Below are 144,179 nucleotides of genomic sequence, written 5' to 3' on the forward strand. Positions count from 1 at the left end.
GCTGCTACTTAAAATAGTGCTTGGCACTATGCAGATATGCGAGCCATATGGGAAAGACAGGCAGGTGGTTGAACAAACAAACCAATAAAGAAATTTTGCCCAAAATCACATCAAGTTAAGAGACCCACGCCCACTGCATTCACTGTAACTTACCGTACCACACTGCACTTCTTGTTCTTTATGGTCCTTCTCAGTCTCCTGTGCTGCTTCCTCATCTCACCAAGCTGAGACTGCCCTGGACTCTGGCTTAGGACTCCCAACCTTGTCTACCAACACCTGTTTCACTGCTGATCTCCTCTGATCCTGTGGTTTTAAATACATTTAATTCACTAATTATTCTCAGATATTTATCTCCATCGCAGATTTTTCCCATGAACTCCAGACCCTTTTATCCAACCACCTACTCAACATCCCCACTTGGATGTCTAGTAGCCATCTCAAACTTACTAAGTCCAAAACCCTGCTCCTCTCATAACCATCTTCATCTCAGTTAATGGTAACTCTAATTTTCCAGGAACTCAAGCCAAAGAGGCCAAAACCTTGGTATCATTGTTGTCTCTCTCACAACCTTTATCTAATCCACCTGCAAATCATATTAACTCTATCATTAAAATATATCCTAAATCCGGGGTGCCTGGGTGGCTCAGTCAGTTAAGCATCTGCCTTCGGCTCAGGTCATGATCCTAGGTCCTGGGATCAAGCCCCACATCAGGCTCCCCACTCAGTGGGAGCCTGCTTCTCCCTCTCCTCCCGGCTTGTGCTCTCTCTCGCTAGCTCTGTCATTATCTGTCTCTCTCAAATAAATAAAATCTTTAAAAAAAAATTATATATATATATCCAGAATCCAACTGTCACAACCCCTACTGCTGCCACCCTAATCTGGCTGCCTTCATTTTGCCCAAATTATTACAAAAGCTTCTTACTGGTACCCCTGCTTCCCCCCTTGCCTGTCCCCCTTTTCAACTGATTTTCAATTTCCCACTGCGAGAGGAACCAATTAAAGCTTAAGTCAGATCACTCCACTGCCCAAACTCCTCCAGTATCTCCTATCTCAGAGTTAAAGTCCTCACAGTAGCCTAGGAGGCCCTGCATGATGATGCACCTCTTGTTAACATTCCCCCCCACCCCCACCCCCCTCCAGCCAGCTCTGTAACAGAGCAACCCACCCACTGTCCCGTCTTGGCACGCACTGCGCTCTCCCTTGGGAATCTCTCCAGATACCTGGATGACTCACTCCCTCACCTTTCAGGTATGTACTCAAGTGTCACCTTCTCAGTGAGCAACTCCATCTAAAACTGTAAACGCTTCTCCCTTCCCCTCCCCACTTAAACATACCAACTAATATGCTATAGATTCTACTTATTTACTTTTTTTCTGCCTCTCCTTGGCCCTAAACTGAAGTAGGAAAAAGACTGTTTGGCTCACTTTTCTGTCCCCAATTCCTACAAAAATGCCAGGCACATGGTAGATCTCAATAAATATTTACTGAATGAAAGAATAAATAAATGAATTCTCTTCTTTACAGGTTCTTCACCATTCCAGTCACACAACATAGCAATCATCAGAGAGAAACTGAGGAGAAAAAATTTTGATAAAATTGAATTAGACATAGTTGATAAAGCATTAATAGAAAGGATGACGGCTTTTAGTTTGAAGAATCTTTCACATTTGTTTTCTAATTAACAAAGGACAAGCAAGGAGTCTGAAATAATCGAAAATGTTTTTCAAAACTATTTTAGAAATTTTATTTTTTATATATTTTTTACTTCATGTGTTAAAATGTATACCAAAGCAAAAAGAAAAAAACAAAAACATGTGACCTGTATCATAAATACAAAACAGTTTTCAAAACATACAAGACAAACACAATGTAAAAAAAACCTTTACATATATAAAATGCAATGTAATTTCCATTACAAAAAATAAAGCAAGGGAAAATGCTTGAAAAATGCTCATCTGCAAGTATAAAACAAAACCCTCCCCTCGACTGACCACTTGAGCTGCCTTGAAACATGCAGCTCCATTACACTAGTTTCTCTTCTTCCTTCAAGTTACCTTGTTTTTTACTTTGCCTTTTTGTCATGTTACCTTTTCTTCCCATTTTTCTTTTTATTTTAAAGACAAGGGCCAATCAAGGTTTTTTAAAAGTCGATGTTTGCTCTATACTTTAATAGTCAAGTGGCTTTTAATTCCAAAAGTTAATACTTTATACTCTGAGTTACAAATGAGTTCCTAAACACTGTATGCAAATCAAAATTATGATTTGGATACTCTAAGCACAATATATCATTTACAGAAATTTTTTCATAAAATTAAGATTTTCACATCACATTTGCTTAAATCACAGTAAGCCTATAAACTAGTTCCTCAACCCATCATAAAAAAAAACAAAAGCCAAACCTCCTTAATAATTTATGGCTCCCTTAAATGCTAAATAGTATATTTAATCTAAAATACATCTGGAGTGGTCTAGGCCCCCCTACCTACACCACATCTAATACACACCAACAACAAAAACTGGCTCACTACTTACCTATTAACACTAATACTCATTTGATTTAGTTCCTATTGCAGCAGCAAAACTTTTGAATTTTGGTTATTTTCTTATATGAACTACATCTATTATTAATTTATTGCCATTTCCTTTAACAATATATTGTCAGGGGAAATGGAGATTTAAACTGCAATTAAAGTTCCTAATCAGGAGGTTAAAAAAAAAAGCTAGTTACTGATGCTGATGTACTTTTTCCCTGTCAAGAGCTATCTTTCCTGATTAACCTTGGAGGGAAGAAGGGAGGGAGGGAAAGTAAGGAGAGGAGGGAAAAGGAGAAGGAAAATAGAACGGTTGGTAGGTTAAAAGTGACATCTTCCAGAGTCACGATAACTCTTCTGTTACTGCATAGAAAACCATAGAGAATTCTCTTGAAATTCCCTGAGAACAGCACTGACAATGCCATTCATCTGCGTAAATAGACTTAGAAGAAAATGTTTTTTTTTTTTTTACTATATTTCTTAGAAAAATCCTGTTCAAACTTTAATGAAAACTGGCTCCTCCCCAATTACTCTAATTTATAAAAATTCAACTGCAGGACAACTGCTTAAGGAAAAAAAAAAGAAGAAGAAGAAAATGAGGATTTAAAAAGGTCAAGTTCAGTCAAGTAACAAGTCTGGTACATAAAAAACCAGAGCGAGCAGGACAGCACCCAACTCAGAGACTGACTACTAGGGTCCCACTGCAGCACAGAGCTGCCATCAGCTAATGAGGAAAAGGTAAACCAATAAAATCTACTCTCTTCAACACATATAATTTTTGCTTCACAAGAACTTTTGCTTCAAACAACTTTTGAAATCCAACACTCACTTATCGAATGAATTAAAAGAAACGCTGCAGGCAGACATAATATTTTTAAAGCAAATTTAAGGGGTACAAATAAGCGCCAAAATTGTAATTGGGAGAACTAGGCCCTTTGGGGTTAATGTGGTTCAGAAAGCAGGTCTGCTATCCTGAGGCAGAGCCTGCATAATAATAGCATTAAAATACATATTTCCTCCAAATTATTCTCATTAATTATGTCAACCAATTTGAATGCATCAAGAGAGAATTTTACCAACGGTATAACAAGGTACGTATTTACATTTTCATTTGCACCTTAAGGACAAACTGTTAACAATAATGATGATGATTATGAAAAACAAGATTAAAGGTGTGTTCATTTAGGAAAAAGCTACATTAACATTATTCATCTGACCACAAACACTTTTGTAATGAATCTAGTAACCGCAAAACAATTCACAGCTTTACAAAAAGTCGAAATATGGAGAGTTTCACTAGAATTTTTTCCAATTCAAAATTAAAAAGAATTCAACTTACATTAATCCTTAACTACTTTATTCTAACATCTGTAAAATATATAAAATACCAAGATTATCAACAGTCACATATGTTTTGAAGTCAGGGGACACGTGTATTTTCTTAAGATAGGTTCCATTTGTGTAGAAGGTCTGTGAGGATTCCCCAGTGACAACATTCCACCACTGTTCAGAGAAAAATAAAATTCTCATTAGACTAGTAATTACTCTGTGTGGCAACTGTATGTGCCAGCCGAATCCTTCACCTTATCACCTCCCCACTCCCAAACTTCAGCAAAAGCAGGGAAAAAAGTCTAAGGTTTAATGCTGAATACAGTATAATCAACCTGGTTAGCCCTTCCTGATTAATCCTGGTGACTGCCTCATAGCTACCGAACACCTAGCCCCACCTCAAGGCACGCTGAGAAAATGTGCAGCCTACTGAAAGCTACAGACACAAGGCTGCACAAGTCCACTCTGGCCATGACTGCACTGAACTCTGCTGCCTACATGTCTTTCTCATTGGGATGGACAGAATAATGCCCCTCTTTTCTTTAAAAACGTCCCTTTGCAGATACAAACTGGTATTTTTGTTGTTAAGATTTTATTTATTTATTTGACAGAGAGAGAGCACAAGCAGGGGGAGCAGCAGAGTGAGAGGGAGAAGCAGGCTCCCCACTGAGCAAGGAGCCCAACGTGGGGCTCAATCCCAGGACCCTGGGATCATGACATGAGCCAAAGGCAGTCACTTTACCGACTGAGCCACCGAGGCACCCACAGACTGGTAATCTGATAAACACTGAGACTATTTTCTATTATAGACTACCAGATAGAATGTTCTCTCTACTGAATCTTCCTTTTCACCAGGAATGATTCAAGAGCCGATGACCAAGTTTCTCTACAAAACAGTCTATACATTTATTTGCTAAATAAATATTGAACATCTCAAATTAGGTAGGTGCTCTGGCCAAATCCTTTCCTTTCTCCTCCCAATAACTGAATTAGCTAATATTACAACAGTGTTCATAGTCATTTATAAAATGGAGATCATAAAGCTTACCCATGGATCTCACAGCTAAAATAAGGGCAAAAGAAACAATGTACACATGACCACCTTTTGAAAACGCACATCGAGATTCAGAGTATTATGAAAAAATAATGGTGTCACTCGCTTTTGTATCTGGGGCAGTGCCTAGCATGCTAGCAGTTGACTGGGTCAGCTATTCGTGTTCACTCAGTAATAGTAACTGATAAAAGTATACCCCATGGACTTCAGTAAACCTTACTGAAGCAACTTGTACTAACTTGAAATCTTTCAGAACTGACAATTTTGCTTTATAAAATAGCAATGTAAACAAGACTGCAGAGGACACATTCCACCTACATAAAAGAAGACTCATTAGTTTTTAATCACTAAGAGCATATCATAGAGATAGTAAGGCCTTTAGAGATCATCTAGTTCAAATGCCTTATTTTACAAATAAGGAAACCAGGGTTCTGAGAGAAGAAAGGCCTTGTCACCCAAGATGATACTGCTAGCAGGTGACAGAGATGGAACAGTTTCTGGTACCTAATCTAGCAGGTGACAGAGGTAGAACAGTTTCTGGTACCTAATCTAGTGCTCCCACTACCTTTCCCTCTATTCAAACAAACCACTCAGAAACACTATACCAGCCACTAACTTGAATATGGACTAAAAAACAATGACATTAAAAATAGCAGCTAATACAGGGAATTTTTAGGGCAATGAAACTATTCTGTATGATACTACAATGGTGGACACATATCATTATACATTTGTCAAAATTCACAGAATGGGAGTGCCTGGGCGGCTCAGTCCATTACATGTCCAACTGTTGATTTCGGCTCAGGTCATGATCTCAGAGTCATGGGATTGAGCCCCATGTCAGGCTCCACAGTCATCAGGGAGTCTGCTTGAGATTCTCTCACTCTCCCTCTGCCCCTCTTACCCCACTCATGCATGCGTGCTCTCTCTTTCAAATAAATAAATCTTAAAAAGAAAAATTCACAGAAGGAACAATACCAAGAGTGAACCCTAATGTAAACTATGAATTTAAGGTGCTAATGATGCGCCAATTGAAGTTCATCGATTCTAACAAAGGTACCACTCTACTGATACTCTGGTGACAATGGGGGAGGCTGTGCGTGTGTCAGGGCAGGAGATATATGGGAACTCTATACTTTCTGCTCAATTTTGCTGTGAACCTAAAACTGCTCTAAGAAATAAAGTGAATTAAAATAGCTAACATTTACTCCTATGTGACACTATGTATGGGTGCTGTATAAACTCCTTTAACACTATGTATATTAACATGTATTAACTCCTTTAACCCTCCCAACTCTGAGATAGATGTTATTATTATACCCATTTTACAGATGAGAAAATCAAGGCATAGAGAGATTAAATAATCTTGTGTAAAATCACAAAGCTAATGAGGGGCAGAGCCAGGCTTTGACCTTAGGCAATCTGCCCAAGACTCACTCTCCTGACCATTACATTTTGTTGCCTCGAAGTAATGGCACACCTGCATTTATCACCATGTATTCCATATTTCAAATCAGACTTTCTGCTCATAAGTATGGTTTAATGTGTTTGTCATTCTAACAGTATGTACTCCATGGCATAACACAAGTAAACAGCTAAATTATATTACTTTTTAACTTTATAGATAGAAATAACTTTGAAAGTTAAGAGCTTTTTAGCTACTGGATATCTACTTTATCTTACTGACATTCAATTTATACAGCTTAGATTCCTTAGTAAACAGACTCAAAAGGCCCATTTCTTTGGACACTACAACAGCTGTTCCTTTTTATTTTTAATTTGTTCTGTGCTTTTGATAGTCTCATTAACATGCTGGGTAGATAGATGCAGGCTGGGCTATATCATAATCAATTTAACCACACTAGTAATCAAACCAGAGGGAAGAAAGCCTGACTGTCACTTAAACATACAGACTGAAGTATAGGCTATAGGTTCTTACACCCTTAAGACATAAACCCCTACAATACAGACACTTATTCTGCTGCGTATTTCAAGGTTCTCCAAGAACTCTGGAAATCTGGTCACTGATTGTTATCACATCTTGTAAGCCAGATTCATAATTATGTGATAGACTTCTATGGGGCCCAGGGCATCAAATAACATGGTCTCTAGAAGCCCAGTGTCAAAGCTGAGCAGTTAAGCTTTTCAGCAGTTAATGGAGCTCAAGACTCCCTGCTTTCAACCGAAAGACCACAATCCTGCTCCTCTAAGCATCATCCTCAGCAGTCTAAGAGTCACAGTTTATCTTTACACTAAAGGAAAACAAATGGTGATAGTTTCATGATCTCTCCACCCATAACTAAATAAAAGTGTGCCCAAAAAGGTATAGCTCAATGCAACATTTTATAAAAAGCATTGTATTCTCAATGCGAACTCTTTGAAAAGGGTTCATAACAAACATCCCCTCACAGAGCTAAAAATTGTCCTTTTTATAAGCTAGATTTTTATGATGAGTAAAACTGCAATTATGTGGGTCTCATATAACCAGAAACTTCATTCATTCAAATATTTTTGAATATCTATCCTGTGTTAGATAATTAATCAGAATCATTTCCTACACTTGAATGTTTTTAGGAAGAAATAAAAGTACTATAAGATCTAATTTATTAGGGATCTATTTTAAGTGGTCAGTACAATATATAGTATCTTTGGGGGGTAGGGGGATGGGTTAGCCTGGTGATGAGTATTAAAGAGGGCATGTATTGAATGGAGCACTGGGTGTTATATGCAAACAATGAATCATAGAACACCACACCAAATAAATAAATAAATATTTATTTATTTATTTATTTAGCTAGATGCACAGTCTTTCATAGACTAATCTTGTCCCTATACCTAACGCCACTTATCTGTACTCACTTTTAGGTATATTGACTTAATTTCTCTTTTTTTCCCTGGCTTTCTTATTTATTCTTCATATCCATAGCTTTTAGTATTTTGCCTTGTAGTCTTTATTACTGGTAGAGTCTTAAGCATGCAGGACTAATTTCCTGACCACCAATAGCACTCCTTCTTTCGGCTGGAGTTTTTGTCACTTAACACTTTATTAATAAATTTGGTGTATTGCTCCATTATATATATATAGTATCTTCAACCCTTTTTACCACCATTCAAAACACTCCACCTCAAGCATTCCCCTCCCTAAGAAGCCTCTGCTAACTCCATTATCTTTATGCAGACATGTCCCAAAACCCTCCTATACTTTAAAGACTATTTACTGTCTGCTTCCCCCAGACTATAAGCCACTGGAAGGCAAAAACCAAGTCTTAAAACACTGCCATACAGCAGTGTCTTAGCACACAGTGGGCACTTAACACATTCTGATTGAGTGGATGGATAAATAGATGCAAGCACCAAAAAATGACCCTGAGGCACCACAACACATTCCATCCTTAGCCTCTGTATTCTCTAACAATAAATTTACACAAGCCACCTTACTACCTAACTAAGTAACTTTAGGAAACTCACAACCTCCATGAACATCAGTTTCCTCATCTATAAACCAAGGATAATGAAATTTAAGCTTCACAAAGCTGGCTAATGAGATGACGTAAGGAAAGCATTTTGTAGGCTATAAAATAAAGCAAATGTTGCTGCTGCTATTATTAACACTACCGCTATTACCACCACCACTACTACTACTACTACTTAAGAAAGGAAATTTCACGAATAAATTTTTTTCCACAAATACATTTTTTAAAGACTTTCAACCAAGAGTTAACAATTAGTGATGTGTAATATAAAATTAAGTTAAATACCCAACTTCCTAGTCATTCTGATCATGTAAGTATGGGACAGTATGAGAACTCTGGACAGAGAACATTCCTATCACTGTCATCAGAACTTCCAAGAGAGCTGAGGAAAGCAGACTTCAAGATCTCAGTCTCATCGCTGCCAAATGAGGAGAACAGTAACTGCCCTTCCATTCTGCTGGGTTGTAGGAGGCCCAACTGAGAAACAGGAAGCGAAAATAGCTTGGAAAGTAGGATAGAGGCTGCTCTTTTCTTTCACAGTCTTTGAGGAACTCTTACCTTAAGATATCCTCCAGCAGAGACAAGCATTTTGCTATCTGGAGAAAAGCAAAGGTCAGTCACCCAGCCTCCGTGGGTAGCAGCTCCTTCTTCTACTGAAATCGGAGCACACAAATGAAGCAGCTCACCATTTGAGACATTCCATATCTATATAAACAGGATATACAATGCATTAACAGGATCACCCAGAAGTTTTATATATCTATCCATCTCTTCTGGAACATATTTGGAAATCTTTCTTAAAAATACAATTACAATTCAGTGATACCTTAGGAATTTAGACTGTATTCTCTCCTGTCCAAATTTTTAAAAAACACTAATTAAAATAAAAATGCATTACTAAAAAATATTTACCATTAACCATACTCCAAAAAATAAAACAAGAGAACTTAGAACAACTGGTCAGAATATTGTGACTTTTTTCATTTAATAAAAAGAAAATAATGAGAGAAGCAAGGAATAAACAAACAAAAAAAGGCCTAACAAACTACCTAAAAAACAAAACAAAACAAAAAAAACCATAGAATTCTAGCCCAGTATCTACCACTAATAATTCTGACAGAGATCATTCAAATACCTAAAGTCACTCAAACATATTTTAAACAATAAGTTCCTACAGGGTTTTTTATATATATAATACATACCCAATTACTTACAGATGCTAATGCTTCCATTTATTTCCAGTGATAATTAATATATGAATAGTACTCTAATTTCTCAAATAAATGCCCATCAGAATAGAAAAAAGAAATACAGAGGCAGAAACAGCAAGGGAAAATAACCAAAATCATCATTTATAAATGTTTCCCTGGAAATCCAAGAGAATCAAATGGAAAAACTCATTAGAAAGAATTCAGTAAGATAGCTAGATATAAGCTAGATACATATATACACACACATATATACAGCTTTCCTACATTTTGAATAATCAGGTAGAAAAAATTTTTAATGTGTTAAAAAAATTTTAAATAACATGTATTTAAAGAAAGAGAATTTATTCTCCCAGGGGTTTCTGAAAAATGAAATACTCCTTCATAACCAGTAAAGGAGCACTCTCATCCAAGATGAGAACTCAGAGCAAAACCAATGTTCCCAAAGCAGTCCTGCCACTTCAGTTAACATGCATTTTTTAGTACAGAGAAGGTTGGTAACTTAGTGCTCAAGCATGAGAATCTTAACTGTCCTGGAAAGCCTATCTGATAATGCCTCCATTCCTGCAAACTGCATACTCTCTCATGAATTTTAAATCTTCCTTTGTAAAAAAAGAAAAAACAAAAAAACAAGATGCTCCTCAAATATGCTGGTTACTAACGCAGCCATCCCAACGCCCAAATTTTTCCCATAACTGCCGAATCCTTCTAACGCAACCAGAGGCAGGCAGTCCCATGAGGACAGCAAGAGGCCACACTGTAAATGTGAACTATCTAATGAATATGGTTTCATTAAGAGATCTTTTCTTTCAGTGCTGAAAACAGCAGAATTTGCTGTTAATTCATTTCTAACCCAGTTGACAATCTGTAAAATTATTTTCCTCAAATTCTGCCCCTATAAACAACCTTTGGTTCAGGTCCAAGAATTCCAATGAATCATTCTCAAGCTAAGAGCAGACAACCAACTGCAAATAGCTTGGGCATTTGCCTCCTCGCATGCACAGACTCTAACTCATACACTTCACTCTAACTAAAATGAATTCTTTTCTGCAGAGGAGTGCAGCTGTGAACAAAATGTGCACAGGAAACAAAGCAAATGATGCCTCATCCAACCAGAACCGCAGGGCCTGTGCTTCTCAGTCATATTAACAAAGGTCCCCAACGTGAAACAAAGCATTAGCCAAAGCTACAGAAAGAGCGGTGCTTTAATGTCAGCAAACCTCCTACCCGGATTTCTCCATTGTCATCTCCAGTCGCCAACAGGGTACTGTCCACAGAGAAGACAGAGCAGCGCACACAACCTTTGTGGCCCCTCAATTCACAAAGAGGGGAAAGAAGGTCAAAACTCCAAATCTGGAAGGCAATTAAGATTGTTTAGGAATAGTAAATACATTGAAAATAAGCACCTGCAAATCCCGCCCTGAGGGCTAGTTAGCCATAAATTCAATCACATGGAAATTCTAACATTCAACAGTTCATAAATTTTCATTAGAGGCCCAAGTTCCAACTTGCAACATTGTTTTTTTCTGACTTTCCCTTTAATTACTCAAGTAAACTTCAGCTCAAGGACCAAAATCACAGCTTCTTTAACTTTAGACTTACAAGGAAGAATAGCAAATCAGGTAAGAGCAGTCTACAGAGTGAAGCCAACTTGAGTGTGAGTCCCGGGTCCCCTACACTGACTAGTTCCTTGTGGCCTAGCACAACCCACATAAGCTTCTCTAGCTTCAGTCTCTGCACCTGTACAATGGGACAACAGTACCTGAGGTGTGAAGATTAAATGAGATAATAGTGAAATTCCTAGCACAGGGCCTATTACACGGCCAGTGTTTTTAAAGGTTAATCACTATACTATCCTACTATCTCAGCAGCCGTTTTTTTGTTTCCAATGTGTTTGGAATGCTGTTTTTTTCTTTCCAATATTCTCCCTTGTGGTTCTGTCATCACCACCTAACAAGAATTTACTGAAATTACCATGTTCCAGACATCGTGAACTAGGAACTGGTAGTACAAAGATGAACTGGATACAGTCCCTGTCCTTGAAAACTTTATAGTTTAATCAGGAATACAGACTTATGAATTGTTAAGTGAACAGTTATATGAAGTAAATGTCTAAGAGACATGAGTGATATGTAATGGAACACTAAAGGTAGAGCAGCTCACCCTGCCTGAGGGCTAGGAAAGGGTTCACTGAAGAGCTGACATCAAATCTAGGTCTGGAAGAATGAGTCATAATGCTTCGAGGTAAAAAAGGAGAAGCTTGTGTTAAGCCAAACCACACGCACAGAAGATAGAGGTAAGAGTAGCCTGGCACAGAGGGAACAATGCAGCAGAAAGAGATGGTCATGGGCGAAGGAGTCTGGCTTATAAACCGCCAGGTCACAGAGGTGTTTCAACTGGAGACTCAGACGGCGGTAGGAAAGATAAAACTGAGGAGGCAGAGACCAGAGGTAGGTCCACCAATGAAGGAGGAGAGCCTAATCTTCTGGGTGGGGACAAGGAGGAGAAGAATGAGCCAAAAAACACTGAGGAGTAATCAAGAGAGCATGAAAGACAGGATAGAGTCCCACACAATTCCAAGGTTTATAGTTTGGAAAGATGGGTAAATAATGAGGTCATTAACAAAGAGAAAAAAGAAGAGAATGGTGTAGTCAATGTCCCTAACCAGGCAGCATCATTTCACTGGAATGTGATTTTCAGAAGTATCCACTTACACCAATTATATAAACATTTACTGTGGATGTGCAATTAAATGTAAATCCCTTTCAGTGCTTTTTATCACCTATAATATGTAATAGAAACTACATCTTAGTAGTAATAGACAAAAAGTCATCAGTAAGGCAGAAATCAAAAGCCCTCATGTTATTCATTTATCTATTCAACACAAACTAAATGCCAATGCCATCCCCCAAAAACTCACAAAATTTGAGACAGATATGTAGACAGAAACTTACTATTTTATACATCATTTGGACTCACAATACATAATCAATACCAAACTTTTATATGCATTCCCATTTCAACTAACTGACCTACCTTTGCAGTCTTATCAGCAGATGTAGATGAAAACTTGGTAGCATCAGGAGAAATATCACAAGAAAGTACCGTATCCTGGTGACAGACAAAGTCTTTTTCTATTCTTCCAGTAATAATACTCCATACCTTCAAAAAAAATTCAGAAGTTGACACTTTTAAGAACATTTTGTATTACTGAGCATAATCATCTAGAATACATATCTATAAAACAAGAGCTTTAGCACACTGGTTGTTCCTACCTCTTTAAGTGCCCTTTAGTAAGGATGCTCATAAATACACAGGAGATGTAGGTGACAGTAGTAAACAGAAAACAGGCATAAGAAAACAAATCTAAAAATTTGAGTAGTCACTTACTATCCATCTTCTTTCAGCTTTCAAAACATAATCATTACAATATTAGAATACTTATTAAAAAAGGCAACCTGTGCTTCAGATTACCTTCACTGTTCCATCAAATGACCAGGAAAGCAGTTTTGAATTTTTCAAGAGCTTAAAGTCTTTCACTGTTTCCTGGTGGGCTTGTAGAAAGACATATTCTTCTGATTGCCAATTCCATACCTGAATATCAAAGAAATAAGTCTGTTATAACCCTCTCCTCATGATATCCCATTGGAGGAGTGTGGTAGTATGTGCTCAACTGCCTAACATCTTTTGCCCTCATGGCATTTCGGTAAAACAAAGAAGAGTACCAAGAAAGAATACGGTATTCCCATTTTATAGAAAGAAGAAAAGCTGGGATTAATTACCTTGACCAGGAGTAAAATAAAATACTTTTCCTCCTAAATAAAATTCATTTTCTTCACTTGCTTGGAGAGCAGTTAATGATAACAGAAGATAGAGAAAAGCCACAATATGCTAGTGAGCTCACCATCTGATTAAATTTTCCAGAGAAAATTATCCCTATTACATATTCAATTTCCTAAGCCCCACCACATGCTAGGCCAAGACTGAAGATTCTAGCTCCACTGAAACTACTGAATCCTACTGGCCCTCCTGCCAGGGAAGGTCAGGGTGACCAGAGCAGCTTCAAACCAAGTCATGGAATTTCTAAGTTTCAGAGATCTTAGCTATTAGCTATTCCCTAATGTAATCCTCAAACTGACCAAAGAAGTGATATAGTACATTATTTTTCACATGAAGCTCCAGGAAGAATTCCTCAGGCACAGGGGAGGAGAAGAAATTGAAATGATGGAGACAGTACATTCAAAGTAGGCTTGAGGTATGGGCTGGAAGTATGATTCACAACCTGAGAAGGGCATTTCAAATAAAGGAAATGAATGCTTGAGTTAAAGCAGAGCAACAGGAAAACATGTCAAGATTATGGGGACTAGTTCATAGTTCAATCTGGCTGAAATACAGAATATGTAAAAGAAATCCAGGGAAAAAAAGTGGGAAGATATTGAAAAAAAAAAAAAAAAAAACCCCAGTGGGCCTAATGAAGGTGGGTTTCTGAGCTATGGGAAATCAGGCAGACTGGAACAGAATTTTCTTCTATTTTTTAACATCAGGAATAAAAAAAGAAAAACCAGCAACCACCACAGGTATGCACATTAGTGATATTCTGGGTCAAGTTTTTGACTGGTGAAGGTTCAACATTAGAAATGTTTTTAAGCAAACTGTAAAAGAAATGACACTTCTCTTACCCTCTTTCTTTACTCCTTTAGGCTACACACTTAGCAGTCACCCTCCCCACGGAGCCCTGGCCCTCAGATCTCTCTGTCTCCAAGTGTGCATTCACAGAAGTGGGATATTAGAAGCAGGGTATCTGTATGAGGACAAGGGGATCCTAGAAAAGGAGCTGGAAGTGAGAGGAGCTTTAAAGAGAATGAATTAGGAATTTCAGCATCTCAAGAACTCAAAGAGACATGCTGGGGGAAGGGGAAGAAACAGAAGCTTTCTGCCTCCCCATATCATATCAGAAAGGAAAGGCACTCAGTGTGACTAAACATAAAATACCCTACACCCTTTCCTCTAGGAACTTTCTGGCTCTCTTCTACTTTCTGGCTTTACTGGGACTAAAGAATCAGTGGCTACTATTAACAGCTCTTCCTGAGTGACCAGCACTGTCATTCCCAGCTGTGTCTGATTCAGTGTTCAATCCTGACTTAGGTTCTTACTGCTGCCCTCCACATCAAGAAGTCAGGGAGCGTTCCTGAGTAGATGGAATACAAAATTTGACAATCACTAAGGGAAGATTAAGAATAGCCTTAGCAGTTTTTGTTGCAGAAGCTTTCTGATAAGGCAGTGATGACAGGGACACCTTTTTTGTTGGACTCAAACACACTGTACTAATGGAATCACCTTACATTAACAGCTGAACTTTCACCAGCATTAGCCAAATGTATTAAGGTTGAGTTTGGGGATGTCTCTACCATTAGCTATAATTTTTGCAATGTATATACACTATGGAATTTTTTCAATGGTATAAACAGTAAAATTTAAATTTTAAAAATCCTGAATAATCTTCTTATACCTGCAAGAGTCAACATATTCTCATACATTGGCTCAGGTGAACACGGCTACTACTTGGGCTTTATTTATCTCAAGAGAAAGGATCAAAAGCTACCAAAGGTAGACCTCAATTTTCACAACTCCAGATGCTATAAACAGGTGAGTTGATTTTACAAATCTTGGCATTAACTTTAGTTCAGCTCAACAAAGATTTACTGAACTCCTACTAAATTCCAGGCAGGCATGCTGGAGATACAAAGACGAATAAAATAAACCTCCAAAACGGTAACTATGTGACATATGTGTAGATTTGTTAATTAACTTAATCACTGTAATTACTTCACAATGTGTACATATTATATCAAAACATCATGTACATCCAAAACATATATACATTTTTGTCACACCTCAACAAAGCTGTGGGGGGGCAGGGGGGAGACAAACTTCCAATTAATTATTTACTAGAAAATTAAAATAAAAACCCAACCAGTCAATTCTTGGAAATACCCACCAAGAGTTTTATTACATGAATGTATACTCATTAAAACACTTTAAATGTAAGTAAGTACATTAAAAAGTATTCTGGGTAGAGCAGAAAAAGAGGATGAAACACCACTTAACTCATATTTCTAAAAATAATCTAACTCTGATCCTAAAAATATTCCTAGAAATTATTTCTCCCCCTGGCTGAGAATATCTGATGTTCAAGCAGGTCATTAAACCTACGAATTTAGCTTCTGACAGAAAAACTATACAGTATACAATGTCTCAGCAGAATTCCATCAGATGTAGTTCAGTTTTACCCATTTCAAAGCCATCTGGAGAGGAAGAAAGGTGAAAATCAAGCTGAGTTTCACAGCTAATACACCAGTATCATGGGAGCCTGCACTGAAACCAAATTTCATTCCAATCATACAGAACTCACAAAGATATAACATAAAAAGATTTTTTCAAAATAGTTTTTTTAACATTTATTTAAGTCATCTCTCCCCTCAATGTGGGGCCTGAATTCACAACCCCGAGATCAAGAGTTGCATGCTCTTCTAAGTCAGCCAGGTGCCCTGTCTAAACAGTTTTTAATACTATAAATATTGCTACGATAGGAAATACACACATACACACACACACACACACACACACAGATATATTAAATAAAAGAACACTCAGTAACTTCTGTTGAACATATGCATTTATATCTCCTTCACTTCTAAAACCCTACTACAATGACAAAATCAAGAGAATGGGAATGAAGACAACAAAATGTTGAAGCCTGGGACACCTGGCTGGCTCAGTCGTTAAGCATCTGCCTTCAGCTCAGGTCATGATCCCAGGGTCCTGGGATCGAGTCCCGCATCGGGCTCCCTGCTCAGCGGGGAGCCTGCTTCTCCCCCTCTGCCAGCATGCCCCCTGCTTGTGTTTGTGTGCACGTGAGTGTTCTCCGACAAGTAAATAAATAAAATCTTTAAAAACAAAAAAATGCTGGAGTCCGAAAAGCAGAATCGTAAATGACTTAACAGAACCAAGAAAATAGAATCCTAAAAGCATTAGAGAAAGACAAAAGCAACAAAACTGACACTAGAGAACTCACCAAATTCTCAGAAACTGAGGTCACTGAGGACATCAGAGGTAGGAGTGAGGGTGGGGCGAGGACCAGAACTATTAGGAATTATGGGAAGATGGCAACCATGCAGGCATAGTTTTTTTTAATCTCCCTGAAGCCTCTATTAAAAGCAGACAAAGAAATTAAAAGAGCAAAACCAAAAATGCACAGACAAAAAGACCATGTTGTTGATACTGACAAAGTATCCCCACAAACCCCAAGATACAACTAAGTAGGGACAAACTGAGAGCTGCAAGACTTGCATCCCAGCAACTATATGGGAAGGATCAGAGAACAGCACGGAGAGTCTGACAGAACTAAAAACAAGAGAATTCCAAAACAGCCAAGTGACATTCACTGGGAAGTACGGTGGACCAACGGGAGAGCAGCAACAGACACTGAGTCAAAGCAACTACAGTACAGTCTGGAAGGCCTAGACCAGTCTGGGACCTATGAACTCTCCAAATTAACCAGAACAATCCTGTGATAATGAGGAGAAACTGCTGGCAATAGAATCCAAATTGAGTAGAACAGGATAATGGCAGCAAAAGAAAGGGAAGGTCTAAATAAAAATAAAAGAAGGAAACAGTGCAAAGCAATATCATAAGAACAAGGCCATATTTTAATGCTTTCTGAAAACAGGAAGAGGAGCCGGAGACCTACAAAGCTAGAAATGTTGGCCTTCCCCACTCCTTCAAGGAGTTCAGGAAAACTAATTTTGTGTGAAAAAGGAAAGAACAGTCATTGAATACAAACAAAGTGACTATGAGAAAAGAGTAAAGTGCAGAAAATGTTCCTCCAAACAATGAGAGCAAACCAGAAGGAAGACTGAATTAAAGGGCACCAGCACAACGGAGGACAGAATTACAGTTTTGAGAACAGGCGGATCAAATGAAGGTTTACACACTAAAAAAGGAGACACTGGGGCTGAGACACTGGGGGGCTCAGCCATTTAGCATCTGCCTTCAGCTCAGGTCATGACCACAGGGTCCTGAGATCAAGCCCCGCATCAGGCTCCCTGCTCAGTGGAGAGCTTGCTTCTCCCTCTCCCACTGCTCCTGCTTATGTTCCCTCTCTCCGCTGTGTCTCTGTCAAATAAATAAATAAAATCCTTTTAAAAATAAAAAATAAAATAAATAAACAAGGAGACACTACACCTACCCCTAGTTCTCTTCCCCACTTAGCTCTAAGAACCTGTCAACCAGATTTATAACCTCCAGGCAGAAACACCATAAGATTCCTCTCTAGGAATCTGACAAGACCAGGACAAAAGACCTAAAGATACTGACAGCAAAGATTCCCCATCCAGATCGTTTTTCAGAAAAGGTCTCAGTCAACACACAGAGCTTTCAATCAGCCTTTTAGTGTCCACTTTAAGAGTGATCACCACACAGCTGAGGAAGACCTTTAAAACAAGAGGCCAAAACAACCACACAGAAAAAAACACCTTGGAAGAAATAGCAACTATGCATGAAAATTAAATTTTGAGGAAAAAATTATTTATATATAATTTATATTATTATTTATATATCCATCCATTCTCAGAGAAGATATTACATCCATGAAACAAGAACACATTGTTCTTCAAAAGGAATAAGAATGGAGGGGCGCCTAGGTGGCTCAGTCGTTCGGCGTCTGCCTTCGGCTCAGGTCATGATCCCAGGGTCCTGGGACCGAGTCCCTTGTTGGGCTCCCTGCTCCGTGGGAAGCCTGCTTCTCTCTCTCCCACTCCCCCACTTGTGTTCCTGCTCTCACTATCTCTCTGTCAAATGAATAAATAAAATCTAAAAAAAAAAAAAAAGGAATAAGAATGGACTCTTCAGCATTAAAAATAGTAGAAATGAGGGCCGCCCGATGTCTCAGTTGGTTAAGTATCTAACTCTTGATTTTGACTCAGGTCATGATCTCAGGATTGTGGGATCGAGCCCCGTGTTGGGCTCTGCACTGAGTGTGGAGCCTGCTTAAAATTCTCTCTCTCCCTCTCCTTCTGCCCCAGCTCGTGCACCCTCTCAATAAATACATACAGGGGCGCCTGGGTGGCTCGGTCGTTAAGCGTCCGCCTTCGGCTCGGGTCATGAACCCAGGTACCTGGGATTGAGCCCTGCATCGGGCTCCCTGCTCCATGGGAAGCCTGCTTCTCCCTCTCCTACTCCCCCTGCTTGTGTTCCCACTCTCGCTGTGTCTCTGTCAAATAAATAAAATCTTAAATAAATAAATACATATATACATACATATATACATAAATAAATGGTAGAATGAAAAGCTCCATGAAAGGGCTGGAAGAGAAAGCTGAAGAAAATAAAGCACAGCTTAAAATGATAAAATGTTGGAGCACCTAGGTGGCTCAGTCGTTAAAAGTGTCTGCCTTTGGCTCAGGTCATGGTCCCAGGGTCCTGGGATCGAGCTCCACATGGGGCTCCCTGCTCGGCAGGAAGCCTGCTTCTCCCTCTCCCACCCCCCGTGTTCCCTCTCTCGTTGTCTCTCTCTCTGTCAAATAAATAAATAAAATCTTTAAAAAAATAAAAATAAATAAATAAATAAAAATAAAATGATGAAATGTAGAAAAAGGAAATTACACGAAAAGTCCAGGAGATCCAATATCTGAATAATGGTTTTTACAGAAAAAGAAAGCATACTGGGATGGAGAAGGAGCAAAGAAAAAAAATTCAAGTTTATTTGAATTGAAAAATGTTAGGTTTCCACACTGAGAAGGGATCATGAATGTCTAAAACAATGAATAAAACAAATACACACCAAGGCACAACATCATGAAATTTCAAAATTCTAGGAATAAAGAGAAGATCCTAAAATCTTCCAGAGAAAAAGATTAGGAATCAGAATGGCTTCAGACTTATCAATATGAGTGAGCTTTGGAACCTTGGGAGAAAATGGAACAAAGTCTTCAAAGTTTTAGGGTAAAATAATTGCAAACCACATCCAGTCAAGGGTAGAACTGTCCTAAACTGCATTAAGGCAGAAAACACATTCATAGTATACTTAGTCTACTTAGTTATAATGACACTAATGACCTAAACAAAATTTTATTATAATTGTATTAGGATAATGGGATTGATAAAAGGGTGTGTGCACATGTCAAAGGTAACACAGGTGGGAAATGAAAAAAAGCTAAATTTTCATCTTAGTATGTTCATCTTAATTTTTAGTAAATTCTCAAACATAGAAATTGGTAACATTATAAGCATGGGATATGGGGGCATGAAGGTAAATATCAAAAGAAATATCTAGAAGCTAAAAGCGGTGCTTCTGGAGAATGAGTAATGGGGGTGGTCTATTTTCCATAATGAGCTTTGTAATACTACCTAAGTTTTAAAAGTATGTGCATTGGAACTTTGATAAAAACAAAGTTAATTTTTAAAGAACATATAGTAGGCTTAATGCCTCTATATCCATAATCATTCATTATGACAAACTATTCTTTTTTCACAGACTTCATCCCTATAATTAACATCTTATCCTTAAAAGAATAAAATTATTTCAATCAGCGGGGCCCCTAGGTGTCTCAGTTGGTTAAGCATCCGACTCTTGATTTTGGCTCAGGTCATGATCTCAGGATCATGAGATCAAGCACCGAGATGGGCTCTGTGCTCAGTGTGGAGCCTGCTTGGGATTCTCTCTCTCCCACCCCTTTTGCCCCTCCCCCGCTAGCATGCGTACACTCTCGCTCTCTTAAAAAAAAAATTATTTCAATCAGATTTTACTACTATCAAGAAAAGTAAAAAGAAATCATATAAGTTTGGCAAAAAAGTATATTTAACTGATACAAATCCAATACCAAGGCAGGCAGGGGAACTCAAATGATTCCTTGATCTTCAAAATAAACAACCTTCCAGTAGAGGGTTCGTTCACAAGTCAAATTGTCTGCCTCACCCACAGAAAAATATGAAACATGAATGGGTTTCATCTAAATCTATGTGCATAACCTGAATGTATGGCCAAAGTAATAGGATCTTAAAGAAATGTTTAAAATACACACCAGATTTGAGCCACAACCAAAGTGTTCCTTGCTACAGTCAGCATTACATATGTTGGAAGTTAATCCTTCCCCTCACCTGAATTGAAGAATCATCAGAGCTTGAAATAAGAGTCTTCCCATCATCTGTGAACTGGATGTGCCGCACAGTTTTCTTGTGTCCAATCCTGGATTGGAAGATTCTGTTGTTTAGGAGCTCTAAAATCTTCAAAATAGAAAAGCACAGAAAATTAGTACCAAGAAATTCAGCAACACCCAGCCATTACACCCCAAAGACATTAAGTTAAAATTAGACTACAGAGGGTATAAAATTTTCATCTCATAGGACTTCCATTTTAATTAAAGACACACAAATGAATGGTACATACATACACACAAGTATATGCGCACGTGCGTGCGCATGCGCACGTGCACACACACAATCTCTCTCTCTCTCTCTCTCTAAAATAAAACACTCACTAGAATGACCAGATAGCAGCAGGAACCAGTGGTTCTTCTGAGAACTCAACTACCCAATTCATCAAACAAGTGGCAGCCTGGACTAAGCCTCCAAAAAGGAAATGACATTTAAGATGGATGAGAGAGAAGAAAGAAAAAAATTCTGGATGAGAGACAAGGCAAGCTCTTTATAAAACACAGACGAGGAAAGATAGGGGATAATGAGGGAAACAGGTAACAGAAAAGAGGATATGAACAGGCTGGGGAAGTACACTGAGAAGACTTATAAGGGCTAAAGACTAATATGCCAGGGGGACGGGGCACCTGGGTGGCTCAGTCATTAAGCGTCTGCCTTCAGCTCAGGTCATGATCCCAGGGTCCTGGGGATCGAGCCCCGCATCGGGCTCCCTGCTCTGCGGGAAGCCTGCTTCTCCCTCTCCCACTCCCCCTGCTTGTGTTCCCTCTCTCGTTGTGTCTCCCTCTGTCAAATACATACATACATAAATTAAATAAATTAAATAAATAAATAAAGACTAATATGCCAAATGCAGAGATTTAAGAAAGTGGTAACAGAACTCAAAAACTTATGACTATGTCAAAAAGGCTTTCAAGTGAACTCACCAAAACAAAACAAGTTCTTTTGCCCAAATTAAATGTACTCAAGGAAGTCTAAGGAAAATACAAATGATGCTAAAATAGGACATTGTAGCAATTCAAACCTAACCTGCATGTCTAATAAAAGGCCCCTTTAGAAAGCAAAGGGAAACTGTGAGTGAGAGCCTTCCCCATTGAGCAGGACAATCTTACAATTGCTACAGGGCAAAGGCAGGCTAGCATTCCTATTGAGCACAGCGGCTCAGAGACCCAGGGTTTGAATTATAGCTCTGCCACTTACTGATTTAATGAAAGTTGTGGAAACTAGGAGTTTAGGCATCTGTAAAACAGGAGTAACAACACCCAACATCCAGGGTGTTAAAATAATTCCATGAGAGAAACTGATAAACACCCAAAAATGTTAGCTGTTATTATTTGATACTAGGGCCCAACCACATGAAAATGCCATTTCACAGGTTAAACAGTCAAACATTGGTAATCTCATATGATTCATTTATATAGTATTTATATTATTTGATGACTTTGAGGAGGACAGGGATATGGATGAGGCACATGTGTGTTTTGTGAATTATTTCCTTAAACTATCTGTATGGCCCATTTCAAGACACTTAGTAAAAACAAAAAGAATGTAGACCTGTTTTGGCAACAAGGTAAAAAGAAAAGGGGCAAGCAAAGGTGCTTTAAGAATCAATAATAATATACACCAGTTTGAGAGATGAGACTGAGAGGGAAGACTAAGGTTCACTCGTAAATGTATAACCATCCCTTGCTTAAAGTTAAACACAATATACTTTTTTTCAGAACAGCACCCATCTTCACAATGAAAAAAACAAAACACAAAAAACCTTAACGCTGAATCCATGCCACAAAGGCCAAATGTATAACAACATTGACATCACTTTCTAAATGCTTCCTTCTTTACTTTGCATATAAACACATAGTCTCCTCTTTGTGGAGCAATATAGACTAGAGAATATTTGTGTATTTCCTTATGAAAATAAATCCAAAGTAAAATAAATATGGCTAGTGCCACAATTAATAAATTAAGAAATAGTTCCAAAAAGTTTGGGTGAGAAAAAGTGAGAGAAGGAACCAATGTTCTTTGAAAAACTATTATACAGCTAAAGACAATGTGCTTTTGTGATAAAATCATTTTTATTATATTTTTGCATTTGTTAAAATTTATTTGGTCTTCTTTAAAAAGTAAAGGATTTCAAGTGGTAAAGAGGTATACTTGTAATACCATACTAATACCATACTAATACCATACCTATTAGAAGTATAATATTATACTTCTTATACCAAAAGTAGAACACAAAGTGTTGTTGAAACAGGTAAGCACAAGGCAATCCTGCACAAACATTCCCAATGAACCTTAATCAGTACCAAAATGGAAACTTAAACCAAAGGCTAAGAAGAGAAAAAAGTGCTCTTTGCACAGAGAGCTAAATCTCCGAGAGTGTTTGATATACTTGGAGAACAGCAAAACAACTAGGTAGAGAGTAAGAACACAAAAAGACAAAAAGTCTGAGAAACAGTAGTAAAGGCAATTTGAAAAATATACCATCAACAGGATTGTAAGATTAATTTTAGTCTAACAGAAGAATGACTCATATACCACAGAATGATTTCTTTAGTATAAGCTACAATGCCAGACAACATAATTAATTTTAAATAAATAACTCTCCTGCACAGAAGGACTCTGAAGACTAGAATGGAATACCTCAATGGCTCCATCTTCACCTCCAAATGCAATGTACTGAAGATGTGGACTTAGGCAACAGCAACTAACTTGAGCTTCAGTCAGATAATCAATCTGACCTGTTTTTCCATTAACGAGCTAATGAAAAATAACGCACAGTTATTAGGCTACAAGAGCAATTTCTGTTCTTTAGAACAGACTTCAGTTGAAAAAATAAAATGAAACAGAAAATAACCAACAAGAGCTCCCAGGGGAACAACAAAGCCCTATCTTAGTCTCAGCAGCTGCATTTAGCACTTCACGCCTTCATTTCATTTCACTTTTGTGGTTCAAATACATTTTCATAAAATAAAATGAGCTTTAAAAGGTTTAAAAAGCAGCTACTGTGCCCACCACCTGAGACACAGCTGCCTGATTTATAATCCCACACTAGCTCCACACCCGGTTTTCCATTTCTTCACAAAGCCCATTTTAATAGGGCTATCGTTTGTTAAAGTACAGTTTTCAGACATTTTTCAAGGGGGCTAGTGAAACAGGACTGAGGATACATAAAAAGCCATATTCAAATAAAAATGGGTTTTATATCCTCTAAATCACTCACAAAACAGTATAAATTAAAATTCTTTATCTTTCTGAGTGGGGGAGAAGGGAGCTTTGGAGAAGAACCTATAAGCATAATTTGGGTGACTGGACTTAAAATGCTTAAACTAAGACTACCTAATTTCATAATATGTACCAATGTTAATTATTTTTTTACATTTCATTAGTAAAGTTGTCTCATCACTCGATAAAACATGTGACCCAGGAAACTACATCTCAAGCTTCAATCAATTGTCAGCTACCTCTCTGTTACAATCTAAAAGTCTTAAATCATTTTTCAACATGAAATAAGCAGTCATATCTGTTTCAGGTACAAAGATTATAGGGTATCAATCAAGGTACGCTTTATTTTACAATATCTTACCCAGCAGATTCTGATCTATTAGACATTCAAAATGAAGACTGAACTGCTAAAAGCTGAATTTATCTTCTTTCTCTCAAAAATCAATTTCCATATTTTCCTAAGTAGTGACTAAAAAATGTTTTGTTCACTTAAATGGAACTACTGTCAAGTTTATAACTATCCCCTAAACTCTCCCACAATCACTGATATAGAATGATATTTTTATAGTCAGAAGACTTCTTTTTGAAGTCTCACAGTTACAACTTTTAAAGAAAGGTTGCACAAATTTAGTAAAGGTAAATACAAGCATGAGGACACTGAATTTGACAAGAAAGCTGCAATGAAAAATATCCCAAGTCTGCTAAAAATCAGTAACAAGGCATTAACATTCAATTCCAGATCCCAATTCATCCCAGAAACACAGGGCATTAGGAGCCCGACATCAACATACTAAGGATGATAGTACAATGTGTAAAATATAGAACAAGGGGTGTCTCACACCTTGACTCTGACCCCTGACAGTAGACAAGGAGAAATAACCACATGCCATAGACCGTTTACTTCCACATATCTGTCTCCAGAATTTGGATTCCACCTTCACCCTATAACCAGCTCAGACTTCTGGAACATAAAAAGGACCTTACAGGTGAAGAAAGTGAGGCTCAGAGAAGTGTACAATTTACTCAAACATCATATAAAACTAGCTGACAGTAAAGCTTAAGCTGTACCTGTACCTCCTGAGTGAACAGTCACTGTTCTTTCCATGACATCAAGCTGAGCTTTACAGCTTTAGAGCTTGTTAAGCTTTGTCCTACCCTCAGTCTGTCTCAAGTTCTCCTCCTGGACTCCATGCAAATCAAGGAATGTGATCATAGATACCAACAGGACAGGAATGAAGTGAGATGAGGTATCACTTTTTTTTTTACTTCTAAATACAAGCATATTTGTACCTCAGCTCAAAACCCACATATTTATTCAACTGATGCCTACTGAGCACCTGTTAGATACTACACAATTATGCCTGATCCCAAGTTCAAAACCAAACAAGAAAAATGTGAATTGTGAGTTCAATCAAAACAATTTTTCCAATTGTTTTCTAAAAAATACTCACCTGCAGACGTTTTATATTGTCAACTGCAAGAACCGTCACTTCATTTTCTTGAAACACAACATCTATTTCTTGCTTTAACACAATAGCAGAATTCTTACATACTTTTTTTGTCTCCCAGAGCTAATTAAGAGATTAAAAAACTAAAATAAGATAACCGTATCATGAAATATGTAAAGAGAAGGCTTAGAGTCTTAAAGCAAGATACAAAACATGCTTCATACTCAAAATACCTATGATGCTAGAAAATTTTCAATTATTAGATTATAATTCAACAACAAATATTTGTTAGTTACATGCTATAATAAGTAGTAGTTAGTATTAAGAGTAATGGGTGCTAGAGCCAAAATACCCCAAGTATGAACTCTAGTTCCACCTAAAATTGTGACTTTGGGCAGGTTACTTAACCCAGTGTTACTCAAAGTAAGAACTCCTACAAGTCCTCAAACTGTCTGATGCCAAGATAAGGAGCCTGTACCAGAATGTAAATCAACTATATCACTAACAAACTGTTAGCCGTATGCTTAGTGATATGATTCATCTTTTTTTAACAAGACTTTCTTGATGAAGGAAGCAGTGAGATGAATTACATTCTGGTTCATTTATTGAGACTGGCACTTTAAGCAGAACTGACATAACCTTCCTGTGACTGTTTCCTCAGCTGCAAAAAGGACTGCTGTGAGAATTAGAAAACATAAGTACAGTACTTCGCACAATGTCTAGCATACAGTAAATACTAAAAAAACTGTAGTTACATTGTGTATAAAATACTATATTAGATGCCACACGGATAAACCCGGGTCCCTGGCCTCATGGACCTTACAATTGAAGACGTGTGAACAAGTTGGAGGAGTAGTGGAGTACTGAAGGTGAGAAGTAAAGCAAATCTGTACTTAAACTCAAAGTAGAATTTGGTTAAGTACCATAAGAAAAGGACACAGAGTTATATGACATTAAAGGAGAGAGGCATTCCCCCAAATGGAATACTAGGAAGGGCTCTGCAGAAGACTTGGGGGAACTTGTAGGATTGTTAACATTTCAACAAGAAGAGAGACAGGGAAACAGGGTATTCCAAACATAAGAGACCACATAAGCAAAAGAAGCAGGGAACTACGGGTATTGGGAAAATGTGAGCAGTCCACTGTAGGCTATCTGTAGGAATAAACCAAAAGAAAGACTGAAGCAGAATGAGGCCATACTGTGGAGAAGTTCAGTGTAAACTTAGGAGTACCTACTTATTTTTAGTAGATAAGGGAACCACTATCTGTTTTTGAGCAAAAATGACATGACTATATTGTACACGAAGACAATATCTTAGAAGCAACATGTAGAAAACCAAAAAAGAAAAGACTGTGGCAAAGACTAATACATTAAGAGAGGGAACATGCTGAGGTGCCTAGCTGGCTCAGTCAGTACAGTTTGTGGCTCTGGATCTCTGGACTGTGAGTTCGAGCCCCCTGTTGGGTGCAGAGATTACTTAATAAAATCTTAAAAAAAGAGAGAGAGAGAGGCAACATGTAATGAGCACCTAAACTTGAAATGAAAAAGTAGAAATAGGGGCACCTGGTGGCTCAGTTGGTTAAGTGTCTGACTCTTGATTTCAGCTCAGGTCATGATCTCAGGGTTGTGAGATGGGCTTGCAATGGGCTTGCACTGGGCATGGAGGCTGCTTAAGAGTCTCTCTCTTCCTCTCCCTCTTTTCCTCCCCGCCCCCCACCTCTGTCTCTCTCCCCCCTCTAAAATAAATAAATAAATAAATAGTAGAAATAAATGACAGAAAATGGAAAGGCAGAATCCATTAGAATTGGCAAGTAATTAGATATGGAAATTTAAAGTGGAGAAAAGAGTCAAAAATTAAGTCAATATATTACCTAGTAATATATTTAAATTAACCAAAATATAGTTTAATCATTGGACTTCTCTAAGCACCTGGCTCGTGGTAATACTAAATGAACATGTATGGGATGAATAAGACTGTTATAGTCCATATAACAGCAATTTTCAAGGATAAATATTAATCTAGTATTTTTTTGTTTTAATTCCAATACTACTCATTAATTTCTTAGTTTGTTAGACATAGACATCAACAAATGTCTAAAATGAAAATCTTAATATTTCTCACCCTGATTGTCTGGTCATCAGAAGATGTCAAAAATGATGATCCATCAGGAGAAAACATCACAGAATGAACCCAACTTAGATGTCCTCTGCAATCAGCCACTTTTAAACACGAGTCCATATTCCACAACTATAGAATAAACATAGCATATAGGAAATCACATTCATAAGCACTTTGAACATATCAAGAATATTAAATATAGCAAAAGTAAACCACTAATTTCACTTCTATGAATACAGGCCAGAAACAAGCTAGCAAAAATACAGAATGACTTGTGCAAAAGATTATTCATTGCATCTTATCTTTAATAGTAAAAGAACTAGAAACAACCCAAATGACCATCAATAGGGAACTGACTGAATAAACTACATAATGGAATATTATGTAACTGTAAAAACACCCAGATAATGACTAGTCACTGGGATATATTGTTTACAGAAAATAAGCAAAGAGCATACATATTTCTACAAAAGAGTATATATAGGGGCACCTGGGTGGCTCAGCCGGTTAAGCATCTACCTTGGCTCAGGTCATGATCCCAGGGTCCTGGGATCAAGTCCTGCATCAGGCTTCCTGCTCAGCAGAGAGCCTGCCCCTCCTTCTACCTACCGCTCCCCCTGCTTGTGCTGTCTCTGTTTCTCTCTCTGACAAATAAAAAAAAATCTTAAAAAAATAAAAATAATTTTTTAAAAAAATCTTTGATTTGGAATCATGCATTTAATTTTTTTAAATAAAAAAATAGACTATGTTCCACTGTCATCTAATCCTCATTTCAACTAATGGCAAAACCCTACAATAAATGAATATGCTAATTGTACAGGTACACATTTCTGTTATTCATGCTTATTACGAACTGTCAATGTCTGCCACCCTGGCTGTATTTTGTCCCTGCTGTAAATTACTCAAATATATTCCAGTCTAATGAAGTACCATATGTGCCTGAGTTCCTCTCATTATACTCTGAATGACAGACCTACTTTATGATTTCAGAACAAGCATAGACAAAACAAGTACTTCATCACATGCCCAGTGGTTTTCAATCAGTAAGTTCTATGGTTATAAATTAATTGTATGACATTTTCTTTGCCTTATCACTAGAGTCCAAGTTCCTGTGGACATACAGAGCTAAAAGCCAGAAATGAAAGTGGCTCCATAACTAAAAAATCTCCCTTGAAAATCCTTCACTTTTTCCTTCTTGTTCTTCCCCATCATTTCTCAGAGCCCCCAAAACCAGGTCCCTATTTTAAGAAAAAAGACGATGTTTCCTGCATCTTTCTAATAGCGGAGGGTCCAGGATTTTAGAAGTGACAGGAAAGGCTGAAAGAAGAGTTGTTCCTCCACTAGGAGGAGCACTAGTGGAGAAGCAACACTCCTTAAAATCCTGACAAAAACCCAGAAAGAGGAAATTTCTAACCACATCTGCCTTGAGGATCTACAGGTAAGATCTCCTACCACATCTGAAACTTTCAAATCAAAGACTCCCCTGAAGAGAACACTGCCCACAGCACCCTACTGCTTCCCACCATTTCAAACAGGACTGGAGCTTGTTCACACTTAATGCCTATGCTTCCAATGGGTAGATTCTTGGCAGGGAAGTTCTTCAGTGTTAGTTGCACTGTACTTGGAATTAAGTACAGATTACAGAGCACACCCACTCTCATCTTATCTCTATCTCCATGCTGACAGACTACAGCTCAGAAACTCTCCCCCAACAGCTTTGCAATAAGGAAAAAAATCGTCAAACTCGCTAAAAATTGCTGAAATAAGGACGGAACACTAAAGAAGTGCTTGCGGTAGTCAAGCTTCCTTTGAGGAGAGCCTGTGAACCAAGTCGATTTCTCTGTTTTCCAGATAAAGGCCCATACCCACCTTCTTGGACTGTCATCACAAGGAACTTCAAATTACCTGATAGTAAGACCCACTCAAGGAATAAGTAGTAATAAAACTTGGAAAAACGAATCCAACTTTGGGGGAAAAAAAAAACAGCAATTCACTGCTTTTTGAAAAAACTTAATACAGCCATTCACTGGGTGAAATTCTTCCAGGACCAGTCAGGTATAGATTCTGAATATAAAATCTATCAGGTAAGTACAAAATTACAAATATTAACAGGCAATTTTTAAGAGTCATTTTACTCATTAGTGCTCACCAATGAACATCCTAGGTTAACCAATTCTAAATTAACTTTCGTCTTCTTCTTCTCAGTGATCTAAGAAATCTGAACTGGACTCATCTCTCATCCTTTCTTTTATAGAAGATCCTTTCTTTCATATTGTTTAGGAGATGCCATGTTTCTGCCTAGGAAACAAGTGTTCATTCCACTGTTTCCCCAGACCTTGGCACATGCTAGGCATTCAACAAATGCTTGCTGAATGATACTGTCATTCCCTGTCATACTATCAAATCAAATCTTCAATCACTGCTAAAGTAATAAAGCTGGCTATATAGTTCAATATCCTAAAGCTATAGGTCATTATGCTGTGAAGAAAATGCTCTACTATTTCTCAAACATTCTCAGTAGTTAATGGTTTCAGTAGGCCATTCTTGGCAGAGGTACAACCTCACAGAGTAAATGAACTACTCACCTCCACACAGCACTGGGACAAAGCCACCACTGCCAAATGATTTTGCGGGGAGAAGTCACAATACTGGATGGTGCTATGATGGCCTGTAGGGATTTCTGCCAATAAGCCACTGGTATGAATGTCAAAAAGCTGTCAACATAAAATAGGTATCTATGAAAGTAAAATACTTTTAAAAATAAGCTATACTCAAAACGAATCTAAATTTTTTAAGTCCTGAAAAAATACAATTACTGATAACTGGCATAACTATTGACAGTCATAAATAAGATATAAATCAATATACACATACTTTTAAAATATTGCTCATCTTGAAACATGTTTCCTATAAAGAAAAATTTATCACGGATGATCTCTCAAGCTGGCCTAGGAAGAAATAAAACCTTCGTGAATAAATGAATGGACTAGCCAAATTAACATACACAGCAGTTCTCCTGAATGCTTGTTTATTCAAAAGAGAAAAATGGATATTCATAAATGAAGATAATCAAAATAATACAGAGCAGAGGCTTGTTAAAATGAAATTAGCTCAACTATTTCTATTTCTCTTCAGAGCTATCAAATTACTCCATTATGATCATTTTCCCATTTTTGAACCAAAAAAACTATTTTTGAATAATGCAAGCTGCATTTCAACTTTTGAAAGATTTTTAAATGTTGAATATATTCTTCTGAAGTTTTTGCCAAATGATAATAACATGTATGTAGCATTGTGATTTAAGACCAAGGCATCGTACAGGAAAAAAAAAAAAGCTTCCAGTGGGAGCCATAAATATGTATTGTGAAGGCAGAGTCCTTCAAGCACACAGATGGTAAGCAGCACAGCATCAGGGGCCAAGAACAAAAGAAGGAAACCATAGTTACAATGCTTCCCAGGACAGGTCATTCTTAAAAATTAATGGTGGAGAGTGACAGAGGAAACTTAGCAAGTATGGAATAGGCAGCTGTCTTAAGTACTGGGTGGTAAAAAGTAAAGACCTAACAATCAGAGTATGCTAACAGAAAAGAGTTCAAAAGAAATAAAGAGGAGGGGAATGCAGAGACCAAAGAGTAAAAAATTGGGAACTATGTGTAGTGAAGGGTGATTTTAGGGTAGCTTTATTTTAGCAGGGAAAATAAAGACCTAGTCTAGATTTTTCAAACAAAGAGGCATTTCATGTATTAAGCTGTCTTCCTCTCTCACTAGAAAAGATCTTTTAAAATGTTCAAATTCCAAATGTAAATCAAATCACAAAGAGATGCCACTTCACACCTAATAAGATGATTGTAATTTTTTGAAAAATGGAAAATAACAAGTGTTAGCAAGGAGAAAGTGGAACTCCTGTACACTACTAGCGGGAAAATAAAATTGTACAGACAGAAAAGCGACCACTTTCTGGAACGTAGGACGTGCGTGCAGAGAAGTGAATCCAAGGCGATATTCGGATGGACGGCGGGGGAAGGGGCCTCTGTCGGCTGCTTCTGGCAAGTGACAGAGCCACGGAGCACAAAATCGTAACTTTTAAGAAGTCCGCTCCGCTGAGGGACGTCGCTCCAGTGGCTAAGTGGGGGGGGTGGAACCCTCATGGGAGACTGTGGTCTCAGAACCCTCGGGATCACAGGAAGCCCGGGGGTGCCTGAGTGCGGCAGAGCTCCCAGGAATCAGAGCAGGGAAGCCGGCTGCAGAGACGGAGCCGAGGCGCGGGCCCTCAGCTCCGGGGTGCCATAAACCGTGATCCGCGGCACAGTTGGGCCACTGCTCCTCCAGCAGGGACCCAACAAGCGGCAGGTCCGGGGAGACTCCCCTTCCTCCCCCCGGGGAGGAGCGGCACAGAAGCGCACCACAGGTATCTGCTGGGTTTGGAGACTCCACACGGGGTCGGCTGCCAGAGATAGAAACGCTCGGTCACAGGCCAGGTGAGCACGGAGTGCAGCCGGAGACCTGGGAGACGGGAGTGATTGACTGGTTTTCTCTGGGGGCGCACTGAGGAGCGGGGCCGAGTTCTCGGTTCCTCCGGGGGAGACTGGGAGACCGCCATTTTCACTCTCGTCCTCCAAAGCTGTACGGAAAGCTTGCAGGGAACTAAAGCCCCCGAGAGCAAACCCGAGCAGATTACTTAGCCCGGACTTGGCAAGGGTGGGGCAATTCCGCCTCCGGCAAAGACATCTGGGAACCATGGCAACAGGCCCCTCCCCTAGAAGATAAGCAAGAACCACCAGCCAAGACCAAGTTTACGGATCAATGAGAACAACAGAACTCCAGCACTACGGGAATACTGCACATAGAATTCATGGCTTTTTTCCGATGATTCCTTAATTTTTCAAAGTTAATTTTTTAAATTTTTTTTGAATTTTTCTTTTTCCCTTTTCCAATCACCTTAATCCCTATTTTTAAAAAATCTTTTTTATTTTACATTTTTAGAGTCATATTCTATACCTTCATAGTACTTACACTTATTTTTGGTGTGTGTGTGTATATATATATATATATATATATATATATATATATATATAAGTTGTTCTCTCTTTAAAATTTCGGGATACAGTTTCTTCTAACAGATCAAAATATACCCTCAATCGCTAGTGTATGGCTTTGTTCCAGTCTCCTGCCTGATCACATTCTCTCCCTTTTTTTTAATTCTCTTTCTTTTCTCAACCTTTTTTTTTAAGATTTTACTTATTTATTTGACAGAGAGTGACACAGCGAGAGAGGGAACACAAGCAGGGGGAGCGGGAGAGGGAGAAGCAGGCTTCCCACCAAGCAGGGAGTCCAATGTGGGGCTTGATCCCAGGACGCTGGGACCATGACCTGAGCTGAAGGCAGACGCTCAACAACTGAACCACCCAGGCGCCCCAACCAACTTATCTTATCAATTCCTTTTATAAAATATAATTTTCATTCTTACAGTCATATTCCATCCCTTCATCGTATTAGCCTTTATTTTTGTACATATATAAGTTTTTCTTTTTTTTAAATTTTGGGAGGCACTTTCTTCTAACAGACCAAAATACACCCAAAATCTAATGTGTGGCACTGATTTATGCACCAGCCTGATCATAGTTGATCATATTGTTTTGTTTTGTTTTTGTTTGTTTCTATCTTTTTCTTTTTCTTTTCTTCTTTTTTTCTTCCTTACCCTTTCTTTTCCCCAGATTTCAGGTCTTTTCTGATTTGTTTAGTGTGTATTTTCTGGGGAGTTGTTACCCTGTTAGCATTTTGTTCTCTCATTCATCTGTTCTCCTCTGGACAAAATGACAAGACAGAAAAAATCACCTCAACAAAAAGAACAAGAGGTAGTACCGACTGCCAGGGACCTAATCAATACGGACGTTAGTAAGATGTCAGAACTAGAGTTCAGAATGATGATTTTAAAGATATTAGCTGGGCTTGAAAAAAGCATGAAAGTTATCAGAGAAACCCTTTCTGGAGAAATAAAAGAATTAAAATCTAACCAAGTCGAAATCAAAAAGGCCATTAATGAGGTGCAATCAAAAATGGAGGCTCTAACTGCTAAGATAAATGAGGCAGAAGAGAGAACTAGTGATACAGAAGACCAAATGATGGAAAATAAAGAAGCTGAGGAAAAGAGAGATAAACAACTACTGGACCACGAGGGCAGAATTCGAGAGATAAGTGATACCATAAGACGAAATATTAGAATAATTGGGGTCCCAGAAGAAGAAAGAGAGAGGGGCATAAGGTATACTGGAGAAAATTACAGCAGAGAACTTCCCTAATTTGGGGAAGGAAACAGGCATCAAAATCCAGGAGGCACAGAGAACCCCTCTAAAAATCAATAAAAATAGGTCAACACCCTGACATCTAACAGTAAAACTTATGAGTTTCAGAGACAAAGAGAAAATCCTGAAAGCAGCTCGGGAGAAAAAATCTGTAACCTACAATGGTAGAAACATTAGATTGGCAACAGACCTATCCACAGAGACCTGGCAGGCCAGAAAGGACTGGCATGATATATTCAGAGCACTAAATGAGGAAAATATGCAGCCAAGAATACTCTATCCAGCTAGGCTGTCATTGAAAATAGAAGGAGAGATAAAAAGCTTCCAGGACAAACAAAAACTAAAGGAATTTGCAAACACGAAACGAGCCCTACAAGAAATATTGAAAGGGGTCCTCTAAGCAAAGAGAGAGCCTAAAAGCAGCATAGACCAGAAAGGAACACAGACAATATACAGTAACAGTCACCTTACAGGCAATACAATGGCACTAAATTCATATTTTTCAATAGTTACCCTGAATGTAAATGGACCAAATGCCCCATTCAAAAGACACAGGGTATCAGATTGGATAAAAAAACAAGACCCATCGATACGCTGTCTGCAAGAGATTCATTTTAGACCCAAAGACACCCCCAGATTGAAAGTGAGGGGGTGGAAAACCATTTACCATGCTAAATGGACACCAAAATAAAGCTGGGGTGGCAATCCTTATATCAGACAAATTAGATTTTAAACCAAAGACTGTAATAAGAGATGAGGAAGGACACGATATCCTACTTAAAGGGTCTATCCAACAAGAAGATCTAACGACTGTAAATATCTATGCCCCTAACATGGGAGCAGCCACTTATATAAGCCAATTAATAACAAAAGCAAAGAAACACAATGACAACAATACAGTAATAGTGGGGGTCTTTAACACCCCCCCCCCACTGAAATGGACAGATCAACTAAGCAAAAGATCAACAAGGAAATAAAGACCTTAAATGACACACTGGACCAAATGGACTTCACAGATATATTCAGAACATTCCATCCCAAAGCAGCAGAATACACATTCTTCTCTAGTGCCCATGGATCATTCTCCATAACAGATCACATCCTAGGTCACAAATCAGGTCTCAACCAGTACCAAAAGACTGGAATCATTCCCTGCAAATTTTCAGACCACAATCCTTTGAAACTAGAACTCAATCACAAGAGGAAAGTCAGAAAGAACTCAAGTACATGGAGGCTAAAGAGCATCCTACTAAAGAATGAATGGGTCAACCAGGAAATTAAAGAATTAAAAAAATTCATGGAAACCAATGAAAATGAAAACACAACTGTTCAAAATCTTTGGGATGCAGCAAAGGCAGTCCTAAGAGGAAAGCATATAGCAATACAAGCCTTTCTCAAGAAACAAGAAAGGTCTCAAATACACAACCTAACCCTACACCTAAAGGAGCTGGAGAAAGGACAGCAAATAAAGCCTAAACCCATCAGGAGAAGAGAAATAATAAAGACCAGAGCAGAAATCAATGAAATAGAAACCAAAAGAACAGTAGAACAGATCAACAAAACTAGGAGCTGGTTCTTTGAAAGAATTAACAAGATTGATAAACCCCTGGCCAGACTTATCAAAAAGGAAAGAGAAAGGACCCAAATAAATAAAATCATGAATGAAAGAGGAGAGATCAAAACCAACACCAAAGAAATACAATTATAAGAACATATTATGAGCAACTATATGCCAGCAAATTAAATAATCTGGAAGAAATGGATGCATTCCTAGAGATGTAACAACTACCAAAACTGAACTAGGAAGAAATAGAAAACCTGAACAGACCTATAACCACTAAGAAAATTGAAGCAGTCATCAAAAATCTCCCAAGAAACAAAAGCCCAGGGCCAGATGGCTTCCCAGGGAAATTCTAGCAAACATTTAAAGAAGAATTAATACCTATTCTTCTGAAACTGTTCCAAAAAATAGAAATGGGAGGAAAACTTCCAAAATCGTTTTATGAGGCCACCATTACCTTGATCCCCAAACCAGACAAAGACCCCATCAAAAAGGAGAATTACAGACCAATATCCTTGATGAACATGGATGTAAAAATTCTCACCAAAGTATTAGCCAATAGGATCCAACAGTACATTAAAAGGATTATTCACCACGACCAAGTGGGATTTATCCCTGGGCTGCAAGGATGGTTCAACATCCTTGTTGAAGGATGTTGAATAACATCCTTTTATTAATGTTATTCAACATTAATAAAAGAAAGAACAAGAACCATATGATCCTCTCAATAGATGCAGAAAAAGCATTTGACAAAGTACAGCATCCTTTCTTGATCAAAACTCTTCAAAGTAGAGGGATAGAGGGTACATACCTCAATATCATAAAAGCCGTCTATGAAAAACCCACAGCAAATATCATACTCAAGGGGGAAAAACTGAGAGCTTTCCCCCTAAGGTCAGGAACATGGCAGGGATGTCCACTATCACCACTGCTATTCAACATAGTATTAGAAGTCCTAGTCACAACAATCAGACAACAAAAAGAAATCAAAGACATCCAAATCGGCAAAGAAGTCAAACTCTCACTCTTTGCAGATGATATGATACTTTATGTGGAAAACCCAAAAGAATCCACCCCAAAACTGCGAGAACTCATACAGGAATTCAGTAAAGTGGCAGGATATAAAATCAATGCACAGAAATTGGTGGCATTCCTATACACCAACAACAAGACAGAAGAGAGAGAAATTAAGGAGTCGATCCCATTTACAATGGCACCCAAAACCATAAGATACCTAGGAATAAATCTAACCAAAGAGGCAAAGGATCTGTACTCAGAAAACTATAAAATACTCATGAAAGAAATTGAAGAAGACACAAAGAAATGGAAAAACGTTCCATGCTCATGGATTGGGAGAATCAACATTGTGAAGATGTCAATGCTACCTAGAGCAATCTACACATTCAATGCAATCCCCATCAAAATACCATCCACTTTTTTCAAAGAAATGGAACAAAGAATCCTAAAATTTGTATGGAACCAGAAAAGACCCCAAATAGCCAGAGGAATGTTGAAAAAGAAAAGCAAAGCTGGCGGCATCACAATTCCGGACTTCCAGCTCTATTACAAAGCTGTCATCATCAAGACAGTATGGTACTGGCACAAAAACAGACACATAGATCAATGGAACAGAATAGAGAGCCCAGAAATGGACCCTCAACTCTATGGTCAGCTAATCTTCGACAAAGCAGGAAAGAATGTCCAATGGAAAAAAGACAGTCTCTTCAACAAATGGTGCTAAGAAAATTGGACAGCCACGTACACAAGAATGGAACTGGACCATTTCCTTACACCACACACAAAATAGATTCAAAATGGTTGAAAGACCTAAAGGTGAGACAGGAGTCCATCAAAATCCTAAAGGAGAACACAGGCAGCAACCTCTTCAACCTCAGCCGCAGCAACTTCTTCCTAGAAACATCGCCAAAGGCAAGGAAAGCAAGGGCAAAAATGAACTATTGGGACCTCATCAAGATAAAAAGCTTTTGGACAGCAAAAGGAACAGTAAACAAAACCAAAAGACAATCAACAGAATGGGAGAAGATATTTGCAAATGACATATCAGATAAAGGGCTAGTATCCAAAATCTATAAAGAACTTCTTAAACTCAACACCCAACGAACAAATGATCCAATCAAGAAATGGGCAGAAGACATGAACAGACATTTTTCCAAAGAAGACATCCAAATGGCCAACAGACACGTGAAGAAGTGCTCAACATCGCTCGACATCAGGGAAATCCAAATCAAAACCTCAATGAGATATCACCTCACACCAGTCAGAATGGCTAAAATTAACAAGTCAGGAAACGACAGATGTTGGCGGGGATGCGGAGAAAGGGGAACCCTCCTACACTGTTGGTGGGAATGCAAGCTGGTGCAGCCACTCTGGAAAACAGTATGGAGGTTCCTCAAAAAGTTGAAAGTACGGCTACCATACGATCCAGCAATTGCACTACTGGGTATTTACCCCAAAGATACAAATGTAGGGATCTGAAGGGGTATGTGCACCCCGATGTTTAGAGCAGCAATGTCCACAATAGCCAAACTGTGGAAAGAGCCAAGATGTCCACTGACAGATGAATGGATAAAGAAGATGTGGTATATATATATATACAATGGAATATTATGCAGCCATCAAACGAATGAAATCTTGCCATTTGCAATGACGTGGATGGAACTGGAAGGTGTTATGCTGAGTGAAATAAGCCAATCAGAGAAAGATATGTATCATATGACCTCACTGGTATGAGGAATTCTTAATCTCAGGAAACAAACTGAGGGTTGCTGGAGTGGTGGGGGGTGGGAGGGATGGGGTGGCTGGGTGACAGACATTGGGGAGGGCATGTGCTATGGTGAGTGCTGTGAATTGTGCAAGACTGTTGAACCACAGATCTGTACCTCTGAAACAAATAATACATTATATGTTAAAAAAAAAAAAAAGATAGCAGGTGGGCAAGAGTGAAGTGGGGGAAATCGGAGGGGGAGATGAACCATGAGAGACGATGGACTCTGAAAAACAAACTGAGGGTTCTAGAGGGGAGGGGGGTGGGAGGATGGGTTAGCCTGGTGATGGGTATTAAAGAGGGCACATTCTGCATGGAGCACTGGGTGTTATACGCAAACAATGAATCATGGAACACTACATCAAAAACTAATGATGTAATGTATGGTGATTAACATAATTAAAAAATAAAAAATAAAATAAAATAAAATGGTACAGATGGTTTGGTGGTTCCTCGAAAAAGGTAAATTTAGAATTACCATACGACCCAACAATTCTATCACTTGGTATGTACACAGAAGATTTGAAAGCAGCAACTCAAACAGATTCCTATACACCATGATTACTATATCATTATTCACAACAGCCAAAAGGTGAAAACACCCAAGTGTCCATTAACAGATGAATGCATAAAAAAATGTGGTATATCCATATAATGGAATATTATTCAGCCATAAAAAGGAATGAAGTTTTGTACATGCTACAACATGGATGAACCTTGAAAATATTATGCTAAATGAAATGAGCGAGATACAAAAGGATCAATATTATATGATTCCACTTATATGAAACATCTAGAATAGACAAATTCATAGATTAAAGGTTATGGGTTGAGGGGAGCAGTGCCTGGGTGGCTCAGGTCATGATCTCAGGTCTTGAGATCGAGTCCCACCTCGGGCTCCCTGCTCAGCAGAGAGTCTGCTTCTCCCTCTCCCTCTGCCCCTTCCCAACCCTGCTCATGCTCTCTCTCTCAAATAAATAATCTTTTTTTGTTTAATAAATAAAGAAATAATTAAAAAATAAAGATTACCAGCAGCTAGAGGCAGACAGGAATGGGTAGTTATTAGTTTCTGGTTACAGAGTTTCTGTTTGGGGTGATGAAAAGTTTTGGAAATAGTGGTGATAGCTGCACAGCATTATGAATATCATTAATATCACTGAATTATACATTTCAAAATAGTTAAAATGATGGGACTCCTGGGTGGCTTAGTCAGTTAAGTGTCTGCCTTCAGCTCAGGTCATGATCCCAGGGTCCTGGGATTGAGTCCCATATCGGGCTCCTTGCTCAGCGGGGAGCCTGCTTCTCCCTCTGCCTGCTCTACGTGCTGCTCCCCCTACTTGCGTGCTCTCTGACAAATAAATAAATAATGTCTTAAAATAAGAGTCCTTATCTTTAAGAAAAAAATAGTTAAAATGGCAAATTTTACATAGATATATTTTACAACAAAAAAATTTTATTCTTCAAATCTTATAAATTCAATGATTCCTTTTCTGTTCCTACAAATTTTAACAAATTTAAGACAAAAGGAGATATTTTTAATTTCGTGCTAAAGGTATAAACCCTTAAGCACCCAAGATCGAATGGTCACAGCAACCAGATCAATAACAATATAAACAGCTCCTGAGTTTTATTTATATAACTGTATGGTATAATTCAGTCTTTAAAACTGTACTATCGGGTGGCCCAGTCAGTTAAGCGGACAACTTCATCTCAGCTCGAGTTGTGAACTCATGGTCGTGAGTTCAAGCCGTGCACTGGGCATCATGCTCTATGCTAGGCATGGAACCTACTTAAAAAAAAAAAATACACACACACACACACACACACACACACACACACACACACACAATCTCAGGGGATATGAAGAGCTCTCAAGAGACTTAGGCCTCTTCCTAGGCCAGTGCTCTCACCAAGGAGAAGGCCATGTTCAGTTCAAGCACAAAGACAGTGAAGCCCAATGGCAAGAAGCCGGATGAGTTTGAGTCCAGCATCTCCCAGGCTCTCCTTGAGCTGGAAATTAACTCAGACCTCAAAGCCCAGCTATGGGTGCTGAATATAACAGCAACCAAGGAAACCGAAGTGGATGGTGGTCAGAGAGCTATTACCATCTTTGTTCCTATTTCTCAACTGAAATTTTTCCAGGAAATCCAAATCTGGCTAGTCCAAGAATTGGAGAAAAAGTTGAGTGGGAAGTCCATTGTCTTTACTGCTCAGAGGAGAATTCTACCTAAGCCAACTCAAAAAAGCCATACAAAAAATAAGTAAAAGTGTCCCAGGAGCCACACTTTGACAGCCCATTGCATGACGCGATCCTGGAGGACTTGGTTTTCCCAAGCAAAATTGTGGGCAAGAGAATCCATGTGAAACTGGATGGCAGCTGACTCATAAAAGTTCACTTGGGTAAAGCATAGAAGAACAACATGGAACCTAAGGATGAAACTTATCTGCTGTCCATAAGAAGCTCACAGGCAAGGATGCTAACTTTGAGTTCCCAGAGTTTCAGTTGTAAACAAAAATGATTAAATAGAACATTCGCGGGGTGCCTGGGTGGCTCAGTCATTAAGCGTCTGCCTTTGGCTCAGGTCATGGGATCGAGCCTCGCATCGGGCTCCCTGCTCAGCGGAAAGCCTACTTCTCCCTCTCCCACTCCCCCTGCTTGTGTCCCCTCTCTGGCTCTCTCTCTCTCTCTGTCAATAAAAACTTAATAAATATATAAATAAATAAAACATTCACAGTAAAAATAAATAAATAAAATAAAATTGTACTATTTCAGGTGTGGAGAATAGGAAGAGGTTGGTAAAAAGATACTAACTTTCAGTTAGAAGATGAATGAGGTCTGAGGATCTAATGTATAACATGGTGACTATAGTTGATAATACTGTATTGTTTAAGTGAAATTAAGAGTAGAAATTAAATGTTCTCACACACAAAAAAAAGATAAGTACGTGAGGTGACAGATGTGTTATTTAACTCCATATGGGGGAAATGCTTTCACAATGCATACAAATATTAATTCATCATGTTGTATACTTTAAACATCTTTAACAATTTTGTCAACTGTACCTCAATAAAGCTGAAAATAAAATAAAACTGTAGTATCTCTTATTCAAGTCTTTTAAAATTACTATTTAAATGGAATGTCACTGAGTCATAGAATACCTACCTTTCCAAATCCATGTTACAATGTGGGACAAATTATTTGACTGCTCTGAACCTCAGCTGCCTCATTATTAGGAGAGGGCTATTGCAATCTGCTGTGTCCCTTGGATAGTTATATTAAAAGAAATAATATGTGAGAGCACTCTGAATACTACAAATGTAAGCTATTATTAGATTTGAAAAAAAAGGATAGCATTTTTGTCATTCACTATTTTTACATATTGTCCTCCTTTATATTACAGAATTCTTATAATAGTCTCCAGTTGTTGGCAAATACTTCTATCAGTCACTAAGTCCTAATAAATTTCAGGGGTAAGAAAGCACTTTGAAAATCATCTAAACCAATATTCAAAATTGTAAAAAAAAAAAAAAAAAGTGATGTAGAAAATAGTCTATGTTTTCAATAAATCTGAGAAACACCGGATTAGCCAACATAAATTATTTCTGTATTACAGAACTTCTGGAAGCCTTAAGTATGTTAGTATACACTGAGTAACTCTAATGGGGGAAAGCAACACATAACATTTCCCAAACCTGTGTGACCACGGAGATCTTTCTTCACAAAGTCTATTGCCATCCCTGGAACACAGTTCTGAGAACTATGAAGTTAGGAAGCCTGCCCAAAATCATACAGCTATACTTTCATTATATCAATACACAGTGTACATGCAAAAATCAGTTGACATTTTCATTTTCTTTAAATCAGGCTAATTTTGGCTTGTTAAAATACTGATACTTACAAAGATTTTATTTTTTGCTGCCACCATTAGCCTAGCACCATCAGCAGACCATGAACAGCATTTCACTATCACTTCCATATCCTCTTGAGGCTCCTCTGAATTTAAGAAGAACTGCTTCACATTAATGCTTTTCCTCTCGTTTGCTGATTTCACATCCCAAAGCTTCAGATTGAAAAATTTAAAAAATGTTTGTTTTAATCTCAAATCACACCTCTAGAATTCCACCTGGATTAAATGCAAATATTTACTTTTTCTAATGAACTGTTTTCACTTATGCATGACTTTAAAAATTAAGTACTCCAGCTTCATTCAGCACCTTCTTAAAAAGAAAAAAAAAAAATCCTAGAAGCACTGCCTGCAATGCAAAATGCAGAATATGAAACCAAATAAAATGTTAAAAACTCCTTGCATGGTGTGGACTATGCTAAAGATTAGGTGTTGACAGTAAGAATGAGACTAGAAGAAAGGTGAGAAGGCTCACAACTTGCATCTGCTGCCCTCTGCCGTGCCAGACATGAAGTTCCCACCTACTACATGCACAGCCTGGACAACACACAGGGCCCAGGCTAAGCCGAGTTAAACACAGCAGAGCATCCGGGGACATAAGGAAGTCTCTGAAAATAGAAAACAAAGAATATACTGAAAGGAAGCAAGACACCTTGTGTGTTTGGTGGGGCCATACAGAGATCTAAAACAACTGGATCCTGAGACATAGGATACAAAAGACTCTAAACCTCACTTAACTAGCAGAGCCACCTGAACAGCACAAAAGAAAAAGGCCTTCAAGAAGACCCATCTTCACTCTCCTGGGGCCTTGAGCAGCACCCAGCTTCAAAGAGTGATAATGGCTGCCATGCCCAGACCAAGGGTTGGCCAAGGACATGGACAAAAAAAAAAAAAAAAAAGGAAAGGAAAGGAAAGGAAAAAAAAAGCTGCTTCTTAGGTTTTCACTCAGCTTCCAAAGCACAGTTCCAATGTAAAACCAGATTTCTGACCAGGCACATTTTTAAATCTCTCTCAAGTTTAGAGACATATTATATACACTAAGGAACACAGCCAATACCAAAACCTTTCCCCTTGCAATGAAATTGGATGAGGCAAGAGATATCAGATACTAAAAGAGCCTTTCTTGATACTTAGAGAAAAAAAAACCCAACATATAAATGCCAGAAGCTTCAGTCACATCAACTAAATATATGAGAAATCATACTGTTTCCCTCTTAATATAAAAAACAAAGAAACCACTGCCTAGATTTAAGAAAGAAAGAAAAAAAAAACTAACACAACCCAATTTCATTACATCTGTCTAAACTACAATCTGCATCTGGACCTGACTTCAGCTCCTATCCAACAAGTGATGAAATTCCATGTATCAAGGGACCAAGTAAATAACAGCATTTGATTTTGAGTAAGTCACTACACTGTATCAAGGCCCATGGGCACCCTGGCCCTTGTGTGTTTAAATGGCAATTTTTAAATAAAACTCACATTTTGAAATGGTTTATCAACAGGGCCTGAAAAACACGCTGATCAACATGATACCCTGCAAAATGCTTAGAAGATTACAGAGCCATTTGGGGCAGGAAATAATTTTACAGTTCTTCATCCTCTCAGAAGGCAAAAGCTTTAGAAGACTTTGACCTTGAAATGCTGTTATCCAACCTCATTTTGCAGGACCTCTGCTTACTACCTTTCAGTTTATCAGCATGAACCAGCTAACGATACTGGCTTAACAGCACTGTGGGAAAGCCGCCACAAACACAGCAGTTCTCACCAAGAGTGCAGTACTGTCTCCCCCCTGCTGCCAGTGCTCTGTGCTCTACAACCACATTTTGCTACTCACACATGAAGTCAAAATCCTGTCCCTGATGACTTTTTAACATTTTTTTCCTTTGAGTTTGGAGAAGTCTTAATCTGATCTGAAGGGGCACAGCAAAGGTTTATCATCTTGAACACATTAACAACTATGCTAGTCACTTTGAGACTATATAAATAAATCAGGTATAGATAGCTCTCTCAAAGAGTTTACAGGTCAATAAAGGAGATAAAACAAGCCATAAGTGACTTTAAGACAAGGTACATCAGATGTGTCATATGAGAGAATGACACATATGACAAACATACAGTACAGTAGGCTGATCTTCAGGGTGTCCACCTCTGCAAAAACTGTTCTCTCAAGCCCACAGCAAAATGAGGTTGGATAAGAGCCTACTGTACACCAACTTGGGACGGACAGAATTTCAACACTAGAAAGACAAAGGGAACACTCTATGGCCTAGATTCTAGGCTAAAAGGTCGGCATAAGCTAAAGTACAAAAGGGGAAAGCAAAGACAATAAAAAGGGAAAAGAGGCTGCAGTTCGGGTGCAGCATCAGGTGCCTGCCTGAACACATCCTGGACACAGCCTTCACCTGTTCTCAGAGCACCCTTTTACCATTTCCATAGCCTCTCTCTCCAACTGGATTCTGAACAACTTCAGGCCAGGAATTAATTGTTTGGTGTTTTGGTTTGTTTTAGTATTTAAAACCCAAATGCCAGTGTCTGGCACATAGAAAGTATTTAATAAATAATCAAAAAAATACATTTATAATACATTTCTTAAATGTAGTAAATTACATTTTAAGTGAAAAGACATTTATGATGGTAAACTCCTAACGTCAGACTCTACTCATGTTTCAAGCACAGGTGAGTAGAAACAACAGTGTTACTGAAGGAAATAGGGTTCAGGTTCCAGATGCAGATAGAACACACACACATTCATCTTCACACCCTCCCAAAATCCATGTAAAAGCTAGAGTAGAGAGAATTCTCTGTACGTGTAGTTCACAAGGCAAAGTAGAAAGGAGGAAGAGATCACAGCAACAAAACTGTAAAGGCTAAAAAAAGCAGAAAGATAAGCAATAAGGAGACTCCTAAAAACTGCATCCTGAGTCCACCATGGGGAAAGCCAAGAAGCAGCCCAATCCATACCATAAAACTCCTAAAAGGCTACGGAAGTGTTGCAGCAGGTGCCCTCTGATAAGGGTAGGAATCCACTGACTTCCCAACTATGTAATCCAGGTTGCTGTATCCCTACTCTAGCTGAAGAGTACAGGGTTTCTCTGCACCTGGCACAGTTGAGAGCAGAGTCACCATTCTGAAAACAGGGAAATTAAGAGAGAGTCTATATCCCAGATGTTGAGATCTCTACCTAACCATCTTCTTGCCAACCAGACTTATACCCTACAGGTAGGAAACTGAAGATTTTTCTCTGAATATCCAACAAGATCAAGACAGAAGATCTAAGGAGTCTAGCATTAGGAGTTTACTATCAAAAATGGCAGGCAGATAACCCTAAAGAGAAACACAATAAGCAAGCTCACAATTCCCTATCAGCTTTTTGGTGCTGCACTCTTAAATATGAGGATATATATCTAATACATATACAGATCTTCCTTAACTTACCAATAAACCCATCATAAGTTGAAAATGCATTTAATAACGTTACCTACTGAACATCATAGCTTTAGCCTTGCCTACTTTAAACGTGCTCGAACACTTACATTAGCCTATAACTGGGCGAGATCATCTAACAAAGCCTATTTTATAATAAAGTGTTGAATATCTCATGTAAATTATTGAATACTGTACAAAAAGCGAAAAACAGAATGGTACTATAGATACAGACAGGTTGCAAGTGTATCGGTTTTTCACCCTCCTGACTGCATAGCTGACTGGGGGCTACAGCTCACTGCCACTGCCCAACATCACAAGTGAGGATCATACTACATATCACTATCCAGGGGAAAGATTAAAATTCAAAATTTGAAGTACAGTTTCTACTGAATGTGTATCACTTTTGCACCATCATAAAGTCGAAAAATCCTAAGTCAAACCATTGTAAGTCAGAAATCATCTGTAGATATATCCAAGATCAGATAGCTAAGCTATATCTCTAAAATGCAGACAGAAACCAAAACCAACAGAGAAAACAGCAACTATACATGAATATGAATTTTTTTAAAAGAAACTATTAACATTCACAAAAAGATAAAAGATATTAAATCCATGAAACAAAAATAGGAAAAAAGGAAAAAGGAAACTGATCATAAGAAGGGGTACTTAAAAACATGACAACAGAAATTAAAAATCCAACAGAAGGATTAGAAAGTAAAGTTAGAAAATAAAGCTAAAGAAATTTTCCAGAAATGAGGGCAAACAAACAGAGAAGGAGGGAAAAATAATAACCAAAAAAACAAATAGGAATTCGAGAAAGAAAAGGTAGAGAAGAATAAATTAAAAAATTAAAGGAAGCCTAAAGAACTGAAGTATTTGAATTTCCAAATTGAAAGAAGCCACCAAGGGGCAACTGGGTGGCTCAGTCAGTTGAACATCCGACTTTTGGTTTTGGCTCAGTTCATGATCTTGTGGTTGTGGGATCGAGCCCCAAGTGGGACTCTGTGCTCAGTGCTTCAGATTCTCTCTCCTTCTCACTCACTCCGTCTCAAAGAAAGAAAAGGAAGAAAAGAAAAGAGAAGAGAAGAGAAAGAGAGAGAGAGGGAAGGAAGGAAGCAGGAAGGCAAGCAAGCAGGCACCAAGTGCCAAGCACAGTAAATGAAGACAAACCCACACCAAGGCACATTATCATGAAATTTTTAAAAAGAAAAAATATTGGGGATAAAGAGAAGATCTTAACCCAAGCTGCTTTCAGGACTCTCTGTCTCTGAGACTCATAAGTTTTCCTATTAGATTTCGGGGTGTTGACCTATTTTTATTGATTTTGACAGGGGTTCTCTGTGCCTCCTGGATTTTGATACCTGTTTCCTTCCCCAAATTAGGGAAGTTCTCTGCTATAATTTGCTCCAATATACCTTCTGCCCCTCTCTCTCTTTCTTCTTCTTCTGGGATCCCAATTATTCTAATGTTGTTTCATCTTATGGTATCACTTATCTCTCAAATTTTGATTGCACCTCATTAATAGCCTTTTTGATTTCGACTTGGTTAGATTTTAGTTCTTTTATCTCTCCAGAAAGGGTTTCTCTAATAACTTCCATGCCTTTTTCAAGCCCAGCTAGTTTCTTTAAAATCATCATTCTGAACTCAAGTTCCAATGTCCATATTGATTAGGTCCCTGGCAGTCAGTACTGCCTCTTGTTCTTTTTGTTGAGGTGATTTTTTCCGTCTTGTCATTTTGTCCAGAGGAGAACAGATGAATGAGAGAACAAAATGCTAACAGGGTAACAACTCCCCAGAAAATATATACTAAACAAATCAGAAAAGACCTGAAACCAGGGAAAAAGAAAGGGGAAAAAAGAAAAAAGAAAAAGATAAAAACAAACAAACAAAAACAAAACAAAACAGAATATAATCAACTATGATCAGGCTGGTGCATAGATCAGTGCCACACACTAGATTTTGGGCGTATTTTGGTCTGTTAGAAGAAAGTGACTCCCAAAATTTTAAAGAAAAAAACTTCTTTATGTACAAAAATAAGGGTTAATACGATGAAGGGATGGAATATGACTGTAAAGATGAAAATTATAAAAGATTTTATAGAAGGAATTGCTAAGAAGTTGGTTGAAAAAAGAAACAAATAATACATTATATGTTAAAAAAAAAAAAGAAGAAGATAGCAGGAGGGGAAGAGTGAAGGGGGGGGAATCGGAGGGGTAGATGAACCATGAGAGACTATGGACTCTGAGAAACAAACTGAGGATTCTAGAGGGGAGAGGGGTGGGGAGATGGGTTAGCCTGGTGATGGGTATTAAAGAGGGCATGTTCTGCATGGAGCACTGGGTGTTATACGCAAACAATGAATCATGGAACACTACATCAAAAACTAATGATGTAATGTATGGTGATTAACACAATAATAAAAAATAATAATAAAAAAGAGAAGATCTTAAAAGTTTCAGACAAAAAAATAGATCACATATGAATCAGAATGGCTTCAAACTTTTCAAGAGGAACTTCAGAAGACAGAAGGGCACAATGTCCCCAAAAGTCCCAGGAAAAATTATTTACAACCCAGAATTCTTTATGCAGTCAAAAATACCAATTAAATATGAAGTTAGACACTTTTAGACAGACAAGGTCTCAAAAATTTACCTCCCAAAGTTTCTTTCTTAGGAAGCTAGAGGAGATTCTCCACCAATGGGAGAATAAACCAAGAAAGAAGACAAGAAATCTAAGAAACAGGGTTTTAAGTCAAGAGAAAAGCGAAAGGAATCCCCAGAATAATAAAGGGAGATCCCCAGTTGGACACTAGAAGTAGTTTCACCAGTCAGAATGGAGCAAGACAGAACCCTCCAAGAAAGTTATTTCCAAGAAAAGAAAATTTATCAAACATTCTGGTAAGTTTGAATAATGTAAGAAGCAATTTAGACAAGGGATAGTTTGAAGATGAATTCGTGATGAGCACATTAAAAAAAATAAGCACAATGTGTTAAAAAACAAAATTACAATGGTAGATGTACAACACATTTAATCCCAAGGAAAACAAGAAGCTGTATGAGAAAGGAAAAAACATACTACATGACTCAACTGTGGCCAGTTACAATGACATAAATCCTGGACACTGATCTAATCAAAATCATAAAACATACAGGAAGCACAAAAGGGGGTCAAGTTTGAGAGGAAAATATAGTTCAGTGTGGAGCACAGTAAGTTTGAGGCACAGTGTATTATCTAAGTGATGACAATTAGCAGTTGATTAGAGATGCAGGACCCAAGCACACAAGAGAAATGAGGGCTGGAGGTAACACTGCTGAAAGTCACTCACTGAAAAGATGAGAGTTCAAGCCATGGGACTGATGAACTGGGATGGAAGAAAGGTAATGAAGCTGGTATTCAAGGTTAGATGCTTGAGGAACAGCTACATTTAAGTGGCCAGGTAAAAAAGATAAAGAAGGGGTTAGAGAGATAAAAGGAAAAGGTAGAAAACACTGATGTCAGAAGAGGAGTTTCAAAAAGGAAATATAGTTGGTTGATGGGGGAAGAAGAGCTGAATACTGGTAATACAACAAAAAGAGTAAGTCTTGGATAAAGAAAAATATCAGATTTCACACTAATCCAAAGAGCATTAACCTTTACAACAAAAAGAACAGAGACTGAAAATAAAACTAGATTTTACATGCTTCAAAGGACTACAAGGAAGATGGGACCAGGCTTAACAAGTTTTAAATACTGAGTGAATAGTCAGGAAATGGAGGCAAGTACAGGTAGCTTAAGAAGTCTAGCAATAAAGGGAAAAACAGAATGACTATTTCAGAGGATAACATAATCCATGGAGAATCAAAGGTTTTTCACTTTTTGGTTTTAGAAAGGCCCAAGAACATGTGTAGGCTGTGGGAAAGGATCCCAAAGAGAAGAAAAGCGAAAGATACAAAAAGAAAGAAAAAATAATCAGTGAAGCAAAGTGTGCAGGGGAAGAAGAAAAAAAGGAACAGTGGGCATAAGTAGAGAACTTTCCGGGAACTGAGATGAGAAACAAGAAAGGGAATTGGGATTTTTATGGCAATTTTTGAGGAGACTTACGGAAGAGAACTCTTAATGGGTGGTGTCAAACCTCTGAATAAGTAGGTATGAGGTAAGGTAATCTCCAGAGAATGAAACGGATGCAGTGACAAGACTGGGGGCTTAAGAACAACAGCATAAGTCTGGAATTGGAACTATAATGAATACAGCAAATTAATTAGGAATGAACGGACCATAACTTGGCAGCAAAGAAAGCCAGTTGAGCTGCACACCTTAAATTTATAAAATGGATAAATAGTCTGGTTTCACAAATGTCTTGAACATTAAGCAACCTAATAATAACGGAATAATGCTAGGGAAAATGGAATTTTGCCAGAACTTGGAATTAGCAACAGTTATAAGATGGAAAAACTTGACTTGAGATATAAAATGTTTCCTTCTGAAGTCATTCACTTAATAGAAAAGAAGAAATAATAGGTTATTATAACTGAAAGATTGTCTCAAAAAAGGGCTGTCTTAACCTGCCAAGGGTATTCTGAAAAGCCTCCTCTGATATGGATTGTTCTAAAAGAAGAGAAGGTTATTTAGTATTTGCAGATAACATGTCATAGAAGTCAAAATCTTTTTACCTGAATATTCTAAGAATGCTCCCAACATCTACTAACAGCTAGAAAATTCTTTAAAGTAGACTTCTAGCCAGAAAGGATTACTAGATGCCCTGAAGTAATTTATACAAAAACGAGTTATCTTCAGTCAGCAAAGAGAAATCAAAGATTCAACCAGAGGATCAGCATCAGAGATTTCATCTTCCTATAACTGAGGAGTTACCTATCAACATTAACAAATCTCCTTCTCTAGTGATTCTAACAAACAAAATAGTGCCTGGGAGGATTCAAGTATTTCCCTGGAAAAAATATATGTCAAGAAAATTTATTGAGGGGCGCCTGGGTGGCTCAGTCATTAAGCGTCTGCCTTCGGCTCAGGTCATGATCCCAGGATCCTGGGATCGAGCCCCGCATCGGGCTTCCTGCTTCACGGGAAGCCTGCTTCTCCCTCTCCCACTCCCCCTGCTTGTGTTCCTGCTCTCGCTATCTCTCTGTCAAATAAATAAATAAAATATTTTTAAAAAAAAGAAAATTTATTGAGTGCATGTTTTGAGAAGAATTCTGTAGTATGAACTTGAGAGTACAAGATGCAAGGTCTCTGCAGATCATAAATCCATATTCAATCTTATCAAAGAAGACATGAAAATGACTGAATTGAATAGCACAACACATTTACAAGTGGAAATGAGAAGTAAACTGAACAGTTTCTATCAATATATAGAGATATAGATAGAAGGAGGGATGTATTCAGAACCAGATAGATGGATGTGATAAGAGAACTCACTTTCTGAAGAAGGCTGTGCATAAAGGTTTGAGAGTCATTAAAAAATATGGGCAAGCGAATTGGAGGCCAAAAATCCCAATAAAGATTAATGAAATATATACAGGAACAGTAGCTGACTAATTATCTTGCCCAGAACAATTAGTATTAAGGGGGCTAGAAGAAACAAACTGGACAGGAAGAGAGGTAGCAGAATGATGGAAGGTAAAGAGCCTCACAGGTGTACCTGATGAGCCTGGGTTTATCACAATTTATAATGTGGTACTTTTGTGTCCCAGCTGAAAGTGGCAAGATGAAAACAGAGGCAGAGAGTTATTCTAGCAGTTCTGTACCAGGATTAGGAGAGATGAAGAACACATCTTAGAAAGCTGCTATCAAACATAAGGAGATGACAGCATGAACCACAGTAAATACTATGGAATGGGAGGGGAAAAGGTTGACCAAAAGACTAGGTCAAAGACGGATTAGACTTAAGACCAAAGAAAGAAAGGAGAATCAATGAAGAGGAGACTAGAATGATGGTAGAGAAAGGAATAAGAAAGAAAGTAGGATTAGGATCTGATTTGAGAAGGTAAAAATTTAAAGAATTTAGTTTTTTTAGGACTATAAATTTCAGGAGCCTGAATATACTTTATTCCCTAGTTCTGAGTTTTTCCTGCATAAGACAGGAGAACAAGAAAATATAAAATAAATGGAAGAATAAAGAATAAATAAAAGCAGGGCCTTTACAAATTTGACCCCACAAATCTCAAAATTTTATGAAGCCATAAATACATGCTTAAAAATTAAGAATTCAAACTATATGAACTTTAAAGCATAAGGCAGTAAACCATTCATAAACAATCATTATAACAAGCAATTACAGTTACATTAAATACACTCCTGGAAGTTGAAAGAAAAAGCTCTTCCTGTAGAAATGAGAAAAAGAGAAACCTATTTCTATAACCACATCATAAAACCACAAAATTACAACCAATTTAAATAAACAAAAGCGTACCTTTAATGTTCCATCAGCTGAACAACTAGCCAAAAGCTTATCATCTGGTGAAAATCTGCAGTGATTGACTGAATTTGTGTGGCCAAACATGGTATTGCGACATTCTTTTTGATTCAAATCCCAGAGCTATTTGAGAAAGATAAAAAGATAACTAAAAAACTAGTACTGAATAAGGAAAAGTTAGAAATCTCATAACATTCTTGCTTCACTCCCATTTAAGCTTTTTCAATTACAGAAAAATGTTCAATCATATTAATGAAAAGGTGTCAAACACAAAGGTGAACTTGTGATTACCAAATAATGGAGCAGCCCTTAGATCAACACCTAATCTATTAAGGGACAAAAAGCTTACCTAGGCTTTTAGTCTGAACACTAAGTAACTAAATAATTACTGCTTATTTTAACAAAGTAGTTTGGAATCATTATCATTTTATTCAGCTCTCCAATAAGTAATATGTAAAATAAAATGCTCCCAAATTTTTTTTAGATGCTAGGTTATCCAGTCATTTCTAAGATTTCCCAACGCAAATCTTGAGTCTACTTACTAAGCTAAAATCTATTAATGCTCTAAAAAGTGACTTGAAAAATACAAAGATAGCAAAGATAGATATAAATACATTTGACAGGAAATATAAGAGGCTTGAAGAGCAAGTTAACACCTCTAGGAAACAACCAACCAAATCCAGAATCCACAGGACAAATGACTCAGTTTCTCTAAGGAATCAAAAGAGGCAGAGGGCTTCGAAGGAGAACTTCTCCAGAATAAAAGACATTTAAGAGACATAACAACCAAATGTCACCTGAAATTTGTATTCTGATTCCAACAAATCTATGGTAGAAAGACATGGTTTTTTGGGGGGCGCCTAGGGGCTCAGTTGTTTAAGCATCTGCCTTTGGCTCATGTCGTGATCCCAGGGTCCTGGGATTGAGCCCCACCATCATGCTCTCTGATCAGTGGGGAGACTGCTTCTCCCTTGCACTCTGCCCTGCCCCCTGCTTGGGCTCTCTCGCACGCTCTCTCTCTCAAATAAATAAAATAAAAAAATCTTAAAAAAAAAAAAAAGATATTTTTTTTTTTTTTTTAAGAATGATGGGGAAGGGGAGCCTGGCTAGGTCAGTCAGAGGAGTGTGTGACTCTTGATCTTGGGGTCGCAAGTTCAAGCCCCATGTTGGGTATAGAGATTACTAAAAATAAATAAACTTTAAAAAAAAAAGGGGGCGCCTGGGTGGCTCAGTTGGTTAAGCGACTGCCTTCTGCTCAGGTCATGATCCCAGAGTCCTGGGATCGAGCCCCGCATCAGGCTCTCTGCTCGGCCAGAAGCCTGCTTCTCCCCCTCCCACTCCCCCTGCTTGTGTTCCCTCTTACGCTGTCTGTCTCTCTCTCTCTCTCTCTGTCAGTTAAATAAATAAAATCTTAAAAAAAAAAATAAAAATAAAAAATAAAAATAAAAAAAAAAAGAACAATGGGGAAAAGTGAACATGGACCAGACAGATCACAAAACTATTATTTATTATGTTAGGTGTGATAATGGCATGGTACTTAGGTTTAAGACCTCAAATATGCATGCTGAAGTATTTTGGGTACAATGACATATCTGCGATTTGTCCCAACATGCTCCAGCCAAAAAAAAAAAGGGAGGGGGAGAATAAAATAAGATTGGCAAAATATTAATAATAGTGAGAGCTAGACAATGGATACCACAAGGGTTTATTATTGTACTCTCTCCTTTTGGGTATGTTTGAAAAGTGAATAAAATACAAACAAAAAGGGCTATAGTCCTCTCTGCGGATTTATGCTAACTATATTAAACACGGAAGGAGAAATCATCCATCCCCAAGATTAATATTGACAAAAATCCTTTGAAAATGACCAGTGAGGTAAGTCCTGTTCTTCATGCCCACCTCCATCCTCGACTTCTTTACCCTAGTCCTAGGTAAATCCAGTTTTTCAGATAAGGCAAGGCACATGGGGGCAACTTCAGATTTTCATATTTTCATTGCCTTCTCTCAGTTCAAGAGTCACAAGAAGTGAATTCTAATTGTCCACATGGTAATACAGGTGTGGTATGGCAGATTTTAAAGTAAAACTTGTCCTTAATTAAAACTGTTGACTAAACAATAGAACCCATAGATCTCTCTTTGGTCTTACATCCTAGAGCTTTCTGTCTATAATTAAAATGAGGAAACAAACTTCTTCACCCTATAAAATTTTAAAAAGAAACATCAAAAATTAATCATAAAATAATACAGAAGTCTTAGTTTTTCAGAGGTGGATTTATTCCATAAGGTAAAGCATATCTGAGTAAAAATGAGCTATGATTATAAGACTACATCAGTCTGTTATTTTAATCCAATCCAGTGTTTTCAAATTGTGCTATGCAGGCCCCTAAGGATTCCAGAAACATGTCTGAAAGGGACTACTGGGGGAAATAAGAGAGGGAATAAGAGTAGAAAAGCAAGCTCAGGAGCGCCTGGGTAGCTTAGTTAAGTGTCTGACATCCACTAAGGTCATGATCTCAGGGTCCTGGGACAGAACCCCACACTGGGCTCCTTGCTCAGCAGCTGAGCTTCTCCCTCTTCCTCTGTCCTCCCTCCCACCCCCGCTCAAGCACGCGCACCCACACACACTCTTTCAAATAAAAATAACGTCTTTAAAAAAAAAAAAAGCAAGACCACACCCCACTTCAACCAGAGCAATGGGCTTTCTCTCTTACACACTGAGCTTCTATGTAAGTTTTCTTTTGGAGGAAAAAAAAAAAAAGATAAAGTTTCAGCTTCCTAAACTGAAGGGGAGAGGGGAGACAATTTTCAATATTTTCTGAAGTTTTTTAAAATACTGTATTTAAAAAAAACAACAACACTGTATTTAAATGTCAAACACAGAGTCTATGAGGTTTTCCAAACTGAAATGGTTTGCCCAATCCACCCAAAAATATAATGTCCCTTTGCAAAGATGGTGTGACATTAAAAAAGACAGGGCAGAAACCAAACCAAAAAACAATCCAAAGGAAGTCAGTGAATCTTTCTGGACCCCCAGAACATTTAATCTAGCTATCTTCAATATGCCATTTAAGAGGGAAAAAAGATAAAATCTTTTATAATTTGTAACTATAAAGCATTATCAAACATACATAAAATGCATATCTGCTTTTAGTTTTAGTTTTTTTTTTTCCTATCAGCACTTTTTTTCCTTCCTCCTTCTAATAACAAAATCTCTCTTCTGAATCAAGCCCCACTTATAAAACAAATAGAGCTGACCTCACTTCATTTGTCCCATCTCTACATGGCTGAACTTGTAATCTTTGACCAATTCAAGGATTCCATATCCTATTGGACTACTAGGGTTATTTAACAATGAGCATATAAGCCAAACCAGGTCAAATAGTCTTCTTTAAAATTAAATCTATGGGACCTGGGTAAGAGTAAGTTTCTCTTCCTCTGTGACTATAAGCTGTAAAACCCACATAAGCCTGTAACTGAGAACAGCCATATTTCCTGCCACACAGAAAGAACACGCCTGAACCAACAAAGAGAGAAACAGAATCTAAAGATGAAGAGGGGATTAGACCCCAAGAATGTAATTTAAGCATCTGGAATCAGTTGTGCCTAAAGCCATTCTCCCTTTAGACTTTTCAGTTACATGAACCAGTAATTTCTTTTTTTTTTTTTTTTTTTGGCTTAGCTAGTATGGAAGTTCCTATCACTGCAACCAAAAGAGCCCTGAATAATACAAGAGAAAATCGAAAAAGATGTTCTGATGCACCTATCAAATTTGTGCACGTAATTCTCATCATCCACACTTACTTTGAGGAAGCAGTCACTTGACGCAGTGGCTAAGAGATGGTAATGACTGTTGTTGGTAAAGTGGCAGCAGTTGACTTGCTCTGAGTGCTCATCATAGATATGTACTAGTTCCCCCGTCAGAGAATTCCAAATCTAAAGAGAATAGAGAAAAGAAAATTTACAACTACCCCTTACTTTCAAAGGGAGAACAGAAGAGCAAACAAATGTCAGCTGTTTTGTGGCAGATTTTCCCAGTCAGACATAATACACCCCCTTCTCTAAAATATGTATTTTTCCAGGATGTCTTTTAAAAAATTACAAATCTACATGTGTGCCTTTCTATAGCACAATTAGAATCCCATGAAAACATTACATTCTTCAAGGGCAAGACTGCACATGTTCACATGAATGACAGTAGGCAGAGAAGTGCTATAAAAGGAATGGAATAATGGACTTGAGATCAGAAGGATTAAGTCCAAGACCTGGCTCTACTATTTATAATTTGTGTGTCCATCATCAAGTCTTTAATTTATCTGCATCATAGTTCTCTCCTCTGTAAAATGAGGATACTTATAACACACCCTTGTGTACACAATTCAAATGAGATAAAGGACATGCTAAGTGTGCTGCTGGCTTCAAGGTATCAATAAAAAGTAAAGGCATATGGATCACTGAAAAAAATTTAAGGCTTTAGATTCTGAGAGAAACCTAGCTTTGAACCCTGGCTCCATTAGTTATCCGTTAATGTGAGCTTGGGCAAATGACTTCATCTCTGAACCTATTTCCTCATCTGCAAAATGGGATCAATACTTACTCTCCAAGTTGTAGTGAGAAATTGATAATGTAATATAACAAAGTGTGTAGTATAAAGCCTCACACAGTGTTAAATTCCCAAGCACAAGTAATCATCATTCTAGTTACTATGTAGAACAACAGAGCAGTGTGTTCTAACAATAAACAAAAGAAATAAATTACCTAGTCTTCACTGGGCTCTGAACTTTTTAGGGGTATTAATGTCCCTCTCATAGCATTTTCTTTCTTGCTTTTTTTTTTTTTTAATTTTTAAGTAAGCTCTATTCCCATTATGGGGCTCGAACTCATGACCCCAAGATGAAGCATCATATGCTCTACCATCTGAGCCAGCCAGGTGCCCCGCAGTTTTTATCTTATCAAAGCACTCACCAGAGGCCCAAAGAGTTTATTTTTAGGTTCTTTAATAGACATTTGCGCCTCTTGTTCTTTATTTTGAGTACTTAGAAAACAGAAACTCAGTGTTATCTCCTTTTATTCCACATAGCTCTTGACTTTGAAACTGTGCAAGAATGGCCAACTCCAAGTCTGACTCAGTAGTGGCTCTGGAGTTAATTAACTGGTTGGTTGTAAAGCCACCTAGACAGTCCAATCTATCAAGAAGGAGACTTTTCCAAGGTCTTAATTTGTCTGGACGCTCCAAAGTCTTCTTCAAGTGAGTACAGACCCCAGGAAAACTTCCAAGTCAATTTTCTTGCTCCCAGGTCCACTAAGACCCACGCCATCTAGCCAGTTTCAACAGTCCGTCCGTCCATCCTTCCTTCCTCCCTCCCTCTTTCCTTTCTCTTTCTTCCCCTCTCCCTCTTTCTTCCCCTCTCCCTCTCCTATCTACTTACCTATCTACCTATCTATTTATTTGCAGGACTCCCACCAAGTCAGGATCCATCTCTTTTTAAAAAGTCTGAAGCGAGAGGCACCTGGGTGGTTCAGTCGGTTGGGCATCCAACTCTTTGACTTCAGCTCAAGTTATGATCCCAGGGTCGAGACAGAGGCCCGTGTCAGGCTCCACACCCAGTGTGGAGCCTGCTTGGGATTCTCGCTCTCCCTTTCCTTTCTCCCCGCCACCCTGCTCTCACATGCGCACACTCTCTTAAAAAAAACAAAGCCTGAAGTGAGGTGTTTGGGGTGCCTGAGTGGCTCAGTTGGTTAAGCATCCGACTCTTGATTTCAGCTCAGGATAATGAGATGAACCCGGCGGCATCAGGCTCCACACTGTGTGAAGCCTGCTTAAGATTCTCTCTCTCCCTCTGCCCCTCCCCCGCCCAACCCTCCCCACTCTGCACTCCCTCTCTAAAAGAAAAAAATCTGGGTTGCACACTTCACAAATTATGTATTTTACAACAGGAATCCAATCTCAGTAATTTTGTGCAGCAACACTTCCAATCACAATGCCCTCAAAGATTCCAACTGATATTTTATCACACAGACCTATCAATAATAAACAGTAGGCATATTCATTAATTTGTAATTGTTTCTCCCAGCTGTCTGGTAAATATCTCAGGCTGAGAAACCTAGGCATTTTTGCTGGTGCTTAAAAATAGACAGTGTTGGGCACCTGGGTGGCTCAGTTGTTAAGCAACTGCCTTCGGCTCAGGTCATGGTCCCAGGGTCCTGGGATCGAGTCCCACATTGGGCTCTCGGCTATGCGGGAAGCCTGCTTCTCCCTCTCCCACTCCCCCTTGCTTGTGTTCCCTCTCTGTGTCTCTCTCTGTCAAATAAATAAATAAAATCTTCAAAAAAAAAAATAGAGTGTTAGTTTGCAGTGGATAAAAACTGGTTTGCCTCAAGTCTGTAGATCAACAGGCAAGAGTCCTTTACCCCTACTTACCGTAGTCCCTCTACTATGGAAAAAGAAAATGAATTCTATGGTAATTACAACTCAAGAGAAAAATATTTCCCTACCTTCACTTTTTTATCCACTGAGCAGGTTGCTATTAATCTGTCATCTGTAGAGAATGCACAACAAAGCACTTCATCCTCATGAGCCTTGATTTCTAGCAGTTTCTCTCCTGTTTCAGCTTTGAACACCTGCACAAGCAACAATAAAATCTTTTTACCGTAAACCAATGGCCCCCATTCAATAAAAATCTTTCTTCAAAAGACCTTAATCCATATTATTTTGCAATAGTAATGAACCTTGGCAAAACCACTCCAAGAAGCAGAATTATCTGTCGAGTTTATATGTCTTAACATAGAGAACTATCCCTTATTAAATGACTGTAATATCAATAAAAAGAGCTGGCAGAGTATAGCTTCAGTTCTTGAGATTAGTTTGGCAAATTCTTTTCCTTTTTTTTTTTTCTTTTGGCAAATTCTTAAACCGAAAACATTTCATTCAGTATGTTTTCTTTCTGGGGCTCAAAAGCCAAAATTAATAAAATTAGTAATAAAGCACACATATAAAAATATGGTTTACAGTCATAATTTTGCAAAGACTAAACCTAATCTAAATATCAGTTTTAACTAAATTGATCCTATTTCCTTCAAAATCAAAATGCAGAGCACAAATGTAAAGAAAAGCACTCATTCATGTATTCCAAAAACAAATGAGAACTTAAATTCCTTCAAGCACCTTAGGAAATAATCTAGTCTGATTCCTGTTTATAGTCAGAAATCTGTGTCTGAACCTGTGATAAAATAGGTATTTTACCTAATCACTGTTTTTTAATCAGAGTCCTATGCACTGCGATATGGAGTCCTTATGTCTTTTAACAATTTGCATTTCCTCATTACTCTTGGAGGGCTCATGGATGACAGTAACGGATTTGCTAGGGTAAAAGGTACTTTTATGTCACTTGGCAACTTTAAAATTATGAAAACACACAACCATATCTTCTAAATTTCCAGAGAAAGCTTTTCTAAAATGTTCAAGAGATTTGGATTTCTCTAATTCTAATGTGCAATTTTCTTCAATTCTAGGATTTAAATATATTTTAATATGTACAGTATTTGGTACATGCCTCTTTCAATTTTTCTCAAGAGATATGTTTTACCTGTAGGGTTTTATCAACTCCACAAGAAGCTATTCTTTGACCATCCTCAGAAAAGCAAGCATGGTAAACAGCATCTGTATGGGGGCGGACAACTAAGCGGGAAAGATTCTTGATGTTTTTCTTGTTTCTACATACAAGGAGAAAATGAACAGAAACCCAGTAAGTAAAAGTAACTTTTTTTCAGTAATAAACTGTTAACACTGTTGTGTTGCCAAAAATACAAAATTCTTAAAATTAAGTTACCAGCATGTAAATGACAGCATAGATCTCCTGAAGAAAAAAAGTATTACAAAAGTGGCTTTTTAAGAGAAATGCTACCCTATATAAAGCAACCTGTCAGGTGCTGCAAATGTCAGAGTTGGGAGAAATCTAACTAATCAAACACATGTTGCTTTCTATTTTCCTCTGATATATTAATGATAACATATGCAGAGAAAACATTATGTAAGGATACCCTCAAAAAAAATCTCCATTGTTTTTAAAGGGAAAGAAGCCAGGGCACCTGGGTGGCTCAATCAGTTAAGCAACCCGACCCTTGATTTCAGCTCAGGTCATGATCTCAGGGTTGTGAGACTAAACCCAGCATAGGGCTCCACACTGGCCATGGAGTCTGCTTGAGATTCTCTCTCTCCTTCTGCCCCTCCTCTCTCTCTCTCAAAAAATTAAAAATTTTAAAAAATAAATAAAAGGAGAGAAGCCATAGCAAAATGAAGCTCATTTCCTAACTAAAGTATGACACTACACCCACCATTAACAATGATGTACTTTATTTTTTTTTAAGATATTATTTATTTGAGGAGCGCCTGGGTGGCTCAGTCGTTACGCATCTGCCTTCAGCTCAGGTCGTGATCCCAGGGTCCTGGGATCAAGCCCTGCATTGGGTTCCCTGCTTGGCGGGAGGCCTGCTTCTCCCTCTCCCACTCCCCCTGCTTGTGTTCCCTCTCTCACTGTGTCTCTCTCTCTGTCAAATAAAATAAATAAAATCTTAAAAAAAAAAACAAGAGAAGTACGTCTTCTGCATTAAAAAAAAAAAAGATATTATTTGAGAGAAAGAGAGAGAAGGAGAGAGCGAGCGAGCACACAAGCAGGGAGGGGGCAGATGGAGAGGGAGAAGTAGGCTCCCTCCCCACTGAGCAGGGAGCCCGAGGCAACTCGAGGCTCAATCCCAGGACCCTGGGATCATGATTTGAGCTGTAGGCAGACACTTAACCAACTGAACCACCTAGGTGCCCCACGATGATGTACTTTAAATTTGCTCTTCTCTAACCACAATTATTCATAGAGGAGAAAAAGATAAAGCAATATCATTTTCTTTGTATCTTAATCTACTGAATACTAACTATTCCACTAGTGCAGTTAATATGTTATTTCTAATGGGTTAAAGGGGTAAAGTATTAGAACGGTGTCGGAATTTCATATACATACACCCCAGTCACTCTGAGTACAAATAAATATGTTAAATGGCATTGTGCTTATTTTAGGAGTCAGATAAAGAACAAACCTACTTCTACTACTTATTAGGTGTGTAAACTTAGGCAAATAATTGAATTTAATAAGCTTCCATTTCCTCATATGTACAACAGGAGTAATGATACCTGCTCTAAACAGTGCCTGGCACATAAGGATGCCACTGTTATTATTCTTTAAAAAAATTAACCACACATCTACTCCTGAAACCAATATTACACTATATGTTAACTAACTAGAATTTTTTTTTAAAGATTTTATTTATTTATTTGACAGAGAGAGACACAGCGAGAGAGGGAACACAGCAGGAGGAGGGGGAGAGGGAGAAGCAGGCCTCCCACTGAGCAGGGAGCCCCATGCAGGGCTCAATCCCAGGACCTTGGGATCACGAGCCGAAGACAGACACCTAATAACTGAGCCACCCAGGTGCCCCTAACTAACTAGAATTTAAACAAAAACTTTAAAAAAATTAACCACACACAAGATGGACCAAATGAAAAAAGGGAACACAAAAGGTAAATCAGACTTAGATCTTGCCTAGAAAGTACTATAATTTACTAGAAGCAATGAAACAAACAATTATATGAACTAAGGTGATGAGAACCTAGAAGAAAACCAGGTAAATTACTAGCAAAGATTAGAAGATTAGACTAAAAAAATATTCTCTCTTTCCCCTTGTTCTAACTACTCAATTCCCCGAAGGTCAGAAAGTGTTGCAAAGACTGGCATATAACAGACGGCCAAAAAGTATTAAAGAAATAACAAATGAATGTATGAACAAATAATTTCTTTGAAAGCTAAAATTCAGTTAAATTTAAGCTTATACCAATCTAAACCTGTCTATAAAAAAAAAATCTTTCTAGTACTAAAGTAAAGCATTCTTTGAATATGACCTGGTCAAACCCAGTTAAAAGATTCAGCTCACAGAATGACTAAGCATTCTGTGACAGAACATCACAGGTTGAAACGCAGTTGATGGAATGGGCAGAAAAAAAAAACAGCAAGAAAAAGTGAAAAATCAAACTCAACAAGTCATAAGAGAACAAGAACTAAACCTATACCCGTGTGATTATCAGACCATGTATTAATTCTATTTCAACCACTAACCAAAACATCAATTCAGTTGGATCTTCCAAAAATTTCTTCTGCATACCAACTATATGGACCAGGAAAAATGCTAAATGCTATTCTTAATATTTACTGAGGACCTTCTATGAACTAGGTACTATTCTAGGCACTCTATGTGTGTGTGTGTATGTTTGTATACACACATACTCATTTAATCTTCTCAATAATGCTATGAAAGAGGACTATTAGGTGAGAGAAGTTGAGTAACTTTCCCTGGTTATAAACAACCAATAAAGCAGAGCTGGGTTTCAAGTCCAGGCAGTCTGGAGCCAAAATCTGTTCATTTTAACCTCCAAACTATTCTAAACTACAGACTGTATAGACTAGTAACAGAAAAATAGGCCATCACCATAAAGTGAAACAATGTTATGATATAAGTGAGCAAGTATTCTAGAATACAGACAGGTTTACCTTAGCTTCAGTGAATTAGGGAAATCACCTACGGCAACCTATTTGGAAAGAGGGCCCGGGACTAATAAATATTGCAGATATCAACCTAGAGTTCAATTCAGATATAAATTATACATGTGAAAAGACAACCATTCATATTCATTATTTCTAGCTATAAGAGAAGCATGGCATATAGAAGGCACACGGAACATAAAGATAAACAGACCCAGGAATTAAATTCCATTCAGCAAGCTACACAAGCTTAGTCAAGTCTCAACATCTCTGTGCCTCAATTTTTTCATTTGTAAAATAGAGCAAATAATATTTACCTTCTAAGGTTTGAAGGTAAAACAAGTAATGTGTGCATATTGTGTATAACAGGCATTAAAAAGATGAGTTAACCCTCTCCTTTTTTTAACTGATAAGATTAAGGCAAGAGCAAAACTGAATAGCCTCTTTTAGGAGTTAGAACAATCAAAATTCAGTGGAAGTTTAATGAGGGCTATGTGAAAGGCAAAGGGCTAATCACTTTATATCCAATATCTCATTTCAATCTTCATAAAAATAATATATCTCAAAGAATTGTTATCTCTATTTTACATATGAAAAAAAGAGCAACCTGTAATTTGTTCAAAATCACAAAACTATCAGGTTTCAGAACTGAGACTCAAATCGATGTTTGTGGCTTCAAAGCCCATGTTCTTTGCTAGTAAACTATGTTACAATAAGTACACCATTTGGTATTATTTAGTATGTCTGGTCAAAATGCCTACAGGCAAGCATCTATTTCTATGGATTCTTTGAAGATACATATTTCTCCTATGCTCACTTCTCCAGAACTTTTCAATAAGTAAGAATGCTTATTAAAAGTTCCAGCCCTTTACAAAGTAGTTAAATCTTCCTGGAGTGAACTTATTCACTACCTGAAAAATAATGACACAGTTAGCACTCCACTCCCTTTGGTTTCTTTCCTAATCTACTTACATCCACTCCAGGTAAAGAACTCCATGATCGACCTCCTGCTTGGCCTGCAGCTTAGCTTGCTGATAAACTTCTGAGGTTTCTGGTTCACAGAGACCCAGCTGTACAATATTAGGAAATGGATGTCGTCCAAGAAGATGTCCATTTAAAGATAAAAATTCCTGGAAATTTTCACAGACTGCACAATCCTATGAACAAACTGAAATCTCTTAGAAATATAACTAGACTCAAGATCTGACATTTTTCTGTTTCTGTGATCTTGTCACTTTAAAGGCTTAAATGAGGTATTCTCTACATGAGCTAAAATTAAACAGCCAACCATTAGGTAACAAATATATGGTGACCCTCTCCAGATTTTTAAACATAGTGTAAAAATCTCATTATCCAAGTATTACTTTCTTAACACATTCTTGTGTAAAAAACAAAAAACAAAACAAAAAAACCCAGTGAACACTTTACTTCCTCAACATTCAAACCTCAATCCCATCTACATTCCCAGTAGGCTAGGAAGCAAAATAATTAGAATAATCAAAGGTCAAAAGGAGGAAATTATCTCTCTTTGTCCCTTTTATTTTGCTCATCCCCACTATTAAACCTAGAATTAAATGACAATGAGATGCCCTTTAAGAACTTATTTTTCATACTAATTATACCTTTTCATCCAATATATGCCTGTATTCCACAAATTCATGAATCAGATGAGCAGGGCCTATGAGTTCAGTTTTTGCTTTAATCCAATCCAGGGAAAACATTAAAGCACAAAGTTCCTTTTAAAAAAAAAAAAAAAAAAGGTAAGATGAGGATACTGTTAAAGACATCAAAGAATTTTAACTCTACCATCCTTATGCTTTTTTTTTTTTAATAAAGATTTATTTGAAAGAGAGAGTGATCGAGAGAGAGATTGAGAGAGAAAGCACAAGCTGGGGAGGGGGGCAGAGGGAGAAGCAGACTCCCGCGGAGCAGAGAGCCTGACAGGGGGCTCGAGCCCAGCACCCTGGGATCAGGACCTGAGCCGAAGGCAGACGCTGAACGACTGGGCCACCCAGGCGCCCTGCCACCCTTATCCTAACACTGCTGAAAGAAACGTAGCAGGTAACTTAGAATTTAAGGACAGAAAGGAAGCTATGTTAAAAGGAACCAAAGAAAGATAAAATGGACCACACACCTTAAATCAAAATAAATTTTAGCTGGATTAAACACTTAAATATAAAATAGAAAACCTCAAAAAATTCTATGGGATACAGGCAAATATTTTTGTAACCCTAGGATGAAGGAAATGTTTGTAAACATGACACCAAAAGTACAAAAAAAAAAAAGAGAGAGGGCGCCTGGGTGGCTCAGTTGGTTAAGCGACTGCCTTCGGCCCAGGTCATGATCCTGGAGTCCCAGGATCGAGTCCCGCATCGGGCTTCCTGCTCAGCAGGGAGTCTGCTTCTCCCTCTGACCCTCTTCCCTCTCATGCTTTCTATCTCTCATTCTCTCTCTCTCTCTCAAATAAATAAATCTTTAAAAAAAAAAAAAAAAAAGAGAGAAATGTAAACTTTACCTAAAAACTCAAAAACTTTCAATATAGTTGAAAATATAAATAAAATTTGACAAAAAATAAAAATATTTATTTACAACACATATGATAGATGAGGGCTTAATATTCTTTTTTTTTTACAGAAAATTCTAATAAGGGGCGCCTGGGTGGCTCAGTCAGTTGAGCGGCTGCCTTCGGCTCAGGTCATGATCTCAGGGTCCTGGGATTTAGCCCCACATTGGGCTCCCTGCTTCTCCCTCTACCTCTGCTGCTCCCCCTGCTTGTATTCTCTCTGTCAAATAAGCAAATAAAATCTTTAAAAAAAAAAAAAAAGAGTACTGCAGAGGAAGCCATGTTTTCAAAAAAAAAAAAAAAAAGAAAGAAAATCCTAATAAAATAAGAGAAACACCAACAAAAAATAGGTAAAAGCAATGTAGGAGACTCAATGCACAGAATAAAAGGTACAAATGGCCAAAAATCTCAGCAGTAATCTAAATGAAACAACAAAGATTCAGCATGTTTTAATATCAGATTTCTAGGGACGCCTGGCTGGTTCAGTCGGTTAAGCGTCTGCCTTCAACTCAGGTCATGATCCCAGAGTCCTAGGATCAAGTCCTACATCGGGCTCCCTGCTCAGCAGGAAACCTGCTTCTCCCTCTGCCTGCCACTCCCCCTGCTTGTGCACACTCTAGCTAGCTCTGACAAAGTAAATAAAATCTTAAAAAAAAATCAGATTTCTAAAGACTAAAAGTAGTAATAAGAATATTAGCTGGAATCAGAGGAAATGAACACTCTCACATACTGTTGATAGTGATGTAACTCAGAGCACCTTTCTGGAGGACAGTTTGGTAATCTGTATTAAAATTCTAACTGTACATACCATTTGACCCAGAAATTACACTTATAAAAATGTGTCCTAAGAAAATAATCAGACAAGTGTGCTTAAGCAATCTAATTGTCCATAAGCCTCAATATACAATAAAATAGTATGCAGCTTCAAAATTTGTCACTCTATATAAATCGACATAAAAAGAGGACCATGAAATAGAGTTAACTGGGGGAGAAAAAGGGATATAAGACTATTTCTATTCTGATCCTATTTTGGGTTTAAAGAACAAGTATGTGGGGGTGCCTGGGTGGCTCAGTCAATTAAGTCTCTGACTCTTGATTTCAGCTGAGGTCATGATTTCGGGGTTGTGGGATCGAGCCCTGTATCGGACTCTGCACTAGGCGTGGAGCCTGCTTGGGATTCTCTCTCTCCCTCTGACTCCCCCTGCTCACACACTCACTCTCTCTCCCTAAAAAGATTAAACTTAAAAAAAAAAAAAAGGATAAGTATGTGTATCTGAGCAGCAAAACAACCTGGAAAACTATACACAAAAGCATTACCAATAATGGTCATTTTCACTTTCTTTTTAGTTTTTTGCCTACATTTTTCCAATGAAAAACCTTTAAAAATTAGAAATTATCTTTAAAAATCAGAAAAAAAGGCTAAAAAGGTAAGAATAAACTGAATCCTATCACACTACCATACACACCAAGTTTTAAAAAGATGCACTGACCCAATAATCCCACTTCAAAAATTTTTCAAAGGAAATAATGTAGGTGCAAAGACATTGTTCATTACAGCATCATAAAGGCAAAAAACTGAAAACCTAAATGTGCAACAATTACAGTTTAAGTAAATTTGGCACAGGTCTTTATTGGAATACCTTCATTCCAAAGTGTATATTATTAAATGTAAACTATATTTTGCTAGGTGAAAAAGACAGGATACAATACACCATTTTTTTTAACCAAGAGATAACATACCTAAGCATAGATAAATTACTCAAAGTACATATGGTTTTCCAAAATGTTAACATTTTGAATAGTTGGTACTCATGATTTCAAGTATCATCTATGTGGTGATGATTCCCAAATTTTATTTTTAGTCCATAATGTTCCCCCAGAAAGCCAGATTCATATATCCAACTATATACCCTTTATTTCCAGTCAGACGTCTTAATACGTATGAGACAGTATATTCAAAATGATTTCCTAACCTTCCCTTTACCCCTGAAAAATACCCGGTCTGCCCATAGACTTCCCAATCTCAGCTCAGGGCAACTCCATTATTTGTTGTGCAAGCTTGGAGTCATCTTATAATGCACACCAAATCCATCACAAATCATGATGATTCTATATCATCACTTTCTCCTTCCATGCTGAGCACTTACTATTCCCAACATAGTATAAATTTACTTGTCTCCCCACAGAATGTAAATTAAATGAGAGCAGGGACTTTGTGCCTATGGTAGATCCTCACAATGAAGAATAACAAACCAGTACCTAACAAGCACTCAATAAATATTTGCTGAATGAATGAATATAATTTCCCATTCTCCATTTCCTCTCAAAGCCTAAAAACACAAATCCATACTGCCCAAAAAGGAAGGCTACTGGTAAGAAGAGAGTGAATTTTTAGGTGGTTCACTTACTACAGTTACTAAGGTACCTTTCTAAATTACTGTAGGTAGAAAGTGTAACAAAAACAAAAACACTTACATAGGCTATAATCCTATTTTTACTAATAAAAGAAAATTCCAAACATAGGAGGAAATAAAAGTGAGATAAAAATAATTTTTAGGGCACCTGGGTGGCTCAGTCAGTTAAGCGTTTGCCTTCACCTCGGGTCATGATCCCAGGATCCTGAGATCGAGTCCCACATCAGGCTCCCTGCTCTGAGGGGAGTCTGCTCCCTCTGCCCCACCCCCATTCGTTTTCTCTCTCTCTCTAAGAAATAAATAGATCTTAAAAAATAATAATAATTTTTAAATGGGTTGCCTTACTTTGTGCATATTGGCACTAGCCATGTGGTACGCCAGAAAATTGTACCAATACATGCAGTCCTCCTGATCTGGTGAAAGAGTATGTGGCTGGTAATGTTTCTGGAACTGAGTGATTATCTTCTTATGTAAATCCTGAAACCCAAATGAAACATTTTAGAAGACGGAAACAATTTCATAACCTAAGCATCACAATAACTACAGCTTACAAAGCTATTTAAAAATGTACAGAGAATCTACCCACAAAATACTTATTAATTACAAAAGGAAAAAATTAGTAGCCTTACAGTGGAGAAACTAGCAGGTACTACTTTAACCAAGTGATCAACTTAACATCACTGACAACAAGACATATCAACACCCTGATATGATGCACTGAGAAGGACACAACATGACTTCTGTAGTATTCTTGCCAAAAATATATAACCTTAATCTAGTCATGAGAAACCATCAGACAAACCCAAACTAAAGGACGTTATACAAAATAACTGGCTAGCACTCTTCAAAAGTGACCATAAAAGATAAAAGAAAGCAAAGAATTTTCATAGATTTGAGGAAACAAAGGAAACATGACAATTATATGCAATATGGGATCTTGATCTGAACCACAAAAAAGGCATTGGGGGAAAGCTAGCAAAATATAAATAAAATCTATGGATTAGTTAACAGTATTCTATCATTGTTAATTTTTCGGATTTGGTAACTGTATTATAGTTATATAAGATGTTAACATTGGGGGAAGCTAGATGAAGGTACATGCATAAAACTATGCTGTTTTGCAACTTTTCTATAAGCCTAAAATTATTTCAAAATTAAAAAATTTTAAAAATGTACAGAGATGAAGTACCTGAAGTTGGCTGCGATTCTTCTCTATAAGGAAATCTACTTGAAGATCATGTAAATAATAACAAAATGATTTTCCATTCCGATCACAGAATAAGAGAGACTTATTAACAAACTCCTGCAGTATGTCTTCAACTTCTTCAGTTTCCATGTCCCAGAGAAGACATAAAACCTAGAAATCATTTTAAGCATTTAATATACCACAAAACTACAATTACCAGGATTGTAGATAAGGTGTTAACACATACATCGTATCTTAAAGCCCTGATAACAGTTTCTCCTCCATTTCATATGAAAAAGCTCAACTATTCATCAAGATAGAAAAGAGAAGTCGTCAGATGCTTCTCCAGCCCAAGTCCATGATGGAAACTAAGAGCAGTGGGATTTTTACAGCCCCCCACATACACCTCAGTTACATGGGTCTTAACCTTCCTCTCTAACACCATCCTTGGTACTGTATCAAAAGTTACATGCCATAAATATCCAAGGACAAGGATTGTTGGTCCTTCTATTACCTTTGTAGGCACCTTAACATCCTTCTGAAGGATAGAAAGATCTGTGTAATAATCTTTGATGTCCTCTCTGAGCATTTCAACACTTATAGACATGGCTTCATCCAGAGCCTCATAATCATAAGATGAAGATTTCCTTATTCTCTTAAATTGCTTATTCTGAAGTTGCCTGAGGTAGTAATCCCAACGGGTGGGAAAATCACGTAAAAGTGCGCCAATTAAAGACACTACAAGAGGAGAACCTAAAAACAGAACAAAAGTCACTGTATTAATACTGTCTCATTTCAAAATTACCACTAAGAGTCACTTTATTCTTAAAAAAAAATAATTTCTGCTGCATGTTATCTAAAGTCTTAAAGTATCTATCACTCTTGGATTCTCTTTAGATATTTATTCTAAGGAAGCCATTAGAAATAAGAAATACTTCCTCTAAGGATATTCATCACAGCATTATTTAAAATTGTGAAAAATCTTAAATAATAACAGAAATGATTGAATAAATTGAAGCTACCACAATATTATGCCATTGGTAATTTTTTTCAAAAGATACTTAATGACATGAGCAAATGTTCAAGATTTGCTATATGAAAAGGCAAGACTCAAATTGTGTATACACCACTGTAATCTCAGTATTTTTTTCAAAGTTTTATATGTCTTAAAAGACTGAAAGAAATACTCTTATGGTGCTAGTAATTACCAAATTATGGGTAATTTCCTTTTTTTATCGTTTCACACATTTTTTAAATGTTTCAAAAATGGACATGCATCACCTTTATAATGAATACAAATGAAGTATTCTTTTTTAACATATTTCTTAAGTCAGTTAACTCATTTGGAGTGCCTGGGTGGCTCAGTTGGTTAAGCATCCAACTCTTGATTTCTGCTGAGGTCATGATCTCAGAGTCCTGAGATCAAGCCCTGGGTGTGGCTCCCCACTGAGTGGGGAATTGGCTTCCCCCCCCCTTTGCCCCTACCCCCTTGTGCACATGTGCGCGCATTCTCTCTCTCAAATAATCTTTTTTAAAAAAAATGTCAATTAACTCAGGGCACCTGGGTGGCTCAGTTGTTAAATCTCTGCCTTCGGGTCAGGTCACGATCCCAGGGTCCTGGGATTGAGCCCCACATCGGGCTCCCTACTCAGGCGGGAAGCCTGCTTCTCCCTCTGCCACTCCCCTTGCTTGTGTTCCTGCTTTCACTATCTCTCTCTCTGTCAAATAAATAAAAAGCTTTAAAAAAAAAAAAGTCAACTCAAAACCAAGTATCTATTTGATGGCAAAAAGAAACAACAAGGTCTACTGAAGTATTAACAATAGTGGAAGAAGTAATATTAAGAGGTGATAGATGTGACTATATAAAATTTTAAATTTCTGTATGTCAAATAAATACTACAAATGAAATTAAAAAGCAGACAAAAAACTAGAGGAAAGTATTTGCAAAAATATGGCAAAGAGCTAATAGCTTCAATAGTTAGAATGCCTAAAAATCAATTAAAAATACTTCTATCACAAAGAAAAATTGAGTCAAGGATAATTTCTTAAAATGCAAATATTCAATAAGCCAGTAAAAAGTTTAACTTCACTAATAAAAAATGCAAATTAAGAGGATAACACCAGGGGTGCCTTGGTGGCTCAGTTGGTTAAGTGACTGCCTTCAGCTCAGGTCATGATCTCAGGGTCCTGGGATGGAGGCCCGCATTGGGCTCCTTGTTCGGTGGGAAGCCTGCTTCTCCCTTTCCCACTCCCCCTGCTTGTGTTCCCTCTCTCGCTCTCTCTCTGTCAAATAAATAAATAAAATCTTTAAAAAAAAAAAAAAAGGATAATACCAGTTTTTATCTATCAAATTAGAATACTATTTTTATAAAATTCCAACCAAAAAATGTAAAACTCTGATTCTCACTATATTTTTTATCCTTTGGCAGAAGTCATGTCTTCATCTAACCCTTCCCACTAACATATTATGGGTGTTCATTAAATATTATTCTAGTGAATAAATGAATACCAAAATATTATTATCTACTTAGGGTGTCAGAGAAGAACCTAAAATACTAAATATTCTAGTAAAGTTTCTGGATGTTCATGCGCTAAATTATCATATTCAGTAGCTTAATTTATAAAAGGGCAAAATTAATATCTCTATAATTCCTTCATACACAAAATAACCACACCTTTACATTCTTTTATAATACTGTGAGCTTGCTCTGGCAAATCTGCTTTCTTCATATTAACAAAAAGGGATAAAATTTCAAGTCCTTTTTCTTTTCCTAAGCCACTCTCCACAGAGACTACGTATTTAGGACCTGCAACAAAATCACAAGATATAATTAGTAATTTGGTTTAAGTATATTTAAATCTAATTGAATTAAAATATAAGGGAAGTAAAAAGTAAATTAATCCTTACCCATTACTGAATCTGTAACACTCTTGTCTCTGGTTGTAAGGAGAATTTGACACTGATTGTCAAAAGCTTTTAATACCCAAGGATCCCAAACATCATCCAAGATCAACAGAGACCTGATTTAAAAAAAAAAACTGTATTGAATCACTAATGACATTTATTAATTTAAGCATCTTTTAAAAAAGGATAATGTGGGCGCCTGGGTGGCTCAGTCGTTAAGCATCTGCCTTCAGCTCAGTTCATGATCCCAGAGTCCTGGGATCGAGTCCCACATCGGGCTCCCTGCTCGGCAGGAAGCCTGCTTCTCCCTGTCCCACTCCCCCTGCTTGTGTTCCCTCTCTCGCTGTGTCTCTCTCTGTCAAATAAATAAAACCTTTAAAAAAATAAAAATAAAAAAGGATGATGTCACCAATGTCCTAAAATTTACAAAATAAAGATGTCTATTCATGGCTCTTCCTCTTTTCTTTGCTATATTCCTTTCACAATATACTGAATCAAATAAGGAAAAAAAAATTAGAGATTTTCCTCTCTTCCCACCCCAAAACAATGAATGCATTTTAAAGTCAGGGAACCTATAAAAAGTGAACTGTGTGTACCATGCTGGTGTTAAAAATTGGCTGTCGATACTTAAAAAAAGTATCCAAGTAATGAGATTTTTCTAATTCACTTTTAAAGCACCAGAACTAAATGAGAACTGGGCTCAGGTTAGCTAAAGTCAATCATATAAAAATAACGATATCTGAGGGATTCCTGGGTGGCTCAGTAGGTTAAGTGTCTGCCTTCAAGGTCATGATCCCAGAGTCCTCGGATGGAGTCCCGCATCGGGCTCCCTGCTCAGTGGGGAGCCTGCTTCTCCCTCTGCCTGCCACTCCCCCTGCTTATGCTCTCTGTCAAATAAATAAATAAAATCTTAAAAAAAAATTAAAAACTAAAACGATATTTGACCATTTTTTTTAAAGTTTTATTTTCTCCAGCTAACTTTTTTTTTTAAAGATTTTATTTATTTATTCATGAGAGACAGAGGGAGAGAAAGAGAGAAGCAGAGGGAGAAGCAGGCTCCCAAGGAGCAGGGAGCCCGATGTGGGACTCGATCCCAGGACCCTGGGATCACGACCTGAGCCGAAGGCAGACGCTTAACCATCCGAGCCACCCAGGCGCCCCTATTTGACCATTTTTTACCTACAAAACTAGCAATTTCATATGTTCCAACCTGATATAATGCACTAGCAAGACTATTACCCTTCATTTGGTACACTAGTGGGGTTTTTCCCATCCATAAATCAGTTTGTTTATTCCTAATGACAAAGAACCTCTGTGTCAATTCTTGATTTGTTTCTCCAAAAACTTTTTTGAACTCAGCAGAACAGATGGAGAAAAAATACAACTAAAAGATGATAGCATAATTATACACTAGCATTTTTATCCTAGTGGCACACTACTTCTGTGCACTATAAAAAAAAGATTCTGGGTACACATACAGATCGGAAATTGCAAAAGTATAAACCAAAATGCTGCTGAGAGAGAAACAAAAAGGATGACTTTATAAGCCATGGTCTGATATATCTGATAGCATTTACAATATTTTCCTAAATAGTAATCACTTTTATTTTCATAGAGAAGGGAAGCAGGACTAGGGAAGAGTTACTGCACAAGAAAAGAGGTAATATCTAGTGGTCTTGAGGCCCCTGGGGGGTTCAGTCAGTTAAGCGCCTGACTCTTGATTGCAGCTCAGGTCATGATCTCAGGGTTGTGAGATCGAGCAGAGTCAGGCTCCATGCTGGGTGTGGAGCCTGCTTGAGATGCTTTCTCTTTCTCTCTCTCTCTCTCTCTCTCTCTCTCCCTCTGCTCCTTCCCCACCCCTATCTAACAAAGCAAAACAAAACAAAACATAATGGTCTAAATCCCATTTCCTCCAGGAAAATCAATACCAGTGGCTACCAAGGGGAGGGAGCAGTAACAGAAGGATTTGGAAGAGAAAGAAGCCAGAGAGAAAAGAGCTTGTCCTCTGTAGAATCACCTAAGAGGCTTTTCCCAAATTACTACTCTCACCGAATATTCTGATATTAATCCCCTTACCAATTTAAGAATCACTCAGCCACTGCTACATATGAAAGTGTAGTGCATTGTCAGCTGCACCAAGGCATTAAAAAAAACATTTAGAGCCATTACCTAATTCTCACCCAATTTACTGGTGAACTCCCAAGGAAGGCTTTATTCATCTTTGTACTTGCAAGCACTTGACCAAGAAACTGGCACAACACTCAATGTTGGTTAAATTAACTAATGGTTAAATGAACCGAATGGCTATTAGATCAGGGAGATCAAAATGTTGATTGAATCCCAGTTGATTAACTACCGATGGTTACACTGTTAACAGAAGCAGCAAGGAAGCTACTGTCTCCCTTCTGGCTAATGAAAACTGTGAAACAGTTGATAACAGTGCCTGGCACATAATTATAATATTTATTGAATGAATTAAAATAAAACAAACTCTTCAAGTTCACAGAAGTTTTATACACACACACACACACACACACACACACTCACACACACTCACACACACCCCAAAACTAAGACAACAGAAGGGTTCCATTAATAATCCTTTTACCAGGTGCCTACATTTATTCTGTCTCTTGTTCAATGTTATCCATTAGAAATAACAGATTCAAGGTAAGAAGCCTGCATTTCCTAGCAAAGACCCCTCACAAACTCACCTACTTAAGAAATACTTCTTGAGCACTTCAGTGGTATATAAGAGACAACATGGTGGGTAGGTGCAAAGAAAAGTAGCAATTTCAGGCCAGTGGCAGCCATTTTTTAATATAAGACAAAGAACAGCAGAAAAGCAATGCTTCACTCCTAGATCTCTATTGAAAAGCAAGAAAAGATATGATGTTCTTGAAATGTCAGTAGTTAAATCTCACTGGGACTTCATGCACCAACTAAATTTGATTATCTGTACCTTGGGTGTTTGCGCAGCATCAGAATGCGAAGACGGTCTTTAGCCTCTTCAATATTGAGTGGAAGCCTCTGAGAGAAACTCTCATCTTGATCCAACCGTGTGCAAAGATTCTGCAATTTCATCAGAAGTCCAGATTTGTCTTGTTTCCCAACTGAAACCCAGTGCACACCCCCTGGGAAACAACCTAGTGAAGAAAATAATAATAAACTTAGGGCCCTTGAACAAGAGTCCTCCTTTGAAAGATTTTTGTGATAAATAGCAGATTTGTTTCAATTTTCAATCTTATCTTCAATTTCTCTTGATTCAGGGTATACATTTTGCTTATGGAGTACTGTTGAGCTTTATAACCTGAATCTAACAAAAGCTGAAGATGTGAAGAAACTGAAGTTTGAAATAAATCTGCTATTTATCAGTAAAATCTTACCAAACAAAAATTTAGTCTTAGTCCTATGTCATCAATGATCACTGTACAACATAGTTTCTCACCTTAGTACTCTTAACATTTTGGGCCAGATAATTCTTTGTTGTAAGGAACTTTCCTATGCACTGCAGGATGTTTAACAGTAGTCTCCTGGCTTCTACCCACCAGATGCTAGTAGCACTCCCCCACCCTGGTTATGACAACCAAAGATATCTCCAAACATTGTCAAAATGTCCCTTTTGGGGCAAAATCACCTCTGACTGAGAACCACTGATATCCAGGAACACATAACTCCTTCATTATGGTTCTCATATAGAAACTTAAAGTAAGAAGTTAGGTTCAAGTCTGGCTCTACTGCTTACTAGCTATGCAATCTTTAACAAATCACTTAACCTCATGTTCATTTATTATACCGGAATACGATTATTTACCTTACCTATTTCAGAGTTACTGTGAGAAATTAATGATATAACATATGTGAATTTGCTATGTCAACTTTAAGGGTTTATAACAGACAGGATTATTAGTGATATGAATCTGAGAGCACCTTGCAAATATTAAGCTCTGAATGAGTAGGCACCATATAAGAATGGACATTATTACTATCAACTGTTATCATCATTATCATTGTTAATTAAGCCACAGTATATCGTAAAATACATATTTTTACTTACATAGGTATCAAGAGCCAAAAATCTTAGGACTTCATAGACTATACTTCATCAGTTCCCCACATCAATACAAAAAAATGCTAGAGGAGTCCCTATGTGTAAAATACGGTGAGCAGTAGCATTATTAGAACATACCAGTGTCATTAACCATAAAGATTTATATCATGTGATTGTAAATAGTATAAGAAAAAGCAAAAAATAAATAAAAGATAAATGAGTTATAATATACCAAAGGGCAATCTATTTACTGGTATTCACAAATAATTAACTACAAAAATCACTATTTTAAAAGTTTAATCATCCAAAAGAAAGATTTGTGTATACGCAAAGACCTATTTATGACATATTTATTGAGCACTATTCTAAGAGTTCTACATATTAATCTTTATTTAATCCACATATTAAACTATAAAGCAGACACTATTATTTTTTTTAAGTAGGCTCCACGCCCAGCAGGGAGCCCAGTGCGGAGCTAAAACTCACAACCCTGAGATGAGACCTGAGGTGAGATCAAGAGACAAGACACTTAACCGACTGAGCCACCCAAGTGCCCCACAAGCAGACACTATTATTATCCCCATTCTACAGAGGGAACTGAGGTATAGGAAGGTTGAGTAATTTGTCCAAGGTTACAAAATTAATAAAGCAGAGCTGGGATTCAAACTCCAGCACCAATGCTCAACTTCTAAACTATTCTGCCTCCTCAAGGATATTCACTGCAGCATTGTTTGCAACAGGAAAAAGCTGGAAACAACCTGTAATGTCCATCTTAACCACTTCTTCCCAAGCCTGAGGCAGGCCCAACTGAAAAAGGAGAAAACCTTATACATAAATGAGGTCTGGAGTATTAAACAGGACTTGACATTTTAATTACTGAAATTAAGATTGTTGGAATGCAAATTGGTACAGTCACTGTGGAAAACAGTATGGAGATTCCTCAAAAAGTTAAAAATAGAACTACCCTGTGGCGCCTGGGTGGCTCAGTAGGTTAAGCATCTGCCTTCAGCTTGGGTCATGACCCTGGAGTCCTGGGATTGAGCCCTACACTGGGCTCCCTGCTCAGTGGGGAGTCTGCTTCTCCCTCTCCCTTTGCCCACCCCCATGCTCGCTCTCTCCCTCTCTCTCAAATAAATAAAATCTTTAAAAAAAGAAATAGAACGAGGGGCGCCTGGGTGGCTCAGTCGTTGAGCGTCTGCCTTTGGCTCAGGTCATGGTCCCGGGGTCCTGGGATCAGGCCCTGCATCGGGCTTCCTGCTCCACGGGAGGCCTGCTTCTCCCTCTCCCACTCCCCCTGCTTGCGTTCCCTCTCTCACTGTTTCTCTCTGTCAAATGAATAAATAAAATCTTAAAAAAAAAAAAAAAAAAAAAAGAAAGAAATAGAATGACCCTATGATCCAGCATGGCACTACTGGGTATTAACCCAAAGAATACAAAAACAGTAATTCAAAGGGATACATGCACACCTATGTTTATAGCAGCATTATTTACAACAGCCAAGATACGGAAGCAGCCCAAGTGTCTACTGATTAACGAATGGATAAAGATGTGGTATATATACACAATGGAATATTATTCAGCCATAAAAAAGAAATCTTATCATTTGCAATGACATGGATGGAGCTAGAGAATATAACACTAAGCGAAATAAATCAGAGAAAGAAAAATACCATAGGATTTCATGCATACGTGGAATTTAAGAAACAAAACAAATAAGCAAAGGGAAAAAAAAAAGCGAGACTAACCAAGAAACTGACTCTTAACTACAGAAAACAAACTGATGATTACCAGAGGGGAGGGGGAGAGGGGGATGAGTTAAATAGGTAATGGGGATTAAGGAGTGCACTTGTCCTGAATGACGTATGGACTTATTGAATCGCTCTATTGTACACCTGAAACTAATATAACCCTATAAAAAATAAAGTCACACAACGAAAAAAAGTAAATAAAAAGATAAGTGTGGGGGTGCCTGGGTGGCTCAGTAAGCTAAGCATCTGCTTTCGGCTCAGGTCATGATCTCAGGGTCCTGGGATCGAGCCCTGCATCGGGATCTCTGCTCAGCGGGGAGTCTGCTTCTCCCTCTCCCTCTACCCCTGCTCATGTGCTCTTTCTCTCGCTCACTCTGACTCTCAAATAAATAAAATCTTAGGGGCACCTGGGTGGCTCAGTCATTAAGCGTCTGCCTTCGGCTCAGGTCATGATACCCGGGTCCTGGGATCAAGCCCCACATCCGGCTCCCTGCTCAGCGGGAAGCCTGCTTCTCCCTCTCCCGCTCCCCCTGCTTGTGTTCTCTCTCTCTGACAAATAAATAAATAAAATCTTTAAAAAAAAAAAAAAAACCTAGGCCTGAGCCTAAGAGGAGGCTGATGAGAAAAACAGTTAGGATATTATGGAATCAAGGGGTAAGTCTTGATAGGTGAGAAAACTATAGTAGTGAACTTAAATAGAATAGATGGAGATGGGCAAAGAGTAGAACAGACTGTTTTAACATTGAGATTTCAAAAGTGGTATCATTTCTGGTATTGAGAAGGACAAGGGGTCTACGGCCATACCACCCTGAACGCGCCCGATCTCGTCTGATCTCGGAAGCTAAGCAGGGTCGGGCCTGGTTAGTACTTGGATGGGAGAAGGACAAGGGTCCAGTCTGTGATCAGGAAGTATATGGATAAAGGGAAGTAAAGAAAATGGTTATATAGACATCAAGAAACTGAGAGGCCAAGGTTTTGGATGACTCATCCACAGAAATATGGATATCTTACTAAGAGTGTCAACAGAAGAACTTAAATTTATAACTAAGAACTTCAATCAACAATGAATGAGAGCAATACCATAACTCGGAAAGATCAGAGAACTCAACCTCAAAGGACAGACTTTAGCTGGAGAAGGCAGTATTAATGGTCTGGATGTGGCAACAGAAAAGCATGGACAACATCCACCCATTTCCTTGTGCGGAAATATGTGGGATGTAAAGGAAAAAAAGTTGCCATACCACGGAACTACGGAGAATGTGGTATCCTCTGAGAATTGTCCAATTTCAGATAAGGAAGGAGATAAACGTTCCAAGAACAGGTTGATAAGATAGAAAAGTACCTTGATCACAGAGAAGGAATCTAGAGGGTAAGACAGAAAAGCTTGGGAATGAGAGGAGGAAACCTAGATCAGAACTGACAATGTACTGAGTACTAATTGCATAAGAATCTAAAAAATAACAAATGACCAGGAAACAGAGAACTCTGGAGGAACAAAGGTAAAGATAGTGCTGTGAAGCACGGTTTGATTATCACTGAAAGCTTCCGGAAGTTCCCTTAGACTTCCTTCAGTGTAAGTCAACATTTATGAAACAGTAAATCCCTTAGGTTTCCCTTAGTGTTATACCTGTGTTCTTTGTGTGCACAGGTTTGTAAATGCAAAGGAAAAAAGCTTGGAAAAATTCACTCTAAACTGTTAACCTCTGTTGGATTTAGAATTTAGGAGAAAAGGAAGAAAGGCAGGTGTAAAGAATTTTTACTTCTTTCTAAATGAAAATACTACATTTGTAATTTTTTTAAGATTTTATTCTTAAGTAATCTCTACACCCAATGTGGGGCTTGAATTTACATCCCCAAGTTCAAGAGCTGCATGCTCTACAGACTGAGCAGTCAAGGCACCCCTACTTTTGTGATATTTAAAACAAATTTTAAACTACCTGTTGCTCCTAAGGTTTTATGGGTTTTTTTTAATGTGTCCATTCTATTTAAAATTTCTTAAAAAATCTGGGGTGCTTGGGTGGCTCAGTCATTAAATGTCTGCCGCCAGCTCAGGTCATGATCCCAGAGTCCTGGGATTGAGCCCTGTATTGCGCTCCCTGCTCGGCGGGAAGCCTGCTTCTCCCTCTCCCACTCCCCCTGCTTGTTGTTCCTGCTCTAGCTGTGTCTCTCTCTGTCAAATAAATAAAATCTTTAAAAAATAAAATAAAATTTCTTAAAAATCAGGGCACATGGGTGGCTCAGTCAGTTAAGTGTCTGAATCTTGATCTCAGCTCAGGTCTTGATCTCAGAGTCAGGAGTTCAAGCCCCACGTTGGGCTCCATGCTGGGCATGGAGCCTACTTAAAAAAAATGTATCTTGCAAATCATCCCAGAGTTAAAGACAAGGGAAAGAAAGTACCTGATGTACCAAGCTAGTGAATTCAGATTTAAATTTATGTACCTATTACCTAGACCAAAGGTCTCTTTCTCCTAAAAACAAATACCATATGATTTCACTTAAATGTAGAATCTAAAACACAAATAAGCAAAAAAAAAAAAGGCAGAAACAGACCCATAAATACAAAGAACAAACTGATGGTTGCTAGAATGAGGGTAATGAGGGGGAACGGGCATAATGGGTGAAGGGGAGTGGGAGGTACAGACTTCCAGTTATGGAATGAATAAGTCAAGGGGATGAAAGGTACAGCATAGGGAATATATGGAATGGTACTATAATGGTACTGTATGGTAACAGATGATAGCTATACTTGTGGTGAGCACAGCATAACATGTACAGTTCTCAAATCACTATGTTGTATACCTGTAACTAATGTAACATTGTGTGTCAACTATACTTAAAAACAAAATTAATAAAAAATAAAGGAAAAAAATAATAAAAAGAAAGGCACAATAATATGTTCAAAAGCAAAAAAAAAAAAATCTCTCCTAAATTTAAAACTAAAAAATTAGGGCATTAGAAACATGCAAGGGGCACCTGGCTGGCTCAGTCATTAGAGCATGCAACTCTTGATCTCAGAGTCATGAGTTCAAGCCCCACATTGGGTGTAGAGTTTAAGAAAAAAAAAAAACGTATGCAAGAAAAAATAAAACACTGCTAGCTTTACAATGAAAGATAGAGACCAAATGACCAACTGATCTGCAAATCTCCTACTGTCAAGTATGATAGTTAAATACTGACGTATTAATTCCACATTTCAGAAAGAATGTAAACATCTTGACTATGGGCACAAGAGGGAGCAATTTAGCCTTGAATGAGGCTTGTATCTGTAATTCATTCAGAGAAACTTATTCACAGAAAAACTACCTTTAATCAAAGAAAATTAACCCCATTCTACTTTCACATGTGACTTATCCTGGTAGCAATTAAAAATCTAATAGAATCTGAGGCACCTGGGTGGCTCAGTTGGTTAACCGTCTGCCTTCAGCTCAGGTCATGATCCCAGGGTCCTGGGACTGGCTCAGGTCACGATCCCAGAGTCCTAGGATCCAGCCCCCATCAGACTCCCTGCTCAGTGGGGAGTCTGCTTCTCCCTCTGCCTCCCTCAGCTTGTGCTTATGTTCCTTCTTTCTCTCTCTCTTTCTCAAATAAATAAATATTTAAAAAAAAAAAAAAAGAGGGCCCCTGGGTGGCTCAGTTGGTTAAGCGACTGCCTTCGGCTCAGGTCATGATCCTGGAGTCCCGGGATCGGGTCCCGCATCGGGCTCCCTGCTCGGCAGGGAGTCTGCTTCTCCCTCTGACCCTCTCCCCTCTCATGCTCTCTCTCTATCTCATTCTCTCTCTCAAATAAATAAATAAAATCTTTAAAAATAAATAAATAAATAAATAAATAAAATAAAATAAAAAAAAGAAAAAAATCTTGGGAAGGACAGAACAGGTAGACAGCCTCTGAAGAAAGCTTCCAAGCTTCAAAAACAGCACATAAAGACAACAGTGTCAATGGTTTAAAATATGTGAACTCTTCACAATTTCCCTACCCCCCCCAAAAAATAAAGGGTTGAACGTTCAAAAGGAAATTGGCTAACTTAAAAATGTATAGGCATAAATACTTAAGAACTTAATATTCTTTAATTTTTACCAAACACCACCCCCAGATAACAAAAATTCTATAGGAACTACAATTTTAATGAAGTTTGTAAACTTTATAGTTATCTACACTTTCAAAACAAAAAGGTTTTATACTAAAATCAAATTGCAAAAATCCTGTATTTTAAAATAGAAGTAAAGTCCAGAGATTAAAATTTATCTTTAGAAGAGTATCTACTTGGAGCACCTGGGTGGCTTAGTTAAGCGTCTGCCTTCAGCTCAGGTCATGATCCCAGGGTTCTGGAATCAGGCTCTACATAGGGCTCTCCGCTCAGCGTCAGGGAGGCTATTTCTCCCTCCCCATCTGCCTACAGCCCCCCTGCCTGTGTGCTCTCTCTGACAAATAAATAAAATCAATCTTTAAAAAAAAAAAGTATCTACTCTTGAACTAGTAGATATATTAAAGCGGATTCCAAAAACATTAATGAATATGAATGGTAAGACTATAATAGGGCTACTTAAGCAAAATTCAAGAAGCACAAATCAGAAGACACAAAAATGTGTTAATTTAACTATACTGGAATTAAAGATTTGTTAAAGACATCCAGGATAAAGTTAATACAGATAAATAAAAAGAAGATATTTATATAGTCTAAAACCAACAAGACCTAGTATCTAGAATATAAAAGAAACTCCTAAAAAGCAATGAGAAAAAGATGGAAATCTCAATGGAAAAAGACAAATGATACAAATTTTATTAAAAAGGGAAACCCAAAAAGCTAAAAAGCTTATGAATAGTCAAACTCAACTTATCAGAGAAATGCAAATTAAAAGATACCACTTTACACTTGCTGGCCTGGCAAAAATTATAAAGCTAGATACCTAGTGTCAGTAAGGAAGTGAGGACATAGGAGCCCTCATACATTACTGTTGGAAATGTACAGATTGGAGAGCAAATTTGATATTAGCATTTCCTATAATTTAGTGATTCTGCTCCTAGATACATAAACTCTCTAGGGCGCCTGGGTGGCTCAGATGGTTAAGCGTCTGCCTTCGGCTCAGGTCATGATCCCAGGGTCCTGGGATCGAGTCCCACATCGGGCTCCCTGCTCCTTGGGAGCCTGCTTCTCCCTCTGCTTCTCTCTCTCTCTCTCTCTCTCTCTCTCCCCCCACCTCTGTCGCTCATGAATAAATAAATAAAATCTTTTTAAAAAAATAAATAAATAAATAAACTCTCACTTCTGTAAAAGTTCAACCCAGCTTTGCCGGGGCAGCAAAGAGTTGGAGACAATCTATATATCTATTAGCTAGGGGAATGAACAATAAAATGTGCTGGATGCACCCCATGTAAGGCAGCAATCAGGTATAACAAATAAGATATACAGCCAGCAAGGATAAATCTTAAAAATAACATGAAGATATGGACTCTGAGAAACAAACTGAGGGTTTTAGAGGGGAGGGGGGTGGGGGGATGGGTTAGCCCGGTGATGGGGTGATGGGTATTAAGGAGGGCACGTATTGAATGGAGCACTGGGTGTTATACGCTAACAATGAATCATGGAACACCACATCAAAAACTACAAAAAAAAAAAGTCAAGAGAGATAGGAAATAGAATAAAATAATTAACACTATAACTTTTATGCAAATTTACACTATCTGCCTACAAACAACAAACATTTTACAAGAAAACATACATTACACATACACTTACAAAGAACACACATTAAACATATTGGAAGGGGGTGGCTCAGTTGGTTAAGCGCCTGCCTTTAGCTTGGGTCACGATCCCAGGGTCCTGGGATCAAGTCCCTCATTGGGGTCCCTGATCAGCTGAGAGCCTGCTTCTCCCTCTCCCCCTATTTGTGCTCTCCCTCTCTGTCAAATAAATAAATAAAATCTTTATAAATAAATACATAAATAAATAACTTGGAAGGATCACCTATGGGGAGGTGTAATATTGTGATCAATATATTTGGTCTTCATCCCTGTTTCTGGCACACAGCTATAAACCCTTTGTAATTTCTTAAATAAGAGCCATAGGGGCATCTTTTATAATATTTAGTTTTGTTCCTAGTTCCTGAAATAGTTCTGGAGCTATAAAAGTGAAATTATTCATGTAACAAGCCCCTTTTAACCACACCTGAGCTTGTTAATGAAGTTACTTTTGGAAAGCCTCCATATAAGCTAAGGATGGGGGCTGTTGCCCGAGGAACCAACCATATAAATGGTTGGAACTTTCAGCTCCACACCCCAGATCTCTCAGACCTCTGGGGTGGGAAGAGAGGCTAGAGATTAAACTCAATCACCAATGATCAGTTGTGTCTCTGTAATGAAGCCTCCCAAAACCGGGGTACAGAGAGCTTCTAGGTTGAAGGTGTGGAGAGAATGGTATACTAGAGAGGGCATGGAAGCTCTGCACCCCTTCCCATTTACTTTGCTTTTTTTTTTTCTTTTAAGATTTTATTTATTTAGGGCGCCTGGGTGGCTCAGTTGGTTAAGCGACTGCCTTCAGCTCAGGTCATGATCCTGGAGTCCCGGGATCGAGTCCCGCATCGGGCTCCCTGCTCAGCAGGGAGTCTGCTTCTCCCTCTGACCCTCCCCCCTCTCATGTGCTATCTCATTCTCTCTCTCAAATAAATAAATAAATAAATCTTTAAAAAAAAAAGATTTTATTTATTTATTTGACAGATAGAGACATAGCTAGAGAGGGAACACAAGCAGGGGGAGTGGGAGAGGGAGAAGCAGGCTTCCCGCCGAGCAGGGAGCCCAATGTGGGGCTCTATCGCAGGACCCTGGGACCATGACCTGAGCCAAAGGCAGATGCTTAACAACTGAGCCACCCAGGCGCCCCATTTACTTTGCTTTATGCATCTCTTCCATCTGGCTGTTCCTGAGTTATATCCTTTTATTTTTTTTTTTTTTAAGATTTTATTTATTTATTTGACAGAGAGAGACACAGCGAGAGCAGGAATACAAGCAGGGGGAGAGGGAGAAGCAGGCTTCCAGCCAAGCAGGGAGCCCAATGCGGGGCTCGATCCCAAGACCCTGGGATCATGACCTGAGCCGAAGGCAGACGCTTAACGACCGAGCCACCCAGGCGCCCCGAGTTATATCCTTTTATAATAAACCAGTAATGTCATAATGTTTTCCTGAGAAAGCTGCTCTAGCAAATTAATCAAATCCAAGAACAGGGAACCTCCAATCTATAGCCATTTGGTCAGATGCACAGGTAACCTGGACTTGTGATTGGTTATCGGAAGGGTGGAAGGGGGGGGCCGAAGGGCAGTCTTGCAAGACTGAACCCTTAACCTGTGGGCTCTGTCACTATCTCCATGCACATAGTGTCAGAATTGAATTAAATTGCAGGACACCCAGCTGGTCTTGAAGAATTACTGGATGTGCGGAAAATGCACACATCTACTGTCAGAAATGAAGCAGTGTTGTAGTTGTGTAGAGAAGACACAATGGAAGAGTGTGTTTTTCCTTAGAGAAAGGAAAGGAAAAATGAGGATGGGAAATCTTTAAAAGGAAACAAACACAGGAAGAAGCTAAAGCTTATAGAGACCCAATACGATACTGGGTGTGAACTAAGGAATGATTAACTCAGTCCTCAGAAGAAGATAGCAGGAGGGGAAGAATGAAGGGGAGTAAGTCGGAGGGGGAGACAAACCATGAGAGACAATGGACTCTGAGAAACAAACTGAGGGTTCTAGAGGGGAGGGGGGTGAGGGGATGGGTTAGCCTGGTGATGGGTATCAAAGAGGGCACGTTCTGCGTGGAGCACTGGGTGTTATGCACAAACAATGAATCATGGGACACTACATCAAAAACTAATGATGTAATATATGGTGATTAACAATAAAAAATTTAAAAAAAAGAAGTATATGGGAGATATTAAGCTCACTATGTACTAGACAGTTGCTACTATCTCTGATATCTTCTCAAAACAAAGTGGTTAAAAGTCTATTATGAGACCACAATTTATACAGTATGATTCCTGGGTAATTATTCTGTAAGTTGTTGGTCATTTTAACCCCTAAAATTGAAAACTCACCCCAATAATCTAGAGTGATTTAAACAGAGTTGAGGAGCACACTTTTAATCTTTAAATTAGTATGTTATAAATATATTTTTTAAGGGAAGTTCATCATAATAGTAAAAGGAAAATCCATTTCTTCACACTAAAAGAACTTAAACCAGTTTTTACCCTGAAACACCCCTGGTGACCAACTTTGCAGAATAATTGAGTGAGTGAACGAATAAGCATTCAAATGAATCCTTAGCCCTAAGACTTGCATGGAACTGAATCCCACAAAACCTAATGACAAAAGGGAAAAAACAAGGAATTGGGCATATTTCTGACAAAAGTAGGACCAACACTGCTGATAAAGGCTGTGAAGTACAAACTAAAGCCGAGGTGAGTACAACAGATGTGCCCTAACCTCCATCTTTCTAAACCTCTTAAAGACTTCTGACTTATTCCAACATTTTGTCATCTCATCACAAATTCTCTTAACTGCCTATTATGTTTGATAAACAAAAAAGTTATTAACAACTAGAAGTCAGGGACAATTTTTAATTCCCCTTCAAGTCACTAATGAATGGAGGCAACCAAAGACTGCTGCAACTGTGTAACTATTCCCAGTGACTACCCTGGGAACCCATCAGATTCACTAAGGTCAGCAGTACACCTGCCAGATGTCCTAAATCTTCTTCTGCACAGTATGCCCCTCCCCATTCCAGTAACTACCCAATACCTTCCCACCTTCCCACCTCTCCCATCCCTACTAGTGCCCCTGGCAAACTTCTGTTATTCCTCCAAACTGCAGTTAAAATGCCATGTCATTCAGGAAGACTGTCCCGTCCATCTTCTTCCCCCAGAGAGAGAACACTTCCTTCCTTTGCTCTAACTGAACCACATACTTGTTTCTACTGCTCAATTTATCACATATAATTTGTTTACATGTCTGTCTCCCCTCCTCTTTTAAATGAAGCATGTCCTTTCCAGGGAGAATTTCTTCTTCTTTTTTTTAATTTTATTTATTTACCTGTCAAAGAGAGAGCAAGCGAGCACGCGTGGGGGGAGGGGCAGAGGGAGAGGCAGTGTCTGTGCTGAGGAAGGAGCCCGCTGTGAGACTCGATCCCGGCACCCTAGGATTATGACCTGAGCTGAAGGCAGATTCCTAACCGACTGAGCCACCCAGCTGTCCCATCTCCCCTACTTGACCGTGAACAAATTTCTTAGATTCACAGACCGGGCCTTCTTTTTTTGCCAAGTTCCATAGTAGGCTCTCAAATATTCACTGAATACATGCATACCTGAAGCAAGAAAAGACAGTCATTAGATGTCGAATGAACCTCTAAAGCCTATCGGCAGGAGTGCCCGGCTGGCTCAATCTGTAGAGCATGGGACTCTTGATCTCGGGGTTGTCAGTTTGAGCCCCATACTGAGCATAGAGATAACTAAATAAATGCCTATCCTCAAAAACCCACTGGTTGCTATAGTCATCTCTCACTTTTTTTCTTTTTCTTGGGGATTACACATAAGATAGACAAGTTACTAAAGATTTTTATTTTTAAAGGTAAGCAACTGACAGAACTAATTACAGAAATGGAATTAATAGTTTAATACAAGATGCCAAATACATGGGAGAATCACTCACTAGGAGAATCATTAATGGCACTGAGTTTCCAGGGCACCTGGGTGGCTCAGTCCTTAAGTGTCTGCCTTCAGCTCAGGTCATGATCCCAGGGTCTGTGGGGGGCCTGCTTCTCCCTCTCCCACCCCCCTGCTTGTGTTCCCTCTCTGGCTGACTCTCTGTCAAATAAATAAAATCTTTAAAAAAAAAAAGAAAAATGGAACTCCGTTTCCAAAAATCTCCTTCTCTACAGCACTCAGCTAACAGGAGGGTGTTAAGTCTAGTACTTCCTAAAAGGAAGGAATATAAGCTAGACAACCTTTGAAGATCCTTTTTCAACTCTACAATCCCCTCCAATTATTAAGACACAAGGGACTAGCTTCAATCCAGTGATAATAAGTACCATCTGATAATATATGAATTTATTAGCCTGGTTAGCCAAGCCTCCTTGTGACAAGCTAGGTACAAAATAAATTCCAAATTTAATCATGCCTGTGGTAGGTAGAATGAGAATAACAGCCTCTGGAAGATGTTCACTTCCTAATCCACAGAACTTGTAATTATGTTACCTTACATGGCAAAAAGGACTTTGCAGATGCAATTAAATAAAGGATTTGGGGATGAGATTATCCTGGATCATCCAAGGGCCCCTAGAAGAGAGAGGCAAAAAGGTGAGAGTCAGAGAAAGAGATGGGATGACAGAAGCATAGATCAGAAAGAGTGAAAAAGATTTGAAGATGCTATTATGCACCGCCAGCTTGAAAATGGAAGGAACCATGAGTCCAGGAATGCAGGCCGCCTCTAGAAGCTGGAGAATGCAAGAAAAAGGATTTTCCCTAGACCCTCCAAAAGAACTCAGTCCTGATGACACCTCGACTCTAGCCCAGTAAGAACTACTTTGGACTTCTGACTTCCAGAATTGTCCAATGATAAAACTGTGTTGTTATGCCACCAAATTTTTGGTAATTTGCTACCAGCAGCAACAGGAAACTAATATTATGCCTAAAGAATATCTCTTTAGGCAGCAACACATGGTAATCAAACTTACCATCTAAGAAAAAATGATCTCGAACAGCTTCTGCAGCTAAAACAGACTTCCCACAACCTGCCATTCCATATATGACGACCCATCCTGGTTCACCATTTAGTGTGGATAGGTTCTGCCGAATTGCATTCACCAGCTTCTTCCTGGTAACAAAAACAACCGGCCTCTGTGGCACTCCACCTTCGCACAGGACTGTCTTTACTGAAATCCAAAACAAAACAAGTATGAATGAATTGAACTTTGAAATGGTTACTCAAGTCATACCATAAAAACCAAAAGAAAGTAAGGCTGAGGCTTTACCCTCAGATCTTCCAAAGGAAGAAAATGTGGCTGGCATACTAACCTCAACATTCTTATTTCTCAGAACATAACAAAATATACTTTTCAAGATGACTACTGACAATGCAAAGCTCCACCTATATCTGCCCTTATACACCCTATTCCTCCCTGACTCTCCAATCTCTTTTTGTCATATTAGAGACTAGAAAGGAGGGTGTAAAGAATATGGAATTCCTTTCAAGAATATAGATTTCTAAAGACTCTTACTCTTTCCTATGCATGAACTCAATAAACACAGAATTGGAAAAGAGCTTAAAGGCCTAAAAACTTTTTAATCTCTAAAAATGCCCAGTAGACAGCTCACTGGGCAAGAAGAAAATGTACAAGTTAACATAGGTGCAAATAAAAACTTAAATTGGAAAACAGAACTATAATTTTTCTCACTGCATTTTCAGTGAACTAATCATAATCAATCTCTTCAACAGACTCCATTTACAATAAGACAAAACTGCAGCAATGTAGCCATTGTGATAGCAATGTGATAGAAGATATCATGGATACAAACCATATGAAGTTATTCCACCAACTGAATCTTTGCCACCATTGGAAGAAGAGATGACAGGAATGCCACTATGGAGAAGGGCAGCAAGATCTTTATACCCTTCATGTATTAAAGCATTGTAGAATGATATGTAGGAATAATTATCTTTTTTAAGTATCATTTTAATTAACAGAGCTGCTCGCTGCTGTTGAGTGGGCTAAAAAATAAATAAATAAGTAGTTTAGTATACTGCAAAGAATATGTTTGCAACATCAATTAGTGGAGACCAGTGCAAGTTCTGAAATAAATATAAGAAAATTTTTTAAACTCAAATAATTACATCAAACATTCTCAAATGAAAATTTGAAAGAAAAAAAATTTTACAGCACAGACTTCCTCAGAGGGCTTTACCTCATTTTTTACTTTTTCCTCCTCCAGTACTGTTAAAACTCCATCATTAATCATACGATCCATGATGTAGGACGTTTTGATGTCCTTTTCCAGGGCTTCTCTATGTTGAAGCAAACAGTTTCGAGCTTTTGGGTCCATCCTCCCTCAAATTTTTTGTTCTCTAAGCTGTCAACCATGAGCTATGGGCAAAATATCACAATATTTGTCAGGGCAATAAAATATAAAAAGATGTGTAACCTCACTGGTAATCAAGAAATAAGATTTTTTTGCAAAGATTTTTAAAAACGGACAAAACCGTTTGTGAGAAAGTGTGAGAAAATGAGTATTCATATGCACTACTTGAGAAGAGTACAAAAATGGTTACAACTTTTCTGGAAGGCAATATGATAAGATATAAAAGCATTTAAAGTGAGTATTCTCTCCAACCCAGAAATCCCACTTCTAGAAATTTACCTCAAGGAGACATTCACATATGTATGCAAAAATATCCACAAAAAGAGTCAGGGATGCCTGGGTGGCTCAGTCGGTAGGGCGTGTGACTTGATCTCAGGGTCATGAGTTCAAACCCCACACTGGGCATGGAGCCTACTTTGACAAAAAAAAAAAAAAAAAAAAGAGTTAACAGAGAATGTTTAGGTGAGGGAAAAAAAGATCAAAACAAAACAAAAAAGATGAAAACAACCTAAATGCCCACCTTTCTGAGTATGGATTAAAAAAATTAGAGTATGTATATAAAATAGATTATACAGCCATTTAAAATAAGACACTTCTCCATGTACTGACATGGAAAGATGTTCACTACACACTAAAAAAATTAGAAATATGATCCCACATACAGCACAAAATATGTGTTGGTATCATATAAATACATAGGGAGATGTTAGGAAGTCTATTCAACCTAATATACTTGGAGTTACTTCTAAGTAGCAAGATTTGGGGGTTCCCCCTTTTCTTTTTTGTACTTTTCTATATAGTCTTAATTTTTTCAATATACATATTTTTATAATTTAAAAAACTTTAAGATTTTTATAAACAGCGATCTTACTGAAATCCTAATGTTTAGAAACTTGTTGTCTTTATCCAACATAAGATTAAACAGAGCATTGTTCTCACTCAAGGTGTTAGTTCTAGGTCTTCATCTGTAAATACATTTCTCACATGCTTACCCCACTGTTTCGGCTGAGCTGCTAAGTATGACAAAGCAGCAGAAAATACCCACTGGTGTCATTCTTCATATTAAGAGAACACAAAGAGGGACGCCTGGGGGCTCTGAGTCAGTTGAGCATCTGACTTGATTTTGGCTCAGGTCATGATCTCAGGGTTGTTGGATGGAGCCCTACATCAGGCTCCATGCTAAGCATGGAGCCTGTTTAAGATTCTCTCTCTCCCTCGGGGCACCTGGGTGACCCAGTCGGTTAAGCATCCACCTCAGGTCCTGATCGCAGGGTTGTGATATCCAGTCCCGGGTCAGGCTCCACACTCAAGGAGTTTGCTTAAGTTTCTCTCTCCTTCTGTTCCTCCCCCCACACAGTATCTCTCTTTCTCTCTCTGTCTCAAATAAAAAAAAATAAATCTTAAAAAAAAAAGTTTTCCCTCTCCCTCTGCCCCTCTTTCTCACCTCCCTGATGCTCTCTAAAAAATAAATTAAAAAAATAAAAATAATATTCTTTACAGCATAATACTCTAAGTTTCTACCAGCTTTATTTCAAATACAATGCAAATTTTTCCATGGGTATAAAACCCAGATCCAAATATTTGCAGGTTTTTAAAACATTAACAGAACTCCACCCAATGTAGTACAGTATCTAAACATGTTCAATAATTTATCCATTCAATAAACATTTGAGCCCCTCCTACGTGCCAGGCCCTGAAGTCTACAAAGAAGATTAATCATAACCCTGAAGGAATTCACAATCTAGCGGGAGAGAAAAATTTTAAAGAGGTAATTAGAATGTGATGCCGTCAGTGCAAAAATACAGATAAGCACAAATAATTTAGAGTGCACAAAAGAGGACGGATAACCATTAAGTTTCAACAATGACTATATACTTGTGGCACTTGCAAACACAGGGAAATAGAGCACTTGCCTATACTTGCCAAGGTTCACCAAATGCCCAGTACTAGCATGAAACTGAAGAATAAAAGAAAAAGTTATGATCAGAATCAAGGCTATGGTATCCTTTAAACGTTACCAACGTTTTATGATCTCTATTGAAACAAAACATTCCTTAATTTTTAGTTAATTTTTTAGGATATGTCGAATTGCTAAACAGACGCCTCTGACAACCTGAAACTAATTTCCAACTTCCCCCGGCCCTATTAAAACGAAATATGTAAATTTTAAGTATTTTTAAACTCTGCACAAATCGTAGTATTAACAAATTCTCAGCGTCCCACCTTCTGTAATCACATCAAAATGTAAATCAAACTCTTCAAAGATGTGAAATAGTAAAGAGCAATTTCATCCAGGAAAACCGTAATAGTTGGCTGCTTCCTCTTTCGGTAATTTCTCTTCCTGGTACAGGAGCAGGATGATTATCAACTATTCCTTGTCCCAGAATTCTGAGTCCCTGAAATTGGCTACTGAACCTCCAGAGAACCCAGCTCGGGCAGAAAAGCGGGGCGCAAACTTACCCAAACCTGTGCAAAAGGTCTTACTGGGAAAGGCAGCCCTGCAGGGACAGACTGGGAAGAACGGGTGGGGGTGGGGCTGGGGCGGGGGTGGGGGTGGGGGTGGGGCGGGGGTGGGGGTGGGGGTGGGGCTGGGGTGGGGGTGGGGAGGTAAGCAATGGGGGCTTCCTAAAGGGAATGCAGGGATCCGCGCGCGGCCCCAGGACAAGTCCGAGCCTCACAGGTGCACCTCCAGAGCCTCCGCAGTCCGGGGCGCCTCAAGACCCCCGGAGACCTCTGACCCGCGGAGAGATAGACGTCACCCCCGCGGGCAGACCACAGTCCCGGACCGCCGAGGTGAGGCCGGGTCTGAGGCCCGCCCTCTCGTGTACCTCACCCCAGACACAAAGGGAGGAGGGCCCACTCGAGCTGTCGCTCTTTCCCCCCAGCGGCAGCTGCACCCCGGCCGGAGTCCGGCACCACTCCGGACGCAGCCGCGACTTCAAGTCCTCGCGGGTCGCTGACTGCCCAGACTCCTCACCTTCGGCTCCCTCGCCCCTTCAGCCCAGGAATAAAAGAACCAGCGTCCACTTGTAAACCTCCTCCTTTCCGCCTCAGAACCGCGGAGCAGTCAAAACCCGCTGGGCCCGCCCAGCCCGGACAGCGCGCGCCCGCGCACGCAAACACACACACCCGGAGCCCCCGAGGGGCGGCCGCTGCCCCACGCGCCCCAGCAGCGGCTAGCGCCCGCGCGCGCCTAAAGAAGCGCCCTCCGCCCCACCCCACGGAGGGGGCGGGGCTAAGCCACGGGGGCGCGCCTCTTTCCGAGGACCAAGGACCCAGGCGGCGGCGCGCTCCACGTGGCGCGCGCTACCCTTCCCCGCCCTCTAGCTGCCCGGCGATTCGCGCGCGCGGGGAAGCCACGATTTCCTCAAGTTTGCGGTTTTAATGGAAAGGGAAAGGAGGTTCGCCAGATGCCTCTGCTGGAGGAACTAGAGGGCGGGTGACTGGGGGACGCTCTGAAGCAGTGAGAACGGCCGGGAGAAGAGGGGGCAAGTTTGTGGGCGGTGCCAAGTCCAGAAGGGGGCGCGGTCACCGCTGTGACCGCTGAGTCGTCCCGCGGAGGCTGAGGAGGCCCAGTCCCGACCCCCCAGGGTGAAGAAGGCGCCGGGGGCTTGTCGCGTCCTCAGACATGTCGGAGGTGAAGAGCCGGAAGAAGTCGGGACCCAGGGGAGCGCCGTCGGAGCCGGGGAAGCGGAGCGACGGCGGGAAGAGCCCCGAGGCCCGGGGCGGTGGAGGCGGGGGCTGGGCGGACCCCCGGACCGGCGTGAGCCTGCTGTCGCTGGGGACGTGCCTGGGCCTGGCGTGGTAAGTGGACGCGAGGCCGCCCGGGCCCTGTGTCCGGCCTCCCGCGGTCGCCCGGCTCTTCTCGGGGCCTCGCCCGGCTCGGCATCTCGCTAACCTCCCAACCCCAGACCTGCGGCTTCTGTTCCTCTGCCTCGACCCGGAAAAGGGAACTGCCCAACTTTTTTTTTTCGCTCTTTCTTACAACTCATTTTTCTTTTGTATTAGTAGTGTGCCCCGATCACTCAACTGGAGTTGAGACTCAGGCCTGGGAACGAGTCAGCCATTTCTTAAGAGATGCGGATCTGGCCAAACTTTATTAAGCGCCTGCTGCACGTCCGAAGCTTTTCCGTTTTTGTAACCCACCATTTCCTGTCCGCTGCACATTTGCCATGGACACAGTTGCCCCACCCTCACCCCATAAATGCCTAATGGCAACGTTTGCAGTCTTTAAATAATTCAGTATGATCTCAGGGCAACAAACGTTAATGACAATATCAGAGTTTGGAGGATTTCTCGTATTTCCATCCTTGTTCATGCGTTATGAATTTAAAGTGTCTTCCTAAGTTAGATTGAATTTTAGTACTGTAAAATGACAAAAGTGTAGCATTTGTGTTCACCTAAAACTGAACATCTATAGTTTTTAAACCAAGGTTTTTTTTTTAAAGATTTTATTTATTTAAGAGAGAGAGAATGAGATAGAGAGCACGAGAGGGAAGAGGGTCAGAGGGAGAAGCAGACTCCCTGCTGAGCAGGGAGCCCGATGCGGGACTCGATCCCGGGACTCCAGGATCATGACCTGAGGCGAAGGCAGTCGCTTGACCAACTGAGCCACCTAGGCGCCCTATTTTTTTTTTTAATCTTTTATTTATTTATTTAACAGAGAGACACAGAGAGGGAACACAAGCAGGGGGAGTGGGAGAGGGAGAAGCAGGCTTCCCGCCGAGCAGGGAGCCCGCCCGATGCGGGGCTCCATCCCAGGGCCCTGGGACCATGACCTGAGCCGAAGGCAGATGCTTAACGACTAAGCCACCCAGGCAAGTTTTAAACCAAGCAAATAGCGATACATTGTTGTTATAAAAAAAAAATTAATATTAGAAATAACTTTAAGGGGCGCCTGGGTGGCTCAGTCAGTCAAGCGTTTGCCTTCAGCTCAGGTCATGATCCTGGGGTCCTGGGATGGAGACCCGCATGGGCTCCCTGCTCCATCGCCCAGATTGTGCTCTCGCTCGCGGGCTCGCTCTCTCTCTCAAAAATAAAATCTTTAAAAAAAGAAAGAAAGAAAAAGAACCTTAAAACCAACTTAGTAATTTTGTTTTCCCCAGTCATTTTCTTTAGGAATAACCTATTTCATCTTAATAACAAGACTGATGCTTTAAATTAGAATTTCCCTCCACTTTTCACCGATTTTTAAAGTATTTAAAAGATAGTTATTCATCTTCAAGAGTAATAGAGGAGGGACCCTAGACTTCATTTAATGTAGACCATTTTTGATTGTAATAAATTTTGAATTATACTCCACTGGTAACTCATCCTGAGTTGAAATTAATAAAACATTTGTTACAATAAAGTAAATGTTATTAAATGTTCTCTTCCAGGGATGCCTGGGTGGCTCAGTAGTTAGGGATCTGCCTTTGGCTCAGGTCAGGATCTGGGATGGAGCCCTATGTCAGGCTCCCTGCTCAGCTGGGAGCCTGCTTCTCCTCCCTCTGTCTGCTGCTCCCCCTACTTGTGCTCTCTCTCTCTCTCTCTGTCAAATAAAAATCTTTTAAAAATAAATGTTCTCTTCAAAAAAAAGATATAGTAATATGGCATTTTGTTCATGTAATATTATGTAATAGTAATGTAGTAATACTTAAGTATTATGTAATATTTTGATTTTGATCTTAAAAGAATAAATTTACCCTTTTTAATAAATTTACTCTTGTAAATAAACTGCTTTTATGTCTTAAAATGCACGACCTTCATTAGGGAAATAAAAGCCCTTTTATACTGAGAAGGTTATTCAGTAATAGAGCTAGTAGGCTAAAAGATACAGATCTTCCTTGACTTAGGATGGGGTTACTTCCCAGTAAACCCATTGTAAGCTGAAAATATCTTAAGTCAAAAATGCATTTAATACACCTCATCTAGCAATCATGGCTTAGCCTAACCTATCTTAAATGTGTTCAGCACACTTAACATTAGCAGACAGTTGAGCTAAGTCATCTAACAAGCCTATTTTACAAGAAAGTATTGAATATCTTACGTAATTTACTGAATACTGAAAGTAAAAAAAACAGAATGCTTGTATGGGTACAGATTGGTTATAAGTGAATCATGGTCACTTAATCGCAGGGAGCTGCTGCTGCAGGCACTGGCCAGCATCAGGGGAGAGGATCCGACCAAGGAGAGGATCAGGATCTCACTGCTACTCTAGGAAAAGGTCAAAATTCAAAGTACAGTTTCTGCTGTACTCCTATCACTTACATACCATCATAAAGTCAAAAATCTAAGTCAAACCGTAAGTTGGAGATCATCTGTATATGTTGCTTCTCTCTGGAACCTAGTAAACTGGTTTTAGTTATTAAACTTACTAATTCTCAATTATCCAAAGATTCATATTCATAAGAGATAAATTACATCACAGAATGTTCAGCTTTTCAATAATTTAGTTACTTTTCTGGGAAAACACTAATATAAATCTATAGGGGCGCCTGGGTGGTTGTCAGTTAAGCGTCCAACTCTTGATTTCAGCTTATGTCATGATCTCAGGGTTGTGGGATCAAGCCCCAAGTTGGGCTCTGAACTGGGCATGGAGTCTGCTTAGATTCTGTCTGTCTCCCTCTCCTTCTGCCCTTCTCCCCTCTTCTGTCTCTCTAAAAAAAGAAATCTATAAAGGAAAACCTGAAAAGTAGACACTTTAGTGCAGGAATTAACCGAGTAAAGACACAAGTTACATTGAAAATTTTCACTAACCTCATTTTTCATCCTTTTTTGTTATTGTTTTTTTGTAAGTGAAGTTTTATCTGAAAAACAGGGTTATGCTTTAAATGCTCTGACCTTTTTTTAAAGATTATTTATTTGAGAATGAGCGAGAGATAGAGAGTGTGAGCACACAGAGGGAGAGGGAGAAGCAGGGAGACCGATGCAGAGCTAAATCCCAGGACCCTGAGATCATGACCTAGCCAAAGGCAGATGTAAGAGAGTTCTTCTCTTCCTGTAAGTGGTCTAATCTGTCCATTCCATCCTTGATTTGCTATGAACTCAACACTGGTTTCAAAGGTGGACAGGCCTGGGGCTTCCATCAGGTGTAAGCAGGAGGAAAACCTGATCCTTATACCACTATAGGTTGCAACTAACTATAGAGGGATGGAAAAGCAGCTGCACAAAGCAGTCTAAAAGAAATGGCCAAGGTACTTAAAGAGAGCAACTGATGTGTGGTACCCTAACTGCATAAATTTGAACCTATTTAATCTCTACAACAACCCTATGAAGTATTATTATTCCCACTTTACAGATGAGGAAACTATAGCAAAGATAAATAACTTGCCCAAGATGATTATACAGCTAGTAAATGGCAAAGCCAAAGTTGCTTAAGTTCCATACTCTTACCCAGTATGATACACTACCTCCATTTGATACTAATCTAAGAAGAGGCCAAAACCCTAGAAACAAAAATCCCTAGTTCAGAACTATTTATAGTCCTTTTCTAACTAGAAGCTATAGTCTGCTAAGACCCTGTCTGTCTCATCTAAACTGAGGAAGACCGGGAATAGGGGGCCTTTAACTTCTGTTAGAATATGCCTCTGATTGGTTAAGCATCTAAATTTTTTATTTTTAGATTTTATTTACTTATTTGTCAGAGAGAGGGAACACAAGCAGGGAGAACAGCAGGCAGAGGGAGAAGCAGGCTCCCCGCTGAGCAAGGAGCCCGATGCGGGACTTGATCCCAGGACCCTGGGATCATGACCTGAGCTGAAGGCAGATGCTTAACCGACTGAGCCACTGGGGCACCCCACATTTGACTTTTAATCTCAGCTCTGGTCTCAATCTCAGAGTTGTGAGTTTAGGCCCCATGTTGGGCTCCATGCTGGGTGTGGAGCCTACTTAAAAAAAAATGTGTGTGTGTGTATATATATATATATATACATGTATATATATATGTACACACACATATCTCTTGACTCATAAAAAGGGAACAAAGCACTTTGGACACTAACCTGGATGCCAGTTTCAAAAATTTAGTTTTTCAGGAATGAAGTTACCTTCTGTCAACATTGACTTGTAGAAAATCATCATCTTCCTTAATGTTAATGGAGTTAATATTTACAAATCATTTTAAAATAGTGCCTGGCACATCTAAGTGAAAAATAAAATGAATGTATTTTAATTCAGCACATACAAACTGCTTTTCATTTTTTTCATTACTAGCACAGAATCAACTTTATGCTTGTTTTTTATTTTTTTACTTTTTATTTTTTTTTAAGATTTTTATTTATTTATTTGACAGAGAGAGGGAGCACAAGCAGGCAGAGAGAGAGGGAGAGGGAAGGGGAGAATCAGGCTCCCCACTGAGCAGAGAGCCTGACCATGTAGGGCTCTATCTCAGAACCCTGGGATCATGACTTGAGCCGAAGGCAGACGCTTAACCAACTAAGCCACCCAGGCACCCCTATGCTTGTTTTTTCTTATATATTTTTCTTATTATTCATATGTAGTAATGGTGAATCTTTTTTTTTATTTTGTTGAGAAGTTAACCATGAAAAAAACCTACAAATTATCATCAAAGATGATATTTGCACTAGCATGACATAGTTTTCTTCAAGGTCAAGGTTTTGCTTACTATTTGAATTTTGAAGAGAAGTCCAGAAATAGACATTAAAATATTTAATAAAATGGAAAGTGCTATAATGTGTTATAGTAGTGGATCAACCTTTACAAAAAGACTCTTATAATAACAGTTTTATTCTGAATAAACATTCTGATCTACAGGATAAATCCCAGAGGTAACACTGGAGTAATGAGTGATAAAACTAATCTCTGAAATTAGACTTATTTCTTTAGGGGTTCTACATCCTTGGTCTCTGTCTAATGATCTCAGATAAGCCTATACTCTGAAAAGAATCTCCTAAAATCCAAGAATGAAACAGCCAATGTAAAAAACTTAAGTCTAGCCCGCCTCCCCCTGCCCCTCTGTGTCTTCTCTGCACTGGGAGCAGCTCTCCAGCCACAGCCCCTCATCCCCTGAAAATGTACGCCTGTGCAAAGTTCGTCTCCACCCCCTTCTTGGTCAGGAGCACCTCTCAGCTGTTGAGCCGATCACTGTCTGCAGTGGTGCTAAAACCACCAGAGACACTGACAGATGAGGTACCTTATAAGAGCCTCAGCAGCTTGGCAGCCCCACGTCCCCTAACCTCATGTATTCTTAACCGCAGCTTCCAAACCAGCGCCATTTCAAGGGACATCGACACAGCAGCCAAGTTCATTGGGGCTGGGGCTGCCACGGTAGGGGTGGCTGGCTCTGGGGCTGGAATTGGGACTGTGTTTGGGAGCCTCATCATTGGTTATTCCAGGAATCCCTCTCTGAAGCAGCAGCTCTTCTCCTACGCCATTTTGGGCTTTGCCCTCTCGGAGGCCATGGGGCTCTTTTGCCTGATGGTGGCCTTTCTCATCCTCTTCGCCATGTGAAGGAGCCGTCTCCACCTCCCATAGGTCTTTCTCCCGTGTCTTGTCTGCCCTGTATGTTCCTTTTCCTATACCTCCCCAGGCAGCCTGGGGAAAGTGGTTGGCTCAGGGTTTGACAGAGGGAAGACAAATAAATACTGTATTATTAAAAAAAAAAAAAAAAGAATTAAGTCTATGCATTCATCTTTGAAAATTAGAATAATGGCATTTTCTAATAACCAGAAATGTTATTTAAAAGTCATATTAGCACATAGGAGAAAAGTCAATCTATGCTAGTTACGTAACCTGGGCTTACTTAATTCACTGTTATCTCATAGGACAGACACTAGCCATCATCAAAAGAAACTTATTTATGGGGCACCTGGGTGACTCAGTTGTTTAGGTTTCTGATTCTTGATTTCAGCTCAGGTCATGATCTCAGGGTCATGGGATCGAGTCCCATGTTGGGCTTCACGCTCAGCTAGGAGTCTGCTTTTCCCTCTCTCTCTGATCCTTCCCCCACTCAGGCCCTCTATCTCCAAAATAAATACATAAAATATTTTTTAAAAAAACTTATTTTATCCGGGGCGCCTGAGTGGTTCAGACGGTTGGGTGTCTGCCTTCGGCTCAGATCATGATCCCAGGGTTCTGGGGTCGAGCCCCACATTGGGCTTCTGCTCGGCGGGGAGCCTGCTTCTCCCTCTCCCTCTGCCTGCTGCTTCCCCTGCTTGTACACTCTCTCTCAAAAATAAAATCTTTAAAAAAAAAAACTTATTTTATCCAATATTGTAAACATTCAAAAAGCAAAAAGTCCTTTTTAGTTTTGGACAGTTTTATAGCAAGTTAGCCTATTAACATTTATGAATTTGAAGCATCATTTGCAATGATACACAAAGCTTAGAAGTCTTTCATTTCTCCTTTGAGTTTTGCAATCTTTAAATGTGTGCCTTTCAGTGGAAGTCAGTTTCATAAAACACTATCAATTAGTGCTTCTCAGCTTGACTGAGTACTCAGACAATCTGAGGAGCTTTTAAGATTTCCAATATCCAAATCACATCCTAAACCCCATAAGTCAGAATTTCTCTGGGTGGGATCCAGGCACTAGACTTTTTAAAAGCAGACAAGTGACTCCAATATGCAGCAAAGCTTTTGAACCACTGGTCTATGTACTATGATTTAAGCACTCTCTTCTTAGGGTTCTGCCCCACCACTTTTTGATGACTCAATAAATACACGAAGAATTTCAACTGCTGCTTTTTCTGAGCCCAAAGAATTGAGTCAAAAGTAGATGAACCGGGTGCCTGGGTGGCTCAGTCGGTTAAGCGTCTGCCTTCGGCTCAGGTCAGGATCCCAGGGTCCTGAGATAGAGTCCCACATCAGGCTCCCTGCTCAGCGGGGAGTCTGCTTCTCCCTTTACAGGCCCCTCCACCTGCTTCTATTCTCTCTCTCTGTGTCAAATAAATAAATAAATCTTAAAAAAAAAAAAAAAGTAGATGAACCAAGGGGCACCTGGGTGGCTCAGTTAAGCGTCTGCTTTCAGCTCAGATTGTGATCCCAGGGTCCTGGGATGGAGCCCCATGTCAGGCTCCTGGCTCAGCAGGGAGTCTGCTTCTCCCTCTGCCTCTGCCTTTGCCTCTCCTCCCTGCTCATGCTCTCTCTGTCTCTCAAATAAATAAATAAAATTTTTTTAAAAAGTAGATGAACCAAAATGGTATTAGATCCAAAGCATTTCTTTTGCATTTGCTTATCTCATGTCCTATACAAACAAAAGTCTATTTATTGTTTTTAAGATTGGGATAACTTTTTTATGCTTCTACAACCTTTACTACTTATCAGATGAAGAATATACTCCAATTTTAGAGTGGCATCTAAAGTACACCTATATGAAAAAAATAAAGTACACCCATATGACTCGTATATTGAGTATAACCAGTTGTAGAGATTATACAGCCTGCATTGCATATGTGTTCTATTGCCACTTTGACAATGACTCCTGTTTTCATAGTTTTGACTTGTTATTTTTCAGCTTCTAGTCATCATCTCTCTCTTCCATTCCACTGCTTTATTTCTCTCCTACATTTTAATTTAAAAATACTTTTTTATATAGGTAACTCTTGCTTCTACATTTCAGTATGAAAACACTTATTTTCTAGATATTGCCCAAATATGGCCTTGAGAAAAATAGTAGAGATCCCATATCTTATTCTAGATGACTCGTCATTTCTTCCTCCAAAATATTTCTTGTGCATACAACTATCACACCATCTCACTCACTGGACTGGGACTTGAACAGGATAGAGTTTCACTTTCTATTAATTTGTTGAAATAAACTACTAAAAGCTGTCACCACTCATACCAGAATTTATGTTATCCTTATCAAAATTATAAAATGTTCCTTTAAAATTCAAACTTAAATGGATGTGAATTAGGAGGTAGTGATTTTTTTTTCTTTCCAGGTTTGTATTTCAGCAGTCGGAAAAGTTTGCAAAGGTGGAAAGCCAATACCAGTTACTGAAAATAGAAACCAACAAGTTCCAAGGACTTCAAAGTAAAATCATTTTAATTTCAGAAAAGGTAATTAATTATTAATTGGCTTATTTGGGTAGATTTTCCCATTTTTCTTCCCTACTACCACCCTTCTACCCCAGTTCATAACTTCCTTTTTCCTGCCTGTTAGACGATTACTGTTTTAACTCTCACTGGTTTTTGTACATTTCTCCCTTCAGTCCAATTTAGACTTAGATTATTTTGAAAAGACAGGGTTGTTTTAATATAGCAAATGTTACTGTTTATAATGATATGGCCCCAATTTTCTATTTAAATATCAAATGTCTAGAGCACTAAAAATATGATTGGTCTTTACATATAAAATTAGAATAGAAACAGCACTTGCTGGGCAAAGACTATCAGGTGTTTTTTTTTCTTTACTTTCTAGTTGGTAAATTTGTATACTTCTGCATATAAGAATGACTAACCTAAAAATAAATACTGATTTTATAGCCAAATGAAAATTAAAATCCATGTGTATGTTGTGTTTCTTCAAGCTGCAAATGCAGATGCATTATTACTGGAATTCTTAGAAATGTGAGACAACAAATTTTTAACTACCATGCTTCTTGGGAGAGGTCAGCTGCAATCAATAAGGCATCATGCAGGAATTGTCTGGCTACCAGAAACCAAGCTATCATTGGGAAACATGCCTTCTTTGTTCATTTATTCATTCACTAAACATTTACTCATGTCATAAGGTAGACAAAGATTTGTGCTCGGCACCAAGGTGAGCAAGGATTTTCAAAAACAGGAAAATTAAATAGAGGGTCTGAGTTCCTGTGGCCTCATGCAGAGAATTAGTATATAATCAATCCCCCAGAAGAGAAAAGCCATAGATGAAAATTATGCATCCCTCACACATGCCAGGGGATTCCACAGAGGGTGAGCCCAGGGGCCTTGGGAAGAAGCTACATAATGCTGCATAATGGTATTTTGACGTAGGGCTCAAGTTGGAATCTGGTTGTACTCGTTAGGGGCTCCTCTAATCAGAGGGAACAGAGTTATAGAAAAATAAATCCCAGGAGATAGAAACTCCATGTACTTAAAAGCTATTGAAAATAAATTTTGAAGAAAGATGTCCTTTTTATTTTTTTTTTTAAGATTTTATTTATTTGTTTGAGAGAGAATGAGAGATAGAGAGCACGAGAGGGAAGAGGGTCAGCGGGAGAAGCAGACTCCCCGCTGAGCAGGGAGCCCGATGCGGGACTCCATCCCGGGACTCCAGGATCATGACCTGAGCTGAAGGCAGTCGCTTAACCAACTGAGCCACCCAGGCGCCCGAAAAACGTCCTTTTTAAATGAAAAATTTGGTGGCAATTAAAATGCTTTTTGAGGCAGATTTTTAAAATATCATCATTATCCAGGAAATACTTAGTCTTTGCAGAGCTCTTTCTCTCCCAGTCTTCCCTAGGATTAATTCAACAATAGCTGCCCTTTCGCAAAGCTGGTCCTAAAGGCCAGCATAATCAGTAGGAGGAGAAAACAACTAGATGTGGGCTCTCATCACACCTGTGTGAACTTGAAAAAATCACTTTAACTTCTCTTAGCCTCTATTTCATCATTTATTAAGTGAGAATAACAAGATTTTTATAAGGCTCAGATGTGATACAATATATATGCAAACTTTTTGAAAACTTTAAACAGAAATAAATTCAAGGTATTAAGCTCTTTTTAAAAAAAAAATGAAAAAAAATTTTTGGTATATTTACAGCCCTTAAATGCAAATTATTGTAGCATACTAGTCACTATATATTTTCAGATTCAGTCTTGAGACCTTTACTATTTTGAAAAGTTGATCTTATATTTGGGGTCTACTGGAGTATACTGCCTCCAGATTACAGTGATGCTCTGGTGAACAGCCTAAACAGGAAATTACCTTAGATGAAGATAAGCTTACCTCTTCAAAAAGCTGATAAAAAGACAATTAAACTTAACAGTATTACTGATGTACAAATATTTCTCAGAATTGATTTCTGAAGGATCTTGTATAATAGCTATATGTGTACATTAAAGATAATTTTTTTAAAGATTTGATTTTTAAGTAATCTCTACAGACAATGTGGGGCTTGAATTTACAGCCCCAAAGATGAAGAGTTCCATGCTCTATCGACTGAGCCAGCCAGGCACCCCTAAAAATAATTTTTAAATAAGGTTTCACAGTGACTTTTTATATTAGTACTGTTACACATTGTTTCTATCACCTGGGATTGCTTCAGGTCTTGGTTGGGGTGGGCCCAGAAGATTAAGGCCATTCTTCTTCCTAAATGTCAACAAACATGTTTTTTTATACCCTAAGATATGGGAGCTACAAAAAGGCATAAGACATGGTCTCTTCCCCTAAGGAATTTAGAATCTCTCATAGCCTCACCTGACTAGTAACATCAGTCTGTTCAAGAGTCAGATTTCAGAGTCACTTCTAAGCCTTTCCTCATTCTGCTCCAGACTAATGATCTCTCCTCAGAGCATCCATTCTCTGCATACTAATTCTATCATGACACAAATAGTAAATTTGTGAGTTTTTGTTGTTATTAATTTGCCTCCTTTTCTGCTCTTTAAGCCAACATTCTGTCTTTATATCCTTAGTGCCTAATAATGAAACAGGATAATCAATAAATCTTAGTGAGACTCCAGAATATGTAATGTAAAAGATCCAAAATGCTGTCTCCTCTGTCGAATTATGAAGCCAGGAACTATATTATGTCTCTGTTTTCATATCTAGTGGCTAGCACAAGGTCTGGCACAGAGTGAACACTCAAAACTTCTCTAATTTTGTGTGCTGAGTGCCAAATAGGTGTCAAATACACAACACGATAGGTGCTCCAAGAGTTTGGGCTATGGAAGAATGCTGCATTGAGGAGCTGAGATCTGTTCTGAGCCTTGAAGGAAAGACAGAACTGAGCTAAGCAACAAGGAAAAAATAGCATATACAGAGATAAATTTGGGACTTTATCCCAGAAGTATTAGGAAACATCGTGGGTTTTTTAATGTCATACCATGATGTGCATAGCAGTTTTTAAAAGCTTCATCTGGCTGTAGTGTGGTAGGATGATTTAGAAAAGAAGCAGATATTAGATAATACTTCTAGAATATTTTCCTTGATCCTTGAAGTCTGGTTTGGGTGCCCCATGTAAGTGCTCCCATAGCTCTTCCCCATCATAACACATGTAGACTTGGCTTTCTCCCCAGTTAAACTAAGCTGCTTAAGGGCAGAGGCAGAACCATGTCTTGTACAGTATTATGCCTTCAACACAATGCTGCAAACATTTAATAAGTTAACGATCATTCTAGGCCTTCCTGTAGTCTCTGAGGCTGTTACCTGTGTGTGAGTATAAGCTAAAAGAGTCCACAGCCTCCTGTATTCTGGACACATATGAGGAAATGTCAGGAGCTTACCACAATTTACAGATACTTAGCACATGTTACTATTTGATGTGAGTTGCCTCACTAAACTGGACTTTTATTCATTTCTGCCTTTGTTATGTCTGTAAGATCTGATTCTGGTACCTTATCTGTAAGAGGTTAGTCAAGAAATTTTCAGGTAGAAACTCTTCCAGAATCAGAGAATTTAGGAAACTTAACAAATTTTATTAACTCAGTTATAGTTTCTAAAAAAGCCACGTAACTATAAGATTGACAACTAAGTTGCTTTCCATTGGAGTAAGAAAAGAAGGAAATGTGATATACTTCAGACTTCTTTAACATTATTTCTCTTTTGAATGTTCCTCCATGAAAATGTACAAATATTTAGGTTTATAAATTCAGGTGTGTGTTTTTCTCCCATAGTGCTAATCTATTATATTTGTTTTAAAATCTGTTAAAACAACTTTAAATCTGTTAAAACAACTAAAGTCATGAATGTTTTTGTCATTATGGTTCTGATATACTTGGCTATTTTAGACATCTTCAGAATTTGAACTGGGCCTGTGCTTATTAAAATGTATTTCCCTAATATAAAAGTTATTAAGGGTGGCTCAGTTGGTTAAGTGTCTGACTCCTGATTTTGGCTCAGGTCATGATCTCAGGGTAATGAGATCAAGCCCCATGTCAGGCTCCACACCCAGCGTGGACTCTCTCTCTCCCTCTCCCTTTGCCCCCTCTCCCCTTGCTCGCTCATGCTCTCTCTCTCTTAAAAAAAAAAAAAAAACTTATTAAGTAGCCTTGGGAATTGTTTTGTGTTACAAATGCAGCTTGAGTCTACTGAAAGTATCCTGCAGGAAGCTACATCATCCATGTCTTTGGTGACCCAGTTTGAGCAAGAAGTATCCAACCTCCAAAGTATTATGCGTGACATCCAAAATAGTGAAGAGTTGCTCACCCAAAAGATGCAAAGTCTTAATGAGAAATTCCAGAATGTTTCAGATTTCTGGAAAAGAAGCCTAGAAGAAATGAATGTTAATACAGACATTTTCAAATCAGAATCAAAACACATACATTCTCAAGTTACTGTCCAAATTAACTCAGCTGAACAAGAAATAAAATTGCTCACTGAAAGGCTAAAAGATTTGGAAGAAAGCACATTAAGAAATATTAGAACAGTAAAAAGACAAGAAGAAGAGGATCTTCTACGAGTAGAGGAGCAGCTTGGCTCTGATACAAAAGCAGTTGAAAAGCTAGAAGAAGAACAGCATGCTCTCTTTACCAGAGATGAAGACCTGACTAATAAACTTTCCAACTACGAAACCAAAGTTGAAGAATGCAAGACACATTTGCCAACAATTGAGAGTGCTATTCGCTCTGTTCTCAGAGTCTCTCAGGACCTGATAGGGACAGAAAAAAAAATGGAAGACTTAACTACTCAGATGTTTAATATGGAAGATGATATGCTGAAAGCGGTATCTGAAATAATGGAGATGCAGAAAACCCTTGAAGGAATTCAGTATGATAATAGCATATTAAAGATGCAAAATGAACTGGATGTTCTGAAAGGAAAAGTTCATGATTTTATGGTATATTCAAGTACAAGAGAAAAGGGCACTTTAGAAGAATATAATCTAGAAAATAAAGGAATTGATAGTGACTTTTAAATGCACCACATTTATTCTGATGACCATATTGTATATATAAATTTATTAGTTCCATGTTTTTGTGTTATTTTGATATGCCTCACTTTATCCTACATTACTAGCAAGTAAGTGACATATCTACACACATGGATTATCCAGATAATGAAAGCTTATCTGTTTAAGCAATAAGATTTATTTCCTTTTAGGCATTTTAAATAGAAATATTTCCAAAATATATCCCCACCTTTTTAAAGCAATATACTTAATATTTTAAATGTTTTTTCTAAAAAGTAATAGACATTATTATGAATTTCACCTATTATATTGGACCCAAATATATTAACACCTCTACAAGCTATTGAGGAGGGTTTCCCTTCTCACAAAATGACCCTAGTTTGCTATTTTTTCAAACCTTATGTCTATTTCTTATACATTTTCTGTCACCTAAAGATGTGACCTATTGGCCCATTACTGTCAGGTTGGTTGGTAGGTACTGTGCCTGCCTAACCAGTTCTGCACTTCCTTTGTAATTTACTGCAGGCTAAGATCCAGACCACCAAGTTCATAGGAATTTTGTCTAAAATGAAAAATAACATTACCAAAGGAAAGCATGAGGTGCTTTGCTGTGAATCAATACGTACTTTTTGAAAACTGTGGAGCCTGGGAAACATTTTTACTTTTTATTAAGGTTCTAAAGTGTATTACAGATAAACTTGTAAGAATTTTTAAATGAGTAAATATGGGTGTGCCTGACTCTTGATTTCGCAGTCATGAGTTTGAGCCCCATGTTGAGGATAGAGATTACTTTAAACATTTTTTTAATTAAAAAAAAGGACTAAATATGTTCTTATTGAAAGTTTTACCTATGAATTGTGTATGAAGTATGGACTTTTGGAATATCTTTGTATACCTGGGCTTTTTTTTTAAAGGTTCTAACTGTGTTACAGACTCTTGAGTTTGCTAGATACATGATCCCTAGATAAATTATTCTACCTACGTAAAAAAATACCAATACACCTGTGGCCTATTTCAAAGAGGAAAAAGCAGCATATTGAAAAATTATGATAACTATGGTAATTAAACATATGTCATTGTTTTTAAAGAGTTCCCAAACTAAATACCCAGCCAAATTTGTTTTACATGATGATTTGATTTTACTCTAAATCATATAATGGAGTCATAAGGAATAAGATGTGGACATACTGAGATGTGATTAAGGGGAGATCTAGTCAGATTTTTCCAATAATGATAATTGGAAATGTGCAGTGTCAAGAAACATGTAAGACTTTTATTGGTAACTGATGTATCAAGAGTGTCCAAACTTGGTGTTGAAAACTGAGTCAACCGCATATGGAAGTACTGTTCCTACTTGTATCTTCTTGCCAATAACCAACTGTAGTCCCAGTTTTATAATGTAATATCAGTGGAATTAAACACAAAGAACTTGAAAGCAGTCAATTGTAGTCAGGTAGTTTTATTATGTAAATTTGCACATTTTTTGAAAAATCCCAAACAAGTTCTAGTTTTGGGTTAGGAGGGCCTCTGGTAGACAGCCATGGGTAATAAAAATAAGCCTGAAAGAATGCCACTATTAAAGAGCATATCATTAATTTCTGGAATCTTAACATTAAATTCCTTGACGTCTGAATTCTAAGTTCTTGTCTGTGTGCACTGACAAAATTGTATTTGTTTGTCTTTGTTTTAATGCTAATAAAATAGATTCTAAAGTTCACTAGAACTTTGTTGTTTCAACCTCCATCCCGTCTTGGCAGATGTGATCTCTCGTAGTTTGTTTGTTTGGCCTATCACCAGATTTGATACAACATTATTATTGACTTGTATATACCATAGTAGTCGCTACAGAAAATAAATGGAAACCAGGTGACCACTGTGTTCTATAGTGACAGTTACAAGGGAAACAAAAACTACCCTTCTACAAGAATTTCATGAGAAAACTATTGTGTGTATGTATATATACATATTATATACATGTGTATATGTACATTTTCCTTTACTCAGAGGTTTTCCTATGAAAAATTGTCAGTAGACAGATTTAGATGTACCTAATTTGTCTTCCTCTCTTTCTTACATTCATTTATATAATACAGATAATTGAAATTTCAAAAACTTCCCTGTGTATCAAGTATTAAATTACATTGTTAGTCTTTCCTTTAAGGAAGATTACTGTATTCTAAGACACATTTTTGTATCTTTGTAATTGATAATATATCAATTATTTTCTGATAGAGTACTACTGGCTCCATATTTTAAATTTAGTATAAATAAGTCACTTTTACAAAATAAACACCTAATTTTTTTTAACTTTTGGATGCAAAGTTTAAAAATATATTTATAGTAATATTTCCTTAAATTTTGCCTAATGATTAGAAGCTGTTGACTAAGTGTATTCTTATATTTTATAATGAAAAATGTTGATTTATTAACCTTATGGTTTCATAGAAAACTAGTAAGATACAAAGTTAATGGCATCATTTTTAATCTCAACCTGATTACAGACCTTTCTATGAATCCATAATCTTGATCAAAGCTTAATATGATGTCATTAATGATGATAATAAAAAAATTTTCAAAAAATGATGCTGCAACTTCACCAAGCACATGAAAAAATATTCATTTCTCTATATACTTATGTGCACAGTTAGCAAAAGCTCTGCAAATTTACCCAGCATCTGTTTTTTTCAGTTCAGCTATGAACTATTAATTTAATGCAAATCGAAATGCTCCATCCCAGCTTTCACAGCAAGGGAGGAGAGAATTAGCATTGGAGCCTATTATGTGTGAAACATTGCTGGGAAGTCTACATTCATCATCATCACAGTACCAGCTCTGTGTATTGAGTACCTACAATGACCTGTAGGATCCCTGCTTCACACTACAACTTTGCTAGCCATGACACCCATTTTAAAAATGAGGAAATTGAGGCTTAGCAAGGTTAGGAAACTTGCAGTCACACTGCTATGTCTGTCCAACTCCAGAGGCCACTGACCTCCCCACTATACAATGCAATCTGCTACTATTCAACTAGGGGGAGAAAAATCACAAGAAATCCACCATCAATAGAACCATCTTGAGCATTAAAAAAACTGTAATTCAGCCAAATGTGTCCACTACCATGTTACCATTAAACGAGACTGTAAGTCACCCAAAAGTTGTAACTATGACCTAAAATTATTTGGGCCTTGGGCATAAGAAGGAACCAATAAATGTTTAGGGAATGGTGGGAAAGCAGTGGTGGAGAAAGCCTTGGACCAGAATCTTCTAATCTAGGCTTTGCCACTATGTGTTCTTGGGCATTTTATCTTGGGGCTCAGTTTTTTAATTTGTAAAATGAGGAAATTGTATCAAAAACTCTCTAAGACCCATTCTGGCTTTATGTGGTTTTTAATTTCAGAGATTAATAAAATTTCCAGGTCCTTTAGTTACAAAGATCAAAGAACCTTTAGCAAAGTTTTTGGACCCAGAAATCATTCCCTTGAACCATGTTGTTCTACTTGTAGACCCAGCAATATTTTATATTATAGGATAGTATCTAGCTTAGTACCTTGTGTATATGATAGGAATTTAGTAAAAATCTTTTGAGCTATTGGTGGACTCTCCAAAACTTCTGTCCATTCTAGGCAAATAGTTTAAACAAGCCCTAAGTAATTTTTAAAAATAATTCCGTGAGGGGCGCCTGGGTGGCTCAGTCAGTTAAACATCTGCCTTCAGCTCAGGTCGTGATCCCAGGGTCCTGAGATTGAGCCCCACTTTGGGCTCCCTGCTCAGCAGGGAGCTTGCTTGCTTCTCCCTCTCCCTCTGCTGCACCCCCTGCTGTGCTCTCTCTCTCTTTGTCAAATAAATAAAATCTTTTTTAGGGGTGCCTGGGTGGCTCAGTTGTTAAGCATCTGCCTTCGGGTTGTGTCATGATCCCAGGGGCCTGGGATCGAGCCCCACATCGGGCTCCCTGCTCGGTGGGAAGCTTGCTTCTCCCTCTCCCACTCCCCCTGCCTGTGTTCCTGCTCTCATTCTCTCTGTCAAATAAATAAATAAAATTTAAAAAAATAAATAAAAAAAATCTTTTTAAAAAAATAGTATTTCCATGAAACAATTTCAAGACTATTCCTACACTATATTCATAAATATTTTAGTAAAGATCAATACAAGTTCATGGTAAATTGCTTTTAAGCTACCAAGTAAAACAGAGCCTTACTAGCTGTTTCTTAATGATCTGATCCTTCTAAGAATGAAGTAAGTTCTTTCTGAGGAGTCTTAACTGTGTAATACTGTTAGGCTACATTTATTCTACCAGAGTAGATACATTAATAAACAATAACCTAAGAGTGAATTAGATGAAATAAGCAATCTACTTCCTTCACCCTTTGGAGTCTCTGTTTCAGCAAATACACTTGCAAAACCTTTCCCTTAAAAATAAAATATGCTTTTGCAATCACTACTTGATTTCCTTCCTGTTTGTGGTTACTCTTTTTTTCTTTAGATTTTATTTATTTATTGCGTGTGTGCTAGTGGGGAAGGGGTAGAGAAAGAGGGATAAGCAGACTTCCAGCTGAGCGGGTAGCCCCGCTGTAGGGCTTGATCCCAGGACCCATGACCTGACCTGATCCGAAGTCAGAAACTTAACCAAGTGAGCCACCCAGGCACCCCTGTGGTTACTCTTTAATGTCATACCCATAATAACATTTTAACAGTCTAACTTCTCTACCAAAAAACATTTGGGGCCACCCCCCCACCAATAATTAATGTAGCATAAACCTGAGAAGAAAAATCCTAAAATATATTTTGGAATCAAATATATATAATGGGGAAAGAGAGGGAATTACTACTTTGAGATAACTGTTCTGCTTCATTTCAGCTTGTCATTTTTTTGCAGCTATATTGTTACTCCTTTTTGAAGCTGCCATTAAAATAATGTTCTGAACATACTAAATTTTTATTTGCATTATATAAAACCATGTTAATGTTATCAAAATAATCTCAAAAGATTAGCTGAATAAACCAGGCAAATGCAATTTTATAACAGTAATTCATAAAAAACATTGAAATACACAATTATTTTGGAAATGAAACTTGATGTCTTTAGGTGAAATTATAGATCTTATTTTGTAAAACTGGTTTTCAGCCTGCATATTAATTCCTTGTTTTCTGATTTTATTTATTTATTTTTTAAGATTTATTTATTTGAGAGAGAAAGAGAGAGTATCAGTGGGGGGAGGGGCAAAGGGAATAGGAGAAAGAATCCTTAAGCAGACTCCCTGCTGAGCACAGAGCCCAACTCTGGGGCTCAATCCCAGGACCCAGAGATCATGACCCGAGCCAAAATCAAGAGTTGGACACTTAACTGACTGAGCCACCCAGGTGCCCATTTATTTTCTTATTTCAAATAATCTATTTATTAACATTTTCTTTCCCAAACTAAACTACAAACTCCTTAAAAGCAGAGACTGTTCTTGATCATACTAGCACATACAGGCCCAGTAAACATTGTTGGATCCAATTAGTTGCTTGGGGTTTTTTAAAAACAAAATTTTGTGTTTTTTTAATTCATGTATAATTAACACACCATGTTATATTAGTTTCAGGTGTACAATATAATTATTCAACAGTTCTATGCATTACTCAGTGCTCATCATGATTAATCCCCTTCCCCTGTTTCACCCATCCCGCCCCCCCTCCCCCACCCACCCACTGCCCCTCTGGCAACCACCAGTTTGTTCTCTATATTTAAGAGTTTGGTTCTTTGTCTCTCTTTTTTTTCTCTTTGTCTTGTTTCTTAAATTCCACATATGAGTGAAATCATATGGTATTTGTCTTTCTCTGACTTATTTCACTTAGTTTTATATCCTCTTGATATATCCTTATAAACAGAGGATCCAACTAGTTTTGATTATTAGTACACAGTTATAGACAATCTCCACTTTAAAACAGTGCTTTCCGGGCGCCTGGGTGGCTCAGTTGGTTAAGCGACTGCCTTCGGCTCAGGTCATGATCCCGGAGTCCCGGGATCGAGTCCCGCATCGGGCTCCCTGCTCGGCGGGGAGCCTGCTTCTCCCTTTCACCCTCCCCCCTCTCATGTACTCTCTCTCTCTCATTCTCACTCTCTCAAATAAATAAATCTTAAAAAAAAATAAAATAAAATAAAATAAGACAGTGCTTTCCAGGGTTCCTGGGTGATGTAGTTGGTTAAGCATCTGACTCTTGGTTTTCGGCTCAGGTCGTGATCTGAGGGGTGTGGGATCAAGCCCTGTTTCCTGCTCTGCACTCAGTGGAGTCTGCTTAAGACTCTTTCTTCCTGGGCGCCTGGGTGGCTCAGTTGGTTAAGCGACTGCCTTCGGCTCAGGTCATGATCCTGGAGTCCCGGGATCGAGTCCCACATCGGGCTTCCTGCTCAGCAGGGAGTCGGCTTCTCCCTCTGACCCTCTTCCCTCTCGTGCTCTCTATCTCTCATTCTCTCTCTCTCTCTCTCAAAAAAAAAAAAAAAAAATTTTAAAAAAAAAAAAAGACTCTTTCTTCCTCTCCCTCTGCCATCCTCCCCCCTCTAAAATAAATAAATAGGGGCACCTGGGTGGCTCAGATGGTTAAGCGTCTGCCTTCGGCTCAGGTCCTGATCCCAGGGTCCTGGGATGGAGCCCCACAGTCAGGGTCCTGGCCCAGCAGGGAGCCTGCTTCTCCCTCTCTCTCTGTCTCTCCCCCTGCTCATGCTCTCTCTCCGTATCTGTGTCTCAAATGAATAAATAAAATCTTAAAGAAAAAATAAATAAAATCTTTAAAATAAATAAATAAATAATAAAACAATGCTTTCCTGAAAAATGAGTTGAAAGTTAAATGTGTGAAAGTCATATGACTGAGTTACACATTATGAAGCAGACCCGCTCTTTCGGTGTAATCACTATGTATATCCGTCTTTCGACATAGGCTTTGACAATATATTTTACATATGTCCTTTAATTTTTTTTCCTCCATAGCTGAGCGCACAATCCACAGTCTTCAGTTAATCTTCTGATTGAAGTTTACTAGTTTTACCTGACAATTCCTGTTATAATTTTCAGTTTTGTATTATGAGATTATATCTCATATATATATACTATTATCACTATAATCCACACTTTAATTTTTTTCCTTTCCCTCTTAATTTTATTGACTGATGACACAATGCAATAAAATTTCAAATATTCGGGAGGAGGAATTAAGATAGCGGAGTAGTAGGGGGACCCTATGCTTACTTCATCCCTGGAATACAGCCAGATGAATATCAAGTCATTCTGAATGCTAAGAGAACAAACTGCACATCTAGAGGGAGGAAAATGCCCACGTTGTGAAGGTTAACTAGAATTTAAATAAAAACTTGCAAAAAATTTTAAGTATTCAAAAATGAAATATTCAACTTCTCTGACACTGCTATTTAGACACACACTCACATGTGCACACAAACATTACCACAAACAATGAAAATAACTTGAAATACTGTCAGGTAGTTGTGTGGCTCAAAATGTTCATCAACTAGGGGTTGGATGGGAAGAGGAAAAAAATGTTCATCAACTAATGTATCCAGGTTAAACCAAAATGACAATTTACAGGTGGATGGTAAGGAAGGAGGATGGCATGGAAATATACAAAAGTTGAGAACCACTTGTATCTGGAATCATAAGATTTTAGAATTTTGAAGATAGCTTTTTTTTTGTTGATTGTTTTGTTTTTTACATATCTATCTTCTCTACTAAACTACTAAACTGAATTGAGGTCACCCCCCAAGCTGTACTCATCTTTATATCCCTAACACTTGGTATGCCTAACATAGTAGGAACTTAAGAATCAGTTAATTGAGTTATTCGGGGTCTCATGGAGAAATACACAGGGGCACCTGGCTGGCTCAGTCGGTAGAGCATGCAACTCTTGATCTCTGTGTTATAAATTCAAATCCCACATTAGGTGTGGAGATTACTTAAAGATAAAATCTTTAAAAGTAATAGGACAATAAAGCGTATACACATGGAGTCTTGAACATTGGCCCCTTCATTCTAGCACTAGAAATATCTACAAACTTGTGTTTCAAAAATTATGTTGCCTTGTTTGACCCCCACAAATCTACCAAAGCTCATCTAGAGAAGCCTCCCTCCTCTCTTCTCCAGCAAGAAAAACTACCTGTCTCTCATTTAGCTCATTTTGCCCCTGTACAGAGGACTGATAGTATAAAAATAGCTGAAAAATGCTCTTTCCAGTGACATTTTATGAAATGTCCTTCATGTTTTCCTTCTTAATCATTAGTCACTTGATACATCTTTTACCGTGTTTTCCAGAATGGTAAAGTTATAGTTCAAAATTCAACTTGAATTTTATATATTAAGCTGTTAATCAATTTAATTATTATGGTGTTATATTTTCTTATAGTGTCAGAAGTCTGAAACTATCATGGAACAGTGGAAGTCTTTTCAAATAATTGCTCATCTAAAGCGTCTACAGGAGGAAATTTATGAGGTGAAAACTTGGTCCAACAGGATAATTGAAAAACAGAATATATTGAACAACAATTTGACAGCTCTTTCTCAAGATGTGACAAAAGTAGATCAAAGTACAACTGCTATGGCAAAAGATGTTGGTCTTAAGATTACAACTGTAAAAACAGATATACGACGTATTTCAGGTTTAGTAACTGATGTAACATCATTGACAGAGTCTGCACAAGAATTAGAAAATAAAATAGAAAAAGTAGAAAAAGATACAGTAAAAAACATAGGTGATCTTCTCTCAAGTAGCATTGACCGAACAGCAATGCTCCGAAAGACAGCATCTGAAAATTCACAAAGAATTAACTCTGTTAAGAAGATACTTTCAGAGCTAAAGAATGATTTCAACAAGCACACAGATAGGTTTTTAAGCTTAGAAAGTGACAGAGCTAAAGTTATGAAGACAGTGACTTTTGCAAATGATCTAAAACCAAAGGTGTATAATCTAAAGAAGGACTTTTCCCATTTGGAACCATTGGTAAATGATTTAACGCTACGCATTGGGAGATTGGTTACTGACTTACTACAAAGAGAGAAAGAAATTGCTTTCTTAAATGAAAAAATATCTAATTTAACAATAGTCCAAGCTGAGATTAAGGATATGAAAGATGAAATTACACACATTTCAGATATGAATTAGTTTGAAATTATTTAGACGAGACTGAAATAACTTTTTTAGTAACATGACCTCTGTCGTGTTATAAAAAAACTGACAACTCAGAAATAATGAAATTTTGGAGCAAATGTCATTTTGTTTTTGGTTTGTGAAACTGAATAAAGGAAACCTCATTTAAATGGAGTTCCAAGGCCAGAAGGGGGAGTTCTCATGCCAAGTTGCAGCCCTTGGCCAAACAGGAAGAAGCCTATGCTTTACTACGGAAGCAGGGGGAAGATTTTCTCCTAGACACAGCAGCCCAGCCAGTGAGACACTGTCACAACTCAATCAATGAGAAGCCACCACACTGCAAACTCCCAGTTCACTCCAATGGACTTTTTGTTTATAATAGCCCCTCCCAACTGCTCCCTTTCCTCTATGAAAAAGCATTCCTCTCCTTTGTTCTCTGGACTTGGCTACGGTTTTGCCGTAGCTTGCATGTCCTGAATTGGGATTCTCTGTTATTCCTGAATAAACCCATTTTGCTGGTGAAATAACTGGCTGTTTTATTTTTAAGGTTAACATTCTATTCTGAACAGTAAAAACAAAATATTTTAAAGGGTTGAGCAGTTGATTTTTCAAAAAAATATGCTAAAACATATACTTGCAATTTTATATAGCAAGAACTCTATGCATTCCCCTGATACACACTCTTACACACACACACACACGCACATGCACGCATTCAGACAAGTGGGGAAAAGCAGGATCCGCCAGTCTACCACTGGGAAATCTAGATGGGGCAGGATCTGAACCCCACTTGCCCTCGTGGACTGCCAGGGAACATAGTACATAGGATTGGAGCCCAAACTAGAGAACTATCCATTAGGATCAGGGCTGTAGCGTTCATCATACATTTAGAGGAAGGGAAACTAGAAAGGTCACAGCCAGGGAGCTGCAGGAAAAGAATCATGTAAGATTTCCTGGGTCTTTCATGGCCTTAGGAAACAGGTAAAGATGACCTAAAATAGAGTAGGGAAGTGGTAGCCAGAGCAAGGTTTGAGGGAGAGGAATCATAAATTGCAGGGGACTTGCCAAGCCTCAGATGGAGACTGCCCTAAAGCAACACAGCTCATGTGTGGTGATGATGTGACCAGAGCAGCCTAAGCAGAGAAGGAAGTTCTAACATTTAAAACAGCATTATATAATTCTACGTATATGAAATTCTAGAAAATGCAAACTATAAAGACAGAAAACAGATCAGTGGTTGCCTAGGGATGGCAAGAGGAACAGACTATAAAGAGGCACAAAGAAATCTCGAGGGGTGAAGGGTATTTATTATCTTAGGATGGTGGTTTCACATGTATCAAAATTCTTTGAATGTGTATAATTTATTCCACGTCAAATATTCCTCAATAAAGTTGTAAAATAAAGTACAATGATCCTTTAAAAAACCACACAGCATTAGTCCCAGTTTCCTATGCCTAGCATGAAGGGTATCCAGATGCATAGAACGAGTCAGAGTATGTAGCTAACTTCCATGACAAAAAGCCCAAGGCTCCGGGATGAGCCATTCCAGAACACTTTGAAGTGACTAGCTCTGTTTGATTCATCTGATTTAATATAGTAGAAACAACACGAGATTTTGAAATCAGAGATATCTGGGGTCCAATCCTGGCTCCGTGACCACAGAGTTCTGTGGACTCAGAAAATTTAGTGCATATAAACTTTAATTTATTCATCTGTAAGTAAGGACAATAATATCTGCCTTACAGGAAGGACTGCTGTGAATATTACCATTAACATATCCAAAGTGTCTTTGCACATAAAGGACAAAGCCATTAACTAATATAACAAAAGTTACATAGTATGGGACTGTGTTTTTGTAAATAGCTCTATACCCCACAGGGGCAGTATCACCATAGCACATCCTAATATGGTATCTCATGTTCATAATGATACCAAATTAAATGTAAATTACGTTCCATGTAATCTTTTTAATAAGACAGTATTTTAGACATGAAAATATTTAAAAAGAAATTTTTCAGCACTTCAAAATATAAATTCAGCTATGTGAAAATTCATTTATGAGTAATGTTTCTATCCTATCAGTGCCAAATAAATGAAGCACTTATCTTCTTTGGTGCCAGTTCTATTATTTTTGAAATAATGACTCACCAGTCTGTAATTTGGGAGCCAGCCTGAGCAGGACTTTCTTGAAGGAGCCTTGAAATCAATCTGGAACGTCACTAGGCTTCCAGTCATGTTCTTGCTTTCAGGTCAGATAGCTTTTATGGCAAATACAGGAGAATGGAAAGCTTTGTTCTGTTTCCCAACAGAATATATAATCACTTCAATAATAGACATGGTTTCTTATGGGTAAGTCATCTTAAGCTTTCTGTGGAATTTCCCTGCTTTAATATCATTTAAAGACTAACCACTGGGGTTGCCTGGGTGGCTCCGTCAGTTAAGCATCTGCCTTCGGCTCAGATCATGATCCCAGGGTCCTGGGATGGAGCCCCACATCGGGCTCCCTGCTCAGTGGGGAGCCTGCTTCTCCCTCTCCCACTCCCCCTGCTTGTGCTTTCTCTCACAAATAAATACAATCTTTTAAAAAATAAAGTCAAACCACTGTACAGTCAAAAGAATCAGTGTTTATCCACAAGTAATAACATTGGACACATCAAATGTTCAGATGTTAATGATTTCTTAGAAGTAGTTTTAATCTTGATTCATATAGCCCTGTGTTGAGATCATGGCTTGAAATAATAGATACTGCTCCTTGAATGAATTATCCTTCATCTTCAAATCTTGCATATGCTGCATTCCACAAAGCAAGCTAGCTGACTTGTACATCGAATCACAGTATTAGGTGGGAATTATACCTTGTGTAGGAGACATATCCCCTAGACTTTCATTCAGTATAGCTAACCTTTAAGTGACTGTTGCATGCATGGCACACATGCAAACTTTAGTTTTTTTCTAGGAAACTCATCATATTTTAATAACCAAAAGATTCATAAACCATATCAATGCTGAGGTTAACATCACACACACTCCTATGAACACTTCTGAGAATGTGAAGTCAGGGTTGCCTTGTAAGATAAAGGATTCAATAGATAATATCTGAGGTTAAGAATTGCTAGGAGTAGCTGACTTGTTAAGGTACCACATCATTCTTTGATCAGGAGCAGCACAGCATTCAACTATGACCTACAGTTTCCTTGAAATTTGAAACCAATTTGTTTCTTAACCATGTGGTATCTGAGATTTTTAACAATTATTTTGTGATTTATCTCATGATAAAAATTGTATAAGCAATGTGATTATTTTACCCTTGAACAACATATTTGAACTGCACAGGTCCACTTATACACAAACTGTCTTCGAGACAGTGTAGGACTGTAAATGTATTTTCTCTTCCTTATGTTTTTATTCATTTTCTCTAGCTTACTTTATAGTGAGAATACAGCATATAATAGATATAACATACAAGATATGTGTTAATTGACTGTTGTCAGTAAGACATCCTGTCAACAGTAAGGTACTAGTTTTCAGGAAGTCAAAGTTATACATTTGTATTTGGTTGTAGGGGGGGAAGGGGAGGAATCAGCACCCCTAACTGCCACCCCCCACCCCCAAGTTGTTCAACAGTCAACTCTATCTAACTTCTTATGCTAAAGAAAGAGCGTGTCGCTCCTAATTTAGCAGCAAGACTATGTACCAAACTTCATGAACACTGTGGACATTTTTCTATCATCTATCCCAAAAACAGTATCACAAAAATGTTAAACTCATTTTAAAAACATTGTCAAAACTTTTCAAGCTTTCACACAGCTGTTAGTTCTTCTGTTCAATTTTGTTGTGTATGTCATAAGGTATTTATAATTTAGCAAAACTCAGGCTTTCTCAGAGTTTTAATTATTCTTAAAAAGACAAATTGAATCGTATTTGACTCTCCTGGAAACTACTATTGCACTTCTATCATGTCTTACTGTTACAACGTGATTCAATTAAACTAATCACATATACTCATTCCACTGGGTTCTGCTTTATGGAATTGACATTTTCTTAAACCAAATGTGAAAAAAGTGTTATTAAAATGACAGTAGAATCATTTAGTATGAATAAATTTAAAGTTTTAAAATTTTAAGTGGGCATTTTCCTTCAATTTCTAGTCTGAAATGGTTTTCTCTCAGAAATAGCTTTGAAATTACCTCTAACTAGATAGCAAGTGACTCTCGACAATGAACACAGTATACTTAACGATACACACAAATAAAAGCTATCATCTTTCTTGAAAATAAAACTCACATCCGAAGTTGGCAGTGGAAATCTTATAGTGAAAGCTGGCTTAACTATGTATCATGGTTTTCAAATCTAGTCCACCTTTGGATTGGCTTAATATACATGTATTATCATTCCTACACGTTCTTCTTACATGACTGACGCTCCTCCCAGGATTATCTGTTCCTTTCACCTGGGATTGAGTCTTCTGAGACTTCTGATGTTTTGACATAGTGGAAGTGCTGCTATGACTTCCACATCTATGCCCTAAAAAAGATTCAGCTTCTGCCTCGGTCTGCCTCAAAGCCCTGAAATAAATCCAACTGCCCTGAAGCCACTGTGCTGTAGATCTCAAGAAGACTGAACCACTAACAGGGAGATGCTGAGTTTCTAACCCAAAGGAGTGAAAGCCTTTTTTTAAATTTTTTTTTAAAGATTCTTATTTGAGAGAGAGAGAATGAGAGAGAGCACGAGAGGGAAGAGGATCAGAGGGAGAAGCAGACACCCTGCTGAGCAGGGAGCCTGATGTGGGACTCGATCCCGGGACTCCAGGATCATGACCTGAGCCGAAGGCAGTCGCTTAACCGAGCCACCCAGGCGCCAGAAAGCCTTTTTTTAAAGCAAGCTCTATAACCAATGTGGGCCTTGAACTCACAACCCTATCAAGCGTTGCATGCTCTACCAACTGAACCAGCCAGGTGCCCAGTGTTAAAGCCTTAAAAAGCTCAGAGCTATCTGACTGTAACTGAGACCCAGAGCCAAGATCCAGCAGAGATGCTCCTGAATTCCTGACCTGAGATTATGTCTCAAGCCATTAGATCTGTTGATTTGTTACACAGCAATGCTAATGCACACTGGTGATGCCAGTTACCACAGCCATCACTTATGTGGGCTCATACCTTTTTAAGTGTGGCCTAATTGCACCCACAACCCTTCCTTTCTCTCTGCAATACACATTAAGTTTGTAATCTTAAGACCAAGTGATGATAGAAATTATCATGCAACTAAATATGATTCCTCAATTTAGTTCACCGGCCTTACAACATGGGTTTGTTTCATTTCTCTCCCTTAAGACTCCTCAAAGATTTTTTTCCCTAAGGCCCCATCTATGTACTTTATACAGGGACTGCCAACCCAATCCAGATACTTGAAGACCTCAAGGTAAAATGTAATCAGATTTGAAAAATAATTGTATTACAGATTGGGCTTTCATACTTCCTAACCAAACATAAGAGAAAACTGAACAGTAGCTTACTTTCTAGGTGATTTTATGCTACGTTTTTTGTTAATTTAGAAAGTCAGATTTGTTTGAAGATAATTGTTACCTAAAGTAGTTTTAGCTATCAAATGCTTTGGTTGTTTTAAAAACTATCATTCTAGGGGCGCCTGGCTGGCTCAGTCAGTAGAGTATGTGACTCTTGATCTTGCGGTTAAACTCGAGTGCCCCATTGGTTGTAGATTACATAAAAAAAAAAAAAATCTTTAAATAAATAAAATAACTAAGAACTATCATTCTAACAATCAGCCTAATTTAGATTACTTTTTTCAATTTAATTTTTAAAGTTTAAGTAATCTCTACACCCAACATAGGGCTCCAACAGATAACCCTGAGATCAAGAGTTGCACATTCCTCCAACTGAGCCAGCCAGGCACCCCTAGATCTTCTTTTACAAATGAGGATTAGCAAACTCATTAGGATTTTTAAAAGTACAGTACATGTTGCAAAAATTTGATTATATGCTGAAATTTACTTGTCAAAATATAACCACAAATACTTATCCATATTTCAATTTAACTACAGCTAAGTCAAGTTTTTGAAAATTCAGGCGTATTTCCTTTATTTTTAGGAGCATAGGAACTCTTGTGTGACAAAACTTGAAACATGACAATTTATGAGTGGGGATCAAGTACTGAACCAACAGTGATTAGTTTGCATTTTTTCCTTGAGGTTTTAACTTACACTTAATTCCTTCCAATTTAGGGTTACATCTTTAAAAACTGTTTTTAAAAATAACCACCAAATCACAGACAAATCATGAATAGTTGGGTTTATTTCAACAGTGGGTTTGAAACCCTCGCCTTAGGCAAGAGACTACAGTAATTATACCAGGAATAGACAATTTCCTACACTGTCAAATATATAAAAGTTCCTCTTGCACTTTTCTCAACACTGATCAACAAGTAGATTCAGTCCACATTTGCTTTGATCATTCTACTGAGTTAACCCAAGCTTCTTCTTCAGAGACTCTGGCATTTCAGGTGGAGGAGGGCGAGGGAGCCTGAAGTAGACCTTCACAGAGTCATAGATGAACCACTGTAGTGCAGTCAGAGTGCCAATCATGATGATACGGGCAAAGAGTCCCTTCCATACACCTGGTTGAAATATGAAACATGAATGAAAAATGAAATAATACCCAAGTGTTACTTTTTGTTTGGGTGGGTGGGTGGAGGGGAGAATCCTACCTTTAAATCCAAGTCTCTGAAGAACTTGAGAAGCACTGCTACCTTTCTCCTTATTCAACACAGATACCACGGAATCAGCAGGGTGAGAAACAATTGCACAGAAGACTCCAGCTGAAAAAAGTCAAGATAAATAATCCAACATGAGATTAATTAAAAAAATTCACATCACAACCAACAACCTTTTCCTAATTTTTAGTTCTTAAAAAATCAGATTTAGAGACTAACAAAGTTATACAGCACTCTACCCTATGGAAAACAGAACAATCCTTCAAGTTTTTATATTCACATTTTAATCAACTTTCCTTTGTGTAAAAATGTATTCTTGAAAAACTAGACCAAAAAAATAAATGGCACAGCAGTTGAAATCAATATATTCCCCAAACTTAATCAAGACATGAAAATAATTCTTTCAGAAACTCATCAATAAGTATTTATGAATCCTAAAAAGGCCCAGAAAATGCTATGGGAAGATAAAGCTTCTTTGGAATATTTTTTTTCCTCACAAAAAGAGGCCAATAATGGAAATAATTACTTGTCCTTAATTTCACAAACATGTTAAGTAACTCATACCTATGTAACCTGCCACAAATGTTACAACCAGTTGCTCTGCCTTTGAACATTCACTTCGGGGCTTAGGAACCACAAACTTGTACAATGCTTCAACAGTACGTTCAAAGCAGGCAAATTTCATCATGGTGTAGGGTATCTGTCTCATCCAGAGAGGGGCAACTCCCTTGTAGAATCTAGGGAAACCAGGAGACTTATTTTACTCAGTTGTATTTATTCCTCTAGCAGAGATTTTCATCAGTAACAGAAGTGTCTGCACACCAGCCAAGTCCTGATAGCAAAATATGGCAGCACAATTGCATGTCATTTCTATCAGAACCTAAGACTAACATGCAGGTGTATTTATCTCACATGCCAATGACTCAAGCACCTTTGACTATACAACCAAAAAAGTTGCTGGATGTTTCTCTGACTGGAACTACAAGAAACAAGATGTTTACAAGTAGAACTCAGTTCAAGATTGGCATCCACAAAGGTGGATCTAAGGAAGCATGTTGTAGCCAGACTATATGCAAATTCTTAGCTGTGAACAAGAATGACAAGAATTCTAACAAGTCTTTCCCAAAAGTTAACAATTAATGTCAAATATCAAGGTATATGCAGATTGATAAACGTTCTTACTTTAGAAAAAAATCTTTAATTCGGGGCTTAAGCCATGAGTCAATTGATCCCTGCCCCTGGAGTTTATGTTCTATATAAAAGGTAAATAGACATTAACATAATAGCTTAAAAAAAAGTCTGGTAGGTTTAATGCTAACAAATGCAGTTCATTTAATTGAATATTTTTATACTGTAACTCTAGACAAATGTTCACTTACGCTTTTAAGCCTTCTTCCTTATACATTTTGGGAGCTGCATCCCTCAAAGTGTTGGCATAACCTGGTTGGGTTTGAATTCGAACCTTAGCAGCTTCCATAGGAGCCAGGGCAATGTCAGCAAAGAATTCAGCACTGGCAGAAGCAGCCAAATACAGTGATGTGCGCCAGAGATAGGCATTCTCCTAATTGAAAAACATAAGAAGGGAATGTGTACCGCTATTGCATTGGCTGTTTTCAATTTCAATTAAGAAACAGTTTTAGGAAACAGTTACCTTTCAGACAACCTAACAATGTTTCTTTATATGGTCCACAAATAACACACATGAAACTGAATGTATATCCTCTCCCATAACCTTATCAACCACAGTACAGGGTGAATTATTTTTTTGAACATCTAGGTGTCAAGTATAGTTGGCCCTTGAACTACACAGAGGAATCCCAGATCCCTTCTCTTTAAAAAACTCAAAATCCAGCTTACTTGGAAAGCAGCACAGTATAGTAATACAGACAAAAAAAAAAAAAAAGATCCTTTTTGGTCTTAAAAGTTAAAATTACATACCTCCCCAAGCATGTTGCTATACAAGACTTTGAAAACTTCATAAAAGCCAAACTTGCAGAGCCCCTGCATAGAGTAGCCAATGAAAGTTGGAGCCCATCCTTTAGCCAAACCACGAACACCATCCTCTTTAAGTGTAACTGAGAATCCATTAAATATGCCCTTGTACTTCTGGGGGTCCACCTTTATTTAAAACAAGAAGAAAAAAATTAATTAAATGTACCAAAGAGCTATCATTTCTCATAAATATTTAATTTCACTGTTATTAGTTTTTCCCTTGGTTCTAAAACTTCAGTCTAACTATACAAAAGGTGGGTAAACACAAATTCACTGCATATCAACTTAATATCTATAATCTTCGTAAATTTAACTTTATACATCAAGGTCTAGCTTTCTTTCAGTCAGACTTTAGGCTTGGAGGGTTAGTTAAGAGGGCAGAATTCCTAAAAAAATACATGATAAAATTGATTCAAAATTTTTCACCATCCAACTCTACCACTTTTATTTTTATTGTTTATTTTTTAAAGATTTTATTTATTTGACAGAGAGAGACACAGCGAGAGAGGGAACACAAGCAGGGGGAGTGGGAGGAGAAGCAGGCTTCCCGCTGAGCAGGGAGCCCGATGCAGGGCTCAATCCAGGACCCTGGGACCATGACCTGAGCTGAAGGCAGACGCTTAACGACTGAGCCACCCAGGCGCCCTTCTACTACTTTATAAAATTAGTTTTAAAGCTACTGCCTAAGTAAGAGGTAAGTCTATATCCGTGATATATGCAGCTACTGCCTAAGTAAGAGGTAAGTCTGTATCCCTGATACACGCTAGTCCATTAAAAAGAAGTTTGTATTATAAGGTTTTATGAACTTAAGGCAAATTAAATACAAGGTAAATCAACATAATGAGAATCTTTTAACTTAAATTCACTTCAGCATACGTTTTAGTGAAGATATATTCACATCCATTCTATTAACTAATGGGAAAAGAAAAAAAATCTTAATTTCACTCTATCTGCCAGTACTACAAGGGCTGGTATACGTCACCTTCCTCTAGCTGCTAACATTTCACATTCCTCTCTCTTTTAGGTAAGTAGACTTCTAAACCTGTTTGGGACAAATAAATTTTTGACGTTTGATTATTTTTCTTTCAATAATCCTAATTAAGATATTCTAATCATAAAAAACTGTTATGTAAATAAATATACAAGAAGCTATGCCCACGAAGTTTTAATACTAAAATAATGAAGAGTATTTTTTCTAATCTACATAATGCTCTGCCCTGATCTTATCAGTAAGTAAGAGAAATGAAGTTACTTCAAAAATACACTAAGGAAGGGCCACCTGGGTGGCTCAGTCAGTTAAGCGTCTGCCTTCGGCTCAGGTCATCCTCTCCAGGTCCTGGGATCGAGGCCCAGGTCAGGTTCTGTACTCAGTAAGGAGTCTCCTTGTCCCTCCCCCTGCTCACTCTCACTCTCTCTCTTAAATAAATAAAATCTTAGAAAAAAAAAAAATACACTAAGGAGGATTACCTACTCTAATACGTAACTGCTTGTAAAATGAGTATTTGGGAACATAAAGAACCAGTAGGCCTTGAAGAGGAATGCTAGTCAGAACTGAGCACAGCACCAAAGTAGCATTTATAGCCAGGGTTTAAGATCCAAAAATCTGCCTACAAACTTATTTTTAAAAGAGGCATTTCTTCAATTTAAAACACTAATTAAAATAAAGATCATGAGTTAAGAAAACTTGGGTTTGGTTCCCTACAAAAGTTTCTAGCAGTTGTGATGTCTTCAAATTTTCTCGTTTGTGAAGTCCTTATAAAATTATTTGGAATTAAGTCACACATGAAAGATACATTCAGTGTTGCCATCTCAATACAAACCTGCATGCGGCATTTCACTAAATCCAGAGGAACGACAGCAGTGTGTGTCAGACCACAACTTAAGACCCCACCAAAGCCACACAGTGCATAAAACTTCATGGAGCCATATTCGCAACTGTACTCTGTAGTAAGACAAGACACACCATGCATTTTAATATAAAACTCATGTTACTGGTTATCAACTTACCTCTCAGATAATTAGGTTTCCACACAGCTTGTTAGTAGATGTCTATGTTGTACAACTTAGAAGCCATGCTTCAACAATATGCTTTTAATCCAACATGCAAAACAAACCTGCATTCTGCATTTAACCAGATCTAGAGGAACCAATGCTGTATGTGTTGTGCCACAGCTAATAATTCCTCCAAGTCCACAGAGGATAAAGAATCTGCCAGATCCATAGTCACAGCTATACTGCTCTGTTTGATTGAAAAAAAAAAATCAAGTAAGTATTTCTTCAGAGATGACTAAGGCCATGGGAATGAAAGAGAACTGATTCCCTGTGAAATAGTGCTATCACAACTAAACAGCTTTGGCCACTGTGTACGATTAAGCTGAAAGATGATTTTCCACCCAGTGTTAAGTAACAAAACATTTACTGCCAAAATCAAAGAATCATTTAGATTATGAAGGTTCTGTGAGACACTAGTTCTTATTTTGCCATACTAAAAATAAAAGGTCTTTGACAACATTAATAGGTACTCGAATAAAAAAAATCAAACTTCAATTATTTACTGCTGATAAAAACACACTTGAGAATACAAACCAAACTCAGGAAGAGCACTAGACTTAAGTAGAAACTTTCAAACTTCTAAGTGTGTCACTAATCAATACTATCCCCACTTACGGACTCATGTTAAGCATAAAATTAGATAAGGTCCTAAAGTCAAATACATTTACTACACAACAGTGTAGTGATTTTTTTTTACCCACCAAAGACATAAAAGAAACACATAAATGATTCAAAAACTTTAGATTTTACAGGCACACAATGTAGATTACATTTGTTTCTCTGCCTATACACTCCACTGAGATTTAAAACGTAACAATTAAGTTCAAATTGGGTCTAACCGAAAAGATTCCTGAGAGAGAAGACTAAAGGGATCCCTACCAATTATTTATCTTTTTATAGCTTATCTGGGGCTTCTGTCCCCTCCTTTACCAATTACATTAAAACAAGAAACCCAATTATCTCATACACCTCATGTCAATAAATATTAGACGTTGGGAATGCTTGAGAGGAACGAGTATTTTTAAGAAAATTAAAGCCAGATCAAGTAACAGATAATACAGATAGAACTGCAGGTGGCCAGTGGCTAGGAAGGAGACTTTACCCAACACTTAAGTCTACTGACCAACCGGGCTCACTGCGGAGAAGATAAGGAGCTAGTCACGGCCTCTATACTCTCCCGAGGACGTGGAGGTCACAGAGGGAACTGTGCCTGGGCCCTTCCACGCCCTTGAGGGAGGGCCAGGGATCCCACACTCGGCCTAGGCCGAAAAGGGCTGACATCCTAGGGCAAGAACTAGGCGCCGTGCTGTGGTGCAGAAGGCCAGGAGCGTCCTTCTTCTCTGTCCTCCAGGCCACTAAGGCCGAGCGGACCACAAGGGCACAAAACGACCGTATCGGGGCAGGGTCTAAGCTCACCTTCCACAGAGGCTGCTGCCAGATTGCGGGAACGGTGGGGCGGGCCCGGGGGCCCCGCGGGGCTGCTGCGGAGGCCCGTGAGGCCATCGTGTGCCAGCTGCAGGTGGGGCGCGTTGAATGGGTTCGCCCGCGCCAGATGCGCCACGGACGAGAACATCTTTCTAAGGGAAGAGAGAGCAGCGGTCAGAAGAAAGGCAAGGGGCCCCTCAGGCCGCCAAAGTCACCGGCACCCTAGGACCCCGACACTGGCCTTCCTTCCAGCCTCCGCGCCCTTGAAGAGGTCATGGCGGCCTCCTCCAAGGAGATCCACAAGTCCTACAGCCTAAGCAACTTCTCAGAGGGGCTCCGTTCCCCGCACCCACCGGTAGCAAGGGCCGGCACACTCACTTCCTAAGATGGCGAACACACAACCACTCACTCGAAAAGGCTGCGGCTCACAGAGGCCGAACGTCCTCCCGACCCTTAGATCTGTGCCCTTCGCGCGTCGTCGGCGTGACGCACATTACGTGTCACTGCAGCAGGCGGCACCCATTGGCGGAGAAGAGCGCCCAGGCCGTAGCGTCATTGCGTTCTCCTAGCAACCCTATCCCCGCCCCCGCCCGCCCCAGCCCTTCCGGCCCCGGCCTCTGCGCAGGAGGATTCGTTCTGCGCACGCGTGCATTCCGAGGCCGGGTTTTTGAGTGGTGTGAGATTGTGCTCGTGATCGCCCCTTATTGTCCCTTCACCTTCAAGCGTCTTTCTTCGACGTGCGGGCTTCAGTTTTTTTACGTTTAATTGAGTCCCAGTTAATAGTAGTCACTTAAACAAAAAGAGAAAAAAAAAAACCCAAATGTGTGATGATACTCTTTCGGTGTTGCAGTTAGAATGTTACTGCAGTATTTTGTGTTAACAACGCCTGCCATTAAGGTACTTTTTCTTTTTTTAATTAAATTCCATCCATTGCCGTTACACATAGACATGTTTGCATTTTCCGTTAGACTACAGGAGAGTATTTTAAAAGAAAATGTGCAGCAAGAACTCTTTAGACAAGACAGCTTGGGGGTTCATCACAATAGTTTATACGACATATTAGAACATTCAGTAAATGCATTTTAAGACTACCTGGGGGTACATGGTTGAACTAGAGTGAAAGTGAATGGCAGCAGATTTTGTGTGTGTTCAGTAAATTTAGAAAAATCTTCATTAGATTCAGTTCAAGACAAAAGGGCCTCTTTTAACTGGGGAGAGTTTAGTAGGGGTCAAACCCCTATTACAATTCTGGCTCTGATATAGTCCTGGCTCTTGACAAAGTAACCTTGGGAATTCATTTGATCTCTATGAACCTGTTTCTTTTTTCTTTTTTATGAACCTGTTTCTTAAATGTTAAGATGGAAGCAAGGGGTGGCCCCATGGACTTGTACAGTTATATAGGGCCTGTGCTAGATTCAATGCTCTGTTGTCACCATTTTGGAATTCTTAATAATTTATGAACAAGAGGCCTTGTATTTTTCATTTTGCCCTGAAATTACAAATTGCATAGCTGGTCCTGGGTGGGAGTAACATCTATCTTGCAAAGTGTATGAGAACTCAATGAGACAATGTCTATATGTGGGAATTTTAGTCAAGCAGAGTTGGGGAGGGGGCCAGTGGTCAGTAAGTTACTAAGAAGTTAGGGTAATTCTTGCTAACTTGACCTAAAAGAATTCTTGCTGAAGACAGTCCAAGGTAATCAGATATTACTTGGGGAATGAGGAATTTGATAAGGTATTAAGTAAGGGTAATCAGATATCAAGCCTGGGTAGGGTGCCTGGCTGGCTCAGTTGAAGGAACATGTGACACTTGATTTCAGGGTTGTGAGTTCAATCCCCATGTTGGGTGTGGAGATTACTAAAAGAATAACTAAATAAAACATATCAAGGGGCACATGGTGTCTCAGTCGGTTAAGTGTCTGCCTTAGGCTCAGGTCATGATCCCAGGGTTCTGGGATGAGCCCTGTATTGGGCTCCCCACTCAGTGGGGAGTCTGCTTCTCCTTCTCCCTCTGCCTCTACCCCCTGCTGTGCACGCACTCTCTCTCTCTTTATCTCAAATTAAAAAAAATAGATATCAAGGTGAGGAGGTTTTTTGTTAAGCTAAGTTGATAGAATTCGGTTTTTTTTCCACTTTATTATTATTTTTTTCATCATGATAAGTGTACAAGGCAACTCACTATCCCAGGAGAGGCCAATACAGATTTTACAGGTAAGGAGAGACGAAGTTCCTCAGGCAAGGGAGGAAAGGCAAAAGACGCTCAGCAGAATTTAGAAGTTCATGATTCCAGTCTCATCAATCTGCCCATAGGTTCCCATTCCCATGCCAATATTCAGTATCTCACTGCTGCTCAAAAACAAAAACAAAAATGAATTTTAACATGAGATCTTCAAGTTGGAAATTCAACTGCATTGTAAGTCAGGATTAGATTTTGGATTTGGTTTTTAGAAAGTACAGCCTTGCAGATATAGGAAGACAGTCACATAAGATTTCTTTTTCACATAAGATTTCTGATCCTTTATCTTGAACTGAACGTTCAAAGCCCTAAGCTCATCATTTCCTTTCCCCCAGTTATCCAACATAATTAGGATAAACCAACCAACTCCATTATACTCCTTATTTTTGTTTAAATATTTTATGGAAGTATCCACGTGGTTACCCAAAGCCTTGCCTTCTTTAGGCACTTGATTACAGGTGTCCATAGGTGATGTTTTGAGAAACTGTTTTTTGCTAATGCATGCCATGGACAACCAGTGCCACCTTTGTCATTGACAACTGGTTGTCAGTGCCTTTAAATCCAATCAGATCAGATAACCCGGAACAAATTCATAGATCCCATTCTTAAGTTTTAGTTCTGGAATTACTTCCAGTACCATTGTCTGGATCAGAGTTTGACCAGAGAAGCATAGGCACTGTGAGTCATATAATAAGAGGCTTATTTTGGGGACTAGGTCTTAAACAACTGTGGGAGCTGGAGAAGAGGTTGCCTGTGTCTGGGGTTGGACCTGAAATTTCTGTAAATCAATAGAGCCTAGAGTCAGTCAGGAAAGCTGGACCTGAAACGAGGATGAGCAGGGACAAAGCAGAATCCCATGAGGATAAACTAGACTGTGCAAACTGTGCATCTATCTCTGACACCTACAATCTCAATAATGCAGTTACCCGCAGAAGCCATGCTGCAAGTGCTCTTAGGCGCCAAGGCGCTGCACATGCATCTGGTCCAGGACTCAGAGAAACTGAAGAGGGTCCTAGAGTTGCTGAAAGAGCTCCACATGTGGCCACTGCCCCACTCCCAGGTAAGCCAACAGATCAGCATCCATGTGCATGAGCTGCCCCAGTGCTTCACATCTCACACTGACCTTCGGACCATAAGAGTTTCACTTCTGCCTTTGAAATCTTGCACAAATTTCCCTTGTGGCCAGTCTTAACACAGAAGCATATCTGAGAGATAAAGAGAATCTGAGATGCTAGATGGAGATAGGACATTCAAGTGGAACTTTCCTACAGGCCCTTGTAAACCTAGAGCCAGAGGTCAAGGTAGCACTGATAGATTTGAGGATCATGCCTGTCATGGGGGAATCAAAGAACACCCTTAAATAATTCCTACTGCTCCCATCTAATAGAGAGATATAACAAATTATGCAAGTAAACTAAAACTCCTTTTCATATCTTCCTTGAGAAAAAAAGGGTAGCACCCTCTAGCATCTTAGTTACTGTCTTTTTTGATTAGAAATCATGTTTGTTTGTTTTCATGTCTCTGTAAAGACATTAGGGAGAAATTTGTCTTTTTCTATCTGAAATAAAATAAAATGGACTTCACCATGGGGTTGTAATTGCTATTCTGAAAAAAGTTTTTTTTTTTAATTTTATTTATTTATTTGAGAGAGAGAGAATGAGAGATAGAGAGCACGAGAGGGAAGAGGGTCAGAGGGAGAAGCAGACTCCCCACTGAGCGGGGAGCCCGATGCGGGACTCGATCCCGGGACTCCAGGATCATGACCTGAGCCGAAGGCAGTCGCTTAACCAACTGAGCCACCCAGGCGCCCTATTCTGAAAAAAGTTTTAAAAGGTCAAACCATGCACATCGTTCTTGAAAGGGTATCCTAGGTGGAGCCTAGAGTACCTTGACTGTAAGACTAGGGGCGATCCCTTTACTGAGGTGGACCCCAAGAGCATAAAGTGTACCCTAAGTGCACCCCAAGAGCTCTGGGACCCAGGTTCAAACTCTTGAAGTCACGCATCTTTGTGCAGGGGGATGAAAACTGTCTAAGTTAGATCTGCATATTCAGGGATATTGTATTTTATAGGAAATAAAGGCAGGTGAGTACTTTTACCCAGTCTTTATCTCTTGATATTTTGAAATTTCCTTCTTTCTGCAATTAAATGTATAAAATATGGTTTGGCTCAGAGGAGAGGTATACCTAGATATGGCAGACCCTAAAATAGTTCACGTAGAAGGTGCACACATAGATGGCAACTTTAGTCACTCCTTGGCTATAATCCACCACTTGGACACTTTTAAGTGAGGCCCAGTCATCACAAATTAGAAGTTCCCAAATATGGTTTCTCATCAAAGCACCTGGGGAGCTTTTTAGACACAGATATTCTCAGGCCTCAAAAGATTCTGCTTACTAAGTTTGATGAGGAGTCCTGGAATCTGCCATTTTTTAAAGATCCCTGGGTGATTCCTATAAACAGGTTTAGGAATCAATGATCTAAGGAATTCAAAGCATGAGCCCATAGAATGAGTCTGACACAAGTTTTTCTATCTGTAAAATGAGACAATATCCTGAATTGCCTGGTTTGCCATGGATGTGAAGGCTCACTTACTAGAACGGAATCCTGGCTGATCTGGTTTGCTTCCAGCTGACTTTCACATTGTTATCGCACCTGCAAGAGCAAGGTGCAAGCCTGTGGTGTGTGCCATCCGTACGCCATATAAAATGGGGCAACTGCTTAAGTATAAAGGGGGACCAGAGGGGCGCCTGTGTGGCTCAGATGGTTAAGCGCCTGCCTTCAGCTCAGGTCGTGATCCTGGGGTCCTGGGATTGAGACCTGGGGTCCTGGGATCGAGACCCGGGGTCCTGCGATCGAGTCCCGCATCAGGCTCCCTGCTTGGCGGGGTGCCTCCTTCTCTCTCTCCCTCTACCCCTGTCCCTGCTTGTGCTCTGTAAAATAAATAAATAAAATCTTTAAAAAGGGGGGTGGGGATGGGCATATCAGCTGCTCAAAGATGGACATAGCCACAGATTTGGTAACAATACAGGAAGTTTTAGGGAGAAATATATACACCCAAAAAACAGCAAATATGAGAAGTAATGAATATAAAATGAAGGGATTAGGCTTTGCTAAAAGGAGTAGAAATAGTTCCCTTCAGCCTTAGAGACGTAGGACAGAGTGTACCTAAGTTTCTGTTTATGCCCTGGGTCATTATGAACTGAAATGTATTGTAATTTGTTGTAATTCAAACCTCATGTCACTTATGATATTTTTGCTGTAGGTAACTAAGGAGCCTATTCACAAATGAATACCGTGCAATTGCAGTCAATCCTAAATGAAATTAAAATTTGCATACGTAATGAAATTTCAGGGAAAATTCTTGAATTCTGCTATTATATCTCTAAACTTGGAAGGTAGTCATTTGGGAAGAAATAGCTTTAGGGAATCAGATGCATTCTTTAGAGAGCAGTAACTTCAAATGTTAGTAGGATTGCTGTACAATTACAATTAACCTACTAACACTAGCAATTCCTCAAATCTTCTATAATTTGTGCTGTTTTAAAACATGGAAAAGAAACATTTCTCTTTTGAATTTAAGAATGCCAATTTGAAAAATATTTTGGGGCGCCTGTGTGGCTCAGTCGGTTAAGTGGCTGCCTTCGGCTCGGGTCATGATCCCTGGGTCCTGGGATTGAGCCCTGCATTAGGCTCCCTGCATTAGGAGCCTGCTTCTCCCTCTCCCTCTGCCTGCCACTCCCCCTGCTTGTGTGTGCGCGCGCGCGCGCTCTCTCTCTCTCTCTCTCTCTCTCTCACCCCCTCTCTGTCAAATAAATAAATAAATAAAATCTTTAAAAAAATTCTTCTAAAAAAAGAAAAAGAAAAATACTTAAAGCATCTATCATTTAAATTACAGAGTAGGAAAAAATAAAAATAGAGTTTTGTCAACTATCTAATTTACTTGTCCAGGGAAGTTTATAGGTCGGAATAACTGTTCCTGGGCGTTTGAATGATCAGACTAGATGTCTGAATTAAATAATCAGTATTACTAAAAACAAATAAATAGGGGTACCTGGGTGGTTCAGTTGATTAAGCAGCTAACTCTTGATTTCAGCTCAGGTCATGATCTCAGGTTCACAAGATCCAGCCCTGCCTGGGGCTCCAAGCTCCGGGCAGAATCTGCTTGTCCCTCTCTCTGTGCCCGCCCTCCCTGCCCTTCCCCCACTCCCACACGCACTTACTTGCTCTTTCTCTCTCAAATAAATAAATAAAAGTCTTAAAAACAAAGAAATAAATAATATTATTTACTTCATTATTTAAATGGTATGGCTGAAGCTTAGGGCCAATTTTTTATTTTTTTAAAAAAAATATGCTAAAACACCTGAAGTCTGTGTAAATGGAAATGTAATTACTCTTAAAAATTTTTTTTAGGGAAGCTTGGGTGGCTCAATTGGTTGAGCTCTGCCTTCAGCTCAGGTCATGATCCCAGGGTCCTGGGATGGAGCCCCACATCGGGCTCCCTGCTCCACAGGAAGCCTGCTTCTCCCTCTCCCACTCCCCCTGCTTGTGTTCCCTCTCTCACTGTGTCTCTCTCTGTCAAATAAGTAAATAAAATCTTAAAAAAAAATATGTAAGGTAGCATGATTGTTAAAATATGTAAATATGGGGTGCCTGGCTGGCTCAGCTGATAGAGCATGTGACTCTTGATCTCAGGGTGGTGAGTTCAAGCTCCACATTGAGCACAGAGCCTACTTAAAACAAAAAACAAACAAACAACCATAAATACGTCTAGGAAAAATAGAATTATCTTAGTACACTAATTTTGAAAAACAATATAATGGCTAGATTAGTCTAGGCTATCTTTTTTTTTAAATAAGATTTTATTTCTTTATTTGAGAGAGAGGAGGGGAGAGATCACAAGGTGTTGGGGGGGTGGGGGGAAGGGAGAAGCAGACGCTGAGCAGGGAGTCTGACTCAGGCTCCATTCCAGACCCTGAGATCATGACCTGAGCCAAACACCTAGGTGCCCCTAGGCTATCTTTTAAAATTATCTAATATCTATTGAACACCCAGTTTAGGGTCCTTTGAGTATTTCCAAAGTTCTGTCTTTGGCCTCTCTTCTTTTACATTCTCTTTCCAGGACGCTCTTTTACTCCCATGGGATTAGCTTTCATTATTTATGGGGAAATTCTCAATATTTTATTCTTCATATTTTTTGGCTTTGTGTATTTACTTTTTTAAATTTTGAAGTAATTTTACAGAAAAGATGCATGACTAGTACAAAGAAATTCTATATACCCTTCACTCAGTTTCCCCAATTGTTAACATTTTGCTCCATACACATATATAATATGCTTATAAGTATAGATATAGATTATGAATATGCACACAAATATACAGGCATACCTATATGTACATGCAAAGACATATTTTTCCTGAACCAATTGAGAGTTAAGTTAAATACATGATTCCTTATCACTCCTAAATACTTCGGTGTGTAATTGCTAAAACAAAGCACAGCCATCAAAATCAGGATATGAGCATTGGTGTGATACTACCATCCAATCCATAGGTCCTATTTCCAAATTTCCCAATAAAATCATTTATAGCTTATAAAAAAGAAATCAAAACAAACCAAAAAATTTTTTCTTCTAGTCCAGTATCCAGTCCAAGAGCACATTCCATGTAATTTCCATGCCTCTTTAAGCTTCTTCCGTCCAGAATAAGCCTTCTGCCTTCCTTTGTTGTTTATGACCTGGGCATTTTTGAAGAGTACAAGACACTTATTTTGAAGTACAAGACAATTTGGATTTCTCTGGTGTTTTCTCATGATTAGATCTATAGTATGCATTTAGGGCAGGGATATCATGGAAGTGATCCTTTGTTTTTTTCAGAGTATCATACCAGAAGGCACATAATATTGATTTGTCCTATTACTGGTAAGATGAATTTTTTTTAACATTTTATTCTGGGGCACCTGGATGGCTCAGTCAGTTAAGCATACAATTCTTGATTTCAGCTCAGGTCATGGTCTTGGGGTTGTGGGATCAAGCCCTGCCTCAGGTTCTGCATTCAGCAGGAAGTCAGCTGGAGATTCTCCCTCCACCCTCTGCCCCTCCCCCCACTCACACTTTCTCTCTCAAATGAGTAAATGTTTATTTTTTTTAAATATTTATTTGAGAGAGAGAGAATGAGAGAGCACGAGAGGGGGTAGGGTCAGAGGGAGAAGCAGACTCCCTGCTGAGCAGGGAGCCCAGCACAGGACTGGATTCTGGGACTCCAAGATCATGACCTGAGCTGAAGGCAGTTGCTTAACCAATTGAGACACCCAGGTGCCCCAAATAAATAAATCTTTGGAAAAAAAAAAAGATTTTATCCCTTAAGTAATTCCTACACCCAACGTAGGGTTGAACTCACAACCCTGAGATAAATAGTTGCATCCTTCACTGACTGAGCCAGTCAGGTGCCCCTGGTGAGATGAATTTTGATCACTTGGTCAAGGTGGTGTTTGTCAAGTTTTTTCATTGTAAAGTTACTATTTTTATCTGTAACTAATACGTAATTTGCATCTATCATTGATTGTTGCCTGAATTAATTATTATTGGGATAATTGCCAAATGGTGATTTTCTAACTCTATCAGTCCTACATTTATTATTCTACAGTAAGTAAGTAAATGAATTCTCTTCATTTATTTAGTTCATTCTTCATTTATTTATATCCGTATGGACTTAATGGATTCCTATTTTATTCAGTGAGTTATAATCTAATACAAACATTCTTTTTTTTGATGCTTATATTAACACAGATTTGGCCAGTAGAAACCTCTTTAAACTGATCCTGTGTTCTTCTGATAAGTCCCCATCAGTTTTTGAGCACTTTGTTACTTTCTGGTACAGCAAATGTTCCAGACTTATCTATCTATCTATCTAGTTATTTATTTATATTTTTTTGCTATTATTTTTAAGTTTTTATTGAAATTCCAGTTAGTTAAAATACAGTGTAACATTAGTTTCAGGTATACAATAGAGTGATTCAGCATTTCCATACAACACCTGGTGCTCATCACAAGTACACACCTTAATCCCCATCACCTATTTCTCCCATCCCCCCACCCAGCTTCCCCCAGACTCATCTACTTTTTCTCCCCCAGCTTTGAAATCAGCCATTTCTCCAAAGAGCTCTAGTTCTCTTTAGGGGAGAATAGCATTTGATCTGCGAGCAAAATGTGCTTATTGCTCCGGCTTATTGCTTCTAGGTTCTACATAGACACACATACACATTTTTCTCTCTCTCTCGCCTTTTAAAACCATGAGTTCAACTAATACCTCCAATTCCAAATCAGAATACCACAGGACTCATTCTAGCTTTTTTTTTCCTTTCCAAATTTGTAACTCCTTTCTCTGACAGTGATAAAATTGGCTTTCATTATCTTCAATATATTGCCCCTTATTTGCTCATCCCCCCTATATGTAACCAACTTCCCAGTCCTGCTGGCTGCCTATTTGGCATCCACGTTATAGATCCTACTGGCCCTGGCTCCCGGAAGTGAAGAAAAGAAACCAATAAACCAGAGAAGAGAAACCAATCAATATTTTTTGTAGAAAGAAAGAAAGGGAGAAGAGAAAGAGGAATCGAAAGCAGCTCAGGCTATTTCAATTTAGCAGATTAGCGTCTTATCAGTACAACACAATAAAAGTTTGCCTCTTGCTCCTATAAAGTTTAGTGCTGATCAGGTGGTTCTCCAGAGGGTTCTCCTCCCAGGGGTGACTCATAAATCCAGGCTGCTTTCATCTTATGGTTCTGCCATCTCAACACAGGACCATCTAGGTTTGGCCAAAGGGGAAGAGCTAGAACAGGGGAAGGCACGCCCCCATTCACCTGCCTCAGAGCGAAAGTGACATATCCCTTCTGCTCGTGTTCCTTGCGTGAGAATGAATCTCATGACACCACCCAGATGCATAGGACTGAGAAAGGGAGAGGCACATATGGATATTGAGGGACAAGTGACCCGTCTCGTTCTTAACCACTGTAGACACATTTGAATAGATTCTGTTTATATCTAGACGACAGTGTAGCTTCCTGATGAACAGTCTTGGAAGGTAACAAAGAGGTTGACCTGGAAACAATGAGTAAACCTATTATGTACAGCCCTTAGATATACACTAGTAAAATGCAGTAGTCATCTATAAAAAATGATTAGGTGTTGGGTTAGTGTAAGCCACTGTTTTCCAGGTGCCTGGGTGGCTCAGTGGGTTAAGCATCTGCCTTCGGCTCAGGTCATGGTCTCAGGGTCCTGGGATTGAGGCCCACATCCAGCTCCCTGCTCAGCGGGGGGTCTGTTTTGCCCCTGCTCATGCTCTCTCTTGCTGTCTCTCAAATAAATAAATAAAATCTTAAAAAAAAAAAGCAAAGCCACTTTTTTTCTAGCAAGAGTTAGTAGTTAGTAGAATCATGTTCCTATAAGAGCCATCTTTAGTCCAAAGGTCAATATATTCTTTCCTAGTGGCCCTTGTAAACATCTGGGTTATTAGGAAGTGTTCATTAAAAAACTGTAGTACAGGGGCGCCTGGGTGGCTCAGTCAGTTAAGTGTCTGCCTTTAACTCAGGTTATGATCCCTCGGTCCTGGGATCAAGTCCCGCATGGGGCTCCTTGCTTGGCCGGGAGCCTGCATCTCCCTCTGCCTGCCGCTCCCCCTGCTTGTGCGTTCTCTCTCTCTCAAAGTAAAATAAATAAAATCTTTAAAAAAAATTATGTTGTCAGTGGAGGGTAAATTAACCTAAACTGATTTAAAAACCTTGATAATCAAGTTATATTGGAAATTATAAGTCAAAACTAAGATTTTATTTATTTATTTGACAGAGAGAGACACAGCGAGAGAGGGAACACAAGCAGAGGGAGTGTGAGAGGGAGAAGCAGACTTCCTGCGGAGCAGGGAGCCCGATGCGGGGCTCAATGCGGGGCTCGATGCGGGGTTCGATCCCCAGGACTCTGGGATCGTGACCCGAGCCGAAGGCAGACGCTTAACGACTGGGCAACCCAGGCGCCCCTAGCTTTTTTCTTTTTTTTAAGTAGACTCCAAGCCCGGCGTGGAGCCCAACTTGGGGCTCGAATTTACAACGCTGAGATCAAGACCTGAGCTGAGATCAAGGGCTGGACACCCAACCAACTGAGCCACCCAGGTACTCCTGGAGTCTAGTAGCTTAAAAAAAAAAAAAAAAAAAAAATTTAAGTAAACTCCATGCCACATGTGGGGCTTGAACTCACGACCCCAAGATCAAGACTTGCACACTCTACCAACTGAGCCAGCCAATAATCCTCTAATAGCATTTTTGATCAGCATACAATAATAGCAACTCAACATTTTTTTTTTTTTTGAGATCTTATTTCTCTATACCCAATGTGGGGCTCCAAGTTACAACCCAGAAACTAAGAGTTGCATGCTCTACCAACTGAGCTGGCCAAGAACCCCTAGCGACTCAACATTTTAAGTGTTATTTACAAGTGACAGACTCTACTTAGGAAACTTCTCCAGTAGTAAGAAATACAGGTTTTTCCCTCTACCTGAAAGTTCGCTTTAGGCCACTTCACTTTTACAAAAGTCCTACATTAGTACCTGTTTTTTACTAACCAAAAGAAATCGAAAGAGGATTTTTCTTTTTACAAAATGCTGAGTGCTTCTTCACTTTATGCCATATTGGCTTATAAAGGTTTCATAGGAATACTCTACTTTTGGATGGGGTGGTTGTCAAGGGGTATGGGGGGCGGAGGGGGCTATATTACAAACTACGAATCCTGCAGCGACATCTAGTGTTCTCTTTTTGTAAGGTTGCTTAGACTCGGATATTTCTGAGATAGTATCTTGTGGCCATATGACTAGTCACTATTTTTAAAATCCTTAAGTAAACAGCCTAACCAAAGTCTGCTTATTAATCCTTAGATTACAGTATAAAATGTGGTATTATTTGGGGTTCTCACGGTACATCTCTATTTAGTTGATAAAAAGATCCAAATAGCTTCAAAATGACTCATTTACAAAAAGAAAACAATCCATAAAGTGACTATTTACTGATAATGCCATATAACTTTTTCCTGTTATATTGATTTGGAATGGTCTTAAGAAAAGTGTCACTATTACTATGATACCCTACAAACAAATACTTTAGTATTACATCGCCAAGCCAATTTAACTGAACAAATCTCAATTGAAGCCCTTCTGGCCCCTTCACCAAAGAAAAAATTGGATTTACTCTGTTATCTGATTATGACAGCCCTCATTTTATTAATCAGAGCTATCCACCAAATCCTCACTTAACTAAGGAGTTGAGTCTGAATGTTTGGAGTTACTTGGTTGTGCCTGGTTTGACATTCCTTTGTTGCTATCACAAGTAAAAATATAAACTCTTTGGTCAGCTTTGGGTTCAAAACTTCAGTCTTGGGGCACCTGGGTGGCTCAGTCGTTAAGCGTCTGCCTTCGCCTCAGGTCACGATCCCAGGGTCCTGGGATGGAGCCCTGCATCGGGCTCCCTGCTGGGCAGGAAGCCTGCTTCTCCCTCTCCCACTCCCCCTGCTCGTGTTCCTGTTCTCGCTGTCTCTCTCTGTCAAATAAATAAAATCTTTTAAAAACAACAACAACAACAACAAACCACTTCAGTCTTGATTAGTAACTGTGTGGCCTCTTGAAAATTACTTAATCCATTTGCACTTCAGTTTTCTCAGTGGCAAAGTGAGGATTTAGTCTGCTTCCTAGAGATGAGCAAGTAGTGATGATAGTAAGCATTCTTATTTAGTTCCTAAAATAACTATTAGCAACTATTTTTAAATTCCTATTGTTTTATTGTTAAGTGTAATATATCACTGTAGGTTTTTGATAGTTAAGCTTTATCAATTAAGGACCTTCCCTTCTATTGTTAGATTGCAAAGGTTTTGTTTTTATTTTTTTAATAATGAGTGGGCACTGAATTTTTTTAATTTAAATTCAATTAATTAACATATCATGTATTATTGGTGAGTGGGCACTGAATTTTATTGAATGGTTGTCCTGCATCTTTTGAGATGATTACATAGTTGAAATTATAAGGAGCAACATGTTTAAAAAGACACAGGATTGTGAGTCCATGATTTTTGGACCATAATAAAAAAAAACTCACAAAACCAGATGAAGCTTGAAAACATAGTATATCATTTGTAATTAAAACAAAAAGTGCATGATTAGCACAAAATAACTATGAGAATATTTAAATAACATCTTCTATGTTTGCCCCACTCATTTTACTTAGGACACAATTTCAAAATTCATAGATTCAGACACAACTGACTTCATTTTTTTTATAATTCTTTTTTTATTAAAAGATTTTATTTATTTATTTGAGAAAGAGAGAATGAGAGATAGAGAGCACATGAGAGGGGGGAGGGCAGAGGGAGAAGCAGACTCCCTGCCGAGCAGGGAGCCTGATGTGGGACTCAATCCCGGGACTCCAGGATCATGACCTGAGCTGAAGGCAGTCGCTTAACCAACTGAGCCACCCAGGCACCCTTTTTTTATAATTCTTAACTGTGGTTAAAAATGAACATAGGGGCGCCTGGGTGGCTCAGTCGTTAAACATCTGCCTTCGGCTGAGCTCATGACCCAGGGTCCTGGGATTGAGCCCTGCATCGGGCTTCCTGCTCTGCGGGAAGCCTGCTTATGTTCCCTCTCTCGCTATGTCTCTCTCTGTCAAATAAATAAAATCTTAAAAAAAATAAAAAATAAATAAAAACGAACATAATATTTGCTATGTTAACCATTTTTAAGTATATAGTTCATTAGTATTAAGTATGTGCGCATTGTTGTGCAATACATCTTCAAAACTGTTTTATCTTGCAAAGCTCTATTCCCGTTAAACAATTCCTCATTACCCCCTCCCCCAAACATCCACTGTCTATTTCTATGAATTTGACTACTTCAGATGCCTCATATAAGTGGAATCATACAGTATTTGTCTTTTTGTGACAGGCTTACTTTACTGTGCACAATATCCTCAGGTTTCATCCATGTAGCATGTGGGTTGGCAACAGGATTTCTGGCTTTTCAAGGTGAAATATTCCATTGTGTGAACGTTACATTTTGCTTATCTATTCATCTGTCAATGGACATTTGGATTGCTTCTTCCCCAAGGCTATTTGTGAATAATGCTGTTATGAACATGGGTGTGCAGATAGATATATTTTCAAGATCCAGCTTTCAATCCTTTTCAATATATACCCAAAGGTGGCTAGATCATACGCTTAATTCTACTTTTAATTTTATGAGGAGTATCCATACTGTTCCATAGTGGCTGTACTATTTACATTCCTACCAATAGTATACTAGGGTTCCAACTTCTCCAAACCCTTATTACATACTGTTTTGTTCTAAAATTATTAAGTTTTTAACTTTAATTCCAGTATAGTTAACATACAGTGTTATATTAGTTTCAGGTGTACAATCTAGTGATTCAACAGTTCTACACATTACTCAGTGTTCATCGTAAGTGTACTCTTTAATCCCATCCCTGTTCCTACCTCCCCTCCTGTAACCATCAGTTTGTTCTCTATAGTTAAGAGTCTGTTTATTGGTTTTCTTTTTCCCGTTTTCTTAAATTCCACGAGTGAAATCATATGTTTGTCTTTCTCTGACTGATTATTTCACTTAGCATTATACTCCCTAGATCCATCCATGTTGTTGCAAATGGCAAGATTTCAGTCTTTTTTATGGCTGAATAATATTCCATTATGTATATATACCACATCTTCTTTATCTATGCATTAATCAATGGACACTTGGGCTGCTTCCATATCTTGGCTATTGTAAATAATGCTGCTCTAAACATAGGAGTGCATGTATCCTTTCAAATTAGTGGTTTTGTATTCTTTAGGTAAATACCCAGTAGTGTCATATGGGATCATACGGTAGTTCTATTTTAAAATTTTGAGGAACCTCCATACTGTCTTCCACAGTGGCTGTACCAGTTTGCATTCCCACCAACAGTGCATGAGGGTTCCTTTTTCTCCACATCTGCCCAACCCTTGTTTTGCATAGTGTTTTGTTTTTTTTTTGATAGTGGTCATTCTGATGTGTATGAGCTATTATCTCATTAGATTTGCATTCTGTAATGAGTAGTGATATTGAGCATCTTTTCATATGCTTCCTGGCCATTTGTATATCTTCTTTGGAGAAATATCTATTCAAGCCCTTTGCTCATTTTTAAAAAAATTTTATTTCTTTGAGAGAGAGAGCACAAGCAAGGGGAGCCAGGGCAGAGGGAGATGGAAGAAGCTGCGGGGCTGGATCCCAGGACCCTGGATCCTGAGACGAAGGCAGGTGCTTAACCAGCTGAGCCACCCAGGCACCCGTGCTCATTTTTTAATTGGGCTACTTGGGGTTTTTTTGTTGCTGTCGAGTCGTAGGAGTTTTAAAAATATATATTTTGGATACCAACTTATTAGATGTATGATTTGCAAGTATTTTCTCCCATTCTCTAGGTTGCATTTTTACTCTGTTGATTGTATCTTTTGATGCGTGGACATTTTAAAGTTTGGTTTAGTCCCATTTGCATATTTTTGCCTTTGTTGCCTATGGTTTTGGTGTCATTTCCAAGAAATCATTGCCAAATCCAATGTCATGAAGGCTTACTCTTATGTTCTTTTATAGGATTTTTAGTTTAGTTTTTTTTTTTTAAAGATTTTATTTATTTGTTTGACACACAGAGATAGAGAGAAGCATGAGCAGGGGGAGAGGCAGAGGGAGAGGGAAAAGCAGGCTCCCTGCTGAGCCAGGAGCCGGACATGGGCTCGATCCCAGGACCCCGCGATCATGACCTGAGCCGAAGGCAGACGCTTAACCATCTGAGCCACCCAGGCGTCCCTAGGATTTTTAGTTTTAAATCTTATATACTTAAGTCTTTGAGTTAATTTTCATATATAGTGTAAGGGAAGGGTCCAACTTCATTCTTATGCATATGGATATCCAGTTTTCCAAACGCTACTGAAGAGATTTTCACCACTGAGGGGTCTTGGCAACCTTGTTGATGATCATTTAACCATGTGTGGGGATTCATTTCTGGGACCTCTCCTATTCC

General features: G+C 38.6%; 4 protein-coding genes, 1 non-coding gene and 2 pseudogenes across 15 annotated transcripts; 4 read left to right on the top strand and 3 right to left on the bottom strand.

Moving 5' to 3' along the window:
- Positions 1-1,718: 1,718 nt before the first annotated feature.
- APAF1 (apoptotic peptidase activating factor 1) lies at positions 1,719-92,664 on the bottom strand. 5 transcript variants are annotated; one of them, XM_073900459.1, is made up of 29 exons: positions 92,525-92,664; positions 91,461-91,504; positions 89,827-89,958; positions 89,374-89,552; positions 88,987-89,179; positions 88,146-88,343; positions 74,598-74,781; positions 71,639-71,751; positions 71,406-71,537; positions 69,245-69,483; positions 68,734-68,901; positions 67,890-68,021; positions 64,190-64,303; positions 63,540-63,724; positions 59,571-59,697; positions 58,480-58,605; positions 55,789-55,920; positions 51,985-52,110; positions 42,147-42,308; positions 30,185-30,313; positions 27,603-27,728; positions 25,484-25,603; positions 23,451-23,567; positions 20,754-20,879; positions 13,071-13,190; positions 12,633-12,758; positions 10,824-10,949; positions 8,947-9,093; positions 1,719-4,035 (listed from the first exon to the last, which is right to left on the bottom strand). In XM_073900459.1, the coding sequence occupies exons 4-29, from the start codon at positions 89,509-89,511 to the stop codon at positions 3,889-3,891; spliced, it is 3,753 nt and encodes a 1,250-aa protein (XP_073756560.1). In that variant the 5' UTR covers positions 89,512-89,552; positions 89,827-89,958; positions 91,461-91,504; positions 92,525-92,664; the 3' UTR covers positions 1,719-3,888. The 5 variants fall into 5 exon arrangements, with proteins under 5 accessions (XP_073756560.1, XP_025738130.1, XP_025738129.1 ...); XM_025882345.2 differs by lacking the exon at positions 91,461-91,504 and having other exon boundaries at positions 89,827-89,961; positions 92,525-92,661; XM_025882344.2 differs by lacking the exon at positions 91,461-91,504 and having other exon boundaries at positions 92,525-92,660.
- On the top strand, positions 40,115-40,775 carry LOC112831888 (small ribosomal subunit protein eS7-like; annotated as a pseudogene).
- On the top strand, positions 91,905-92,932 carry LOC141374141 (uncharacterized). Its single transcript, XM_073900880.1, has 3 exons — positions 91,905-92,024; positions 92,160-92,340; positions 92,433-92,932. Exons 1-3 carry the CDS (start codon positions 91,905-91,907, stop codon positions 92,930-92,932), a joined length of 801 nt encoding a protein of 266 aa, XP_073756981.1.
- On the top strand, positions 92,896-116,197 carry IKBIP (IKBKB interacting protein). Of its 2 annotated transcripts, none has more exons than XM_025881179.2 (3): positions 92,896-93,351; positions 101,430-101,547; positions 105,711-108,258. In XM_025881179.2, the coding sequence occupies exons 1-3, from the start codon at positions 93,176-93,178 to the stop codon at positions 106,545-106,547; spliced, it is 1,131 nt and encodes a 376-aa protein (XP_025736964.1). In that variant the 5' UTR covers positions 92,896-93,175; the 3' UTR covers positions 106,548-108,258. The 2 variants fall into 2 exon arrangements, with proteins under 2 accessions (XP_025736964.1, XP_025736965.1); XM_025881180.2 differs by lacking the exon at positions 105,711-108,258 and adding an exon at positions 114,930-116,197 and having other exon boundaries at positions 92,908-93,351.
- LOC112831889 (ATP synthase F(0) complex subunit C2, mitochondrial pseudogene) lies at positions 98,489-99,155 on the top strand (annotated as a pseudogene).
- Positions 116,198-121,954: 5,757 nt separating the features above from the next.
- SLC25A3 (solute carrier family 25 member 3) lies at positions 121,955-128,385 on the bottom strand. 6 transcript variants are annotated; one of them, XM_073900463.1, is made up of 8 exons: positions 128,275-128,385; positions 127,857-128,017; positions 126,503-126,627; positions 124,335-124,514; positions 123,776-123,957; positions 122,961-123,133; positions 122,391-122,501; positions 121,955-122,300 (listed from the first exon to the last, which is right to left on the bottom strand). In XM_073900463.1, the coding sequence occupies exons 2-8, from the start codon at positions 128,011-128,013 to the stop codon at positions 122,140-122,142; spliced, it is 1,089 nt and encodes a 362-aa protein (XP_073756564.1). In that variant the 5' UTR covers positions 128,014-128,017; positions 128,275-128,385; the 3' UTR covers positions 121,955-122,139. The 6 variants fall into 6 exon arrangements, with proteins under 6 accessions (XP_073756564.1, XP_025738266.1, XP_073756563.1 ...); XM_025882481.2 differs by lacking the exon at positions 126,503-126,627 and adding an exon at positions 126,209-126,330 and having other exon boundaries at positions 128,244-128,367; XM_073900462.1 differs by having other exon boundaries at positions 128,244-128,367.
- LOC112832121 (small nucleolar RNA SNORA53) lies at positions 123,206-123,453 on the bottom strand. Its single transcript, XR_003210322.1, has one exon. It is a non-coding gene; the product is annotated as a small nucleolar RNA SNORA53 (small nucleolar RNA).
- Positions 128,386-144,179: the final 15,794 nt, after the last annotated feature.

Source organism: Callorhinus ursinus, unplaced genomic scaffold (assembly GCF_003265705.2).
Source record: "Callorhinus ursinus isolate GAN/ISIS: 27379988/994484 unplaced genomic scaffold, GSC_fseal_2.0 scaffold14, whole genome shotgun sequence".
In the NCBI taxonomy this organism is placed as follows: Eukaryota; Metazoa; Chordata; class Mammalia; order Carnivora; family Otariidae; genus Callorhinus; species Callorhinus ursinus.

Excerpts from the sequence above, each read along its gene's own strand:
- APAF1 (XM_073900459.1), bottom strand. The coding sequence starts at position 89,511 with ATGGACCCAAAAGCTCGAAACTGTTTGCTTCAACATAGAGAAGCCCTG. Across the intron at positions 71,752-74,597 it reads ATGCTGCGCAAACACCCAAG|GTCTCTGTTGATCTTGGATG; the intron begins GTACAGATAATC and ends TTTTTAAATCAG. Across the intron at positions 4,036-8,946 it reads CTGCTGGAGGATATCTTAAG|TGGTGGAATGTTGTCACTGG; the intron begins GTAAGAGTTCCT and ends TTCTCTGAACAG.
- LOC141374141 (XM_073900880.1), top strand. The coding sequence starts at position 91,905 with ATGATTATCAACTATTCCTTGTCCCAGAATTCTGAGTCCCTGAAATTG. Across the intron at positions 92,025-92,159 it reads TACCCAAACCTGTGCAAAAG|CAATGGGGGCTTCCTAAAGG; the intron begins GTCTTACTGGGA and ends TGGGGAGGTAAG. Across the intron at positions 92,341-92,432 it reads CACAGTCCCGGACCGCCGAG|CGGCAGCTGCACCCCGGCCG; the intron begins GTGAGGCCGGGT and ends CTTTCCCCCCAG.
- IKBIP (XM_025881179.2), top strand. The coding sequence starts at position 93,176 with ATGTCGGAGGTGAAGAGCCGGAAGAAGTCGGGACCCAGGGGAGCGCCG. Across the intron at positions 93,352-101,429 it reads ACGTGCCTGGGCCTGGCGTG|GTTTGTATTTCAGCAGTCGG; the intron begins GTAAGTGGACGC and ends TTTTCTTTCCAG. Across the intron at positions 101,548-105,710 it reads TCATTTTAATTTCAGAAAAG|CTTGAGTCTACTGAAAGTAT; the intron begins GTAATTAATTAT and ends TTACAAATGCAG.
- SLC25A3 (XM_073900463.1), bottom strand. The coding sequence starts at position 128,013 with ATGTTCTCGTCCGTGGCGCATCTGGCGCGGGCGAACCCATTCAACGCG. Across the intron at positions 123,134-123,775 it reads AAGGAAGAAGGCTTAAAAGC|ATTCTACAAGGGAGTTGCCC; the intron begins GTAAGTGAACAT and ends TGGTTTCCCTAG. Across the intron at positions 122,502-122,960 it reads ATTTGTGGCAGGTTACATAG|CTGGAGTCTTCTGTGCAATT; the intron begins GTATGAGTTACT and ends GACTTTTTTCAG.